The following is a 116,082-nucleotide window of genomic DNA, read 5'->3' as shown; positions in this document are numbered from 1 at the left end:
ATCTTGTCTGCAAAGAAAGTGTACTGGTTTACAATGTAGAATTACTGGTTTGCAAGTAGAGAAGAAAGCCACTGTGGCTAGTGGGAAGAACTAGGTTTGTGATTAAGACAGAGAAATAGGTCAGGTCTTATAGCCAATGGTAGCTACAAGGAGTTTTGTCATTTGCCTAAAAGCAACAGGAAGCCAACGTGTTAAGCTGTGGTTGTCATGGTCAGGTATACGTTTCAAAAAGATCATTCTGGACCAGCCGGTGTGGCTCAGTGGTTGAGCGTCAACCTATGAACCAAGAGGTCACAGTTCCATTCCTAGGGGTCAGAACACATACCTGGGTTGTGGACTCGATCTCCAGTGAGGGGTGGAGGGTGGGAGGCAGCCAATTGATGATTCTCTCTCATCACTGATATTTCTATCTCTTCCTCTTATATCCTCTCTGAAATCAATTTATAAAATATATTTTTAAAACATGATCATTCTGCCCTGGCCGGTCTGGCTCAGTGGATGGAGCGTCGGCCTGTGAACTGGGGGTTCCGGGTTCGATTCTGGCCGGGGGCACATGCCTTGGTTGCGGGCTTGATCCCCAGTGGGGGACTTGCGGGGGGCGGTCGATCGATGATTCTCTCTCATCATTGATGTTTCCATCTCTCTCTCCTCCCTTCGTCTCTGAAATCAATAAAGAAATATATTTTTTTAAAAAAAGAAACATTCAAATCTGTGAAGAATTTTTGTGAGTTTATTTGAGCTAAACTGTTGACAAGGGCCGAGAAGCAGAATCTCAACAGACTGAGCTAATGCTCCAGAGAATGGCGGTTTTGCACCTTATTCTGTGGTAGGCAGTTAGACAGACATGAGCAGATCAAGGACCTTGGGCCAGGTACACAAGGTCATCAGGGTGGACAGCCCCAGGTGCCAAGTAATGGACAATCAATTGTAGGGTGGAACCTTGCCCCTGGGGTGACTTTTCCTCCCTACCTAAAGGCTGGTCACGAGGTTTAAATCCCCTGATCTTTCCTCCCTAGAGATAACATCTATGCCTCAATTGTATTTCTGCTCCAGGCCCCATGAGCAACAAAACCAGCCATGGATGACCTCAGGACCAGCTGCACTGAATAATGACTGCCTCCCCTGGTGCCGGCCAATCAACCAGTGCAGACCACAACCCTGAAAGGACACACCTGGAAGATTGCTGAATTTTCTATTAAGGTCTCCCCCTGGGACCTCCCCTGAAATCTCCACCCTTAGGACAGAGGACCCTGACTCTCCCTCCAGGAGCATGCCCACGCCTTTTCCTCCCCCTCCCTGCCACTTCTCTGCCCCAGGCACCTTACCATTAGCTTCCTCATTCCCAAACTCCAAGGGCCCTTCCTTTACCTCCAAAACTTGTTTCCTAAGCCCATTTCTTCCAGGAATTATTTTTTCTGCCTCTGTGATTTTGCCAAATAAATGTGCTCTGGTAGTTTGGGTCTTGGCTGTGAATTCTTTCCTAGCCAGAACTCAAGCACGGAGGTTGCTGAACCCAGTTTTGGTCTGACCCCACCAATTAGACAACTGGTGCCATTCCCACCACCTACAACAGTTCTATATATTCCAATCAAAAGAGAAGATGTAGCCCTGGCTGGTTTGGCTCAGTGGGTAGAGCATGGCCTGCAGACTCAAGGGTCCCGGGTTCAATTCTGGTCAAGGACACATGCCCAGGTTGTGGGCTCTCCCCAGTAGGGGTGTGCAGGAGGCAGCCATCAGTGACTCTCTCTCATCATTGATGTTTCTGTCTCTCTCTTCCTTTCCCTACCTCTCTGAAATCAATAAAAATATATTAAAAAAAAAAGAGAGAGAGAGAGAAGATGTAGCCCTAGCTGGTTTCACTCTGTGGATAGAGCGCCGGCCTACAGACTGAAGGATCCCAGGTTCGATTCAGGTCAAGGGCACATGCCAGGGTTGTGGGTTTGATCTCCAGTGGGGGGTGTGCAGGAGGCAGTGGATCAATGATTCTCATCATTGGTGTTTCTTTCTCTCTCCCTCTCCCTTCCTCTCTGAAATCAATAAAAATATTTTTTTTTAAAAAAGAGGAGATGTACTAGTAAGTGGGCTACATGAAATTTACTGTTGATAGATTAGAGAGGCGTAGAAAGCAAAGTGGGGAAACCTCTGAGATTGTATAAAAAGTGAGATGATAGACACACACATCTTTTACATAGGTGGGTACTGGATAGTTAAGAGTCAACAACGGACATGATAAAACAGTGAGAGAATTTATGGTCTCTTCTGGGTCCTGGTTATGCCCTGTGGGGTCTGGAAAAAGGGAAGTTACCCTGACATTCCAAAGGAATGTTATCGTAGATGCAAAAGACAATACGCAGGCTTAGTTAAGGGAAAGATTGACCTTTGTCAGGGAAGATACTGGCCTAGGACAGGACTACCCACCATAATCTGCTTTCTGTTAAAGTTTTCATCTCAGACCATCCTTTGTGGTTACTTTAGGTCTCTGAGTTTGCAAGGCCACCATGCAGGCCTTCCCTGAGCTAGTCGGGTTATTATGTGCCCCCTTTTTGTCCACAAAGGGATAAAATGGATGGGATTTGGTAATGGATTCCACAAGAGGGCTTGTGTGGCTCAGTTGGTTGAGCATCCGCCCATGCACAGAAAGGTTGCAGGTTCCATTGGTTCAATTCCAGTTGGGGCACATGTCCAGGTTTCTGGCTCCATTCCCTCACCCCCCATAGAGGGCATGCAGGAGGAAGTGGATGGTGCTCTCTTTCTCTCTTCCCCTCTCCCTCCCTCTCTTTCTAAAAATAAATAAAAATTTTAAATAGCTCTAAATGAATTTTCAGTGGGGAGGAAGAAAATGTCCAGAAATAATTGTCAGTTGTTTTTAAAGTGCCTACTGTGTGGAGGTTACCACGTGTGACAGAAAAAGAAGCTTCGGAGTAGAGCAGGTCCCAGCATGTCTCGGGTGAAAACGAAAGGAACAAAGCCCACGGCTTGGGAGGGTAGAGATAACGGGCTGGAGTTTCCGGAGCAAAACCTTCAGGGCTGCAGATTCAGCTTTGAATCTTTAGCTGGACCAGGAGGAGGCCTCAAGTGCTCGAGGTGCCAAGAGGGTTCTGAAGGAGGGAGTAAGCAGAGAGAGAAGGTGGGGAAGGTATTTTAGTTGGACCTATAGGTGAGGAACTAGGGTGGCCTACAGGTGTCACAGAATTCCAGGGAAGAGGCATTTTAAGATGAAGTAGCCCTAGCCAGTTTTGCTCAGTGGATACTGCAGACTGAATGATCCCGGGTTTGATTCCAGTCAAGGGCACATGCCCAGGTTTCAGGCTTGATCCCCAGTAGGGGGCGTGCAGCATGCAGCCAATCAATGATTTTCCCTCATCATTGATATTTCAATCTCTTCCTCTCCCTTCCTCTCTGGAATCAATAAGAATATATTGGGGCGGGGGGTGGGGAGATAAAGTGGAGGGGGAAGAAGAATGAAGCTGTGTTATAAATGAAACCTCAAGTGAGTGGGTCAGTGAACTCAGGGTAACTAGATGTTATGGGAACATGAAATAGCAAGAAATAGAATGTGTTATGGAGATAAATAGGGCTAAAGTTAGACGGGAGAGCAAAGTCAAGCAAAGGAGGTGACTTCTAAACAGCAGAGAAGGAGCTAATGAAATTGAGACTGAAGATGCTAGAACAGAAATCTCATGAATGAAGTAAAAACTGCTTAAATAAAATAGCAGGAAGACTATGGGCTCAAAGGCACACATTAATGGGCAGCCATATAGCAGGGAAGAAACTTAAGAAGGAAATAGTACTGCTGAAGAAGGGAGGGAAAAGTAACTAAGAAATCTATTGCTGGAGGGTTTCTCTTGATAGCCTGGGGCTAAGGGCAGCTTTGGAGGTGAGCAACATAAAGACTTAGGACAGGTTCCAAGGTGGGAAGAAGCTAAAAAACTCCCAAAGTAAGGATTGCTGAGAAGTAATAAGGACCTCAGGCAAGCAAGCAAGCAAACAAACAAAAACCTCTGGTGTATTAAGGTCTTAAGATTTTTTTTTAAGACTTTTAAAAAATTGACTCCAGAGGGAAGAAGGGAGAGAGATATTGAAGACTGGAACTAATTACACTTTCCCTTCTTCTCCTTGGGTATACACCTCATTGTATTATTTAGTTTTCCATGACTTGTTCAAACTTTTTGTTTCTATTATAAATATCAGGCCCCTTTTCTAACAGGTTCAGATGGATCTGCTATTACTAGGCACTATGTTTAAGGCTCAGATATCAAGGTGGCATTCGATACCTTTAGATATCATCTACACACTGATGACTCCCAAATTTGTTTTTCCAAGCTATATTTCTATTCCAAATTATCCCAAAATCGGTACAATTTAAGCAATCTATCTTTTTTTTTTTTTTTTAGTGGTCATTTAGACATTTTTTACTATTGTGAAATAGTTGTGTTGCCACAGCACAATCCCACCTTCAGGGCCTTTTGCCCTTCTCTCTCTCTCTCTCTCTCTCTCTCTCTCTCTCTCTCTCTCTCTCTCAAAAAAGCAGAGTTTTATTAGAGAAGATAAAGTAACAAAGCTCTCTGCATCAGAGTGGGTTGCCCTGCCCTTGCTCTTTTCTATGCTTAAAAAACGCCCAGCTTCTGCCTTATCTCTTTCAGATCAACTCAATGAGCTGATTGCTCTATTTAAAATTGCAACCCTCCCTAGTACTCCTAGCCGGCTTTCCAATTCCCCCTCCCTCTTACTGTGGTCATCTGACACACTGTACATATTCTGCATATTTGCCTTTATCCCCCCTTCCCCCCGCCCCCAACACACACACACTCCCGTTCCATGACCCAGCGCATGCTCCACAAGTGAAGAGGTTTCAATTTGCTCCCAGCTGTTCCCTCTGAGTTTAGAACGGTGCCTGGCACACAGCACAGACTCAACTCACACTTACAGAATGAAGGGAATGAATGCTACAATGACAGCTTTCCAAGTCTTTGTGTGCTTTTCCCGTTTCAATACTTTTAAAAATGAATCCTTTAAATGAACTAACAAAAGCCAGGATATTGCAACTCCATGACAGTCCTTTCCCTTTTGTTCTTTATGAAAATCAAGTTTCGACTCAAACTCTCCCAACATTCTTTTTATCTAGGTCCAAAGAGATTGTTTCTGACAAGTTGTTCACAATTAGGCTTTGGGAAACATGGGCTGTGAAGAGTCCATTTTGGCGGGTAAGATTAATTTCAAATGCTACATTTCTGAATTTTCCAACCCAGATCTGACGGTGGCATTGGAAACATAGCGGTGCAGTCACTTATTTGTTCTGCTTGCAAACCTGGAAGGTGTGTTCTTCCCGGATAACAGGCAAATTTTACATAGCACTGTCGGCCTAGTTCCTAGCTCAAGAATATATCTGAATGAACCCATCAGTGAGAAAGGTTGAACATGTAGGATCTTTCTCATTAGAACAGTCTGGTTATGCTTATTAAAGGAAGTATAACAAAGAATAAAAATTATGTGCAGGATGGGGGTAAAATGACGTGGAAGACAATGATAGAATGACTTTCTCAAACACTTTAACCAGCTAGGGCAATAGTTGGATATTTTTAAAAAAATTTTTTTAATTGATTTCAGAGAGGAAAGGAGAAGGAGAGAGAGATGGAAACATCAGTGATGAAAGAGAATCATTGATCAACTGCCTCCTGTATGCACCCTACTGAGGATCAAGCCTGAAACCCTGCCCACAATTGAACCTGGGACCTTTCAGTCTACAGGCCAACTCTATCCACTGAGCCAAACCAGCTAGGCCTTCAGTTGAAGTTTGACTTCTTCTTAAGTCAATGATAAGAAGAATGATAGTTCCGTGAACATAATTTTCCTTAGCACTGTGATGCCCATTAAAGGTCGGATTCCCTTGTCTGTGTAATGACTGACTGCTGGAAGCAGCAACAGCCACCAAACATTCTGGAAGAAATTCAGATGCCCCAATCTTAGTTTTGGCATAATGCCACTGGCTATCTCTCCTAGTGCTGAAAACTTACTTCTTGCCCTGGCTGGTTTGGCTCAGTGGATAGAGCGTGGGTCTGTGGACTGAAGGGTCCTAGGTTCGATTCCAGTCAAGGGCATATGCCTGGGTTGCGGGCTTGATCCCCAGTGGGGGGCGTGCAGGAGGCAGCCGGTCAATGATTCTCTCTTATCATTGATGTTTCTCTTTCTCTCTCCCTCTCCCTTCCTCTCTGAAATCAATAGAAATATACATATATTTTTAAAAAACTTACTTCTTTCTGGACCTTCCATCATCCATAAGTAAGACCACCGTCAAGGGACAGGGCTAAATAACTAACAAAAATGTTATGACGACCTTTGCAGACTTTAAGCAATGAGTCAAGAGGACACAGCCCTCTTCTGGCATCTGCCTTTGGTGTGGAGGGCAGTTTTCCAATGCTAGCGACCCCGATATTGCTCCATGGTGTCATTTCTGACCTGGCACCCCCTTAGGTATCTACACACATTCAATTTAGAGACCCTAAAACTTTTCTCTCAGCTCGAGAGCACCTCGAAAAAAAGATAATGACTAGACACCTTTCTCCCTCTCCAATACTCTGCTTTGACCTCAAAAAAAAAAAAAAAAAAAAAAAAAAAGAGAGAGGAGGGTGAAGGGGAGGGCGTAGGGGAGGGGGAGGGTCGAGGGGGTAGTCCAACTCCAGTTTGGGGAAATCCAGCTCGCGTTTTGTCTCTCGCTCAGCGGTGCAGGGTCCAGCGAAGGCAGAGCCCCAGCTCCACTCTCTGAGGTCTGTCCTGGGGAGACTGCAGCTCCGGGGGGCTGACCTGGCCGGGAGGGACCGCTCCGGTACCGCATGGTGCTTGCAGCCGCTGGCCTCTCTGCTCACGGGTCTGCCCCCCCGGACGCGCCCCTGCCTCGCCCCAGCCATGCATCGCTACCTGCCTCTCCACTGTGGACCGCTGGGAAGCAGCCGGCCGCCCCGGGCGCTGGAGCCCTGACCGTGCCCGGAGCCGGTAGGTGTCCGTCCCGGGCCCGCCCGCGCCCTGGCGCCCGCCGGGGACCCGGGCTCCAAAGTCGGGACGAGCGCGAGCTGGAAAGTTTGCTTGGAGCTGGCGGGGCGCGCGCTGCCCGGGGAGCCTGAGCGGCCAGTGCGAGCTGGGACCCCGGCACAGGGCAGGGGCGCCGGGACCCGCACGCCCAGGCCGGAGGGGGGTGGAGGCGGCGCTCTCCTCCACTGGACGGGGGCCCGGGCGCCGAGTCCGCGGGTCTTGGGGGCCGCAGGGTGGGCAGGCTCCCAGCGGCGACCCCCCACCCCGGGCCGCTCGGGGAGCTTTTGTTGGGGGTGGGGAACAATGCCCCCGCCGGCGGTCGCGGCCGTCAGCCCGGGGCCCGGCTGCGGGGCGCAATGGGGCTGGCGCGGGCAGCGGAGGCGCCTCGGGCTCGGACCCCGCGCTCGGCTGGGACCCGGCTGGGGTGGGGAGGGCAGTGTGGCCTGGAGGGATCCCTGCGTTGCTGGCGATGGAGGCGCCTCTAGGGAGAGTCGGAGGTGGGGACGCCTCGGGGGAAGGGGAGGGAAGGGTCGGGAAGCTCTGGGGGGAGCCCGCGGTGCCTGGCGGCCGAGCGCGCCTCTAAGTTTGCTGCCTCCCCCGGCTGATACCGGGGACAGACGCGCCGGGAAGCCGTGTGGGAGGTCGCCTCCCGAAGCTTTTCGGGAGGAAACTTTGGTCAGGGGTGACCCGGAGGTCCCCGGGTCCGGGAGGAAGGGGACGGGCAATTGAATGGGTGTTCGGTCAAAATGGCTTTTCACAAACTCTTGTGAGGGCCACCCGGTCGCCAAACGCACTGGCGCTGCCGTCACTGCAGCCCCGTTGGGGTGCTATCCCGGGACGGGCCCCGCGGGTGGGACGCAAGCGGCACTGGGGCCGGGACCAGCCCAGCGACACGTGGGGGCCGGTGCGGGGTGGCAGGGCCGCCACGCCTGGTGGGGTCCAGGCTGAGACCCGGCTAGTTCTCCCTCTGCCCTCTCCCTTTTCCCTCCCGTCCCTTTCCCCTCTCCCTCTCCCCTCTCTCTCCTCTCCCTCTCTCCCCCTCTCCCCCTCTCCCTCCCTTCCTCCTCTCCCCTCCTCCCCTCCCCTCCGTCTCTCACCCACCCTCCCAACCCATTTAGCTCCTGGAGAGGCTGTGTGCGGTCCATATATTCCTACCACGTGAGCGGGGAGCCCAAATTGGGCATTCCTGACCCAGTAAAAATGAATGTATCACCGAGAGAACAGATAGCGCTTGATCCAGGAGTGCCCCCCCGCCCGCCCCAATTCAACTCGTCCCCCTCCCAAATTAACCATCTTGCATCGGCCACTCTTGTGCCCTCCCCGGCGGCGCAAAATGATCTGCATAACCCACTGGAATAATGGTCCGTTTGTGAAGCCACGTTTGAAAAGTGCCTCCAGATCTTGAGTGGGGGCGAGAGGAGGTGCACTCGCCGGTGTCCGCGGGGTGCGCAGCGCAGCGGCCCGCGCGCGGATGGGTGGCCGGGCGGCGCTGTGGGGCGGCCACCGCGGGTCCGCCGGGAACCAAAATGTGCTCCCCCCTCCCCCCACCCCTCCCTACAATCTCAAGTGGAATAAAAACGTTGCCTCCCTTAGGCCTCAGGATGTTAAAAGGAATATGGAAATGGCTCTTGTTAACCAGTTTGGGTCAGAGTTATTGAGGGCATACTAGGAATTTATGACTACAATTAAACAAGGGGGGGGGTACTTGCAGATAGGTATGTAAATTAGGAGATATTTGGAGCTTAGTCCGCACATCATTTTGGGTGCGTTTCCTGATTTTATTGGCGCTGGCCACACAGGTGAAAAACCAAGTCCCTTCCCTCCCCAATTAAATAGATTTTAATAAGGCGGTTTGTCAACCTCTGACAGTGTTTAATGCCCTGTTCTGGTCTCAGTGAATCAAGTTATAGGGATGAGTTCTCATACAGTGTCCCTTTTGCTTTGAGAAGCTCAGTGGCTCAGCCTTCCGGCCCTGGGTCCACCATTCACCATTTTAATAGAGTTAAGCAGCGCTTCCAGCTCTGGTCCGCCAGAATGGATGGCTAGGAGGTTTGGATCATCATGGTCTCTGCCCTTTGTTCCTTTTCTCTTCCTGCTCCAATCTTCTTTATCTGGTTTGTCTCTCCCCTCCCCCACCCTCTGCTTCGCTTCTTTATCTTTCTCTCTCTGTATGTTTAAATTTCTCTGTTCCTCCTGTTTTTCTGCCTTTAGTCTTTAATGTTTTGATCCCAAGTGGTCTGCTTAATATTCTAGTTTCATTCCTATATATTTCTTTCCCTTTCTCCGTCTTCTGGCCTTTTAAAGGAATCTTTTCCTTTTTAGACATTTTCTTAGGCTTTCCCTCTCCGTCCCAATGTGTTTTATGCTTTTCTTATTTTTAGAAGGGTCATTCCATCTCCATTTTAACTTCTCCCTTCTTTTTTCTGTGGCCCTTTTTGGCCCTTTTTCTTGCTCCCTGCAGGGCAGCAGGGCTGTTTTACATATGGAAGGAGCCTTTGACGGAATCTGCTGGTATTCTAGTGCGTTTCCTTGAAACAGCCTTTCCCTGTGCGAGGCTCTCACACTTCCTGTGGTAGAAACTATCTAGGAACGGCAAGCAGCCCGCCCACCTCCTCTTCCCTTACGTAGAACTTAACTGGAGGAAACGAAGCCAGGTGATACCTTTTAAAAATAAATGTTTTAAGTCTGGTCTTTCTCAGTCAAGTGCAGTAGGAGCCTTTCGGTTCCCAGGAGCTGAATGGAGTGATGATGAAATCAGCTTCACTTTTGCAGCTTGCTATATATATGCAAATACTCGCCACTCATTGGGCCAGTGCTGCTAGTGAGAAGGAGTGCCATATAATTTTACATTGACATGCGGGCTGGATGATTCCATCAGGTCAGCAGCCACTTCCTGCCCAGGGGAATTTGGGAGATCCAGAAGGAGGGAGGAATATAGGTGAGAGAGAACTCTTTTTTTTTTTTTTAATATATTTTATTGATTTTTTACAGAGAGGAAGGGAGAGAGATAGAGAGTTAGAAACATCGATGAGAGAGAAACATCGATCAGCTGCCTCCTGTACATCTCCTACTGGGGATGTGCCCGCAACCCAGGTACATGCCCTTGACCGGAATCGAACCTGGGACCTTTCAGTCCGCAGGCCGACGCTCTTATCCGCTGAGCCAAACCGGTTTCGGCGAGAGAACTTTTTTGACATGGTGCTGTCATCTTGTCCTTTACAGACAACTGATTCAGTTTAGGAAGTCAGCCTTTCATTTTTCTAGGCAAGGTGATTAGTTCAATAATTGTAAGAGAAAAAAAAGCCTCTGTTAAGAGAAAGACTGACTACTTAGTAAGCTCAAATGACATGGAGGCAAAAATCAGATCCTGTTGATCAATTGGGTTGTGAATACTAGAGGTCACCGGTTTGGTTCTGGGTCAGGGCATGTGCCTGGATTTTAGGCTCCATCCCCAGTAGGGGGCGTGTGGGAGGCAGCCTACCTACCCACATTTCTCTAGATGTTTCTATCCCTCTCCCTGGGGGGGAAAAGTCAACAAAAACACATTTTTTAAAAATTAAAAATTTGTGTGAGTAATGAGCAGATCCTTACAGGCCAGTTTATCATCTTCACCCTGGGGCCTGTTCTTGCCACTTCTCCAGTCGGCCCTTAACCTTACTTTCTCTATGCTAGCGTGGTGTTGTTTCATGTTTCAAAGTGTGTTGGCCTCTTATCTCTTGGCTTATAATATTTGGATCTCATACATTCCACTCTCCTATTTCACAATGATATTTTAGGGGAAAAAATTTTTAATTGTGGGTTAGGGGTCTTGGTGCCCTCTGGTGAAAGATTGGTTAAAAAAGTAATCCCACAATTTTTTTTGGGGGGGGGGGGCAGGTGTTGTTTCATTTTGTTTTCTCTTCCAGAAAAATAAGAACTCAGAGGATAGTGTCAATTAATTGCATATGGTTTCCCCTGATGGGCTACTATATATGTTTAATAACAGGGACACCATTCTCTTATTTTCTGCGTCCATCATATTATCCTGTAGCACTCAGACTCTTGAATTCTCGGATAGATTAAAACTGATTTTGAGAAATCATTGAAATGTCAGTTTTCATTAGAAATGAAAAATGGAATTAGTATACAATTGTAAATGTATTTTTCTATTACTTAAATACTCGACAATGAATAAAAGCACCCCCCCCCAAAAAAAAGGGAGCAATTAATAATGTTTAAAAATTATGAAAGAAAATACATTTAAGGAGATATGTAGGGAAAATTCCATATTTAAATATGGACCTATTTTATGAATGAACTACATTTTTCCCCCTCACAAATTTCAGAAAACCCCCCCAAAAGCTTGCTGCCTCTTCTCCTAGAGTTCAGCTCTGGGAATAACTTGGCTTATTACTAAAGGAGGTTATGTTTCATTAGTGGAGCTGAGGGTGATAAAGGTGGCATCTTATTTTGTGTGTGATTGTCTGTTTCTTTGGCTCGGTGGTACCCAGTGATTTCCCCCCTGCAGTTGGATTTTTCTGGGGGTCTTTGGCCTCTCTCACCATCTCCTAAAAAGGCTCTTACCATTTAAAGAGGCCACGTCTCCCCAATCCATTTGCTTATACCTTTTCCATTTCCTTGTCTGGCTTTTTCAGGAGATAAGGTTTGAATGGTAAACATTATCTTAATTACAAGTCTGAATTTCTAAAGCACTTCAATTTAAACATAAAAGAATATGTAAGAGACGGATTGATTTATAAACGACTCTTAAAAGCAGATCCCAGGACACCCTCTGGCATATCCAGATTACTTGCTTTCATGTATGAATTTTAATTTTCATGGATGCTTACAATGCCTGGCTTATATGTTCCTAATATATTTTTAGCAATATGTTCTTGATACAAGAGATAAAGCTAATGATATTGTTGAATTTCTAGAGAAGGGAATGGATTGCTTTTCATTATCTGAAAAAAACAAAACAAAAGATTGCTGACTTTTTGGAGATTGATTGCAAGTGGAATGGCTTTTGTTTTCTAAAGCTGTTGGTACAAGAAAGATCACGCATTTCTCCGATAACATTTGGAGAAAATATCTGATAGTTTCTCACAGCCAAGAATTAGTGCAGGCAGGAAAAAAATTATTATTTTTAAACATTTTTATTGATTTTAGAGAGCAAGGGAGAGGGAGAGAGAGACAGAAACATGAATGATGAGAGAGAATCTTCAATGAGCTGCCTCCTGCACAGCCCTTACTGGGGATAGAGCCTGCAAGCCCGGCATGTACCCTTGATTGGAATTGAATCTGGGACCCTTCAGTCCTCAGGCCGACACTCTATCCACTGAGCAAAACTGGCCAGGGCAAAATTTTTTAAAAAAATTTTTTAAAGAAAAAGGATAAAACAGTAAGCTTAGTAGCCAAGAACTCAAATGAAGCATTCTCTGGCCTGGTGTTTGTATTTGGCACAGATTTACCAAAATGTTATTTTTCTTGTGGTTAATGTTATCATTACTGTCTATTTAAAAAGTCTTTTAACAGGCAAAATGCTTTGTCTCTGTTGTGCTCTGTGATTATACAGTGTGTGGTCTACAGTATTAGGTGGGAAACAGAAGAACTAGATTTTGCTTTGCAGGGTATGTCAGACTGGGTTAAACTGGTTTAATAATAATAATAATTACCATTAAGCCTATTTTTTCTTTAATTTTCATTTGCGTTATGAACACTTTTTTTTCCCACCTCCCGTGCATTAAATACCTATTATTTGCCAGCCCTGTGCTAAGCCTTTAGACATAACATCTTATTATATTCTCATAATTAGCAATGAGGCTGGTACTATGATGCTTCCTATGTTATTACACATAAGGAAACTGAGGTTGTAGAGAGACCAAGGAATTCTAGAATCACATGGCCAGTAATGTTTCTGAGCTGGAAGCTGAAGCCAGGTCTGCATCTTTCCAAAGGGCCTACCTTCCCCCCCGCTTCCCTCTTCCACCTCTTACCCTGCCTTCCCCTTCTATCTCAGATATCACAAGGATGAAACCAGCACCACCAGGCTTTCCCTGTAGGAGCCCATTGATACCTCAAAACAACTCCATTTCAGATGCAGAAACTTTGACTCAGTTAAGTGGTTTGCTGAAAAACATAGCTGGTGATTACAGGTCCAAATCTAGGGTTTTTGTGACAAGGTCTCTAGGCACTAAACCAATCAGTGCATCCCAGGATTACCTGGGTCAGCACAACAAAAACAAAAGCAAAATTTGAGAATGATAGAGGGCTGTCAGATAATAACATTAAAAAAAAAAACAAAACCCAACAACAAGTAATAACATTTTAAACTAAATGAGCCTATCTCAGACACTTTCACAAAAGGACTTTGGTTACGTTTTTTAGAAAGGACATTTTTTTTTTTTTTTTTTTTTTTAGAAAGGACATTTCAATGAGAAAACAGGAAGGCATAATTTCAGTTGGAGAGTTGATTAAAATGAATAATTTCAACTTTATGAAAAACTTTATATTGTCTCATTTTCTTTCTCTCATTTTGCCACAGACTGTGATCACTTGGTTGCAGACCAGTGTTTGGTAACCATTCTCCTACACCATGCTGTCTCACAAATCCAACAACCTGGCAGCTGTTAGAGAAGTAGCGCCCAGTGTGTTGTCAGAGTGTTGATTCTGTGATCTTTGGAGAGTCTACTGATGTATTTTGTATGGTGAGCTTCATTCTCATTCATATCTTGGTCTTATTTTGGGTCAGGGCAGGCAACCTGAGGAGATGAAAAGGCAATTGATGATGATGGCTCTTGGTCAGCCCCTTTCCCTTTTCTCCTCTTTACTTGCTTATCTAGCTGCCCTCGTATTCTTTGATGTTTGAATTATTTCATTTTCTCCTTATTTCCAATTTCCTTGCCTAAGCATTCATCACGAGACATTTGGGACGCTGGGTAGAAGGAATTTTAGAACCAACAGTCTTTGGATTAAGTCGGGTGAAAGAGAAAAGAGGCTTGTCATTTCTGGGTGAGGGCAGTGCCTACCAGAGAGCCTTCCTTATACATCATAGGTACTCAACAGTTACTTGTTGGACCAGTGAGTCTTATTTGTAACCTAATCTGTTAATATTAACTTCTAAGATTTTATATTACTTTGTGTGCATGTGAAAAGCTTAAAATTTGTTAGTTGAAATGAACTGTGATTGTCCTCTGTGATTATACAGTGGTATTAATATTTCTGTATCTCTAAGGAGTAGAGTATCTTGGATTATATAAGCCTCTTCCTCTGGCTTTAGGCCAGCTTTGCTGTCAATGATACCTCAGCCTGTGTGGTGATGAGCTGAGGAAAGAGATTAAGAAATATTTTTGTTGCCGAAACCGGTTTGGCTCAGTGGATAGAGCGTCGGCCTGCGGACTGAAAGGTCCCAGGTTCGATTCCGGTCAAGGGCATGTACCTGGGTTGCGGGCATATCCCCAGTAGGAGATGTGCAGGAGGCAGCTGATCAATGTTTCTCTCTCATCGATGTTTCTAACTATCTCTCTCCCTTCCTCTCTGTAAAAAATCAATAAAATATATTAAAAAAAAAAAAAAAGAAATATTTTTGTTGTTGTTAATCCTCACCTGAAGATATTTTTCTATTGATTTTTAGAGAGAGTGGAAAGGAGTGGGAGAGAGAGAAACCTCATTGTGAGAGACACATTGATTGGTTGCCTGCCACACGCACCCCCATCAGGGCCGGAGTTGAGCCTGCAACTGAGGTACATGCCTTTGACCGGACTTGAAACCTTCAGTCCACAGGCTGACACTCTATCCATTGAGTGAAACCAGCTAGGGCAAGAAATACTTTTTTTATAGCAAAGGTGGAAATTTATTGAAGAATAAGTACATACTCTCACATAGGGAGTGGGGAAAAGGGTCCCACAGAACTGACTCCCATGTAGGGAGGGGGAAGAGTCCTCAGAAATACTTTTTTTAAGTACCGTATCCAAATTTGTGAAGATTGGGATTTGAGCTTTCAACTCCATGTAACAACAATAGTGTGGTTTCTGCTCTAAAGAAACCCCCATGCTTACCTTATTCCAAGAAATTCATCAACTTCATCAATTGTCACAGTAAATGAAGTAGCTTTATTGTGAATTTAGAATTTAAATAATGTTTTAGTGATTTTTCTGTTTACTATATCTTTTGCAGTAAAAATTCCAGTTTCCTCATTTTAATTAATAATTGGTAGTAAATGTTGTGTTTCAAATGGGAGAATGCATTGGGAAAAGACTCACCTGCAATGTTTTGTTATTTCAGACCACACTTGGTGCAAGTAAGCCCAACCATGGTGCAGCCAGATTCTTCTCAAAAGTGAGACCTTCCGAAGGACCAATGACTCTGTTCCCCGTGTCCTTTCATTTTCTCCTCCTACTCCATCACTATGTCTCGATCCCGCCACGCCAAGCCTTCCAGATTAGTCAGGAGGGAAGATCTAAACAAAAAGAAAAACAGTCAACTGAAGAAGACCCTCAGGCCAGTCAACAGAAATGTGGCATCAGGCAAGACCATGAGCCCCGGACAATTAAAGCAATTCATTCAAGAAAGGGAGGTTAAGAAAAAAACGGAACCCAAACCACCACCCATGCCAGTCAGAAGCCTGCTGACAAGAGCCAGCGCAGCACGAATGAAGTTAGAGAGGACTGAGGCTCTTTTTCGGAACCCGGAGTCCTTAACTTGCAATGGGTTTACAATGACTCTCCGAAGAACCTCCCTTAGCAGGCGACTCTCCCAACCCCCACTGGTCATAGCCAAACCCAAGAAAGTCTCACCTCCTAAGAATTTAGAAAAGCAACATAAGTGTGATCATAAGGTAACGCCCTCGGAGAATGATTCTGTACCAACACAAGACCCCCTAATCCCTCCTGATATAGAGAATCTAATGGACATACAAAATGCGTCTTTAGTTACAGATGAGAGCCAAGGGACAGCCCAGTCTTGGTGCCAAAGGGTGGAGGATTCCAAAATAAATTTTCCCACTCACAGTGGCCCTGCAGCAGGCATCCTTTCTGGGGCGCAGGAAGGGACACATGGTGGTGAAGGACTGTTCTCTAAAGAGACATTGGATGACATCAGTGATTCCCCAAGAATGTTTGCTCAGGACACTCTGTGTGCTCCTTTGCCCCTTCGAGCAGACCTTCTTAATGTTACCTCGGAAGGAAACAGCAGCATTCAGGTAGAAGATTTGGGTTCACAAGTAGAATCTCTTAAGCTATCTGATTCTTACCCGAATCCCATCCAAAGTGAACATGATTGCTGCCCCACCTCCAGCTTTAATAAGGTTATACCTGAATTGGACCTTAGAAACTATTTGTCAATTGATGGGTCAGTATATTCTACCTCATTATTAAAACTCTTCTTGGCAGGTTCAGAACAAGGAGCCCTTGGTGCTGAACCAGATCCTCTGGAGGCCCTCAAGGCTACTCCAGATCAGCGGGCAGTTCCTGATAACACCCCTGTCTTAGGACAGGCCTTTAGTGCAGTCCCACATCAATGGGAAATTCCTGGTGCTAATCTGGTTCATGGAGGGGCTCTGGGTGAGACCCCAGACCCACCAGAGATCGCTGGTGCTATTTCAGTCCAAGGAGATGTCTTTGGTGCCATCCTCAATCAGGAAATCCTTGGTCCATACCAGATGGGAGCGAGTACTGCCTCAGACCCATCTGTCTTTCTTCCTGCTCCTCTAAACCCAGTTGCTACCTATACCACTCTCCCAGAATGGCCTGATCCCCAGAGCACGGTTTCATACGGGCTTGAGATCCAAGGCACTATGCAGATTTTACCTTTGGGCTCAGGTCACACTCCTCAACCATCCTCCAACTCAGAGGTAAATTCTGAACCTCCAGTCAAGGCTCTACACAATGTGGAAAATGAGAAGCAAGTCCATCTATGCTTTCCACCAGCTGACACTCAGGGGTTTGCATTAGCCCCTGAGGGAGGACTCCACGGTGCTTCACAGACCCTTGCCCAAGACGCCCAGGCTGGTCCCAGCAAATCGGAAGGAGGGAGCTCCCCGGTGGACACCACAGTGGTGTCTACGCCAGTGTCACTTGCCAGTACCTCCTCTTCTCCTTCCCACACAACGGTGCTACCTACTCTGGAAAAGAAGAAACGGAAGCGATGCGGGGTCTGTGAGCCCTGCCAGCAGAAGGCCAACTGCGGTGAATGTACTTACTGCAAAAACAGAAAGAACAGCCACCAGATCTGCAAGAAGAGGAAATGTGAGGAACTGAAAAAAAAGCTGCCTGGCCTTGTGCCAAAGGTGAGTAAATACCCAAGGGCCTGGGAGACGCCTGGGAGACTTGATAGAGGGATCTGTGTGGGGATAGCTCCGTGTCGGACCCTTTTCCTGGGCTGTAAAATGTTGCTTTCAGTTATCGATTAGAAACGACCTACCTGCAGTACGTCTTGTGCATTGACACATGAGCTTATTTTTAGAATTTGTCTCAGAAAACCAGAACATACAGTTTTTTCATTGTAGAGTTGGATAGAGACACAGGGAAATGGTATGACATGTGATTTTGCAAACATTGCCACTGTGCCTCATTTGGCTAAGTATGTGTCTTTTTTGGAAGTTACAGGTTTAAAAATTAAGAGTGGGACCAAATACATTAACTTCTTTGTAGCCTGAGAAACCAGAGGAATTAAACTTTCTTTCTTTTCTTTTTCTTTTTTTTTTTTTATGATCCCCCTTTTAAAAAATTTATGATTTTTAGCCTTGGCTGGTTTGGCTCAGTGGATAGAGCGTTGGCCCGAGGACTGGAGGGTCCTGGGTTCCATGACCAGGTTGCAGGCTTGATCCCCGGTGGGGAGTGTGCAGGAGGCAGCCGATCAATGATTCTCTCTCCCATCATTGATGTTTCTATCTCTCTCCTTTCCCTTCAATAAAAATATGTTAAAAATAAAAAATATTTGATTTTACACAGAGAGGAGGGGCAGAGAGAGGTAGAGAAAGAAGGAGAGAGAGAGAGAGAGAGAGAGAGAGAGAGAGAGAGAGAGAGAGAGAGAGAACATGACTTTGTTGTTCTGCTCATTTATGCATTCATTGCCTCTTGTATGTGCCCTGACCAGGGAATCAAACCCATAACCTTGGCATACTGGATGACTGAACTACCCAGCCAGGGCTTGAATTAAACTTCTTTTGAAACAATAAACTGTTTGCATTCTTTTTTTTTAAAATATATTTTATTGATTTTTTACAGAGAGGAAGGGAGAGGGATAGAGAGTTAGAAACATCGATGAGCAAGAAACATTGATCAGCTGCCTCCTGCATGCCCCCTACTGGGGATGTGCCTGCAGCCTAGGTCCATGCCCTTGTTTGGAATCGAACCTGGGACCCTTGAGTCCCCAGGCCGACGCTCTATCCACTGAGTCAAACCGGTTAAGGCTGTTTGCATTCTTGATCTTGAAACTTTGCCTTAGAGGTATAACACAATATAGCTTTCCTCTCAGTTTTGACAGGTGATTTCTACCTACTCTATGTTTCTCACAGGGTTGTGGGATTAGATGGTACTTAGAAGTTGAGCCTGGCACAGTTAGTGTGCTTGCAGTCCCAGCTTCTCTGGAAACTGAGGCAGGAGTCTCTCTGGAGCCCGGATGCTGGCCTGTAGTGCCTGCACTAAGTGTGGAAGCAATATGGTGACTTCTAGGAGTGGGGGACCGCCAGGTCACCTAAGGGGAGAGGTGAACCTGCCCAGGGCAGAAACAAGCATGTTAAAGCTGGTGCTATTGGATGTGGAGAGAGCAGAGCGCCTGAGGAAGGGCTGCTTCGTGATGAACACATCCAACAGCAACTTGGGCTTACTCCTCACGGGTGGCAGCATACCATGACCGTCCTGTGACATTTCGCCCAACAATAACAACCAGCAAACAACTGGTGCTGATCACCTGTGAATAGCCATGCTCGTCTGGGCAACATAGAGAGACCCCGTCTCTTTTGCCCCTCCCTGATTTAGGGAATCCTGTATCTCCTAATATTCCCTGTGATATATAGATATTGGTCCTCATGGCTACATTTCATGAACCTAAGGTAGTAAAAGTATTGGTTGATTTAGATTTTACTTAGAGGATTATGTGGAGCTTGGTTAATACTCAAACTTGCTTTTCAGACCTTGAAAACACCCATCAATTACCCATCAATTATGGTGTTTTATGATTTTTAGCTCCCTCTTTGAAGTGAATATTTATTTTGTGTCCATTACGAATACAGGTATGGTAGACGAGATTAAAAGTATTGAGAACTTAGGGTCTGGTTGACTAAAAGGTTGCATTTAAAAAGAAAGGATGAATGCCATGATTTCCATGACAGTCCTCATTAATATTTGTGTGTAAGGAAATGGGAGTGGTAAGTACAGGTTAGCAGTGAGTTTGATGTTCCTTCCTCTGGAAACAGCAATACAGTGTGGGCTAAGTCACCCTTTAAGGGCAGGTTCCTGGGGTGGAGATAGAGTGGGCGTCCTTTTCAGAAAACTGGGGAGTCTGACCAGGACTTGTAGAAAAGCTAGGTTGCATTTAGTGCAGGTGTGTATGTGTGGTCTAATCCTATGAATGAAATTTCGGTGTCATAGGATATGTATACTTTATTGATAGGTACTGTCAAACTGCCCTCCAAAACGGCCATATCAGGACACACTCCCATCAGTGCAGTGGGTTATAAGAGCAGAAAGTCCTTCTTTTGGAGTGGTTATTAAAGGCTGGTGGCAAGCTTTATTTCATACTAGAGGCCCTGTGCACGGGTAGGGTCCCTAGGCCTTACCTGCGATCAAGTCTATTCTGTGGGGCAAACTGTGGGGCAGTTCGGGGTCCCCCGCTGGCACCCACCTTGGCTGGCCTGGCGCTGCCCACTCGCTGGCCCTGCTCTCCTATCGCCCCGCCACCTTCGTCACTGGTCACCTCCCTCTGCGGGGCGACTGGTGTGGCGATTCCCCCCCCCCCCCCCCCCCCCCCCAGCTTGGCTGGCTTGGGGCCTGCGGGCTGGGGGCAGCTTCTGCATTGAGCGTCTGCCCCCTGGTGGTCAGTGCACGTCATAGCTACCTGTTCACCGTTTGTTTGGTTGATTTGTATATTAGGCTTTTATTATATGGGGTTTTTACTAATTCTCTCCCTTTAGTGGAACAGAGTCTCAGTATGTTGTTACACTGTAGGCAGATTCTTTTTTTTTTTTAAATATATTTTATTGATTTTTTACAGAGAGGAAGGGAGAGAGATAGTTAGAAACATTGATGAGAGAGAAACATCAATCAGCTGCCTCCTGCACATCTCCTACTGGAGATGTGCCCGCAACCCAGGTACATGCCCTTGACCGGAATCGAACCTGGGACCTTTCAGTCTACAAGCCGACGCTCTATCCACTGAGCCAAACCAGTTTCGGCTGTAGGCAGATTCTTTCCTTTTTAAAAATTTAATTTATTGGGGTGACATTGGTTAATAAAATTATAAATTTCAGGGGTACAACTCTAGAAGACCTCTGTGGGCAAATTGTTTTTAATTCTTTTTTTTAAAAAATTGAATCTTGCCAAAGCCGGTTTGGCTCAGCGGATAGAGCGTCAGCCTGCGGACTGAAGGGTCCCGGGTTTGATTCCGGTCAAGGGCATGTACCTGGGTTGCGGGCACTTCCCCGGTGGGGGATGTGCAGGAGGCGGCTGATCGATGTTTCTCTCTCATCAATGTTTCTAACTCTCTATCTCTCTCCCTTCCTCTCTGTAAAAAATCAGTAAAGTATATTTAAAAAATAAATAAAAAAATAAAAAATAAAAAATATATTAAAAAAAAATTAAATCTTTATTGTTCAGATTATTACAGTTGTTCCTCTTTTTTCTCCCCATAGCTCCCCTCCACCCGGTTCCCACCCCACCCTCTGCCCTTACCCCCCTCCCCCCCACTGTCCTCATCCATAGGTGTATGATTTTCATAGTTCCTTGGCTTGGAGCAGCATAACTCCAGCCTTCACATGCAGTCTCCCTGGCACATACTTATGTCCAAATGTGTCCTCTTTATAAGGACACCAGTCATGATGGATTAGGGCCCCACAATACTTCAGGATGACCTTAACCAATTACTAGTCAACATTGCAACTTGTCAACCTTTTCTGTTTCATTCTTTTAAAAAATATATATATTTGAAGTTTATTTTATGTACAAAGAGATAGCATTCTGTCGTAAGGTAGCTGTCTTGAATGACCCATTCATGGAAGTTCACTTAGTCCAACCTAATGAAGCCTATGTCCTTCGGGTCCTGATGGAAACACCGGTGGCACATGTTGAGCCCGTATTTCCAGACCAGACCGAGCTGGTTTGAACAGACGCTGCGAGAACGAGAACCCTGGCTGGATTTTCTCGGGTGGCTCCAGTAGAGTTTCTGGTCACCCATCTTGCTCTCTCTGTAGCAACGAGGAAAATAGTCTATTTCATTCTTGACTTAAATTATTTATCCAAAAACACTGACTTATTTGACTGAGCCATTTGGACATTTGACCAAACATATTTAAGGTGGACATTTAAGGTGTTTCTAAAGTATTTTATTTCAAATCTTACTGCAATGAATAATCTTCCTTTACTCAAGAATCTTCACAATATGAGAATCGTTCACAATGTTGCCAGTAACTTAAGGTTTTACAAACATACATCTAAAACACTTAGCGATTTCTCCAGCAGAGAGACCTCCCTTGAAAGCTCCTCTGTTGCCAGGAGACATCATTGCCAAAAATGTTCTGTGTCTAATACATATAAACAAATTGGCTCTCTTTCCTAAACTTGCTACTCATCTTACATTACATGGTGCAATGGCTCACCTGTATGGTTACCCAAAATGGAAAATTTAGTCATATTTGAGTCCCTCTACTCATTCTTCTTGATTCTCTTGTCCTACAAGATCTGAGCACTTCTACCTCTCCATTTTCTTGGCCACTACTACAGTTGAGGCCTTTATCTCTTACTGGAACAAGTTTAGTGTTGTCTTTATTATCAGCAAGTATTTATTGCACTTCTACTTTGGGGTTGTTCACTGAGTTGGGGGGGCGGGGGCAGCGGGGTGGGGAGATATAGTTGTGAGTGAAGCAGCTAGCAAGGAAGTCAGGATGTTGAACAGCAAGCTCTCATTAGTGCAGTTTAAGTTTTTTCTGAAATCCCGATTCTCCTACTAAAATACATGTAATACTCTTCTGTATGTGTGGGATATCTTACAAATCAAAAGAAAATAGAGCAAAACTTTTAGTGCCTTCAATTATAGATGAAGCTATTTGCAAATCATCAGGTTTATCAATTTAGATGTCAGTGTGAGGTTTACATATATAAACTTGCTCTGGCAAGCAAGTGGACACTATTGTAAAGTTCTGTTGGTGTGAGAAAGCACAATATTTGTTAATGGATGAATGACTTTGGCTATTGGTCATAATCTCCTAAGTGCCACACACACTGCATCTGACTATATGGATACTGATTGCTTTCAGAGAGGAAGGTAAAGGGAGAGAGAGAGAAACATCAATGCGGGGGAGAATCATTGATCGGCGGCCTCCTGCATGACTGCCACTGGGGATTGAGTCCACAACCCAGGCATATGCCCTGATCAGGATTAGAACCGTGACTACCTGGTTCATTGGTGAACACTCAACCATGGAGCTACATGGCTGGCCCACATATTTCATTAAAACAAACAAGAAAAACAACTTTCAGCCCTGCCAGTAGGGGGGTGCAGGAGGTAGCCGATTCATGCTTCTCTGTCATCACGGATGTTTCTATGTCTCTTTCCCTCTTCCTTCCTATCTCTGAAATCAAGAAAAACATTTGGAAAAAAAAAATCTTTCAGCTCTAGCCTGTTTCACTCAGAGGGCAGAGCTTTAGCTTGCGGACTGAAGGGTCCTGGGTTCGATTCTGCCCAAGGTCAAATGCCCGGGTTGTGGGCTCAATCCCCAGTGTGGGAGTGCAGGAGGCAGCCGATCAATGATTCTCTCTCATCACTGATGTTTCTCTCTCCCCCTCTCTCTTTCTCTCTGAAATCACTAAAAATACATTAAAAAAAAACCTTTCATACTGACATAATTCAGAGTTATAGAAAAGTTACTAGAGAAATACAGAGAATTTGGTATGCCTTTCAGCCCAATGATAACATGTTAACATACTACTTTCTCTCTCTCTCTCTCTCTCTCTCTCTCTCTTTTTTTTTTTTTACTTTATCTCTTTTTATCTCCCCTGTCTCACTGTCTAAACCAGGGGTCCTCAAACTACGGCCCACGGGCCACATGCAAATACAAACATTGTATTTGTTCCCATTTTGTTTTTTTACTTCAAAATAAGATATGTGCAGTGTGCATAGGAATTTGTTCATAGTTTTTTTTTAAACTATAGTCCGGCCCTCCAACGGTCTGAGGGACAGTGAACTGGCCCCCTGTTTAAAAAGTCTGAGGACCCCTGCCCTAAAGGCATATGCCATTTAGCAAAATGTTAACTACTAATGTCAGGGAGAAGTAAAAATAGTATTTTGCTTATTTTTTTGGGTCATGAATTGCATTTTTGTCTCTCATAATAATTGAATTTCTTTTCATTGTACAACAAGGTAGTTAGATAGCCTTCCAAAAGATAGCCAAAGGATATCTAGCGATATCTTTTGGCCAAGAGATAAAATGTTATTTTTCTGCCAAGCTTATTTCAGAAATGCAGATAATTAAAACCACTAACTTTATAACTCAGTCATCTAGGAATTTGCTCTTGGCTATGGATTCCTCGTGTGTATTTGTAACTTAGTATTTTGAGACATGTGCAATCCCCTATTTTTATTTTATTTATTTATTTATCTTAAAAATCTTTTTATTGATTTCAGGGAGGGAGAGGGAGAAAGAGATAGAAACATCAATGATGAGAGAGAATCATTGATTGGCTGCCTCCTGCACGCCCCACACTGGGGATCAAGCCAGCAACCCAGGTATGTGCCCTAAGCTGGAATCAAACCTGGGACCCTTCAGTCCGTAGGCCGACACTGTATCCACTGAGCCAAACCGGCTAGGGCTCCCCTATTTTTAAATAGTGAGAGAAGTAAAGCGGTGGGGGTGGGGGAGGTTTTTTAAAGATCTAGACAGTGGAGGCTTTGGCCAGCACACACTTTCACAAATAATTTTTAGTATGTAATAATGGGACAAAACAAAACATAGTTTTTGTGCTTTTGCTTTTGAGGGTGGGATATTGCATTCTGTGTCTTTAGGTTGATGCTTTGGTATAATATAACACATTTAACGAACATTAATTGGATAAATGTTGGCAAAATGAAACAATCTCTCATGCTTACTCTAGTTCATTTCCCCCTAAAATATTAAAGGCTTATAGTATGTATGGTTAAACAGCAGTGTATTAAATAATACTGTAAAGTATGGTGTTTATTACCATGCTATCTTCTTAGCTAAGGCAAATGACACCTGGAAAAATAGTAATACCTACTTATGCTTATGCTTGAAAAGCTGAAAGTATGATACAAACGGAACCCCCTCAGTGTCCACCACCTTACGGGTAATGTGAGAACCGTCTGGGTCCAGATATGTTATTTCAGAACTGGTTGGCATATGTGTCTTATTTTGTCCGTTTTAGCGAGAGAAGGGGCGGGGCCGTCCTCGGTTGGCCACTGCTTTTCTTGGTGTTCGCAAGCAGCCGGGTCTCCGTTTGGCAGATGTTGTCTGTGGCATCTGGAACACATTATTGCTACCAACTCCTTCAACTGAGGGCAGATGTTCTATGTCCTTAAATATGCCTCTATGGAATCTCTTTGGATCACTGCTGAGACTTCAGTAGCAAACCCAACCACAGAACTGACCATAAAGGAGAAAAGCAAAAAGCCTTTGGGGTCTAGGATCCTTGCCTGTGTAAATCCCAAGATAACCGTGCTGATCTTGACTGATGCTTACCCTGGGTGTTAATTTCTGGAATCTTGTTACTAGGGTTCAAATCTTACCTTGCCACGTTGAGTCTATCAGCTTATCTAGGAAATAAATGTGTGAAGCTGATGAACTAACACCTTTATCTAGTGTCAGCATAATACAGGTTATATTAGTATGTAACAATGAGCACCATAGTGTGGTTCATGTTTATTTTGCTTTGGAGTTTAATTCCACGTCTCTTTTAGTGGATCTATCTCTTGGTTGTTCATTCCCAAGTAGTGTTTCAAGAGTTGATGGCTTCAAAGCTTCAAAAGTCATTCTCCCCATAAAGTAGCCAGGCATTGTGGCTCTGTGATGGATATGTGGCACAATTGTTACCAGGAAGGAGAGAAAAAGCCAGGTCATGTCTGTTTGTGTTATTATCATTCTAAAATAAGATACAACTAGCAAATAAGTCAAGCTAATCTAAGCAATGCAGATTACTACCTTGACAATGAGACTCAGTGGTTAAGTCATGAATATCCAGAAAGTCGTGGCTAATTATCATCTGCTCTTCAGGTCTGTTAGGAAAGCAACAAAATCTTTTCTGATGTAATTATGTCCCATTAATAGTGCCTCCTGCAACCAAACCTCGTTATGACCTCGTTCATAGGTAGAGGCTCAAATACTGAGCCACGCCAGCCAGGCTGAATTTTTATATAAGCTGTTGCTTTAAAAAGTAATACAACTGCCCAGCCTGTGTGACTCAGGGGTTGAGCATTGATCTATGAATCAAGAGGTCACCCATTTGATTCCTGGTCAGGGCACATGGCCTAGGTTGTGGGCTCAATACCCAGTAGGGGGCATTCAGGAGACAGCCAATCAATGAATCCCTCTCATCATTGATATTTCTACCTTTCTCTCCCTCTCCCTTCCTTTCTGAAATCAATTAAAAAAATTTTTTAAAGTAGTAAAACACACTAAATCAAAGTAATGTAATTTGCATTTAGAAAGCTTAGAAACAGGAAAAAAGCTATAATCCTATGAAGAGGCAACCACCATGAATATATTGTTATATTTATTTCCAGTATTTTTTTCTGCATGAAATAATGCAGTTGAAGTCCAATGGTTAAATTTTTTCTTCTCCTTTTGTCATTTAGTATATTATCAGCATTTAAAAATATATATATCTTTATTGATTTCAGAGAGGAAGGGAGAGGGAGAGATAGAAAGATCAATGATGAGAGAGAATCATTGATTGGTTGCCTCCTGCACGTCCCCTAATGGGGATTAAGACTGCAACCCAGGCACATGCCCTTGACCGGAATCGAACCAGGACCCTTCAGTCCGCAGAAAATATGTGCATAAATGAACATAATCTACAATTTTTTTTTATTTCAGTCTCTTAAAACTTTTTATATGGTAGTGGACTTTTATATATATAAATCTCCTATCTAATAAAAGAGAAACATGGTAATTAGCATACGACCACTACCCTTCCCATTGGCTAATCAGGGTGATATGCAAATTAACTGCCAGTCAAGATGGCGGCCGGCAGCCAGGCAGCTGGAAGCGAACATGAGGCTTGCTTGCTTCAGTGACGGAGGACGCCAACGTTCCCCGCCTGCCTTGCCGGCCTCTGAGCTTGCAGTTTGAAACATTGTAACAAATATAGAAGCTAAACAAAATCCCAGAAACCCGCTTTCAGGCAGCCCTGATCTCAGAGCTGGTGTTGATACAGTGTTTCGAGATTATAGTACCCAAACAAACCATATACCTGCTTTCAGCAGCAGAGGCCTCAGAGCTGGAGCCAGAGCTAAAGCTGGCCCAGAATAAAAAAGAAAAAGAAAAAAAGGAGCGGTTGGGAGCTTCAGTCACCCGCCAGCCTGAAAACAGCCCTCAGCCCCTCACCCAGACTGGCCAGGCACCCCAGTGGGGACCCCCACCCTGAAGGGTGTGTGACCAGCTGCAAACAGCCATCATCCCCTCACCCAGGCTGGCCAGGCACCCCAGTGGGGACCCCCACCCTGATCCAAGACACCCTTCAGGGCAAACCAGCCAGCCCCCACCCATGCACCAGGCCTCTAACCTATATAGTAAAAGGGTAATATGCCTCCCGGCATCGGGATCAGCGTGACAGGGGGCAGCGCCCAAACCCCCTGATCGCCCTGCGGCTCTGTGTGTGACAGGGGGCGGGGCCACAACCTCCCTATCCGCCCTGCTCTGTTCATGACAGGGGAAGGTGCCCCAACCCCCTGATCAGCCCTGCTCTGTGCCTAATAGGGGGGAGCTCCCCAATGCCCTGATCACCCTGCGGCTCTGTGTGTGACAGGGTGCGGTGCCCCAACCCCCTGATCGGCCCTGCTCTGTGTGTGACAGGGTGTGGCGCCCCAACTCCCCCCCGCCCCCCACCCCCCCTCCACGGGCCCTGCTCTGTGTGTGACGGGGTAGAGCCATAACCTCCTCATTGGCCCTGCCCTGAGTGTGACAGTGGCGGTGCCCCAACCCCCTGATCGCCCCAACCCCCTGATCGGCCCTGCTCTGTGGGTGATAGAGGGCAGTGCCCCAACTCCCCTATTGGCCCTACTCTGTGAGTGACAGGGGGTAGCTCCTCAACCCCCTGATGGGCCCTGCTCTGTGCGTGACGGGGGGAGCTCCCCAACCCCCTGATCTACCCTCCTCTGTGCGTGACAGGGTACGGAGCCCCAACCCCCCTGATGGGTCCTGCTCTGTGCGTGACAGGGGGTGGCGCCGCAACCTCTCCATCGACCCTGCCTTGAGTGTGACAGGGGGCAGTGCCCCAACCCCCCAATCGGCCCTACCCTGAGCGTGACTGAGGATGGCATCGCAACCTCCCGATCCACCCTGTTCTGTGCATGACAGCGGGCGGCGCCCCAACTCCCCAATCAGCCCTGCTTGAGCCCGACCAGGGGCTGCACCTAGGGATTGGGCCTGCCCTCTGCCACCCGGGAGCAGGCCTAAGCCAGCAGGGTGTTATCTCCCGAGGGGTCCCAGACTGTGAGAGGGCACAGGCCGGGCTGAGGGATCCCCACTCCCCCCCCCCCCCCCCCAGTGCATAAATTTTTGTGCACCGGGCCTCTAGTATATATATAAAAATCTGGGTTCCCATGTTAGATTATTTCCTCAACACTGGAATTAGTCTTTTATTTCCAACTAAACATATCAGCATAAGCAAAATACTTAGTTAGCATTTCTCTAAGGATTTCTAAATCTTTATCACTTTTGGAAACCTAATGTTTGTGGTACAGGTATTTTTTTTTAGAAAGCCAGGTCCATTTCCTGCTCCCAAAATCAGAAACTAGAGTTTAATTACATTCTTTTTGGTACACATATCTTAATACTTTCTCAAAGATGGGGATTGAGCTGGCATATCAGTATATCTTCTTACTAATGACTGGATACTGGCCACCTCAGATTAATTACTTGTATTTTTAGCTACTATGGAAAAAAACAATTTAAAATTTTCTATTATTATATCCGTGCTTTAGTCTTGCTAAACTTTCCACATATTTTTGGTTACTTGACAAGAATTCCGAAGACAAATTTGATCCTATTTTCAATGATCCCAACACTTGTCTTTATTTCCTTTTTTTCCCTTTTACAGGGATGTTCAGATTGAACAGATTGTTTTTTTTTTTTTTTTTAAATATATTTTATTGGTTTTTTACAGAGAGGAAGGGAGAGAGATAGAGAGTTAGAAACATCGATGAGAGAAACATCGATCAGCTGCCTCCTGCACACCTCCTACTGGGAGATGTGCCCGCAACCCAGGTACATGCCCTTGACCGGAATCGAACCTGGGACCTTTCAGTCCGCAGGCCGACGCTCTATCCACTGAGCCAAACCGGTTTCGGCCAGATTGTTATTTTTTAAAAAATATGTTTTTATTGTGTGTGTGTTTTGTTTTGTTTTAAGAGAGAGGGAGAGGAAGGGAGTGGGAGAGAGAGAAAAAGAAAAAAACAAAACCCCACATCAGTGTGAGAGTGGAACATCAATTAGTTGTCTCCCGCACGTACCCTGACCAGGAATCAGACCCGAAACCTGGGCATGTGCCCTGACCAAGAATTGAATTGGCTGCATTTTGGTGCGTGGGGCAATGCTCAGCCAACTGAGCCACACTGCCCAGGGTCCAACACTCATCTTTCCTATGATGCTTCAGCAATCCTAAAAATAGAATTACTACATCAGAGTTTTTTCATCTGGATGGGCTGCAGTGCTCCCTTGATCCCATCTCCACAGAATTTATATGCAACACATTGTTTTTATATGCAATTTTTTAAAAAGATGGTTCATAACTTATCATCTCCTGGAAATTACATGCAACATTTTTATATGCATTTTTCTGGAGAGATGGTTTTATTAGCTTTTATTAGAATTTACAGAAATGTAAGTCACGGCTTCTACTCCCCAATACAAAACCTAGTAAAAGAACCATACCACATTTTTTTAGATTTCGAAGGAATGAAATTGACAACTGTTCCTATAGTTAAGTAACAAACTATTACTTAGAATTTGGATATTTCCTTATGTGCTTATCAGTGTGAGAATAGGTCTGTTTGCCACAGAGTGATAGACTGCGGTGTGCGGAAGGGATGTTCACACAGGGTCAGGCAGAGTGCCTGCCACATAGCAAGTTCTTAAACATAGTAGTTATTGTTGTATTGGTGAAGGGATTTGCATATTACTGTTACCCTTTTCCCTCCTGCCACTTGATTCATGTTATTTAGAGGAAAGAAATTGAAGTCCTCAGAAGTGGCCATCAAAATGCAAAAGCATTTCTTCCTGCTAGAGAAGATGTGCTATTAATGAATTGGTTTCACTGTTCCCATGTGCTAGAGAATTACAGTTGTGGTTTGCAGCCAGACGCTGATGCCACAGCTATTTCTTGTCCTTGCATAATGAGAGGGTTTTGGTGTTTCTGCTGTATTCGACACATTTACACTATGCAGCTCATTTTCATATCGTATTTCATATGCAACACCATTTTGTAGTGAGTTTTCTGTTAAAGAGCAAAAGTAGGAAGAATCAAGGCAGGAGGAAGTGGGAGGACCAGACGGGGAAGCCCAGAGTTCATCCCAGCCGTGGAATTTTGGATGGAGTTGATAGTTGAGATTTAGAGAGAAAAGCATGTGTTATTTTCTTCTGTAGTTGCAGGAGTTAAGAACTTATTTGAAAGTTAATGCAGAATTTCAGGGAGATTTATCTACTAGGCAACACAGAAATTAAATTACCTTCTTTATTCACCTGATTCCATTTTTCCAGGGACCCTCCCAGTGCACTATTAGATGTTAAACAAAAAATAAAAACAGGAACACAAAACAATAATGTTTAACTTTCCTCTTTTTATTTTTGTTTTTTGGTAATCTCCATCCAAGGATACTTTAAGAGAGAATAGAAGGGAGGGAGCAAAAGTGGGCAGGGAGTGGGTGGAGAAGAGAGGGGAGGGGAGAAGGCGAGAAACATCAATGTGAGAGTGACACATCGATTGGTTGTCTCCAGCACATGACCCACCATGGCTGGGGATCAAACCTGCAACCCAGGTATGTGCCCTTGACCTGTCCTTGACTGGGAATTGATCCCAAGACCCTTTGGTGCACAGCTTACGCTGGCCAGGCCTCCTTCTCTGTCTTTTTTTTTTTTTATATATATTTTATTGATTTTTTACAGAGAGGAAGGGAGAGAGATAGAGAGTTAGAAACATCGATGAGAGAGAAACATCGATCAGCTGCCTCCGGCACATCTCCTACAAGGGATGTGCCCGCAACCAAGGTACATGCCCTTGACCGGAATCGAACCTGGGGCCTTTCAGTCCACAGGCCGACACTGTATCCACTGAGCCAAACCGGTTTCGGCTTCTCTGTCTTTTTAAAATATATATATATATATATATATATATATATATATATATATATATATATTTTATTGATTTTTTACAGAGAGGAAGGGAGAGAGATAGTTAGAAACATCGATGAGAGAGAAACATCGATCAGCTGCCTCCTGCACATCTCCCACTGGGGATGTGCCCGCAACCCAGGTACATGCCCTTGACCGGAATAGAACCTGGGACCTTTCAGTCCACAGGCCAACGCTCTATCCACTGAGCCAAACCGGTTTTGGCAATATTTTTTTAATGTATGTTTTTTTTGCCCTATCTGGTTTGGCTCAGTGGATAGAGCGTCAGCCTGCGGACTGAAGGGTCCCAGGTTCGATTCCCATCAAGGGCACATACCCAGGAGGCAGCTAATCGATTATTCCCTGTCGTCATTGATGTTTCTAACTCTCCCTCTCTTTTCCCCTCTGAAATCAATAAAAATAGTAAAAAATGAAAACAAGTCAATGTTTCTCTTCCTCTCTCCTTTCTTTAATATATGTGTGTGTGTGTGTGTGTGTGTGTGTGTGTGTGTGTATTCTTTTATTGATTTCAGAGAGGAAGGGAGAGGGAGAGATAAAAAACATCAATCATGAGAGAGAATCACTGATAGGCTGCCTCCTACACGCCTCCCCACTGGGGATCGAGCCCACAATCTGGGCATGTGCCCTGACCGGGAATCAAACCAGTGACCTCCTGGTTCATAGGCCTAGGCCAGTGATGGTGAACCTATGACATGCGTGTCAGAGGTGACACGCAAACTCATTTTTTTGGTTGATTTTTCTTTGTTAAATGGCATTTAAATATATAAAATAAATATCAAAAATATAAATCTTTGTTTTACTATGGTTGCAAATATCAAAACATTTCTATATGTGACATGGCACCAGAGTTAAGTTAGGGTTTTTCAAAATGCTGACACGCCGAGCTCAAAAGGTTCGCCATCACTGGTCTAGGCTCAACCACTGAGTGACACCGGCTGGACTGAAAAAAAGAATATTGATTATAAAATACACAGGGCACTAGCAATAGTAAGAAGCAAACTTTAATACATCATTCACAAAAGGGGAAAAATTTCTAAGTAGCAGTAGCCTCTGTGATTTCATCATTTTTGACAAAAACCCATAGATGCTGTATTCTCTTTCTAAATTAATAGATCTAGATTGGCGGGAGTAGGCCTGTCAATTTCAAGTTAGTACTAAGAATTGTTTGAAATTGGAGAGGTAGTATATCGGTCCCATTAGTCTCAGGCATTATCGATGGTTCACCTCATTGTCAATGATTCTCACTTGGCAACAATTGAAGATCATCATTCAATTGTTCCTTAATTCTTGTTACTGAAGAGCAGTTACTTTCGCCAGCAGGATGCCAGACTGCTAGGGAGTAGGGTGCATAGTAGGTAGACCTGGCCCTTTAGAGGGAAAAAGAGCTGCTGAAGATAAGCCTCAGGGAAGGAAATTGGGGAGAGGGAGGGAAGACTGTGAAAGGGGTCAACAGCCCTTACCCAGACTAGTATTACTTGATCCAATCTGTGAGGGATTTCTCTAGTGTTCGTCATCCAGGTTCCTATGTCTCACAAGAAACAAACCACATTAACTTTAAGATCTCCGTTCGAATTGTGAAAAGTAAGCCATCTTTTCCTTATTCTTATTGACCGGAAGTTTACAATATGGTACTTGGAATATTTTTATGATTTCATCACTGTAAAACCTATAACTTCCCTCACTCCCAAAACACACACACACACACACACACACACACACACACACACACCAGAAGAGAAATATATAAGGATTTAATGGGAGAGGAGAGTGGCTAATATTGGAAGGATTTTGTGCTGCAGAGGTGTCAATTTTGAGGAAGAGTGAATTAACTTGCGATGACTTTAGAACTCTCCTCCTAGGCAGTGTCTGTATGTCTAGTTTCTTGTGGGTACAGAATTGCTTATGCTTAGGAAGAGAAATATAATTTTGAAATTATTCATAAATTGACCTCAGAGACGTCCTGACTGGTTTGGCTCACTGGATAGAGCATCAGCCTGTGAACTGAAGGGTCCCAGGTTCCATTCTGGTCAAGGGCATGTACCTTGGCACATCCCCGGTAGGGGGTGTGCAGGAGGCAGCTGATCGATGTTTCTCTCTCATCAATGTTTCTGACTCTATCCTTTTCTTTTCCTCTCTGTAAAAAATCAATAAAAAATATATTTAAAAAAATTATTAAAAAAAAAATTTACCTCAGAGAGAACAAAACACTTTTTTTTTTTACAAAAGCACACCTACTGTTACGTTGATTTAAAATACCAATCTTTTGAAAATATGAGTTATTTCTCTATCCTAAAAATGAACCATGTGGTTTGAAGACATTTCTTGGGGGGGGGGCGGGGGGCGGTGGTTGGTTGTTTTTTTAAAAAAATTCAATTATAGTTTACATTCAATATTGTATTAGTTTCAGGTGTATGGTATAGTGGTTAATCATATACTTAAAGTTCCCTCTGAAGACAGTTCTGTTAAGTTTATTTTGGGATATTTACAAATATCCATTGCTGGATATTGAAAATGAAGAGCAGTTGTATAGAGAGCAGCCTAGATGGTTAGAACTAGGCTCAAGTCAAGTTCTAACTTGTTGTGTAGCCCGAGATAAGTAATTACCTCTTTGGGCCTTCGTTTATCTATAAAATAAAGTAGTAGTTAGGCTGCTTTTTCTGATTTTTAAAAATTTTAGTTCTATTATAAATCATTGATTTTTAAGAGAAAAGAGATCTCCTTTTGTATCATTTTGAAGGATCTAATACACCTGTGTTATTATAAAATTGGATATCAACTCATGCAATTTAATAATCATAACCCATTGTGGGGAAAACAAATAGATCTAAGTGAAAGAATAAGTTCTGAATAAGTAAGACTACCACAGAAGGTTTCTTAGTTTCTAAGTTGTTGTACTTGCAACAGGATCTAGTTGTATGAACTTTGCCCTAAATAATACTAATAAGAGAATGGCTCTCTTAACGTCCAATCTCTCTGCTAGAATTCTCTCCCTCAAAGTTCCCTGTTATGTAAGCCCTTAGCTGAGCCTGCCAACTCTTTAACTATAGGATTTAGAACAGAGGGTCACCACCAAGTGAGGTTACCCATCTATTCTGTATTCAAACACGTGCAGATCTTCAGGGTGTAGTATCAGTTGGAATCTTGGAGTTAGTGTGAGCTCTGCTCACTTTCATTACCCCTCGCATTTCGCTGGGATGGATTTTGTCACAATTCAGTAATTCACTTTGTGGAGCACTGCACACAGACCTTCGATGATTGCTCAGGCCACTAAGGACAGTGTGGTATGGCTTCATGAGTATCTCAGGACTGTCCATGGGGCTTTAAAAAATGAACTTCTCACCAGTGTGGATATTCAGTACACCTAACACAAGGAGCCTGGTTTGGTTTTATTTTATTTTATTGAGGCAAGCAAACATATGGGTTACATGGGTAAGAGATTGATTTTAAATATGTAACTATCTTAATATATCATAGCCACTCTACTAAGTATTGAGTAATCAACCTGGTAAAATGTTGATGCTTTTTTTTTTTTTTAAATATATTTTATTGATTTTTTACAGAGAGGAAGGGAGAGAGATAGAGAGTTAGAAACATCGATGAGAGAGAAACATCGATCAGCTGCCTCCTGCACATCTCCTACTGGGGATGTGCCCGCAACCCAGGTACATGCCCTTGACCTGAATTGAACCTGGGACCTTTCAGTCCGCAGGCCGACGCTCTATCCACTGAGCCAAACCGGTTTCGGCAAAATGTTGATGCTTTAAAAAATTTTATTTATGCCCAAACCGGTTTGGCTCAGTGGATGGAGCGTCGGCCTGCGGACTGAAGGGTCCCGGGTTCGATTCCGGTCAGGGGCATGTACCTGGGTTGCGGGCACATCCCCATTAGGGGATGTGCAGGAGGCGGCTGATCGATGTTTCTCTCCCATCGATGTTTCTAACTCTCTATCTCTCTCCCTTCCTCTCTGTAAAAAATCAATAAAATATATTTAAAAAAAATTATTTAAATATTGCAGAGCTAAAAAAAAAAAAAAAAGTAAAGGGAAAAAGAAATGAGAAATGCAGGGCTGCTCTAGCCAGTTTGACTCAGTTTGACTGAAGAGTCCCGGGTTTGATTCTGGTCAAGGGCTCGTACCTCGATTGTGGCTCAGTCCCTGGCCCTGGGTCAGGGGGCGTGGGAAAGGCAACCAATGTTAAATATTTTGACAGAAATCAGATCTCTCTCACATCCATGTTTCTCTCTTTCCCTCCCTTCCACTCTCTCTAAATAAAATGATCAATGGAAAATAATTCTCAGGTGAGGATTACAAAAAAGAAAAATGCAGGGCTTGTCCTTGTATGCATTATTGGTGGGAATGTAATGGTATAGTTGCTATAGGAAATGGTTTGTGCCCTAGCCGGTTTGGCTCCGTGGATAGAGCCTCGGCCTGCAGACGAGGGTTGCGGGGCTGATCCCCAGTAGGGGTTGTGCAGAAGGCAGCTGATCAACGATTCTCTCATTGATGATGTTTCTATCTCTCGCTCCCTCTCCCTTCCTCTCTGAACTTAATTAAAAAATATTTTTAAAAAAGAAAAAGAAAATGGTTTGTCAGTTCTGGGAAAAGTTAAACAGAATTATGACCCAGAAATTCCATTTCAGGTATCTGCTCAAAAGGAGGGAAATTAGGCCTCAAATAGATACTTGTACACCCATTTCATAGTGGTATTTACCATAGCCAAAAGGTAGAGACAACCCAAATGTACATCAACAGAAGAAGTGATAAATAAAATTTATATACACAATGAAATATTATTCAGCCTTAAAAAGGAATGAAATTCTGATATATCTTACAACCTGGATCAACCTTAAAAATACCATGCTGCCCTGGCTAGAGCATTTTCCCGTGCACCAAGTTTGTGGGTTCGACTCCCCTGGGCTGCCAATTAGAACAAGAGGCAACCTTTCGATGTTTCTATCTCTCTGTCTCTCCAAAATCAATGAAAACATATCCTCCGGTGAGTATTTAAAAAACAACAAAGCAAAACCCAAAACATTAAATAGCCAAACCAGCTAGGGCTTCAACTGTTTCTTAAGAAAACATCTTTTTAAAAATATATACATTTTAATTGATTTCAGAGAGGAAGGGAGAGGGAGAGAGATAGAAACATCAATGGTGAGAGAGACTCATTGATTGCCTGCCTCCTGTACGCCCCCATTGGGAACCTAGCCCGCAACCCAGGCATGTGCCCTTGACTGGAATCGAACCCGTGACACTTCAATACGCACCAGGCAGACGCTCTATCCACTGAGCTAAGCTGGCTAGGGCTTAAGAAAACATCTTGCACCGATTCTTAAATCTTGTGTTTGATCCTGTTTTTCTACCTATTTCATCGTTGCTTCATTCCCCACAGAGTTCCTTCGTGCGGTTGAGGTGGCTTTGGTGGGTGTGATTAGGTCAGGATCTGCTGGTTTTGCTCCCAGTAGGCTTGCTTCATACATTGGTTAAATATTTTGAGGGTGATGGGTGAAGGAGAGGTGGTTGAAAATGGAAAGACAATGCATGTTGGAGTTCCCATTCCAACATAGAAAGCGTGCTTTTGTGGCAAACCGAAAGGCTGGGAATGAAGGGTGATGAAATACAAGCCTTCTTGCCCTCCCCATTTCTGGTTGTGGGAATCTGTTCCGAATCCAACTGCAAGTGGAAAACCCACCTTTGGCTGAGCAGCCAGGGAGGCCCTCCAGCCAATGCCCCAAATGTGCTGCTGAGAGTTGGGACCCGTGAGGGTGGACCTGAGGCTGGGTGGCTGTGATGGGGCTCTAACCGGCCTCTGCACTGAATGTTGGCCGTGACCTTGAGACTTGCCCGCTCACAGCAGCTGTACTGGTTCTTGCTCGATTGCCACTATTGCATGGCCAGAGCTAAACTCCTCTGGCTCTGCCATTGACAGGATCTGGCAAGTTCCAACTATGGTTCCAGCTCTCTCCCTGTACCTACCACCCACTGGGCATGGGGGCAGCTCAGGTGTGTATGTTGGTGGCTCCTTGTTCCACCTCTGGCTCAGGTCTCAATCCCTGGGAAGTGGGGAGCTCCCTGTCCATCTGCCTGGTCTGCAGAAGGGCTGGGGAGGGGGGACCAGGGGGGGCGGGACGGGGGGTGGGGGGATGCTTAGTGACAGTTGAGGGAGAGATTTCTTTGGGGAAATGAAGGTCACCAGAAATGTCCAGAGCAAGAGATAAATCTTTTCTCTCCAGCCACACAGAGTGGCAAGTGTATTTTGAAAAGTCCTCCCCCGCCCCCCGCCCCCCCTCCCTCATCCTGTCCTTTTCCTTTTAAGTGGCTTTATTATTATTTTTTTAATCCGTCTTTGTCATTGGACATTTATTGACAGAAATCAAATTGCTGTGTTTCTGGGCAAAGCGCCTGCTGCAAAGAGGTGTGGTTCCGGAGGAATGAGACACGCAGCCCAACAGCTGAGCCTACACTGTCCTCACATAACCTCCTGCCTTAAATATCGCCAATATTTAGCCTTGCCTTATAAAGTAAAAATGCACAATACCTTCCAGAGTTTCAGCAAGCCCAGCCGCCCCCCCCTCAGCTCAGCTATATCTCCTGTATGTTGGAGGCAGGGCCACGCCGCTTCCCCCCTCCGCCCCCTCCCCACCGCAGACCTGCCCTCAGAGCCACCCAGGGGTTACTCATCAGGGAGACTCGGCCAGCCATCGATCCGATGGCGGAGACCTGGGGGATTGGTGTGCATTGTTTTTGCCGAAGCCTCCCGTGAACTCCCTGCGACCAGATCCTCCGCAGCGAACTCCATGTCGCAGCTTGTGGCTGCCTGTGTCCTGTGGTGAGAGCAGACCCGCACAGGAGATCCTTTGTCTGGGAAGGCTAGGCAGAGAGGATCACTTTGGAGTTGCTAAGCTCTGCATTGCCATTGGCTGCACTCTTTGTGGGGCTGTTTTTGCAAAAGGCATGCCCAGCACGTCTACAGTGCTGGCAGGCCAGGGCTGCCTTGAAACACCATGATAATAATACCAAAAAGCAGTTTGCAGAACTGTTCACTGTAGAGGCTTCCTCTGCAGAAGCAAGCAAGATGGCTACCTCGTGGGCTTCGCTGTGAAGAATGCAGAGGCTAATTAAGACAGACTTTAAGGGGAAGAAAGGGTATTTCCCTACTTCATCTTTCTGCAAGGCTATTTTTTTTTTCCAGTGACTTTTAAAGTATACATTTTACATAAGCTCCTGAGCTTCTGAAGCTTTAGCAAACATGTTGATGCTTTGAAAGGGTATAAGTAGTTTTATAGAGAAATGACCAAAATAATTTTGGGGGGTGGGAGTTAATTTTTTTTCCCTTAAATAGAGGCTCATTTTGCAATTTGATTTTTTTTTTTTTTTTTTTTTTAGGTTATAAAGGAAAACAAGAGGCCCAAGAGGGAAAAGAAGCCCAAAGTTTTAAAGGTAATCAGCTATTGATTAAATCATATCAGTTTATTTTTCCATTTCATATAGTATTTTTCTGTCACTTAGGGGTAAATTTGCAGTACAGGGGATGTGAATTTCCCCAGATTTTCAGTAAATGAATTTTCACTCCAGTAAAGTGTTTTCTCTTTTTTTTGATGTGCTGCATAATGTGCATATTAGCATCCTTTATTTTCAACTCCACACAGATCTGCAGAAGGAAAAGTTTATATGCAAAGTGTTGTGAATAAAATTTTTCTCTTTGTAGCTGCCTTGGTAGCATCTGCATTTGTGCTGTTTCACCAGAGTGTCAACTTAAGCTCTTAAGAAGAAAGACACTCTTTGAAGTTGACAGCTATGATCCATTATGATTTTATTAGACTTTCCATTAGATACTATTTTAAAGTGTGTGATTTTTCTTTCCAAAGGAAAAGATCCTTAGAGATTTTAGTTCAACTGAAAATGTATAAGCCTTTGAGATCTTACAGCCAAATTATACTTGCTTAATCCTAAATTATCATTATATCATCTTTAATTTTGACATTTATAGAGCTGTAGGAATATGCATGTTTTCTTTATTTTCAGTAGTTTACCTAATGAGTATCTAGTAGTAAATTAATTCGGTATAAGCTAGCAATTCCTGTTATGAGCTTTGTACAGCACTTAAAAGGGTTAATTTAAAAGCATAGGGCATTGCTAAAAGTTGGAGGCTAGCTTTAGTCTAGCAAAGAAGTGTTAAAGGTTCCACTTCAAGCGGTATATTGCTATTATGAATGTAAGCAACCTTTTTCATTCAGGAAGACATTAAGCAATAAAGCTGCTGGTCTTTAAAATTATATTGTGCACCTATAATGTAAAGCATTTTAACCTGATCATAGCTTTTCTTTTACAAATGAAGTTTTAGCATTCAAAGAGGAACAGCATGTTGAACTATGAGTATGGCAGATTTTCATTTCACTCGTTTTCCAGTGTGCATCTTGAAAATGTTATTGGCACGGAGAACCACATCTTGCATTGCTTTCTAATTTTGTCTGATCACCTCAAGTTTCTGTTTCCTGTGTGTACACAGCTTTGCCACGTACATTTTTCATCAACCAACAAGTATTTATTTAATATTTACCATACAGTCACCTGTGTCCTAGGCATGATGAATGAATGAAATTGCTTGGCACAAATTCTCAATTGGCCTGAACAAATAGAATACTGATTATTTTCAAATTAAACCCTCTTCTGTGTGTTTTTTTTTTAATTTTTTTACCCCTGCATATTGACCCACCCACCCCAACTATATAACTACATAATGAAAAGCCCTACTTAGGTGTTTTGTCTTAAAATCTTCAAGGGAGAAATAGTTTTAGCCCTACTGTTAATAAGTGGCTTTGAAATTGGTGGGAGGCAAGGGTGAGGCCAGAGGATGAAGGGAGAAACTATACGGGCAAACTAATATAGACTAAGCTTGGTAGCTTAAGTTACCCACGTTTGCTAGGAAGTAGACTTGGGGTATGGTAGTACTATTTAATTCTGTGTTTGTTTTGTCAGTGTGTGGGTGTCCTGTCGCCTGAAATAAATTTCAGAAATAAATATACTGTGTGTTGCTTTTTTTGAATAATGGCAGTGGACTCTGACTTTTTGAAAAATAAGTGCCTTTGGGTGGTTGAATTTCATGTGCCACAACAGAACTGAATTCTCGCTCACTTTCCTCTGTAGTTATCCATTATTGTACAAGAGTAGGGAAATACTCTAAAAGGGAAAAAAATTTTTTTTTTCTGATGTTGGCATTTTCAAATATTTTATCGCCGAAGCCGGTTTGGCTCGGTGGATGGAGCGTCAGCCTGCGGACTGAAGGGTCCCGGGTTCGATTCCGGTCGAGGGCATGTGCCTGGGTTGCGGGCACTTCCCCAGTGGGGGATGTGCAGGAGGCAGCTGATCGATGTTTCTAACTCTCTGTCTCTCTCCCTTCCTCTCTGTAAAAAATCAATAAAATATATTTAAAAAAATAAAATAAAATATTTTATCTACTATTCTACTGACACATATTTTTTGATATTTTAAGAAAACATTCTCTGCTTCATAGAAGAAATGCTAAAATACTTTGATATTTTAGCTTGGTTGTGTAAAATACAGCGAGAGCAAATGTAGAATATTATAAAACCCTGAAGGGAGATGTTAGCAAAACGAATTCCACATTTGGGGGAGTGGAGGGGGGGGGAAGGGAGTACAACCTTCAATTTAAGTTTTTATGGATACGGACTTAATTACCAGCTGGCTGTACCCAGGAGATCAATGATAGGACCTACAGGTTACAGCTGGTCTCCTTTCGTAATTCTCTTTGCCTTTGGCATTGAGCCAGAGAACGAGTCTGCTTCCTTTGACTCTGGCCTCTTAGATGTTCAAATATCCTGGGTCCTTTGTTCTTTGTTAGGGTAGATGCTGTAGGTACCTTGACCAACTTTCATCCTCATCATGTATGAGGAAGTCGTTGGATAATAAAGAGTCTGATTAAGGAAACTGGGTATAGCATTGAAGCTTGTCCTATCCAACTCTGAACCTGCTAACTCATAAACACAGACTAGTTGTGGGGCTGGAATTTCTTGGGGTGTCTCACACCTCTCCTCTTTGAACAACCTGTATTCATGACCTATATTTGTTCTACTGCAACTCAAAATTATAAATTACTGATAGGGATCCAAATTCCTGAGTAGAGAGACCCTTTTCCTCTAGCTGAAACGACAGTTTTCTGGGAATCAAGTCAAGTGATTGAGGGGGTGGCAGGTCAGCACAAACTTCTGCCCCTCCACATGCTGTAGGACCTGGCTCCTGCGCAAGCCCTGTTAATGATCATGGGTTTTTTTTATACATAAACGGCAGCTTGTGAGCTGTGCTATAATTTTTCCCATGACTCTTGAATAAGATAAAGGTGTGAAATAATTTCAGGCCTTGATTCTTGAAATTTGACTCGTGAGTAGCATCATTTGGAACTTCACTTGGTCAAAGCATTTACGGAAAATAACCTTTGCTTTGTGTGTTGCGGGTAGAAGGATATATTCCCTTCTTAGAGAAAGTCGATTTTGAGGTAACATCACTTTGGTTAGGTTGTCAGTCTTTGCCCCTGGAGAAAGTCAGGTTGCACGCTCAATTGGGGGTGTTGAGGGTAATTTCATAAAGGGATTGTTTGAAAGGTGTGGGCAGGCTTATGGAACAATGTCGGTTCTAATGACATCAGAGAGCTTATTGCCACTCCTGGGCCTGAAGGGGCGAGGGGTTGGGAGCAGGTAGAAGAGTTGCAGCTGAATACAGTGAGCAGAGATTTTGTTGTGGACTTGGGTAAAGGGATCTTCCTGCAGAGAAAGAGCTATAGCGTGGAAGGTATGGATAAATCCCCTGCCCTCCAGTTTCCTTTCTTTCGTTGCTCCCACTCAGAAGGGAAAAGGGAAAGGAAAGGGAGCCCACTGATGAAATACATCTTGGTCAGCCTTCCCTGGCATGTAAGGCTGGAGTGTGGGCCTGGTGTTGCAAACAGCATGTTCAGCATCACTAATGACCAGAGGGCAGTATGGTGGGGTCAGAAATAGTACCAGAACCATGCTTATGCTAGAGGGGAAAATGGGAGACATCTGTAACACTGTCAACAATAAAATAAACTTCAAAAAAATTTTAAGCCCTAGCCAGTTTGCTTTAGTGGATAGAGCGTTGGCCTGCGAACTGGCAGGTCCCAGGTTCGATTCCGGTCAAGGGCACATGCCGGGGTTGTGGGCTCGATCCCCAGTGGGGGACTTGCAGGAGGCAGCCAATCCACCATGATTCTCTCTCATCATGGATGTTTCTCTCTCTCTCTTCCTCTTCCTTCCTCTCTGAAATCAATAAAAATGTATTTTTAAAAAAATTTTCTTTTACAAAAGAAGGTAACATTAGGCAAGGCTGGGTGAAATATGTAGAACTCTATTTAATTTTTGCAATTAAACTATAAATCTAAAATCCTTTCTAAATACTGTAAATGTGAGCCTCCCTGTGAGAGGACCCCATTTGTACATACTGTAATTAGATACTCTTTTGAAGCTGGTAAGGGACATTTTCTAGCTATTTGATTTTAAAATACCTTCAAAGTAGTATTTGGAAGACTGAGTGAACACATGTGAAGAACTATCAGTGAGTATTAAACCAGGACACAGTCTACAGATGATTTAGAAAAGAAAAAATGAAAACTAGGGGATCTTCCTGCCAGCTTCTGCACTAGCAGCCCTGGTCTTGAGTTTCCTTCCTTCCTTGATGGTGGCGATAAAGGAGAACAGGTGATGGTGGAGTGATGGGGAGTGGGGAACATATAAGATGTATATTTTACTTAGAGAGAACAAACACTGGCATATTTATATATATATATATATATATATATATATATATATATATATATATACTAGAGGCCTGGTGCATGAAAATATGTGCACGGGGTGGGGGGGGTCCCTTAGCCCAGCCTGTGCCCTCTCATAGTCCGGGACCCCTCAGGGGATGTCCACCTGCTGGTTTAGCCCCACTCCCCAGGGGATTGGGCCTAAGCTGGCAGTCAGACATCCCTCTGGCAGCCTGGGAGCCCTCAGGGGATGTCTGACTGATAGCTTAGGCCCACACCCCACGGGGAGCCACAGTCAGACATCCTTAGCGCTGCCAAGGAGGTGGGAGAGGCTCCCGCTGCGCTCACAGCTCTTAGCCTGGCTTTTGGCTGAGCAGAGCTCCCCCTGTCAGCACACTGACCACCAGGGGGCAGCTCCTGCGTTGAGCATCCCCCCCCCCCCCCCCCCACCGTCAGTGCGCATCATAGCAACCGGTCATTCCCTGTGGTTCTGCTGTTAGGATCAATTTGCATATTACTTTTTTATTATAGGATTTGTTAATCTTCACTCAAAGATATTTTTCAATTAATTTTAGAAAGAGTGGGAGCGATGGAGGGAGACAGAGAAACATCAATGTGAGAAAGACACATTGATTGTTTGCCTCCCACATGTGCCAACCTGGGCTGGGGATCGAACCTGCAACCCAGGTATTTGCCCTTGATCGGGAATCAAACCCGAGACCCTTTGGTGCATGGCCTGGTACTTGTAACTACTGGGCCACATTGGTCAGGGCCATGCTTACTTCATATCTTGAAATACGTTTTAAAAGGAAAATCAAATCATATATCTATCACTTTCATACATCATCCTGATTTGCATGACATGGTGACATTCAAATATTTAGTATTACTATCATTGCACATAATAAATGCTTAATAAATCTTCTTTTCTGAACACCATTATTAACATTCTTAAATATATTTTAGTACATACTAAATGCTGGGGCGAAAATAGTTTCTGCCTTCAAGGAGACTAAATAGTGTGCTGAGGAAATGCGGGCCAATAACAAAATTAAAGACAAATGGATAAATTGCAAATTGTGGTTTGGAAGCAAAAAAACTGCTGAGATAGGGAAAGCACCATCTAGGGACAGTTACTTGATATCTCTGAGAACTATTCCCTTCGTTTCTAAAGCAGCACACGCCAGTGCTGCTTTAAAATTACCCAATTAACTATAATGGAGTTACCTTATTTATTTAAAAACCCCATTGAACTATAATATAATGGAAGATAACAGTAAGTAAAAGTTTTTCTCTGCACAATTATCTAAAATTTTGTTTCAGTTAGTAAAACAAATCATTGGTGAAATGATAAACTTCTCTTAACTCTGGTTACAATGTAGCATTCCATGACTTAGAGCAACCTGTTGCAAGTTTAAGTGATAGTCCATTATTATTTAGGGAATAAAACGGGCCATTTTGATAGAGTCCTCCAGGGAACGAGGCAGTGAATCTCACACTAGTGAATATAACAGACCAGGGGGGCGGGGGAGATTGAGAGTGGGTGGTGAGAGTATCTACAAGAGGATACCAGCTTAGTGTATATACATTGGAAGAAAATAATCTCAATACAGGATGTTCACATACATTTAATAATTTAGACGTATGTTTCAACACATGGTCCTCATTTTCCTCATTATGTCATAAGCTGGCAAAAACTGTCAAAGCCGTGTGTTCATCCATCAGTGTTTATTCACACAGTCAAAGGCACACATGGGGCTTCTGGTTTGCATATGGGGAAATCGTAGGATAGCGTTTTGCCCAGAGATGATCAGACTGGTTTCAGGCCTGAGTTGTCACTAATCCAGCTCACACACAGTCAAATCATTCATTTATCATTGGAGCATGTACATTTCCAGTGACTCAAGACTCCGTTCTGTAATTTCTAGGAATGTTCCCAACCAGAGAGAATCAGAGTGAATGAAAGCCAAGTGGGGTGAATGGGCCTGAGGAAAATTTCATTTAGGCCACAAAGAAAGTCTGTTGAATTCTTTCTAGCACAGAAAAGAACATATGTCTTGCATCTTGAGTACTTACGCTCCTCTGACACTGTGTGTGTGTTCATTGTGCTGGATTCGTACTTTTTTTCCTGTGGTCTACCTTCCTTACTGTATAACTCTTCATATTCTGACAAAACCTTACTAGTATCTTCATTCATTTTCAGATTTATAATCCATTTAATAATGCTTTTTAATTTCGAAGGTATGTCATAGAAATAATGTTTTTGAAGATTTGATGGCAAGATTTGCCTACCTATGCAAGAGAATTAAGATTACAGCATCTTCTTTAAACCTGTTCTGAAGCTTTATGTGGGGTTTGTTTGCACTTTTTGTTTTTATTTTTTTTTAAATATTTTGCTGATTTTTTTTACAGAGTGGAAGGGAGAGGGTTATAGAGTTAGAAACATCGATGAGAGAGAAACACCGATTAGCTGCCTCCTGCATACCTCCCACTAGGGATGTGCCCGCAACCAAGGTGCATGCCCTTGACCGGAATCGAACCTGGGACCTTTCAGTCCTCAGGCCGACGCTCTATCCACTGAGCCAAACCGGTTAGGGCTGTTTTTATTTTTTAAAGTTTATCTTTATTGTTGAAAGTATTATAGATGTCCCCTCTTTCCCCCATTCACCCCTGCTTCCTCCTACCTGTCTGTATCCCTGATGCTTTATAGCTTTAAATACTATCTTCTTTAGTCCTTTGTGAACTAAAAATAGGTCTTTCTTTTGTATGTGACAAATTTTAAGGGAACAGATGCTACAGTTCTATCAACTACTTGGGGCCCAATTCCCTGGATCCCCGGCTGCCGGCACTGGCTTCCCTCTGGCACCCGGGACCCAGGCTTCCCTCGCAGCCCTGGCTTCATTCGGCAGGACGTCCAGTCTAATTAGCATATTGCACTTTTATTATTATAGATATTTAAAATTTAGTGATGTCATATGAGCTTGATTAAAGTATAGGTTCTTATGATTCTAAGGAATCAGATGTTAAACTCATTTTAGGAACTTAGTTTTAAATAAATTATTTTAAGTATTATGTTGTGTGAGTGTTTAATGTTAAACATAGTATACACACACATAAGATAATGGAATTGTTAGGGAGTTAAATGAATTTAATACATGTAAAGTGCTAGGACAGTAATTTCTCAATCAGTGATATTGTATTCAAAGGTGTAATATATGTTTCAAAAAATATTGAGTGTGTCTTTCAGAAAATGTGTATTTTCTTAGCAGTATATTCATAAAAGACTAGAACATCATCAGTATAAAAAAATAATGGTTAGTTTGAGTTCTAGAACTCAGTTTAAAGCATAAAGGTAGACTGGGATGAACACATTTGAAACAGGATACAAGTTACAGTGAAGTTTTATACCTTAAACATGATTTCTTCCAGATAAAATCACATAACATTCTTACTAAATTATTAACAAATTAAGTATCTGAAGCTGGTTGTTTTTTGTGTTTTTAACTGTCTTAGAAATGTTTTGTCCTTAGCCAGGTAGCTAAGTTGGTTAAGAGCATTGTCTTGATACACCAAGGTTGCGGGTTTGATTCCCTGGTAATGGCACATTTAAGTAAGAATCAACCAATGAATGCATAAATAAGTGGAAAACAAACTGATGTTTTTTCTCTCCCCCTTCCTCTCTCTAAAAAATAAAATAAAATAAAAATCAATCTATGAAAACACCATTTTTTAAAATTGATTTCAGAAAGGAAAGGAGAGGGTGAGAGAGAGATGGAAACATCAATGATGAGAGAGAATCATTGATCAGCTGTCTCCTGCACAGACCCCACTGGGGATTTAGCCCGCAACCCGGGTATGTGCCCTTGACTGGAATCGAACCTGGGACCCATCAGTCCACAGGCCGACACTATACCCACTGAGCCAAACCATCTAGGGCTGTAAAATATTTTAATTTCATATCTTGTATACTCATTCTACTTTAGAAAAGGAACATAATTCATCTATAACCGAGTATTCCAATTCTTGAAATAATTTTAAAGTCATTTGAGATATAACTTTCCCCTGGAAAACCGTATCTGAACATTTCTGAGCATTTACATTTTGATACCACAGTGCTTCTGATTACATTTCATTTTACAGTTTCAACTATGTATCTCCTTGTGGTATCAGTAGTACCCAAAGGAAGGTGCATGGCCTTTAATGTCCACAGTTCTGGCATTATTTACTAACTGACTTAGAGATATTTAATTGAACTCTTTTTTATTTTTAATAGATGTTCATAGATTTCAGAGAGGAAGGGAGAGAGATATAGAAACATCAATGATGAGAGAGAATCATTAAATGCTGCATACCCCCTCCTGGGGATCGAGCTGGCAACGCTGGCATGTGCCCTTGACCAGAATCAAACCCAGGATCCTTCAGTCGCCAGGCTGATGCTCTATCCACTGAGCCAAACTGGTTAGGGCTGACTGAACTTATATATATACCTATTTTCATTATCTGTAGAAGAGGAACAATAATTCACAGGGTTGTTTGGTAGATTTCATAATTTTCATTTACTGAATTTACACCACATAGTAAATGTTAAATTAATGATAGCTATCATCATTATTGTTTTTATTATGATTATTAATATGAAATAGGATTCTTTATAGAAAATTAATGTGTTTACATTTTAAGTTGTTTTCATTATTATTTTATTTTTACAAAAATATTTTTATTGATTTTTCAGAGTGAAAGGAAGAGAGAGAGGTAGAAGCATCAATGATGAGAATCATTGATCAGCCACCTCCTGCACATTCCCTACTGGGGATTGAGCCGGCAGCCTGGGCATGTGCCTCCACCGGGATCCAACCCAGATCTCCTGGTTCATAGGTCTACGCTCAATCACTGAGCCAAACCAGTGGGCTGTTTTCATTTATACTTTTAACTAGATTATAAACCTTTTCAGTTTAGAACAGCATTCAACTTCGTGTTCTGTGTAGTGTCTTCATGTAATATCTTGTGCCTATAACTCAATAAATGTCAGTTTAGCCCTAACTGGTTTGGCTCAGTGGATAAAGTGTCATTCTGCAAACTGAAAGGTCCCGGGTTCGATTCTGGTCAAGGGCAAATGCCCGGGTTGTGGGCTCGATCCCCAGTTGAGGACATGCAGGAGGCAGCTGGTCAATGGTCCTCTCTCATCATTGATGTTTCTGTCTCTCTCACCTCTCACTTCCTCTCTAAAATCAATAAAAAATATATTTTTAAAAATCTTTTGATTTGAAGATCAAGAAATCTAGCTAACAGCCCTGGCTAGTTTGTCCCATTGGATAGACCATCAGCCCTCGCTCAGTGGATAGAGCATGCATGGGCCCTTGGAATGTAGGGTCTCGGGTTCTGTTCTGGTCAAGGGCACCTACCTTGGTTGCAAGCTCCATTCTCGGCCTTGGTCTGTTTCTGGGAGGCAACCAATCGATGTCTCTCTCTCTCTCTCTCTCTCTCTCTCTCTCTCTCTCTCTCTCTCTCTCTCTCTCCCTCCCTGACCATTCTCTCTAAAAACAAATGGAAAAATATCCTGGGGTAAGGATTAAAAAAATAATAATAATAATACATAATCAAACAAACAAATCTGGGTAACAGTAAAATTCAGGATTGAGTTAGATTCCACATTTAGCTGTTAAGGTCTTTGTTGGAGACTGTCTAGTACTTCCTGGATTGGATTCTAAATTCAAAATCGGAGGAGATTAGCAGACTAAAAAAAATAAAAGTAGTTGAGTAGACTGAGAAATCAAACTGATCTGCTGTATCTAGAGCAGTTGGTTGCAGGGAAATGGAAGACAACAGGATGCCTTAATTATTAGCTCACTGAAATGAACAAATGAAAAAAATGAAGCAGTGGTATTTGTAGAGCCATGGGGAAACACGGAAGTATTACTGGCTTGAAGTAAGTGTTCTGATGAACCTTATAAAAGTCTGAGGCTATTTGTTGATTAAAATGATTAGAACCTATTTCAAATGTTAATTTCGTCATTCCATCCATGACAGAGTTTGCGCCCTCACTTAATGGGTGGTGTGAAATGGCTAGCTGCTATTTCATCAGACATTTAATCCAGCTGTCTAGGGTTTATTTAAAACCTCAGACATTTGATCACTTCACTAAAACAACTGCGGACTTTTGGAAAGGTGAGTTAGTTACCTGGGCCACTTTTCCTAAGATAAGTTTCATTATGACACATGAGACAGTTATTTAAGCAGAGGCCCTCAAACTACGGCCCGTGGGCCACATGCAAATACAAATATTGTATTTGTTTTGTTTTGTTTTTTTACTTCAAAATAAGATATGTGCAGTGTGCATAGGAATTTGTTCATAGTTTTTTTTTTAAACTATAGTCCGGCCCTCCAATGGTCTAAGGGACAGTGAACTGGCCCCCTGTTTAAAAAGTTTGAGGACCCTTGATTTAAAGACTGGCAGGCCCTAGCCAGTTTGACTCAATGGATTGAGCTTCGGCCTATGAACTGAAGGGTCCTGGGTTCGATTCCAGATCAGGGCACATGCCGGGGTTCCGACTTCAATCCCCAGCAGGGGTCGTGCAGGAGGTAGCCAATCAGTGATTCTCACCATTGGTGTTTCTATCTCTCTCTCCCTCTTCCTTCCTCTCTGAAATCAATAAAAATATATTTTAAAAAATAAAAATAAAGCCTGTCAGGCTAACTCTGCTCAATATAATGTGTAGTGAAAATTTTTAACTTAAAAATTAAAATTAATATCTGTGACGATTAATTTATGTGCTCCCCAAGGTCAGAAAAACAACAACAATACAAACAATGTGTTTTCCTATTTTGACTTTTCAGCCAGAAAACAAAGCCAAATTAATTGGTCAAGCAGTGTAATATGCTCAACTCTGAAATGAGAAAGTATTTTATCTTTCTACTTAATTTTGGCGACTTCATTAAAAAAATTTTTAAAAAAATCAACATAATTTTAAACAACAGAAAAGCTGTATAAGAATAGTACAAAGTATTCTCATACGCCACTCACCCACTTTCCCAAATGGAAACATTCTATCTTCATCTGTCTCTCCACATAGATTTTGTCCCCCCTGAATTCTTATATAGAGTAAGTTTCAGACATGATGTCTCTTTATCCTTTTTTTTTTTATAATATATTTTATTGACTTTTTACAGAGAGGAAGGAAGAGGGATAGAGAGTTAGAAACATTGATGAGAGAGAAGCATCGATCAACTGCCTCCTGCACACCCCCCACTGGGGATGTGCCTGCAACCATTGTACATGCCCTTGACTGGAATCAAACCTGGGACTCTTCAGTCCCCAGGCCGACGCTCTATCCAGTGAGCCAAACCAGCCAGGGTGTCTCTTTATCCTTTAATACTAAAGTGCGTATTTCTTACAAGAACCTCTTCTTCCATAACTATAGTACAATGATCAAATCAGGAAATTAACATTGATAACAATACTATTGCTATTCAATCTACTCATCAGATTTTATCAATTGTCCTTAATAATAAGTTCCTTAATTTGAGTTTATTCATTGTTTGTTTATCCTTTTTTTTTTTTTTTTTTTGCTTATTCATTTTTAACAAGAATGCCACAGAAACAAGTTTGTGTTCTTAGGGAATCATATCTAGAGATACATTATTATGTCAATGTGTTCCATTAATATGTTTTTAACATTGATCACTTCTTTAAGGTGGTATCTGTCAAGTTTCTCCAGTACTGAATTATGTTTTCCTTTTGCGATTAAGTATCTTTTGTTGAGATATTTCATGTAAGTTCTGCTACTTCTCATTAATTTTCAGTATCCATTCATGATTCTTATCTGAATGAAATACTAGGATGGACCCCATTTTAACATAAACTTTCTGCCTGTTTTGTATTTTGTTACCTTTAAGGCACTTTGATTTTCTTTTGGGCCTAAAAATGGCATGCCTGAAGTTTTAATAGATTGAATGAACAAAGCTTTTCAGTAATAATGAGAAAATGCTGTGGCTCTATTTAATGTCCTCATGCACAATGGAGCAAAATGGTTACTTTTGGCTGCGAAAGTTGGAGTCAGGTCACTATGTGGTAAAATGTGGGTATATCTGGGGTGTCGAAAAAAATGCAGATAATTAGGATGATGAGGCTAATTGGGCATAGAATGCCAAGGGAATGTGACAGACTTCATTCCTTCTTTATCTTGCCTTTTCTGGCTTTAATCTTCCACACCGTCCGATCTTATCAAGCACCTAATACCAAAGAAAGCAGCAGATCTCAGAGAAATGCAGTGGAGACAAAGTAAAATAGAAGATAATCAGTAACAACTAACTCCCATTTAGGACCATGTAGCTTTGAAGAAAAGAATAAACGATCTTGTGGATGTCCAGTCAGGGCACATGCCCCGGGTGCCGGGTTTGATGCCCAGTGCGGGGCCTGCAGGAGGCAGCCATTCCACGATTCTCTCTCATCATTGATGTTTCTGTCTCTCTCTCCCTCTCCGTCCCTTTCTGAAATCAATAAAAAAATATTTTTGAAAGAGACTGTTGAATTTAATTATAAAGAAAAAGAATAAAATATATTTTTTATGGACCTGATAGGTAACAAATTACATTAAATATCCTTCAGGATAAATACAAGAAACAGAACTCATAAAATCACATCCGGGTGAGGTATATAGTTTATCAGAATGGCAACAAAAGTATACTCCAATCCTATGTACAATGAATGATCTGAGGGAAACATCAAAATTAATTTTGTTAAGGAAGAAAATGCAAGCATAAATATGATTTAGATACAGCAGTTCTGAACCTGTGGGTCGCAACCCCTTTGGCAGTCGAACGACCCTTTCACAGGGGTCGCCTAAGACCATCCTGCATATCAGATATTTACATTACGATTCATAACAGTCGCAACATTACAGTTATGAAGTAGCAACGAAAATAATTTTATGGTTGGGTCACAACATGAGGAACTATATTTAAAGGGCCAGAAGGTTGAGAACCATTAAATTAGAAGGAAATCCAATAAAAGTTTTAAATTACAAAAAAAGTTTTTCATTACACACACAAAAAAAGCAACCTTGAAATTCAGAGAAGTGTATGAAGAGATGAAAGTTCTCCTAAATGATCATTGTTTCTCCTTCCAACCTCCTTCCTCTCACAACTGAGGTATTTAGTAGTTTTGTGTATATTCTTTAGAGAGTCTGTATACATACAAGTTATTCATGTTGGGGAATATGTCAGTTATTTGTTCCTTTTTATTACTGAGTAGAATTCCATTGTAAGAATATACCACACTTTGTTTATCCATTCTCTCATTGAGACATGGGGATGGTTTCCAGTTTGGGGCTATTCGGAATAAAGCTGCTATTTACATTCTTTTTCAAATTTTTATTGATTTCAGAGAGAGGAAGGGAGAGAGAGATAGAAACATCAATGATGAGAGAGAATCACTGATTGGCTGCCTCCTGCACACCCCTCACTGGAGATGGAGCCCACAACCTAGGCATTTGCCCTGACAGAGAATTCGAGTGTGACCTCCTGGTTCATAGGTTGATGCTCAAACATAGCCATGTCAGCTGGGCATGAACATTCCTATATCTATATATATCTATATATCTATCAAAATTTTACTGGCCATGTTTTCATTTCTTTTGGGAAAATAGAAGTTAAATTTCTGAGTCATGAAGTAGATGTATGTTTAATACTTTATGAGTGACACTTTTCTCAAGTGAATGTACCATCTGATGCTTTCACTGCAATTATAAGAATTTCTGTTGCTTCACATCTTCAACATTTGGTCTGGCAATGTTTTCATTGTCATTCTAGTGCTAGCTACAACCTTGTTAATTGTTACCCATCATATGGCTTTATAATAATTACCTTAATTTATTTTTGAATAATATTATATATAGACATAAAAATAGTAATATCATGCATTATGGTGACATTTTTGGAACAACAGAATTGTCCAGGAGAGTTAATTGGCTTCAAGTTTTTCATCATCCCATATAATAAAAGCATAATATACAAATCGACCAAATGGCGGAACGACTGGTTGCTATGATGCCCACTGACCATCAGGGGGCAGATGCTCAACGCAGGAGCTGCCCCCTGGTGGTCAGTGCACTCCCACAGGAGGAGCCCAGGTCAGCCAGAAGCCCGTCTCAGCGGTGGTTGCCTCCCCGTCTCCTCTGCAGGCAGGCAGTAAGGAGCAGCGAGCCAGGCTCACAGCTGGCTAGCGCAGCTGCGGTGGCAGGAGCCTCTCCCTCCTCCACTGCAGGTGGGCGGTAATGCACAAGGGGTCTGTGAGAGGGCACAGGCGGGGCTGAGGGACCCCCCCCCAGCCCCCCGCCCCCAGTGCACGAATCTCATGCACTAGGCCTCTAGTTATAATTACTAATAAGGTAAACATACTTTATTGAACACATTTATTGAAAGATGTTATATAGTCTATGCATGTCATGTAATATTGAACATCACTAATAGCATGAAAGAAGTTAAAAGTGAGATGGGGTGGGCGGTTTTTTTTTCTTTTTTATGCTAAGCATTGGTGGGGAATTTTAGTAGGAGGAATTGAATTTCATGATGTTTAACAATAGGTGGGTGAGAAGAGATTAACCATAGAATTTATATGCATCACCCATGGACACAGACAATTGTGTGGTAAGGGCCTGGGGCATGGGGTGTTGGGGAGGGGGCCAATGGGGAAAGGGGGTGGTGGTGGTGGTGGTGGTGGTGGTAAGGGTGCAGGCTAGAAGGGGTCAGTGGAGAAAGGTGGTTACATCTGCAGTACTTTCCGCAATAAGATAAATTAAGAACAAAGATGTTTGCCCGTCCAGCATGGCTCAGTGGTTGAGCACCAACCTAAGAAATAGGAGGTCGAGTTTGATTCCAGATGCCTGGGTTGCCTACTTGATTCCCAATGTGGGGCGTGCAGGAGGCAGCCAATCAATGTTTCTCATCCTTGATGTTTCTATTTCTCTGTCCCTTTCTCTTCCTCTCTGAAAGCAATAAAAATCTATTTGAAAAAATAAAAAGAGAGATATGTAATAATCGTGTACAAAAGCTTCTAGTTGGTTTGAATAAAGTTCATATTTGTAATTAAGATAGTTGACATCCCATAATACTGACAGTACTTGGAAACGAGAGCACTTAAATATCATTGGTGATGTTTATGAAATCTAGAGAATGAAAGAGGCACCTGGAAGTTTAAATGAAGGCAAACACTTACTAAGTGGTTATAACTTCACAAAAGAAGGAATATAAGTGTCCAAGAACTAATTTTTAAATGGTCAGCCTCTATAATAAATTGAAAAATATACATATTATAATATTTTATTTTTCCCATATGAATTTGGCAAGGTAAAAACAAGGTTAGTAAATATGGGGAAAATGAGTTAAAATAGGATAGTCTTGGTACTCAGAAAATAAGTTGGTACTATCTTTCTGGAAAGCTGTTTGGAAAGAGTGTTTTTAAATTTATGTATAGATTTTAGAGCGAGGGAGAGAGAGGAAGCGGGGGAGAGAGAGAAACATTGATTTGTTGTTCCACTTTTTGTGCATCCATTGGTTGCTTTTTCTATGTGCCCTGATGGGGATGAAACCCAAAACCTTGGCGTATCAGGACTACACTCTAACCAACTGAGCTCACAGCCAAGGCTGGATAGGGTTTGAAAGTATGTATGTCTACTGCAATCTAAGCAAAGAAAGAGACTTAACAATGTATTTTTTGGAGTGAAAAAAAAATTACAAAACTACATGGTGTAGATCTCATTTTTGTTTTTAAAATGCAATGCACCAGCCCTGGTTGGAGCATCAATCCGTGCACAAAGGTTAGAGGCAACTATTTCTGGTCGGTCAGGGCCTGCAGCAGAGAAAACAGCCCTGTTTCTCACATTGATGTTTTTCTCTCTCTCTGTATCTTTCCCTTCCGCTCTGTATTTTTTTCATGTAATATTTATATACATAAAAGGGCATGGGGGGAGGGGGGAAAGGGGGACATATGTAATACTTTCAACTATAAAGATGTAATTAAAAGAGAAAAAAAGGCAAGTGGCAGAGTGCTTTCTAGTTTTCCCTGAGTAGATGACTTGGAGGTTTTCCTCTTGTTTTCTCTATATGTATCTGCTGGGTTTTGATGTTTCTGTAACAGAATGCAATAAAATAAAAGAAATTCTAATTAAAATAAAAACTGCAAACCCTAACATTATAACTAAAGAACAGAGTGAGTAAAGCACAGTGTAAGGAATGTAGTCAATAATAATATAAATAACTATGCCTGGTGCCGGGTGGGTCCTGGGAATATCAGGGGAACACTTTGTAAAATATTGATTGTCTAACTACGATGCTGTAAACCTGAAACTAGTACAAAGTAATTTTGACTGTGAACTGTAATTGAAAAATAATAAAATAGAGAGCAGAGTGAGCAGCACACTGAACACTGTGAAGACCAACTGCTCTATGAAAGTTCCATTTAACCTCGAGGGAAGAAAGGGTTTTAGGGAAAGGGGAAAGGTCTCTAGACTATGATAGGTATATGGGCTTTTTGTTTTGTTTTGTTTTTGCTTTTTGGGGCTATCATTTCTAATTTATAAAAATATTACAAAACTAGTGTAAAGAATTGCCATATACAGTTTACCCAACATCTGTAAATGTCAACATCTTACATAACCACAGTACCACGATCAATATCAGGATATTAACATTGACACTATACTAATTACTATTGTAAGACCTAACTCAAAATTGGCCAATTTCCTCATTAATGTCATCTTTTTTTTTTTTGGTAGAATTCAGTCTAGGGTCCCTCATCATGTTCAGTTGTCATGTCTTGCTAATTTCCAAATTACAACAGTTCCTCAGTGTTTTGAAAGTCTTTAGTGGCATTGGTACTTTTGAGCAATTCTGGTCAGATGTTTTGTAGAGTCCGTCAAGTTGAGTTTGCTCCCTCATGATTGAATTTAGGATGAGAGGGAATAATCAATTGGCTGCCTTCTGCAGGCCCTCCACTGGGGATCCAGCCAACAAACAACCCAGGCATGTGCCCTGACCAGGAATCGAACCATGACTTCATAGTTTCTATGTTCAGCCACTAAACCATGCTGGTCGGGCTTGATAGAATAATTTTAACAAATTTATTTTGTTTTCTTTTTTATGTTCTTATTTTTAGCATTCCCAAAATATTAAACTTTATTTTTATTGAAACATTTTTAAGTTTTATTTTTCCTTAGCTTTATTGATATGTAATTGATATATACTATCACTCTGTAAGAGTAGGGTGTACAATGTCGATTTTTTTTACAGCATTGATGATTTTGATATATGTGTATATAGTGAAATGATTACCCCATATTTGTGTCCTTTTTGAATGTGACTGAATATTTTCCCCCTTGTAGCCTTGGTCTCATTTATTGCTAAATTTTCTCATATCTGCATTTTTCAATTTCTTGTTAGATTTAGAGGGTCTTAGATGCTATTTGAATCTCTGCTACTCAAGAACTGCTAGCTAGCCCCTGGCAAGGGTCCTTTGCTTACACGTTAATCCAGCTTTCAGTCCCTCTGGTTGCTTTTTCCCAAGCTCATTTGTTTGAATCAGTTTTGCAAGTAAAGTATCAAGAGGCCTTGTAGGAATTGCTTCATTATTAATGTCCAAATGTACAACATCTGCTGCGGCTTCCTCATGCCTGGAGCCTCGTGTTCTCAAACCTCAGACTCCTTGGCTGTCATCTCATTGGCTAACAGCATCAACATGGTTTAAAAACAGGCCACTGGAGTCTGCCTGGCAGCTTTCCAGAGATGTGTAGAATGGAGGTATTTTGGGATCAGGTTTTAACTACGTAATTCATCAAAGAGAGATGAGAAAAATGCAGCGATAGCAGAAAACACGGTGTTCACAGAGTAGGAAACCATTTTTATTTATTTACTTTTCAAGTACTATCTTTATTATATATTTTTATTGATTTCACAGAGGAAGGGAGAGGGAGAGAGCGATAGAAACATCCATAATGAGAGAGAATCATTGATTGGCTGCCCCCTGCATGCCCCTACTCTGTATCAAGCCTGGATCCTGGGCCTGTGCCCTTGACTGGAATGGAACCCAGGATCCTTCAGTCCACAGGCTGACGCTCTATCCACTGAACCAAGCCAGCGAGGGCTAGGAAACCATTTTTAGATGCTATTTTGTTGATTTTTATTAAGAGCCTTACAGCTGTGCCACTCTTTCCTGTCGTCCTCAGTTGTAGGATATTAAAATTTTGTGATTTTTCTATTTTATTTTGTAACATCAATCTTTTAGGAACTGTGGAATTCAGAACTTTGCTCCTTCTTTCGGATTTCTTTTTTTTCTTCTTTTCCTTCATTGGATTTATATTCCATGATATATATGATGATTAAAAGGAATTAAAAGTAATGCAGTCCCAGATGTAAGTTTGCCTTTTTTATAACCCTCAAAAGACACACCTAAGAGGAAGGGGGAAAGTGCAGTGCCCTTTTTTGTAAGTTTGTTATGACTTAAGACTTTAATAGATTTTTAAATAATGGTTTCATTTTTATCTGGCATTTTATGTGCACCAGGAAATACATGAAACAATGACGGCAATGGTGTTTTATTTTAAATAATGTGTGAGTTCAAGCAGATGATAATCTAGTAGACACTTATTATATCTTTCTTTAATTGTAAATTTTTTGTAATGGACAATTCATCTTCCCTGATTCACCCAGATGGACCTAGTATTAATAGTTGTCAGACCTTTTTTAAAAAAATATATGTATAATACAAATTCAAGAACTTCGCATAAGACTTTTGTCAAGTTCAGAATTCTTTCAAGAACACTGTTAATCACCAGTCAAGTGGTTAAGAAATAGAACATTGCCAGTGCTGTAATCATCTGTGTATGTCACTGTACCACCACCTCCACTTCCTCCCAGTCTCCAAGAGGAAATGTCCTTCCTGAAGTTGGGATAATAATTTCCTTGCTCTTCTATATAAAGTTTTACCACTTCCGTATGCATCCTTAATAATATAGGTGGTTTTTCTTTTTTTATTTTTTTATTTTTTTATTTATTTTTTTTTTTTTTAAATATATTTTATTGATTTTTTACAGAGAGGAAGGGAGAGAGATAGAGAGTTAGAAACATCGATGAGAGAGAAACATCGATCAGCTGCCTCCTGCACATCTCCCACTGGGGATATGCCCGCAACCCAGGTACATGCCCTTGACCGGAATCGAACCCGGGACCCTTCAGTCCGCAGGCCGACGCTCCATCCACTGAGCCAAACCGGCCTCGGCGGTTTTTCTTTTTTTAAAAGTTTTTTTTTTTTTAGTTTTATTCACCCCACAGGCTTTATTTTTCATTATTATTTTTTTTAAATATATTTTATTGATTTTTTACAGAGAGGAAGGGAGAGGGATAGAGAGTTCGAAACATCGATGAGAGAGAAACATCGACCAGCTGCCTCCTGCACACCCCCTACTGGGGATGTGCACGCAACCAAGGTACATGCCCTTGACCGGAATCGAACCTGGGACTCCTCAGTCCGTAGGCCGATGCTCTATCCACTGAGCCAAACCAGTTAGGCAGGGCCATAAATATTCTTGTATATATATTTTTATTATAGAAAACTCCAAATCTAAAAATATTTTAAAAATTATTACTTTTATTAAAAATGGAAAAATTAGCCCTAACCGGTTTGGCTCAGTGGATAGAGCGTCAGCCTGCGGACTGAAAGGTCCCAGGTTCGATTTCCGTCAAGGGCGTGTACCTTGGTTGTGGGCACATCCCCAGTGGGAGGTGTGCAGGAGGCAGCTGATCGATGCTTCTCTCTCATCGATGTTTCTAACTCTCTATCCCCCTCCCTTCCTCTCTGTAAAAAATCAATAAAATATATTTTTTAAAAAATGGAAAAATAAGGAGAAATTTCCATCATTGTAGTTATCTATGGAAATACTAGTAAAAGTAGGAAAAAAGGACTAAATCCATCACGGTATTGTATGTGTGTGCGTGCGGGAGAGAACTAATGGATGTGTCTCTCACGATATTTCTCTGTCTGTCTCTCCCCCTCCCTTCTACTCTCTCTAAAAATCAATGGAAAAATATCCTCGGTGAGGATTAACATGCACACAGAAGAAAAGGAGTTAGATTAAATAACAAACCACAGACCAAAGCTCTGGTTAAGAGGAAAGGTGCCACAGAGTCAGTGATGTTGGGCCTGCAGGAGGCAAGAAAATGCAAGTACATCCAACATAACTTTCCTAACCAACCCTGACATTTATTTATTTATTTATTTATTTTTTAAAATATATTTTATTGAGTTTTTACAGAGAGGAAGGGAGAGAGATAGAGAGTTAGAAACATCGATCAGCTGCCTCCTGCACATCTCCCACTGGGGATGTGCCCGCAACCCAGGTACATGCCCTTGACCGGAATCGAACCTGGGACCCCTCATTCCGCAGGCCGACGCTCTATCCACTGAGCCAAACCAGTTTCGGCAACATTTAAAGATTCTGTTTCCAGAAGAGCCACCTCCTGAAAACAAGTATTGGAAAAATTGACATTTGGAAAGGAGGAAACTCTATTCCTTTATTCTAAAAGAATATTTGCAGATGAATACAGCAGAGTTGGAAAATCTCTCCAGATTATTCACCATGTAAGATCAGTGCTTCTTAAAAAAAAAAAAAAAGAATCATTTGTTTTTATTAATTTTTTAAAAATATTTTTTTATTGATTTTAGAGAGGAAGGAAGAGGGAGAGAGAGAAACATCAATGATGAGAAAGAATCATTGATCAGCTGCCTCCTGCACACCCCCAGTGGGAATCGAGCTCTCAACCCAGGCATGTGCCCTTGACCAGAATTGAACTTGAGACCCTTCAGTTCACAGGTCGATGATCTATCCACTGAGCCAAACCAGCCAGGGCTCTTTATTCTTTTTTGTTTGTTTGTTTATTCATTTTTATTTTTAAGATAAACATCCAACTTAAAAGAATGAAAGACAGAAATACCCATGTGAGAGAAACACATCTATTGGTTGCTTCCTGCATGTGCCCTGACCAGGGCCCAGGTCGGGGACCAGGCTGCAACCAAGGTACATGCCCTTGACTGGAATCGAACCCGGGAACCTCCGGTCTGCAGACCGACGTTCTATCCACTGCGCCAGTCCACCTATGGCAATATCCAACTTTTTTTTTTCTCTTTTAGAAATGATTTACTTATTTATTTTTAGTTTCTAAAACAGCGGTTCTCAACTTGTGGGTCGTGACCCCTTTGGGGGTCGAACGACCCTTTCACAGGGGTCGCCTAAGACCATTGGAAAACCACATATAATTACATATTGTTTTTGTGATTAATCACTATGCTTTAATTATGTTCAATTTGTAACAATGAAAATACATCCTGCATATCAGATATTTACATTACCATTCCTAACAGTATCAAAATTACAGTTATGAAGTAGCAACGAAAATAATTTTATGGTTGGGGGTCACCACAACATGAAGAACTGTATTAAAGGGTCGCGGCATTAGGAAGGTTGAGAACCACTGGTCTAAAGTTTTACATTTGACTTCTTTTTCCCCAATTGACTAGCCCTCCCCTCCCCTGACCCCCGTCCCCGCCAGCCATTCCCACCCAGGCAAGCCTCTGCTGCCTCAGTGCCTGTGTCCATGGGATATGCTAATATGCATGCATAAAAGTCCTTTGGTTGCTCTCTTTTTAAATGAAAAATTTCAGACATAAAACAAGTTGAGAGAATAAGGCAATGAGCACCACTTTACCCATGTTCTTAATCCAATAGGTGTCTTCTTTTTTTATGTGTATGGACTCATGAAAAGTTAGGTCTCTTAATAAGAGCATTCTATGCAATCGTAATACCATTATTAGAATTCCCTAATAGTAGCTAATATCTAGTCTATGCTTAGATTTGCTCTTTTGTCCCCAAAGTAAAACTCACATTTTGAGCTTAGAGGATAAGCAGCAAGACCAAAGTCCAGGATGAGGAGATGCATTGCAAACAAAGTGCAATCAGTTGATATGATAAATATCTTTGCACAGATAGTAAAGGAAGGAATGCTCAGTTTTATCTGAGTAAGGCTGGGGGATGAATAAAACACTTGATTCTATCACTTGGGTGGTTGTTAAGAAATACTTTGCTCTACAGATCACCTTTCTTCCAAGTTCTCCATGTTTTGGGGCAAGTTGGAGAGGGACAGTTGAATGACCAAAGGTCATTCTTTGTTGCTACGGGAGCCTAGACGTGCTGCTTCAAGTAACCTAGGCGGAATCTAGGCTGGAGGGGGTGGGGCTGATGTGGGAATACTGTTGCTGCTAGAGACATTCTGTAAAATCGACCAGGGCTAGGAACTGGAGGCCCTGCTTGCAGGATTGAGAATTGTGAATTGTGCTCTGAGGATTAAGGCTTAGGTTCCCCTACCAAGCTGCTCCTTGACTCTTCATAGAATTTTTGCCTTCAGACCCAAGGGAATGTTGTAGTGGTTAACAGAGATGGGGAATCTTTTTTTCTGCGAAGGGACATTTAGATATTTATAACATTGTTCGCTTAATATAATTTACTTAATATAGATTTATGTGGCCATGAAAAAAGCTCCTAGAGTTATTGAATTTCTGCTGCCTTGGCAGGGCTAAGCCAAATGATTTTGCGTGCCTTATATGGTCCTCTGGCAGACCGTTCCCCACCCCTGATTTTAGACTCTTGATTTTCTAGGGTGATGTTGGTGTTTAGACAGGTGCAGTGTGGAATTCAGCCTAAAGCAACGATATTTGCATTTTAAAAGAAACCCTTAAATAACTGCATTGTGTAATACTTGAAATTTGGTACTGCAACTAAACAGCTGACTGTGTGATTCGATTTGATTTTAATTAATTGACATATAAAACTGAAGTAAAGTGAAATATTTGTCAATTAACTATTTGTTTTATTTTGCCATCACTACATTTTACGTGGTTATCATTGAAAATTTAGCTTGAACGGAGATTTATTACGTGTGAAATATACATTGAATTTCATAGACTTCATCTTAAAAAAGTAAATATCTCAGGTACTTTTTAATATTAATTATGTGTTGAAATAATATTTTGTCACGGTGGCTTAAATAGAAGTATGTGAACATTTATTTCACTTGTTTATTTTTACTTTTCACAACCATTAAAATGTGGTCTCCATAGCCTGGCTGGTGTGTCTCAGTGGTTGGGCATCGACCTATGAACCAGGAGGTTATGGTTCGATTCCCAGTCAGGGCACATGCCTGGGTTGTGGGCTCTACCTCAGTGTGGGGCCTGCAGGAGGCAGCCAACCAATGATTCTCTCTCATCATTGATATTCCTATTTCTTTCCCCCTCTCCATTCCTCTATGAAATCAGTAAAAATATATATTAAGAGAAATGTGGTCTCCATAATAGCAAGTACCTTTTCTCTCCTATGACATCCTATGAATATTTGAATGAATGCACTGAGGAAGAAGCAGTAAGAATGGAGAATGCAAGATGAATGGGATAGGTTTTCAGGAAAACTCTGCTGAAGGTGTGTTATTGGTTCTTGTCTTCTTGAAGGAAATATTTCAACAATTTATTGGCCCCACAGCAAAAGCATCCTTAGGACAGGGAAACAAGGAAGGCCATAGAAGAAGCAGCAGGAGAGCCTAGGCTGGGCTGAAGTCAGAGAAAGGGGGTCTTGGAGACAGGTTTAGGGGGCCCAGGTTGAGTTGCAGCTGTCCATTGCTCCCTTGGTTGCAAGCCTCATGGGGTCCCTCAGAAGTTAGGGCATACGTGCCTTTGGAGGAAGGAGCGGAGGACTGGAATGGCACAGGCATGCCCACTGGAGGGAGAGAGTGCTGGGATCCTAATTGTCAGATATATCATTGCCAAATATGTCCTCCCCTTCAGTGGGCTTCCTTTTCATTTTGTTGTGTCTCATCATTGATGTTTCTGTCTCTCTTTCCCTCTCTCTTCCTCTTTCTGAAATAAATAAACTTTTTTTTTTAAAAAAAGGACAAAGACATTACAAGGGGAATAAAATTATTAGTTTCTACCCCTTTTGCCCTGTGTTTATACCCAGGATGCTCCTGACTACAACTAAAACTTGCTTAAACAATAACCAATGCATTTTCTGACATAAGAAATTGAGAGACAAGTGATTTCAGGTTAATAAATTCAGCAATTCGAGCTTATCAGAGTTCCATATCTGTTTTTCTGCACTTCCGGACATTTTTAAATGGAATGCTTCACGAATTTGCATGTCATCCTTGGGCAGGGGCAATGCTAATCTTATCTGTATCATTCCGATTTTAGTGCCGAAGCGAGCACTCTGGACATTTTTATTCCTTACAATGTGTTTACATCACTAGAACTTTAAGAGTCAAAACATTACTCAATAGCATATTTCAACAAAGATTTTTTATTTAAAGCCTTGGTATTTAGGGAAGGTCTTGTTGGAGGGCGAATCAATAGAATATTCATCTGCTTTATGCTGTTGTACCAAAAAGAGATTATTCTCTGAGTTTGTCTGTTCTTGGGTGTGGACACTAGCTGGATTTGTTATCAGTCTCCCTGAGTAGGGTAATTTAAGCTACTTAACTCTGGGGAGCACTGCAAACCATTTATTCTTAAGTGTTCTTGGTTTAGGAAAGATAGGATTTACTAAGTGGCTGCAAACGGCTGTATCTTGAGTCTCCCTATTCTGCTAGTCCTAGAATTTTCCTAGCTTCTTACTATTCTGTAACAGTTGGAGGCTGAATTTGGTTCTTGAATGTACAAGGATCCTGAGAAGATTTATGGGTTATTAGGTTTTGAGGTTAAAGCAGATTTGGGGAAGCAGTAACTAGTTAATTTTTAGACATGGCTGAGTTGTAATTGCCTAGAGAAGATGTCCAGTTGGTGGATGACAGAGTTTGAAGTGTAGGAGGCAGATCTTTTCTTACTGCGGGAGTCATCAGCAGATAGGTGTCCGTTGAAGGCAAGTATTTAGCCTCTGGGGAAGGAGCTACCAGGGAAAGATTTACCGGTTTTGTATCTCTAGAATGCTCGGTTTCAGTTAGGAATGTGTAAATACTTGTGTGCATATCACCATCAGCTAAGCGCTGAAGAAATACTCAGTATTCTCAGAGCTTATGTGTTTAGAAAGTCTAGACAGAAAGAGTCATTATTTTTTTCTTCAAGGGGAAAAATTGGAGACCCAAGGCCACATGGACAATATGGAAGGAACTGGAACTCACAACTTTTAGTGGTATCCTGTAGGGTCACGAATGAACTAATGATCTATGACCTCTGGATGGAGTTAGATGAGGCAAATCCCTTGAATATTATCTTTGATCATGATGACAGAGCAGTCTAGGCAAGGAGGGTTGATAGTAGGATTAGTCATAGGACAAATCTGAAAGCTTTAGTGTTTATAAGTGTCATTAAAAAAACCCACAAAACCAATATATTTGGTGCCTGACTCTTTCTTATTGAATAAGACCATCTTCAATTTGTTTTTTCTAATTGTGTTTTTTTTTTTAATTAAAATGTGGCAATTCATACTGGGGTACTATTTAATACCAATACATTTTCGTTGACTCTTCGTCTCCTACTTATATGAAACTGAAATTTTTTAGGAAAAGGGTTAGGAAAAAGGTAAAACATATCAGGGCTATCCAGAAATAAAGAATGTTATTGTCCAAGGAACATTTGGGGAGAAAATGGACAGGGATCTATGACCACATTTTCCCTACTTTTCTTAATAACTTTGTGTGAACTCAGTGCGCATATATTGAATTTGGAATGAGGTGAAGATATTTTGAATATCAATACTATGCTGCTACAAATCACAAGCAGATGAATAAAAGTAGGCCATTGGATTCACAAAGACAATAATTCTGAGAAGAAACTAACATAGGAAGTTGTTCTTTCTTTTAGGGGGGGGAGGGGTTGTTGTTCTTTTAAGTTTTAAGCATCTATGGTAATCGTTGTTCAGTAAACATTATTAAGTATTAATAACTAATTGACTTTATTATAATGTTAATACTTATTTGTTGCTGAAATTAGAGTTAAGCATTAGGATATTGTTAGACCTCTGGTTTGAATCCTGGCTCTGAAAGTATTGATTTGACATTGACTAACCTTTCTAAAACCTTATCAGAAACTTTCTTATAAAAAAAAAAAAGGAGATATTAATGCTATTAATCTCAGGAGGGAAAGCAAAAAAGATAATTCATATAGAGTAGTCATAATGATGTATGGCAAGTAGTTAATGCTCAATACATAAACAATAACTAATAATATTCTTAATTGTGGATTTGAGCCTGGAATTACTAGGATTTTGTTATATGTTGAAGGACAGGTTGAAAGGATCTACCTAATATTTATGTTTACCTTACAGTTCTTTTGTAAACATTAAGATCCAGCAGTATATGCAAATGCATGATTTCATATAAGCCTCGCAGTAAACCTGTTCAGTAAGTGCTATTACCAATACTGATTTATCTTAAGGAAACTGACTCAAAGAGATTTCATAGAGCAAGGACTTGCTGTAGGCCACATGATTGGTAAAATATGGATCTGGGCAAGTAGCCAAATTTGTCTGATTCCAATAAAAACCACGTTCTTAAAAATATTATGAAACCATTACAGTATACAATGATATACTGAGCACCTGAGTGGGGTTGTTAAGTTCAAGCATGGGTAGGATAGTTCATGACACGGCAGTGGCTTTCCTTTTAGACTCCTTGAAGGAATAGCCTCAGGAACACACCTGCAGTCAAGGGTGAGGGGTGATGTCCTTTGATAATGAAGTTCTAGGGCCTGTGAAGGGCATAGAGATTCAGCTGAAAATCTGGAGGGTCTCCACAGGAGCAGGTTAAATCGGTGGTATTTAAGGAATGATTGACTTTGGTAACCAATAACTCACACCCTTGGGAGTAGCCACTTAAGATACCTGAATGAGGAGGCAATTCGATAGAGCGGTAGCTTGAGGCCGATTTGGGGTCTGAAAGATTTTTGACTGGGCATACTATGAAGTGTTTCATAATTCCAGAGGAAGTGGGCCAGAGACAAGGAGCCCTGTTGTAGACAGGTCTTCCTCTTCGGTCAGCCATGTTTTCCATACAATTGGAACCAATCTCCAGTTGATGGAATTTTTGATTAATTAGAAGTGGCTACTCCCTCTAGTAACTTGTGTCCCCTCCTTTTTGCCCCACCCCCAAGATAAAAGATTTACTTTGTGGGATAAGACCCTGTGGCCAAATGAGGGTGGAGTTTTTGTTCCGGACAGGCTAGGCGGATAAAAAGAAGAGTAGTACAGCTCTGAATCTCTAGTGGACAAGTCTGGATCTCGGGAGGAGAAGTGGAGATCATCCAAAATCGCTGTCATGGCTCCAGTTCAGCACAGGAGGGACAAAGACCAAAGGCCTTGTGGCTCAAAGGTAGGACAGGTGGGAAGGAGTGCTGACCCAGTCCCTTAGACACCCCCTTCCTGCCTTTCTATGGCCTTTGAACCCCTCATGGTGGCTGTAGGCAAACTGGAGAAACAGAAGTCATAGACAAAACTAAAAAAATAGTCGGGCTACAAAGCTTGGTAGACTAAGTATCTTCTTTTTATGCCCAAAGGAAAAAGAGAACTTAACGGTTGGAATTGTGGAGTAGACAATTTCTAGGAAAATAAGGTAGCTGTTTTGCAGGTTCCTTTTGAAGGAGGAGTTCGTGTGTGTTAATTTTTTTTTTAAATCTTCATTGTTGAAAGCATTACATATGTCCTCTCCCCCCCTCCCATTGTGCACGCTAAATTTTTATTTTAGAATCTCTGTGGGTGGATCTCTGGTGAGTAACTGATTCATCTTTTCTTTTGTTTTAAATTTGGTTTTGTTAGCAGGTGGCTGTGGCAAGCCTTGCACAGTGGTTGGTTGCAAAGCATGGGCTTTCCTCGGTGCTTATTATGGAATATGGGGGGTAAAATATAGTATCGGGCATGATTGCATCATCCTAAAGTCAGCATTAATAGAGGCACTGGTGGTTCTACCTAATTTTTTCTCAACACACTCAATTTTGAGGTTGAGAACATTGATCGTGTGTCGCTTCTGAGTAGGCATAAATAATCTGTGGGCATGAATACCTTGTGCTCTACATGCTACTTTTTGAAATTGCTTTTTACTCAAATGGGTGGGGGGGGGGGAACATCTTAGATATTACAATGGGGCCATAGTATATAAACCGATTATCTATAGTATTAAAATTTCATAGGGAGAAGTACTGGTGCGGGTGGGGGATGTTTTAAAGGACTCCTAGGGTGGGGGTGGGGAGGGCAAAAAAATAAAAAGCAGGTGGAGAAACACTGACCTACCTGTGCTAAAGGTCATAGTCCTGTTGGACCAGGTCTGTGAACAGGCTTTGGAAGGCTTTATTTCTTCTTGTGATCTGAGCACGTGCTTCCCGAGACGGGAAACGAAGCACCTATGGAATGTGAGTGTTGTTGGGAGGGACTGCAATCAGATCTGCCCTGCCCAAGCGGCGAAATCATCTCCTATTAAAATGCCTCTTTGCTTTATGCCTTTTGAGCTCCTACAGGAGTCGTTTGAGCATCATGATGAGAAGAATGTTGAGAAATGAGAAAATGGAGAGGGTTTGAGAACTGTTGGACCCGGATGTGAACTAAGGAGTTCAGTGTTCCTGTGGGCTGAGTGGGTAGGAAGGGCCCTGAACAACCTACGTCTTGGGATGGGCCTGGAGGAGAAGACAGAGAACTAGGGGACTTTGAATTGCTGTCTTGTACAATGTGCCCTTGGGCTCTCGGTGAGGTGGAGTGGGGTGGGGTGGTTAAGGATGGGAGTGAAAAAATGATGGGGGAGGGGGAGAGAGGAGAGGAGAAGAGACAAGTGTGTGCAGCTGGCATGAGTTCGTTGTTCCTAAGGAACGTGAGGGTGTAAAACAGTCACTTTTCCATTATTAATCTTAGAGGGAGGAAGAGAGAGAAAGGGGTGGGGGGGGGGGGAGAGAGAGAGACAGACAGACAGACATTGATCAGCTGCCTCCCATCCACATCCTGACCAGGGATCAAACCTGCAGCCTGGTTATGTGCCCTGATAGGGAGTCAACACGAGACCTTTCAGTGTACCTTACCACACTGCAACCATCTGAGCTACACTGGCCAGGGCAGTTCTCCGATAGGCTTGAAACACTTGACTACTACTTCTTCTTCTTCTTCCTGTTCCCCTCCTCCTCCTCCTCCTCCTCCTCCTCCTCCTCCTCCTCCTCCTTCTTCTTCTTCTTCAATGTATTTTTGATTTCAAAGAGGAAGGGAAAGAGAGAGAGAAAGATAGCAACATCAATGGTGAGAGAGAATCATTGATCGGCTGCCTCCTGCACACTCCGCCACTGGGGACTGAGCCAGCAACCTGGGCACATGCCTGCCCTTCACCGGAATCAAACCTGGGACCCCTCAGTCCGCAGGCTGACGCTCTATCCACTGAGCCAAACTGGCCAGGGCTTTTAAAAATATAGATTTTTATTGATTTCAGAGAGGAAGAGTTAGGGAGGGGGAGAGAGAAACATAGATTGGTTGCCTCCCACACACACCCTGGGCCAGAGATTGAACCTGCAACCCCTTCAGGCCTTGGGCCTCGCACTGCCACTGAGAAAACCGCCCAGAGCTATTCCCCACTCCTGCTCAGGTGGTCACACTGTTAGTTTACAATCCCCCTTGATGGGCATAGTTATGCCACAGAAATTGCTCAACACTACAAAACAGGGCTCCTCCCACACTTCCCAAGCTGATTGTTAAACATTTACCAGCACACCGCTGAACACAGCATCTATAAGACAAATGTTGACAGTTCTACATATCCTTCCTGACATTTTATTTTTTAATTTTTTTTTTGTTGATTTCAGAGAGGAAGGGAGAGAAGGAAACTTCAATGATGAGAGAGAATCTTTGATCAGCTGCCCTTAGCACGCCCCCTACTGGGGATGGAGCTGACAACCCAGGCGTGTGCCCTTGACTGGAATCGAACCCGGGGTCTTGAGTCTGCAGCCTGACGCTCTGTCCACTGAGCCAACACAGCCAGGGCTCGCTTTTGATTTCTTAAAGTGGAGGTACTTTCAGGCTTAGCTTTGGGTTTGCTTACGTAAGTGAATAAGGCATAAGAACCACCTCAGAGGCCTTCTTGTTTAGTTAATGGAATAGTAGTTATGTATTAAATTTTTTATTATGGGAAAATTTCAAACAGAAGCAAAGCATATACTATGCTTACTCTTTCTGGCCTCCCTCGCCATGTGCCCTCCCCCGACCCCTAGTGCCTTCCTGACGTATTTTAAACAAGTATTAGCCCATTGACATATATGTATACTCTGCATCCCTTTTTTCCTTCTGCTCCACTTTGTAATTTGGTACTACGCAAACTATTCTGCATTTAGCTTGTCTTCACTCAATATACCCTAGGAATCTTCCCATGGAGAGCTTAATCAATTTTTGTGTAATGTTAAAGGAAATGTGTTAAAATATCAAAATAGAATTTAGTCAGGTCTGGGACTCAAACACCTTCTATTTTCTCATTGCTAAGTGTGGCTTCTGACCTCTTCCTTCCCACCACTGTGTTAGTTTCTTTTTAATCTTTCTGAGTTTTCTTTATACAAATATGAATATATATAATTTCCCTATACATTTTACACAAAAACAAACACTGCATATACAGGTTCTATATCTTTTTCAATACATACTGGACATCCTGCCCATTAGCAATGGAATTGTTTTTTTTTTTTCTGATAGCTGCAAGGTATTATGTAGCTGTAGCACAACTGAATTCATCTACTATATAGATGGGCCTTTGGATATTTTCAGTTACTTGTTAAAACATACAAAGTTGCCGAAACCTGTTTGGCTCAGTGGATAGAGCGTCAGCCTGCGGACGGAAGGGTCCCGGGTTTGATTCCGGTCAAGGGCATGTACCTCATTTGCGGGCACATCCCCAGTGGGAGATGTGCAGAAGGCAGCTGATCGATGTTTCTCTCTCATCGATGTTTCTAATTCTATATCCCTCTCTTTCTCTCTCCCTTCCTCTCTGTAAAATATAAATAAAATGTTAAAAAAAATAAAATAAAACATACAAAGTTGTCTCCCTGACCGGTGGTTCAGTTGGTTGGAGCATCATACTGTACACCAAAGATTGCAGGTTCAGTTCCTAGTCAGGGCACATACCTAGGTTGTTGGTTTGATCCCTGATTGGGGTGTGTATGGGAGGCAACAGATTGATATTTCTCTCATTGATGTTCCTCTGGGGTGAGGATTTACCTAGCATACTAATATAGGCAAACGTGTTATTATGTGCAGGTATAATCAGAATACATTCTCCAAATTGAAGTTGCTATATCAGAGAATAAGCTGCATTTTTAATTTTCATAATTATTGCCAGACTGCACCATTTTCAGTCCAACCAGCTTTATATGAGACTGTAATCCCCACAGGTTTCCCCAAGGGCCTAGGTGGTCAAACTTTTTCATATTTGCTGTTCTGATGAGTAAAAAATAGCTTAGTTTCATTTTAATTTGCATTTTTCTTGAAGTTGAGCACCTTTTCAGTTGTTACCTCAGGGTGGTAGTGAGGATTGAGTGAGTGTTATACACAGCGAACATTCTTTGAATTGTTAGGTCGCAAAACCTCATTTTCGTCACGTTATCTAATCGCCGTCACAATCTATACAATCCCTTATGAAATGAAAATAAGTCATTCCCTGGGTGACATAATTCCTCAGGATTGCTCTTCTCTTCCCCATCTTAGGGTTCAAGATTAGCCAGTGATAGCAATGAAGCTGCTTTCTTTTCAACGCTCGTACTTAAAAAATAAATGTTTAGACATTTTTTTAGATGTATTTTAAAATAAGACGATGCTACATATATATTTTCAAACACAAGCAAATTTTTATTTTGAAAGTCACCGAAGTAGACAAAGTGAGCGTGGAGGAAGTGAGCCAGCTGGGCTGCATGGGCTTAGGAATGAATTTACAGAGGCAAGAGAAGGGCGCTTGGAAAGCCGAGATCCCTGGAGGGAGAGGCGGCCTCCTTGGGTCTCTGGGTACTCGGTCCTAAGGGCTTGTTGAATATTTTTAAAATTGCTTTTTCATTCCACGCTCATTCACTTTTTTTTGTTTTTGGCAACAGCTTTACTAAGACATTTCACATGCCTTACTAGCCATGTTTTGCCCGTTCATTTTTGACATGGCCTGAATTTGGACACCCCCCCTCCCCCCGCCCCCTCCAAACCAGTAGTGGTAAATCTGTTTACTCGGGCCACTCAGTTTCACTGTGAATGGCAGGTTTCACTATGAACACACAGTTTCACTATGAGCAGCAAGAGCAACCGTTTTCTTAGGGCACATGCTCACACACACTATTAACATTTAATAGAATGTGTTTGCAAGTGTTCGGGGGTGATTTCTGAGGATACAGAAGAGAAAAACTTACTAGCCCCTAGTGAAATGTAACATGTTACATTGTTTTCTTAAAGTCCAAGTTTTATAGAGCAGCCGTGGGCAAACTACGGCCCGCGGGCCGGATCCGGCCCGTTTGAAATGAATAAAACTATTGAAAAAAAAGACCGTACCCTTTTATGTAATGATGTTTACTTTGAATTTATATTAGTTCACACAAACACTCCATCCATGCTTTTGTTCCGGCCCTCCGGTCCAGTTAAAGAACCCATTGTGGCCCTCGAGTCAAAAAGTTTGCCCACCCCTGGTATAGAGCATGTTTCCTTGTCATTAGACTTGTGATGCTCAGTGTTTTTAAAAAGGCCATATTGAGATATAATTACATAATAAAGGTCAGTTATGTTTAATTACACTCATTAATTAATGAGGATTGTTGTGCTTTTGACACGAATCTTATTTTAAAAAATATGGCTTTATTGATTTTAGAGAGAGGAAGGGAAAAGGAGAGAAAAGTCAATGTGAGAAACATTGATTGATTGCCTCCTTCCTGGCCCTTACTGGGGATGGAGCCCCAAGCCTGGTCATGTGCCCTGGCCAGGAATCAAACGCTCAACCAAATGGACGACACTGGCCAGAGCTGGCACGTACACCTTTCAAGGACCTCAAGATCTTCTCTGTAGAGGAATGTATCCATGAAAGTTTCAGTGTGTTTGGATATTTATGTTAATAAAACTTGAAACAGCAAGTAAAAAATAAATAGCCTCCCCCTTTTCCTTTCCATTTCTTCGTAGTAAGTGCTGTTAGTATTGTAGCTTTATCCTACCAGCTTTTTTGTAGCGCTAGACAAATATTTGTGTGTTCGAATTAAAAGGCATGATAACATCACATCTGTGGCTTATGTATTGGGGTTAGCCATGCAATGACTACATTGAAATATAGAGTGATGTCTTTACATTATGTCACAATGTGAATGCAGTAACAGGTTGCTCACACTTTCTTGAGTAGAAATGTTATGTGACATTATTATTTGCTTACATACATTTCTATCTTTTTGTTTTTGCCACTTGGATGGATGAAAAGTGTTTATTGGCATTTGCTTGACTTCTCATATTTAAGTAGGTTTTGAGTCTTTGAATTTCAACTGGAGTGAATATGTCCATTCTGTACGCGCACTATTATTATATTGAATCATTGTCCTTAATTTTTTGGAGCCCCTTTACATGATGAATAAGAACTCTTGTCCTAACTGGTTTACTGTAACACCATCAATCTGCGGACTGAAGGGTCACAGGTTTGATTCCAGTCAAGGGCACTTACCTCGTTTGCAGGCCCAGTTGCAGTAGCTTTCCAACATTACGTCGAATAAGAATTGGTAAAGTTGGACATCCCTGTCTTGCTCCTGTTCTCAGTGAAATGGTTTTAGTTTTTGCCCCATTGACTATCGTGTTGGCTGTAGGTTTGTCATATATGTCCTTTATTATTCTGTGGTATGATCCCTCTACTAGTATTTCCACTTTGCTGAGAGTTTTTATCAAAACTGAGTGTTGGAATTTGTTGGAATGCTTTTTCTGCATCTATTGATACGATCATGTGAGTTAGTCTTTCAATTTATGTGATGTGTCACGTTTATTGATTTGCGAATATTGTACCAGCCTTGCATCCTTAGAGTAAATCCCCCTTGGTCATGTTGTATGATCTTATATATATATATATATATATATATATATATATATATATATATATATATATAGTTTTCTTGATTTCAGAGAAGGAAGAGAGGGAGAGATAGAAACATCAACGATGAGAGAGAATCATGATCGGTTGCTTCCTGCAGACCTCCTGCTGTGGATTAAGCACGTGCCCTGACCGGAATTGAACCCTGACCTCCTGGTTCAGAGGTTGACACTGAACCACTGAGACACACCAGCCAGGCATGATCTTTTTAATATATTGCTGGATCCGATTTGCTAATATTTGTTGAGGATTTTAGCATCTTGTTCATCATGGATATTGGCCTGTAAATCTCTTTCTTTGTAGTCTTTATCTGGTTTTGGAATTAGGATAATGCTGGCCTCATAAAAATGAGCTTAGAAGTGTTCCTTACTCTTGGATTTTTTGGAATAGTTTGAAGAGGATAGGTGTTAATTCTTTGGAATGTTTGGTAAAACTCCCCTGTGAAGCTGTTTGGACCAGGGCTTTGGTTTGCTGGGAGTTTCTTTTTTATTATTATTACTGCTTCAGTTTCATCAGTTGTTATGGGTCTATTCTTCCTAATTAAGTTTTGGAAGATTATACTTTTCTAGGAATTTGTTTATTTTGTCCAGGTTGGCCAGCTTGTTGGCATATAGCTTATCATAGTCTTTTCTTACAATCCTTTACATTTCTGTGGTGTCAGTTGTTATCTCACCGTTTTCATTTCTAGTTTTATTTAGTCTCTATGTCATACAAAAAGCAACCAATAATGTGTAAATAAGTGGAATAACAAATCAATGTTTCGCTCAATCTGTCAAATCAATAAATAAAAGAAAGAAATTAGATATAGTTTTTTTCTACTAAGATTGATTAGTGTTGTTTTATACAGTTGGATAATGCTTACATATTTTATGTTCTGGATATAACTATTTGCAATTCTGAATTCTGGTCAGTTTTTAATAAATGCTCCTGATTTCTCTGTGGAATCAGTTGTATCATTTTTATCCAACAAGAAATCTCCTAATTTTTTATATTCATTTTTTTTCTCTCCTTGGCATTGAATAGAACGTTCAGTGCCATGTTTAAATGTTAGTAGTATTAGAAGTTATCTTTCTCTTTGTTCCTCCCATTAGTGTTTTAAATATTTTATACATTGGCTTTTAGTATATTCATAAGGTTGTGCAATCATCATCATGTCCATTTTTTAAAAAAAAAATACTTTTTTTATTGATTTCAGAGAGGAAAGAAGAGGAAGAGAGAGAGATAGAAACAGCAATGATAAGAGACAATCATTTATTGGCTGCCTTCTGCACACCCCACACTGGGGATCAAGCCCGCATCCCGGGCATGTCCCCTGACTACGAATTGAACCGTGATCTCCTGGTGCATAGGTCAATGCTCAACCACTGAGACATGTCGGCCAGTCCGAATATGATTTCTTAATGGGTATAAGGTTTCTCTTCTGATGATGGAAATATTCTAGAATTAGATAAGAGTCAGTTTTTGACAGCATTGTGAATGTACTAAAAACCACAGTAATATATAATTTTAAATGGTAACATTGAATTTTACTTTATTAGAATTTGATCTCAGTATAAATTTTTTTTTAAATATATTTTATTGATTTTTTACAGAGAGGAAGGGAGAGAGATAGAGAGTTAGAAACATCAATGAGAGAGAAACATCGATCAGCCGCCTCCTGCACATCTCCTACTGGGGATGTGCCCGCAACCCAGGTACATGCCCTTGACCGGAATCGAACCTAGGACCCTTCAGTCCGCAGGCTGACGCTCTATCCACTGAGCCAAACCGGTTTCAGCCTCAGTATAAATTTTTAAAAGTTATTGTATCACTACCCACTCACCAGAATGACCAAATTAAAAGACAGTAAATACTAATTGTTAATGAGAATGTAGAAGAATTGGAGCTCTCATAATCATTGGCTGAAAGTGTATTGATAACCACTTTAGAAAAAGTTTTGCCCTATGTACTAAAGTTGAAGATATACAGACATATTCACACACTTTAGCACCCAGCATTTTCACTCCACACAATGCATATAATAAAACTATAAGAGTATACTTGTAATAGTCAAAAACTAGAAATAACTTAAATGGCCATCTACAGTTGAAAGATCAATATAATGAGTTACTATACAAAACCATGAATTACAAGTGTTCTTAACAAGTTGTGAACTTCCAATGGCTCATAGTGAGATATTTAAATGGATAAATCTCACAAATATAATTTTGAGTGAAAGGCAGTCAGTTACGTAGTTTGATAATAAGCAAAAGAAATCTATGATGTCAAAGCAATGGTTTGCCTTTGGCACTTGAATGATGATTCGAAGGAAATTTCTTTTCTTTTCTTTTTTTTTTTAATATATTTTATTGATTTTTTACAGAGAGGAAGGGAGAGAGATAGAGAGTTAGAAACGTCGATGAGAGAGAAACATCGATCAGCTGCCTCCTGCACATCTCTTACTGGGGATATGCCCGCAACCCAGGTATATGCCCTTGACCGGAATCGAACCTGGGACCTGTCAGTCCGCAGGCCGACGCTCTATCCACTGAGCCAAACCGGTTTCGGCCGAAGGAAATTTCTTGATTGGATTCTTGGCATATAGGTGTTCTTTCAGGAAAATTCAACATTATATACTTAGGATTTATACATTTTCTACTTCAGTGCACTTTGCATTAAAATAACAGAAGTTGCCCCATGAAATGGTACCAATTTATAATTATTTAACAGGCAAGAGAGTTTCTACTTTTTTTTTCCTTTATCTCTACACACCTCTTACTGGTATTTTATGACTTCTCTGAACATGTAAAAGTGAAAATAATATTCTCTGGGGCTTCACATTTATTTTCTCTTTAATTGTTAAGTTCCAATGGCTCTTATTCAGATATTTAAATGGATAATATGAATATTTGCTGTGTTTTGTTTTACAGGCAGATTTTAAAAACAAAGCAGTAAATGGCCCCAAGTCAGTATCCATGGACTACAGTGGATGTGGTCATGGGGAAGAAAAAAGATTGGAATTGAACCCACATCCCCCTGAAAATGTAACTGAAAATGAAGAAAGTATGACAGGTATTGAAGTGGAGAAGTGGACACAGAGCAAGAAATCACATTTAACAGATCAAGTCAAAGGAGAGTTTCAGGCAATTGTGACAGAAGGTGAACAACTGGGAAACTCTGAAGATGACACGAAAAAAGTCCTACCTGACCCTCAAAATTTGTTTGCACAAACGGTAAAAAATGGCATTAAAAATGTACACTACTTACCAACGGAAACAGATGTGTCTTTTAAAAAATTCAACATTGAAGAATTTGGCAAGGTGTCCGAAAACAATTCCTGTAAACCCCTGATAGACACTGCAAACCAGAACAATGCCATGAGCTCCATTGCTGCTAATGCAAGCAGCGATCATCTTATGGGGAGAAGCAATGTTTTAGTCTTCCAGAAGCCTGGCTCTGAGTCTTTTCCTGATCCTGCAGACTTCAACTTCATGAGTCCTACGAGTACACGTACTGAAAGTGATCAACCAAAATCTCTAGAAAATATACCAACTTCAGAACCCATACACGGATCTCCAGTTCAACAAAATCTTCTATCCCTAGTGACAGATAGGACATTAACGCAGGAGCAAGTGGATGTTATAGAAGCTTTGGCTCAGCTTTCAAAACCCCCTGCAGAAAATTCCTCACCATCAACGTCTGAGAAGGATGAAGAAAACGAGCAGATGTCAGCTAGTTTGTTTAATAACTGTAGAGCTTCAATCTATTCTGTAACAAAAGGCCTCAAAGAACCGTGTTTGCAGGGGGAGCCTCAAAGCCTTCACCACTGCCCATCTGTAGAAAAGCAAAGTTCGTGCCACACGGTGGTGTTCAATGGCCAGAGTCACATTTCCATGTCACATAACAGTGCAGCTACTGACCAAGCATCCCCGAAGCCACAGGAATATTCAAAAGCAAAAAATTCCACAACTCTTTTTACACCAAATTCTAGTTCATCTGAAATTGACACCAATAAAAATGCTGCTCATAATAGCAGTATTCTTGACAGTTGTTTAGAAAATTTGCATGAGTTGCCATCAACAAGTGGTGAATTGGGGTCCTGCAACCAGTTCCTGGACAGCAGCAAAAAGTTAGACTCAAAGGATGAGCCATCATCATGTCAAGATACAGTTCATAGTCAAATAGAGGAAGATGTTGCTAACCAGTTAACACAACTTGCATCAGTAATTGAATTCAGTTATACAAAACCAGAGGAAACAAATGTTGAAAGTACATCAACAAACCTTGTGTATAATGTGCAAAAACACAGTCAGGAGAAGAACACAATAAAACCGAAACCACGTTCCAGTTTAAAAAATAACCATGGCTCATCAACAAAGCAAAAGAACAAAACCCGGAAAAAGACAAAATCTGCTCCATCCAGAGAACGGCGGAAAAAGAAGCCTGCAGTCACAAGTTGTCAAGAAAATGATCAGAAAAAGCAGGAAAAGTTGTCATATGAGTATAATAAGTTACATGACATTTGGATAGCGTCTAAATTTCAAAGATTTGGTCAAATTGGTCCACGTGATTTTCCTATTCACTTGGGAAAAATTCCTCCTGTAACCCACGTACGGACAACACTTACTCAAGCAAGTTTAGCATTAAAACACAAAAAATTATTTCCTCCACTGGCTCAGATAAAATTTGAGCGAAATTCTGGATTCGCACAGGAAGAAATGATGAATGTTGATCCGCTGCATCCTCACTCCATATTCCATTTACAAACAGAATCCAATGGGCAGGCGTTTACAGAAGAAGTTTCTAATTCTCAGGTACAGCCCATCATGCATGTCAGTCAGGAAGCTCACCCTGTACTCCAGTCCTCCTCTCCCACCAATCAGTGTGCTCATGTGATGGCTGACCATGACCAAACACAGTTCCAGCAGGATGTGGAAGACCAACTCATGCATCAGACGCTGCCAGCATTGCCTAGTGTCTCTCATGAGACCCCATCATCGGACCCAGGACAAGTGCTCACAAATGTAAATGTAGAACGTTCAGGTGGAATCACAGTCGTTTCTACCACAAATGAAGACGTGTTTTTATCTAGTGTTGGAGCATCCGAAGTTTCCCCAATAGAAAACGCACATAATTTTCATAATTATGCCATGAACTTTTTAACGAATTCCACAAGAAACCTGGTGTCCACAACGAAAGATTCTGAATTGCCAATCTGCAACTGCCTTGGTAAGTGCATGTGTATGGTGTGTGTGTTTCTCCTTTTACCTGCATTAATTGCCTCCAGTCATGGCCAAATCAAGTTTTGTTTGTTGTATTTTATATGTGGCATTTTGGCCCTATTCATATTCTAGCGAAGGTGGACTACATAATTCTATACTACACATTTTTCTGCCAGACCTTTAATGATGCTGCTCAGGTGAATTCGAAATTCAACTCATAATTAGGAAACTTTCTCAAGTGGACAATTAGCTGATTTCATTCCAGGCTAAATGTCTCAAATTTTTTATTCTGAATATTATAAGAATGAATTTTTTTTATACTGTATTACAGTTTGTTCCTATATTTAAAAAAATGCCTGGCCAGCATGGCTCAGTGGTTGAGCACAAAAGGATTTCCAAGCTATAAGCTTTTGCTTAAAATATTTTTTTTATTGTGAGATATAATATGCATACAGAGAATATAAAATATATGTACAAACTAACAAATGACCATAAAAATTTTCTGTAATTGCTACCTCCAGTCAAGAACTATAACTGAGATATTTCTTTTTTAGTGCCTAGTGCTTTTATGCTCTGTTATATAATTCATAATACTGACTAGTTGAAGAATTTGCAAACCTATTGGAGTTTTAAAATATTGAATTGTTTGCCCTGGCCATTGTGGCTCAGTTGGTTTGATGTCCTCTGGTGCGCCCAAAGGTTGCTGGTTTGATTACCAGTGAAGGTACTTGCCCAGGATATGGCCTTGATCACCAGTAGGGGGTGTGTAGGAGACAGTCAATCAATGTCTTGCTATCACATAGATGTTTCTCTTTCTCTCTAAAAATCAATTTTAAAATCTTTAAAAAATATTACAGTAGCCCTAACCGTTTTGGCTCAGTGGATGGAGCATTGGCCTGCAGACTCAAGGGTCCCGGGTTTAATTCTGGTCAAGGGCATGTACCTTGGTTGCAGGCACATCCCCAGTGGGGGGTGTGCAGGAGACAGCTGATCAATGCTTCTCTCTCACTGATGTTTCTAACTCTATCCCTCTCCCTTCCTCTCTGTAAAAAATCAATAAAATATATATTTTTTTAAAAAAATTACAGTACTAAAGGACTAAGCTAGAATTCAGAGACAGGCAATCCAAACCCTAGTCTATGTTTGTAATATTCACCATCTGTTGCTTAAAAATCTGAAGTCAAATGGTATAAGTGATTTTCTAAATATCATGACAAATGGAAAAAAGATCTGTAAAATTTATATACCTGAGATAGTCTAATGATACCATTTGCATTAGCTTCAATAGGATGATTGTCTAGTTTCAAGACTCTTTCCTTACACATAGTAACTAGTCACAGTGTAGGAGTTCAGACAGCGAGGCATCAAAGTTTATTGAGTATCTGCAATGATCACGGAACTGTGTTTTCCTATAATAATTCCATGTGAGGTTATTGTGCTCATTCTATAGAAATAGGAACTTAAAAGAAGAGAAACAAAAAGAAGACTCGCTCAGAAATCATCCCAAGTGGGACCATCACATTTAAGGGTAAAGGGCTCCCCTGGAGGTATTAGGTTCTAGCAAAATAAGGGCAGTAGCCTCTATCGAGGTCAGGGTTCCTCAAACTTATTGCTATTGGGGTTTTCCACCATATAAACATCTCCTAACTTATTTAACCTATCACTTACTTACAGATGTTAAGGTTTTCTCTCTATCTCTCCATATTACAAATAATTGTAACTAGGAACATTCTTGTGTACATTTGCATTATAAATACATAATTGTGCAATTGTAGACTAGAACAGATCCTTAGTGGTGAAATTGTTGGGCTCAAATTGTTGGATTCTGAAACTATGCTTTTAGAGGGAACAATTCTTTATTGTAGGGAGACATGCATTGTCACGGTTTAGTGGCATTGCTGGCCTACACATACACACCCCTGCCCAGTTGTCACAGCCAAAAACATTGTCAAATGTTCCACCAAGGAAAATTCACCCTTCATTAAGAACCAGTATTCTAGATAACTAGTAATAAATTGAAATCTATTCAATAGATCTTGCTGCAGAAGCCACAGAACTTAATCTCAAATTGTATTTGGTGCCCAATCAAAATAGTTCAATGATGACATTGTGGTGTAGGTGGGTATACCCTGGCCAATAATATTTAATTCCACAATGACTCTAATTATTCATGATTCAAGAGACCAACTTAGAAACACTGTTTTCTAATAAATCTGTAATTCACAAAAATTCAAATGGTACAGAACTGTGATGCAAACATCTTCTAAAAATAAAACCTGTTACTTTTTCTACATGAATTAACATTATACTGATTTTAAATTGGTTTCAAATTTTGAAAAATTTAAGACTTTTAAAACACTGTATTTTTGCAATTTGCTTCTCTACCTTAAGAATTTAGTACACCTGAAACTAATACAAAATAATAGAATGTATACTGTAATTGAAAAAAATAAAAATGTTCTTTTATAATTTTTTAGATTTTTTCAGTGATTGTAAATATTATCATATTGTTTTTAATAGCTTTATTGTTTTCCACCATATAAACATCTCCTAACTTATTTAACCTATCACTTACTTACAGATGTTAAGGTTTTCTCCCTCTCTCTCGATATTACAAATAATTGTAACTAGGAACATTCTTGTGTACATTTGCATTATAAATACATAATTGTGCAATTGTAGACTAGAACAGATCCTTAGTGGTGAAATTGTTGGGCTCAAATTGTTGGATTCTGAAACTATGCTTTTAAATATATTGTTCTTGGATAAATTTGAATTTTATACCTCAATTATTAATAGATTTCTTAAAAGCAAGAAATTAAGAGAATAAATATGACCCACTTCTTAAAATATATTCCCCCTCCTTCCCCCCTCTGATTCTCAGGGGAAGAATGAATTAGGAACATAAAGTTAAATTTAGGGCTCATTGCCCTACACTTTAATGGCTAAAGCTTACCAAAACCTTGTCAAGATTCATTGTTCTGAATTGGAAAAAAAAACACACCCCAAAAGTATAAAAATAGCACTTCCTTGCCCCTACGCAGTTCTGTAAAACTTTGGGTCTAATAATCTTATTCCTTCCACAGATCGAGTTATACAAAAAGAAAAAGGCCCATATTATACGCACCTTGGGGCAGGACCAAATGTTGCCGCTGTCAGGGAAATCATGGAGACTAGGTGAGGAAATACGCTTCCCTGTTAAAATATTATTGTGGACCAGACTCGATGCAGAGAAATTACCCCTGGGAACAAACATGAGATGAATGGAACACCTTCAGGAGTATGAGATGGATGTTTCTTAGGGCCCAGGAAGAAAATCGCTTGCTGGTGTCCCTGCTCAGTCACTCATCACAGGAGGCACTGGGCACCCAACAACACACTTTAAAGCAAGGCTGTCTTCGTTAAATTCAGAAATATTCACTTTTTATATTATTGTATCATAATAGTAGAAATAGTTCAAATTACCTCTATCAACACCATTCACATTCTTTTTGTCTATCTGGGAGCCAGGCCATTTTTAAAGAGTGATCTTTAAGGATAAGTAAATAACTGGATATAGCAAAATATCTGCCACACAAAATTAAGTTTTTAACAATAGTAAATAATGACAAGTGTTTGATTTTTGTACTTCTGTAAAGCCATACCTTATGCATATTAAGATGTTAAAAGTATATATTGCAATTATTTTCTTTTCACTGTGTTTTATACTCAGGTATGGGCAAAAAGGAAGTGCAGTAAGAATAGAAAAAGTAATATATACCGGAAAAGAAGCGAAAAGCTCTCATGGATGTCCTGTCGCTAAGTGGGTAAGTATTTTGTATTTATACATTTTTCAAAATGGGATTTTTCCACGTATAAAAATTTGTTTTCATTGATTTTAGAGAGAGAAGGGAGAGGAATAGGGAGATAGAAACATTGATGAGAGACAAACATCAATTGGTAACCTCCTGCCATAGAGTTTACATATTTCTGGTTTTCCAATTTATTTCTCTTGTATATCTGAGATGTACAATCATGTAATTTATCCTCCTTTCCAAATTGTATCCTTTTAACTTCTTTCATTTAATATACTTAGTCTACCAGACTAACTCCAATTTTATATTCCTTATTTTGTTCTCATTAGTGAGAACTTTGCAGGGGATTCTCATGATGAACGAACATTCAGGAAAGGCTTCTCCGGGAGGGGAACATCTAAACTGAGGTCTGAGTGACAGAAAGGAGACCTGAATATGCAAAGAATACCCCCAAGAATGTAGGAAAGAGCATGTATAAGCAAAGAACATGTGTACAGGTCAAGGAAGAGAGTACATTCCTCATTCATCTTAGAGGGCCAGTGAAGTTGAGGAGGTAACGAACAGAAGCCGGTGAGGGTATGAAGGTAGATAGAAACCAGAGCATGAATGGTTTCATAGGTCATGGTGAGGAATTAGAGTTTTAGTTTACACACAAGGGGAAGCCTGTGATGTATTTTAATTAGGGGTGTGTTATCGGACTGATTTATGCTTTTAAAAAGGGCTTTCTGAGAAGATAATTGATAAAGTCTGTATTCGTTACCTGTTGCTACGTGGTGGCTGTGTGCTAATGGCCTCATTTCCTTAAAAGACACCTTAAAGTGCTTTCTCCCGTTAGAGCATCTTGGTTTCCCCCAGAGTGAGTCAATCAAAGGAAAACACAGAGGAAGCCACAATGTCTCTTGTGACATTAGCCTTGGAAGTTGCTACACAATAAGCCCTATTCAATGCAGGAGGAACTATGCAAGGGCATAAATACCAAGTGGTGGTGATCATTGGGGACATCTTGGAGACTTGACTAATATGTTATCTTCACTAATCACCAACATGTAAGAATACTAAATTGGCTCAGCCGGTGCTGCCCAGTGGTTGAGCATCAACCCATGAGATGAACCAAGAGGTCATGGTTCAGTTCATGGTCAGACAGACTTGATCCCTGGCAGGAGGCAGCTGATCAATCAATGCCTAGGTTATGGGCTCATTCCCCAGTGTAGGAGGCAACAATGTTTCTATCTCTCCCTCTTCCTTCCTTTCTGAAATCAACAAAAATATGTTTTGTTTTGTTTTTAAAAAGAATACTACATTGCTTAGGAAAATATATCTCTCCTAGCCCTATCTGATATATCCCATACCTACTACATCTATCCTCTTTAGCCCTGTCTTCTCTCAAGGAGAAATCCTTGATTTTCTGAATCTTTATTTACAAAATAATTCACATAATACCTTGCACATTTGCTGAATTAAACGGCAGGGTTTTATTCTCAATATTTGGCACTGATAATTTAAATATTCATTATCTATATATGTTCATTATTTCTGAGTGATTTACTTATTTGTCTATTAAGTAGCAAAGGGTAAAAATATCCTCAGGACATCAGCTAGCTTTCGTTGGAGTGAGTGATCCAAAAAAACAATGTAGCTGGGTTGTTTTGAGATTTTTAAAACATATATATTTTTATTAACTTCAGAGAGGAAGGAAGAAGGAGAGAGAGATATAAACATCAATAATGAGAGAGGATCATTGATTGACTGCCTCCTGCATGCTCCCCACTGGGGATCAAGCTTGCAACCCGGGCATGTGTCCATGACTGGAATCGAACCTGGAACCCTTTAGTCCACAGGTTGATGCTCTATACATTGAGCCAAAGCAGCTAGGGCAGTGTTGGGATTTTAAATGATCCTTCCTGCTTTTGAAAATTTATGTAATGCAATAAGGATACTTACATTGATAGAATTTTGGTTTATAATTTTTTTTTTTTTTAATTAAAACAAGTATGAAGCCTGCAGCCTAAAGATTTTGATAACAACTTTCTGTTAAAGTCCTCTTTTGATATAATTCTTCTTCAAGGGTTCTTAGGTACAAAGAAGAGTATTTAGCATTTTCCATGCAGCAGCTGCAGCAAAATTAATTTCTTATTTTCCCTTTGCATTATTCAGATTACATGGAATATTTTGATATATAGTAATATTTTGATATATAGTAATAAATATCTGGCCCTTTTCACAAAGAGAATCCAAGGATAAGGAATAAAATAAAAAATTTGATATCTACTAATGACAATTCAAAAGTTTAATTTTGATAACAAAACCAAGCGTTAATTCTACATATCTGATAATTAATGAAGTAGGTTTCAAATGAAGATGGATGTTAGAAAAATCATAATGTTAATCAAACTTCTTGCAAACTTTCCAACTTATCTTATTTAAAATACTTATTTTGCTAATTTACCCAATAAATGTTCTCTTATAAAAAAATAAATAAATATTCGTATTGTTCATTGTTAGTACCTGGAGCAATGCCACGCACAGAGTCAACACTTACTAAGTTTTTGTTTAGTGAATGAATGTGGAACTTAAGAATATTTTAGAATACTGAATTTTTAAAAAATTGTTATCTTGAAATAGTATTGCTGTGGTATTCATTATTAGTTTTTTTTTTCTGAGGCATGGAAAAGTTTTGAGTATTCGAACTAATAGTCTGCTATAGTTGTTTACCCCACACTTTTGAACTACTGATAGAAATTAAATGAAAAATTGAGTGAAAGGATTAGGTTTCTGAATAATTAAGTCCTACATATGGATGCTCTATACAGGATTTTTTTTAAAGGGGGTTTTATAAATAAAATGGAGATAAATCATTTAAAGTAAGGAATCTAGTAAATGTTCAACTAATGGATTTCATTGCCCCAAATACAGTTTCACCTTGCATAGTATGCATTTGTCATGTATTTACCATTAAACTAACTTAAACATTAATGTGATTTTATGTAAAATCGTGCATGTCTCTGTGCAGACTTATATTTGTTAATAATTGGTTGGATTCATATACATATATATATTTTTAAACTGCACATGCTTTTATTTGTTTATTTTTTTAGACATATTTTTTATTGATTTCAGAGAGGAAGGGAAAGGGAGAGATAGGAACATTGATCCTGAGAGAGAATCATTGACTCACTGCCTCAATCCTGGGGATTGAGTCCACAACCTGGGCATGTGCCCTTGACCAGAACTGAACCTGGGACCCTTCAGTCTGCAAGCCAATGCTCTATCCGCTGAGCCAAACCCAGTAGGGCTTCTTTTATATTTTTATTGTGCTACACTTGCCTCCTTGTCTTGAAAGAGTGGGTAATTGCTTCTCTTTTTAGGGGTTATAGGCAGAAAGTCTATCAGCAAATTCTGACTGGGCAGCAAAACTTTCTGAGCCACTCTCACATTATCCCTAATACTGTTTTCTTCCTTCCTTGGAATGTTTCTTTTCCAGGTGGTCATTAACACTCACCCAAAATTGTTAGCCTTTGGCAGACGTTTCCCACTCTTCTTCTCTACTGTCACTTTGCATTTGGTCAGGGACTAGTTATATCTTCCCTTAGATTTGGGTGATACAGTCTTTTGGATATACTATGCTCTATTATCTCCTTACACCAGTGATGGCGGCGAACCTATGACACGTGTGTCAGAGGTGACACGTGAACTCATTTTTTTTGGTTGATTTTTGTTTGTTAAATGGCATTTAAATATATAAAATAAATATCAAACATATAAGTCTTTGTCTTACTATGGTTGCAAATATCAAAAAATTTCTATGTGTGACACGGCACCAGAGTTAAGTTAGGGTTTTTCAAAATGCTGACACGCCGAGCTCAAAAGGTTCGCCATCACTGCTTAACACTAATTCGCCCCTCCCCAGTTGAGCTTTGCAGTGATGGCAGGACCAGGGAGGAGAATTCAAACCCGCTGTCCAGATAGCGCCTATGGCAGAGCAATTCACACTAATATTTCCCCCCCTAGATTTGTACAATAACATAAACTTTCTTTTTTTTTTCCTTTGTTCTAAAGCTGTGCCTAATCCCTGACTTGATTGTCTTTGTCCTGTACCATGGTGCTGCTTGTATCTGTGCCCAAATTTGGCACCTCTTTCTATATTAACATGTCCATGTAATAAAGGTCGCTGGGGTTCTGGTTTACTTGTGAGAAAACCATTTTATGCTTCAGCGATGAAAATTAGGGAAAAGCTAGTAAGCTGATGTTGTCAGTGATGTTAAACTGACTTTTTTCACTTTGTTTTTGTTATAAAACACTTTTCTTTACTTAAACCTATTGTCTGGTAACATACTAGTAGAACTACTTTTATGTTAGCTTAGTGGCATAGAGTTCATTTTTAAGGGAACTTTTTATTCAACTATCTATATATATGAAAGCCTAAGTGACTGTTACAACCGAACAGCCAGAATGACCAGTCGACCAGTCGCTATGATGTGCACTGACCACCAGAGGGCAGATGTTCAACACAGGAGCTGCTCCCTGGTGGTCAGTCCACTCCCACAGCCAACCTCCGTGGTCCCTCTTCCCTGCTAGCCAGCCCCCTTGATAGGCCCCGATTGCTGGCCAGTCCGATGGACCCCATCGTGCACAAATTCATGGACCAGGCCTCTAGTAATGTCCATAAAGAAAACTAAAAAAGACATAAATGTTCAGTTGTACAAAGAGAGCACACCAATGTAATCTCCACCCAGATCAAGAAATAAATCATTACCCCCAAAGGATGAAGTTCATTTTATTATAATATATATAGGTAGCTTTAAATTACCTTAATGGGTGGGGTGTTTTTGTTTTGTTGATCACCATCATTTTGTGTTGAAAATTTAAGTCTACTTTGTCTTTGACATGATTATTGATAAACTCAACAGTGATCTCCGGCAATCCCACACTTGATTTCAGAGTTGCTCCTAGCTATGATGTTTTATAAATACATTTTTATTGATTTCATATATAGAGAGAGACGGAAAGATCAATGATGAGAGAGAATCATTCATCGGGTGTTCCCTACTCACCCCACACTGGTGATCAAGCCCATGACCCTGGTATGTGCCCCTACCGAGAATTGAACCACAAGCTCCTGTTCATAGGTCGTCGCTCAACCACTGAGCCAAACTGGCAAGAAGGGCACATCTTCCTAATCTTGACAGTGCTTTGGATATGGGTACTAATTGGTTTTTCTACATTTACATACTTATTAATTCACATTAATTTACTTAGGATATTACCTGAAAATAAGTATGCATTGACTATTCATTGTTCCACAGATTTACTTTAACTGAGAAGATATTTTTTCCAATACAAGATATGCCCCCATTCTTCATCCTCAGGTTATGCAAAGACTTATTCTTTGCTCTTCTTGTATCATTTCTGACAGAGTCCTGTCCTTCACATCATAGAAGTTGGTACTTTCCATCCAGATACCTACCTGTAGCTTGTCTCTTGCACTATGTATGTCCCCACTGACCCAGTCACCCTGTCCTGGAGCTTGTTTTCCAATACCGAGGACCATGAACACCAAAGTCCCAAAACTTTGGCCAGCACCAAAACAATATTTTTAAACTTATTATTTTATAGTAATTTTAGTCTTACTCAAAAGTTGCTTGAATAGTACAGAGATTTTCTGATATGCTTTATCTTTCTCTTTTCTTCCTTCTCTCTCCTTTGCTCTTCCTCCTATTTTTCCTGAATACCCTAATAGCAATTTGTAAACATAATGCCTTTTACCATAAATACATTGGTGTGTTTTCAAAACAAGGACATTTCTTAACCACAATAAATTGTCTTTCATAGCTACTATTATTAAAATCTTAAATAAAATTAGAACAATTATTAATCCTAATACAAGATTAATATGTAATCTTTAGGTTTTATATCCAATAACATCCTTTATGGGAAAAGAAAACATTTTTTGTCCTGATTCAGAATCCTGTCCAGGATCACTTGTTTACATTTATTTGTTGTCTGTCACATTAAAAAAATATACATTTTATTAATTTCATTGAGGAAGGGCGGGAGAGAGAGAGAGAGAGAGAGAGAGAGAGAGAGAGAGAGAGAGAGAAACATCAATGATGAAAGAGAATCATTAATTGGCTGCTTCCTACATGCCCTGCACTGGGGATCAAGCCTCAAACTCATGCCAACACTGATGGGTTCATTGGACCTCAGGACCTGATTCCTTCCCTATAGAAAAATTATTACTGATGAATTTTTTAAAATATATTTTATTGATTTTTTACAGAGAGGAAGGGAGAGAGATAGAGAGTTAGAAACATCGATGAGAGAGAAACATCGATTAGCTGCCTCCTGCACATCTCCTACTGGGGATGTGCCCACAACCCAGGTACATGTCCTTGACCGGAATCGAACCTGGGACCTTTCAGTCCACAAGCTGACGCTCTATCCACTAAGCCAAACCGGTTGCGGCTACTGATGAATTTTACAAGTTCTCTTCTGCATAGAATAAAAAACTTTTATACAGATTTACTGCTTTTGCAAATGGGTGCTCAAACTAGGCTCTTCTGAAACTGTTTTTTAACTATGAGCAACTTTTCAAACTTGAGAGCATCAGGTCTTCATTTATCTCCAAATCTGACTGCAGTAATATATGCCCCTCTGATATTTGCTTTTGCTGTTTATATCTTTAGAAATTAATAGGAAGGAGATAAGATTAGACGTCACAATAATTTTGACCCAGAACTCTCTTATTCAAATAACACGAGGCTGTGTGCACGAGATTCCTACACTGGGTGGGGGTTGGGGAGGTTGTTCCCAGCAGTCGAGGAACCCTCAGGGTATGTCCAGCTGACAGCTTAGGACGTCCAGCGGGGAACAGCCCTAAGCAGGTAGTCGGACATCCTTATCCCTGCTGCAGAGGCGGGGTTCCCACCACTTGCAGCTGTGCTCACTAGTCATGAGCCCTGCTTCTGGGCTTCTGGCTGAGCTGTGCTCCCCCTGTGGTAGCCCACTGACCATCAGGGGGCAACTCCTGCATTGAGCGTCTGCCCCCTGGTGGTCAGTGTGTGTCATGGTGACCAGTCGTTTTGCTGTTCGGTGAATTTGCACATTACCCTTTTATTATATAAGATTTTATTTTTAAAATCTATTTTATTGATTTTTTTACAGAGAGGAAGGGAGGGGGGGATAGAGTTAGAAACATAAATGAGCCGAACCGGTTTGGCTCAGTGGATAGAGCGTCGGCCTGCGGACTCAGGGGTCCCGGGTTCGATTCCGGTCAAGGGCATGTACCTTGGTTGCGGGCACATCCCCACTGGGGGGCGTGCAGGAGGCAGCTGATCGATCTCTCTCATCGATGTTTCTGGCTCTCTATCCCTCTCCCTTGTTCTCTGTAAAAAAATCAATAAAATAAAATTAAAAAGAAACATAGATGAGAGAGAAACATTGATCAGCTGTCTTCAAGGTACATGCCCTTGACCGGAATCAAACCTGGGACCCTTCAGTCCGCAGGCCGGCGCTCTATCCACTGAGCCAAACCGGTTAGTGCTATCATGTAAGATTTTAAAGATCAAGTGAAAAATCCCAGATGCAGGTTTTAAACATGGATCAGAATGTGGAAATATTAAGAGCGATAGCAATAGAATGGAATTTTAGTTTTATTTATTTTTTATTTTTTTTACAATATATTTTAGGATTTTTAAATAGATTGTAATCAGAAAGTGAAGTCATTACTTTTACATGTATTCACATTGTTTTGAAGATCTCCAGACCTTTTTCTCTTGCAAACATGAAACTCTATACCTATTGAATAACTCCTCGTTTCCCATTACCCCTGCTCCTGATAATTACCATTACAATTTTCATTTCTATTTCCTTGACTACTTTAGATAAATCATATAGGTGGAATCATATAGTATTTATCTTTTTGCAACTGACCTATTTCTCTGATTCTGAGTATCATTTCCTAAAGTTTCATCCACTTTTTGCATTTGAAATGATTTCCTTTTTAAGTATGAATAATATCCCATTTTGTGTATATACAAATTTTGTTTTTGTTTATCCATTCATTTATTAATGGACATTTGGGCTTCTTCCACTGTGAATATGGATATGGAATCATCTGTTCAAGACCCTGCTATATTAATTCTTTTGTATATATACCCAGCACTCTATTCGTGGGTTGTTCTTTTAGCAACTTCCACAATTTCTATAGTGGTTTGCTCCATTTTATAAACCCACCAACATATGTAGTGCTTTTAAAACACTTTTACTTTGCTAATAATCTGAACAATATTTTCTTAAGCTCATCATCTGTTTGGATATTCTATTCTGTTCTGCCTATTTAATGGTGTTTCTATTACTCATTTGCAGAAGTTCTTTATTTTGGATAAGAATATTTTATCAAGCCGAAACCGGTTTGGCTCAGTGGATAGAGCGTCGGCCTACGGACTGAGAGGTCCCAGGTTCGATTCCGGTCAAGGGCATGTACCTGGGTTGCGGGCATATCCCCAGTAAGAGAAGTGCAGGAGGCAGCTGATCGATGATTCTTTCTCATCGATGTTTCTAACTATCTCTCTCCCTTCCTCTCTGTAAAAAATCAATAAAATATATAAAAAAAGAGAATATTTTATCAATTATATATATAACATAAATATTTCTCTCACTGTATTGCTTGCTTGCCTTATCTTTTGCCTGTTAATGTTCTCAATGAAGATATGTTTTTAATTTAAAAATAATCTAGCTTAACTTTTTCCTTTATAACAATTAAATTTGGTGTTTTATTTTTAATGTTTTACCTGCTCCCAGGTCATGAAGATATTTTCTTTTAAAAACTTCTTGCTTTGTCTTTCATTTTTTAGATCTACAATATAACTCAAGTTACATATGTGAAGTAAGGGTCAAGATTCATTTTCTTCTATATGGATATCTACACAGTACTGTTCATTGAAAAGACTTTTTGCATTGTCCCATTTGTCCTAAGTCAGGTGATCATTTTTATACTGATCTCCTGAACTCACTATTCTATTCCATTAATCTCTTTATCTGCCATTGTACTAATTTGAAACTAATTCACTTACCATAGTTTTGCAATAATTGATCTCGATTCCTCTGCCGTTTCTTGGCTCTTATTGTTCCTTTGCATTTTTATAGAAACAAGTTTGTCAATTTTCACCCAAACCAAAACCAGCTGATAGCATTTTGATTGGGATTGCATCAAATCAAAAAATCAATTTGGGAAAATTGACATTAATAGTGACTCATCCATCAACATGGTATCTCTATTTATTTATGTCATCTTTAATGTATTTACCGTTGTCAGAGCTCTTTTGCTCAGTTTTGACTGCTCTGAAAAAACACGAGGCTGGATAGATTGTACAGAACAGAAATTTATTTATCCTAGTGATGGGCTTTGGAAGTCTGAGATTAGGGAGCCTGCATGGTCGGTTGAGGACTCTCTTCTCTTTGTGTCTTCACATGATTGAAGGAGCTCAGAGCTCCATGGGGTCTCTCTATACACCGATCCCATTCATGCAGGCTTTCTGTCTATGACCTAATCGCCTTCCACAGGCCCCTCCTCCTAGTACAATCACATTGATATTTAGGGTTTAATCTGTGAATTTTGTATAGACCCGACTATCCATGTCACAGTAAGACTTAAGCGATTTATTGAACCCACATCTGAATTTTGAGACTCATGCTTTATTTTCTGTGGCTCATTGAAGGAAATTTGTAAAAAAAAATCTGATAAAGCCAAATGCCATGAATAAATAACATTTTAGCATTTTCCATACGAAGAATGGATCAATAGAACTTTGTTGTAGTCTTGACAACTTGAAAGTTATCTGGTAGCATTTTGTTTGACACCGTATATATAATTTTGTATTTTTTGAAACAAATATATTCTTATTTGGCTATACAGGACATATAAACATAAAAAACATTTTAATATAAATAATAGGGTTTAGGGCAGGGGTGGGCAAACTTTTTGACTCGAGGGCCACAATGTGTTCTTAAACTGGACCGGAGGGCCGGAACAAAAGCATGGATGGAGTGTTTGTGTGAACTAATATAAATTCAAAGTAAACATTACATAAAAGGGCACGTTTTTTTTTTTGTTTTTTTTTTTTTATTTTTAGTTTTATTCATTTCAAACGGGCCGGATCCAGCCCGCGGGCCGTAGTTTGTCCACGGCTAGTTTAGGGGGAAGGTTCTAAAGCCAGCTCTCCTCAAAGGATGCCTTGGTAGTAATGATTATTAACCATCTGGAGACAGAAAAATGTGATTGTGTAAATAACATCTTAATACCCTATGGGTATAATATAATGTAAGTTAAATGGATAAATACTCAAAATGATTGTTGTGTTTTACATTCACCATGGCAGCTGGACACTCTAATCTTAGGATAAAATAGGTGTGATAAACCCTGATGACAATGTGGAGAAAAATCACAGGAACATTGCTTTCTATGTTCATTATTCTATTTAGTCAACCATCCGCTCAAGGAAAAGATCCATAACTTTCTTCAGATGCTAAATTTGATGACTCAAGTTTATTGTTAATGTTAGCAATCCGTGGTTATTTTCCTCTAGCTAGATTTGTCCTGTTGTGACATTTGTGTAAGAGAAGTTAGTTAGGCTCTTCCCCACAGCATCCTCTGGTACCTCTTTTGCATACCTGTATCAACAGTGACAAAAACAGAGTGCTTGGGTCTACTTTTACAAATGATAACCACATGCCTCAGACTTCTTTTCTGTGAGTTATTTGGAGAAAGCTAGGAGGACAACTGAAGGTCCTATAGGCGTCAACTCCTTGTGAAACAGTAATTTTCAAAGATAAAATGTACTACAGAGCTTTAAAAGCAATAGTCATTGTGTTTAACTTTTTGTTTCTTAAGTTCCATCTGTGAATACATTCTGTTTTTGCAGGTTTTAAGAAGAAGCAGCGAAGAAGAGAAGGTTCTTTGCTTGGTTCGGCAGCGTACCGGCCACCACTGTCCTACAGCAGTGACAGTGGTGCTGATCCTGGTATGGGATGGCATTCCCCTTCCCATGGCAGACAGATTGTATACGGAGCTTACCCAAAACCTGAGGACGTACAATGGGCATCCCACAGACCGAAGATGCACGCTCAATGAAAAGTAATCATATCTATTTTGTACTGTCTTGACATTCAGGCTTCTATTATATAATGTTAAATTGTTAATTAATTACCAACTATATATATGGGACAACAAGATTTTAGCTATTGTGTAACTAAAAATAGTGACCATTTCTTTAGAGAAAGACATAATTTCATAGGGAGTTAAGACCATTTTAGGATATCCTGCCTTAGAATATTCTTTTACTGATTCTTTCTTGGATATCTCATCCCACTCACCTCAAGTATCTGGAGCAGACTGGTTTTTCCATAAAGGAATAGCTTCCTCTGCAAGGAACTGTACCACTTTGCATTTCCTCCAGCAATGTGAGAGAGTATCTGTTTTTTTAATCTTCAACCTTATTTGTGTCTCAGTTTTGAATGGTATGTAAGGATATTTTTCTATCTCTCAAGATATAGAGTAATTCACCCATGTTTTCTTTTAGAATTTTTTGAAATCATAAATGATGAGAGAGAATCATTGATCGGCTCCCTCCTACACAACACACACAAGGGATCAAGTGACCTCCTGGTTCATAGGTCAATGCTCAACCATTGAGCCCCACTGGCTGGCCTATAGTATATTTTAATATTTGGTAGGGTTAGCTTGCCACTCTTACTGTTTTTCAAGACTTGTTATTCTTTTTTTTTCCCTTTGTGCTTTTAAACAAACTTCATAATCAACTTTGTAGTATTAAGGTAAATCTAATTATATTTTTAATGAGACTGCATTAAATTATAATAAATGGACATCTTTATGATAATGAATCTTGCTATCCCATAGATGGTCTTGTTTTTTTCAGGTTTCCTTGTGTATCCTTCAGGAGAGTTTTATGTAGTTTTCTTCAAATAGGTCTCTTTTTAAGAAGAAATGTCATTATACAAAATATAATAAAAATATCATTCCTTCTAATTCCCACACAAGATTAATTAGTATACTTCCCAGAGCATTCATTTATGCTTATATTTCCATTTCATTATATTTTTCTTTTTAATGGCCACAAGTTTGTGTACATCTTTTTTGTTGTTGTTAATCCTCACCTGAGGGTATTTTACCATTGGATTTGTTTTTTTTTTTTTAGAGAGAGGGAAAGACAGAGAGAAACACTGATGTGAGAGAAACACATCTACTGGTTGCCTCCAGCTTGTGCCCTAATCAGGGTGTAGGCTAGAGAGGACCCTACAACCAAGGTACATGCCCTTGACTGTAATCAAACCCAGGACCCTTTGGTGCAGACCAATGCTCTATCCACTGAGTCAAACCAGCTAGGGCTGTACATAAGTTTTAATGTCTTCTAATTATTTTATATGGGTACACAATAATTTTTTATTTGGAGACACTGCTTTAAATGATAACACATATATTGTCTTATTCAATCTTTTCAAGAATCCAATAGTTATATTTCACCCAATGTAGATCTAGCATTTTTTCAATAATTATTTTTATAGAAAATATGTAAGAATGCTTAAATGAATGCTTACCTAGATTACATCATTGTTACTGGTTTGTTATATTTGCATTTATACTCTTAGGCACATAGACACACATATTTATGTATATACATATTTTTATTACTGATTTTTAAGTATTTTCTTCTGTATTATTTGTGAAATACTTTCACACTTAAGACTTCTTCCCCTAAATAACACTTTGTAAGTTACTAGTGTCTTGGTGCATGGATTTGTGTAAATTGAAAGGAAATTAATTAATATTTTAATATTGCTATTCACCCTTTCTCTGTAATAGAAGTATCAACCAAATTCTCAATCAACAATGACAGATTGAAACACACGTGCGATTGGCACCAGCAAGGACTTTATATGTATCACTCATGTGCGAGTCAACTTAGCCTCATAGAATCCTAAAGCATTCTTTTGCATAAACCCAGTACAATAATCAAAATCAGAAACAATTAGTTAAAATGATCTAGTCTACAGTCCTTATTCAAATATCTGTTTCCCAATAATAATCTTTATCATAATTTTTCCCCAACCCAGATTGGGTGGATTAAGTTGTTTTTTATCTTTTGCTCGCTTAATCCTTTAATCTCACTTCTTTATGTTACAGGACATTGACATTTTTTTAAGGAATGGGTTAATTTTGTACAGTGTTGCTCAGTTTTGGCTTGTCTGATTGTTTTTGCCTGATTCAATTCAGTTCAGGAATTACTGGCATACTATACTCAATCCATAAAATTAGGATTTATGAGTCCATTTATTCCATTTCAGAGATGTTGACTGTTTAAGGTATTCTTTGGAACCTCTAAGTGACTTCACGTACAATATATATGATTGTTTTCAGGCCTCAAAGAATTATATCAATGTGTTTTATCGATGGAGGAAGTAATGTTCAAAGTGGTCATGAGATGCTATAGTTTTCATTTCTGATAGGGATCAGATCTGGGATGTAAATCCAGGCCCTTTATATTCCATTCTCAGACCATCTTCAAATCCAACAGATTATGAGTGTTTTAGATCTGTATGGTTTATTAGAGATTATTTAGATTTGCAGTCTTGAGCATTTTATTTAAAATTTTATTCGATATTTAAAAATCCTGTATAATAAAAGTCTAATTTGAAAATCAATTGAACAGCAGAACAACCGGTCACTATGATGCGTACTGACCACTGGGGGCAGAAGGTCAACACAGGAGCTCGCCCCCTGGCAGTCAGTGCACTCCCACAGGGGGAGTGCTGCTCATCCAGAAGTCGGGCTCATGGCTGATGAGCGCAGCAGCTTGTGGCCAGAAGCGGAAGCCTCTGCTGCATCTGCGGTAGCGCTAAGGACCCCTCGGGGAATGTCCAACTGCTGGCTTAGTTCCGCTTCCCCGAGGGGTCCCAGCCTGCAAAAGGGCGCAGGCTGCGCTGAGGGAACACCCTCCTAGCTCCCCGCCCCTTCAGTGCATGAATGTTGTGCACTGGGCCTCTAGTTAGTTTAATTATAGTCACATATATAGTTCACATTGTGTTATTAACAGTAGTTAGACATAATAATAAAATATATATTAAAATCAGTTTATTAGCCATGTGTACTTTTAACGTTATATGAACCTCTCTGAAGTATTGTCCTGCTTTATCAGTTCATTGCTTTGCAATTACCATCTTACAGTCGTACCTGTACATGTCAAGGAATTGATCCTGAGACTTGTGGAGCTTCATTCTCTTTTGGCTGTTCGTGGAGTATGTACTTTAATGGCTGCAAATTTGGTAGAAGCCCAAGCCCTAGAAGATTTAGAATTGATCCAAGTTCTCCCTTACATGTAAGTGCCTTTTTAACTTTTGAATTATACACTGAATATATATATATATGTATATGTATATATACGTATATATTTCTTTTAAATGTTTTTCACAAGTAAAAATTTTAAGTATTAAAAGTAGTGACAAAACAGTAAAAATATGTACACTTATGGAAATACATCATAATTATAAATAAAGGAGGTAAATCTATCAAGCCAAATTCCAATTGTCCCTGGCTCCCTCCTCCTTTTCCCCTAACCCCGGAGATAACTATTATTAAAAGAACATCTAGCATTTTATACCCAGCCAAAGTAGGAAGCCGTTTCACAGACTCAGAAAGTTTACTACCCACAGACCTACTATGAAAGAATTACTAAAGGACGTATTCCAGAAAGAAGATATGTGAGACCGGAAGCAATCTGTCCGGGACACGAGGCCATGGTGAGCAAAGAAATTACTCAACCTTATTGTTAAGTTTAAATAAGTTGAGTACTTACATTTTTACATTACAAATAACAAGCTATAAGTATAACTCCATTCTCTTAACAACTCAAGTGTGCATAGTCAGTGGGAGGGGTGGGGCACCTGTAACAACTAAGTGTGGTGATGTTTTATGCTTTGTTTGGAGTGGGAATGGTTTAGATACTGATTAACTCTAAGATCAGTGTTTTTCAATCTTTGAACTCTAAGAGTAAAAAAAATTTTATATCACAAACCACTATACAGATATATACAAGTAATTAATTTAAACAAAACTATTAGAAAAAAAACTTAACTTTATTATATGTAACAATGAAAATATTTTAAAAACTAAAACTTAATATCTAATATAGTGCTTTCTAAGTATCTGTACGATGCAGTAAGATTTTTGAAGAATTTCATTTATTTTTTAAATGCTAGTTGTGACCTACTAGACTGATTTAATGGCCCACTAATTAGTTATACCCACAGCTTGGAAAACACTGCTCTAGATGTCAGTAAAACGTATTTGCATGTTTAACATTTTTTTTTTTAGATGAATAAAAATAGAATTTATAGCTTTGAATTATTTGGGGTGGGTGTATTAAACAGCAAACCATCGATAAATTAGCAAAGGGAATTTACACAAAATCATTATGATACGGATAAATGGAAAAGACAATAGCAGGAATTAATCTTATTATATCTGTAATACAATGGCTACAACATCTTTCAAAAAGGCTTAGTATTTGAGCAACAGGTCACAGTTTGATTCCCAGTCAGGGCACATGCCCTGGTAACGGGCTCAATCCCCAGCGTTGGGAGTGCAGAAGGCAGCCAATCAGTGATTCTCTCTCTTCATTGATGTTTCTATCTCTCTCTCCTTCTCATTTCTTCTCTGAAATCAAACAAGCTTGGAATTGAATGAATAATGATCTCTTGAAAGAGATCATTTATTTAGCATTTTGTATATTCCCCATCTATTGCAATGAAACAAGGAAAAGATTCAAGAGATAGAACTGTTATTTGCAAATAAAGTACCAAAGAAGTCTAACAAAAAGTGTGTTAGATATTTGGGGAGAAAACTATTAAAAAATTAGTAAAGGGCATATAAAATACCTGATAATGGAAAGTTGCTCTGTTGTGTCAAAGATCTGACACTTAATAATGTGATATCAGTTGTCCCTTAAAATTAACCAATTGAATTTTCTTTCCAAATATTATATGATGAAACTTAGCATGTAAATATATTAATAATATTAACATGACTCCAATTTCTATTCTATCACAATAATACTGTTTTATAATTAATAAATGTGAGGTCAGTTTTTGCTTATGGTTATTATTGATAATTAGTAACATTTATATAATCCTTATAATACAAGATGACATAGTGCTCATTCCAGGAACTGAGTGAAGGCCAGTATGAATCTCAGCGGGCAAGGGAGAGTGAGGTGCATATAATGTCCTTGGAAGCCACTTCCAAGATTTTGGAAGATCATTGAAAGGTTTTAAGAAAGAGAGTGATATAATTATTACATTTGTAATTTAAAGAATTCTCTATGGCTACCCTTTGAATAATGCATTGCAGTTGACCAAGAGTAGGTTCAACAAAATGAGCAAGTAGCTTGTATTATGATTGTGACAGAGGAAATGGTGAGCAATGGTTGGACTGGTGAGATTTTTAAAATTAGAGGGTGGCCCTGGCCGGTTTGGCTCAGTGGATAGAGCGAAGGCCTGCAGATTAAAGGGTCCCAATTCGATTCTGGTTAGGGGCACATGCCCCGACTGTGGACTCTATCCCCAGTGGGGGGCATGCAGGAGGCAACCAATCAATGATTCTTCTCATAATTTATCTTTTGACTCTGTCTCTCCCTGTCCCTTCCTCTCTGAAATCAATAAAAATAAAATTAGATGGTGGATCTATTTTTTGACCAAAGGGTATGCTAACCTACTGCCAGGGTGGTAGAGGACTGGGTAATCTCCTGTTCTGGTGGTAACATGTTATGGATGTGGATAGGATGGTTCTTGAGATCAGATATAGGGTGAGAAGAACAGAGGGATGGTGGCTTGTGCAGGTAAAGATCTTGCATAAGGTAAAGATCTTATTTAAGAGAAATCTTTATATCTGAAACACATTTATTCTAATAAAGCAATTAGAAAGTCAGGGTTTATTTGACTCATTTCCTCCTCCCCAAAACCATTTCCACTCAATAAATGAAATGACATGTTTGACTTGTGACAGTATATTATTAATAATATCTTACTGGCAATAAAACATTCTACCCAATATTTTAAGTGTTAGAAAACAATAAAAATCTTTTAAAATAGGGATCCTATATAATAAAAGGCTAATATGCAAATCGACCAGTCACTATGACGCACACTGAGCACCAGGGTACAGATGCTCAACATAGGAGTTGCCTCCTGGTGGTCAGTGCACTCCTACAGGGGGAGCTCCACTCAGCCAGAAGCTGGGTTTATGGCTGGTGGCTAGTGAGCGCAGTGGCAGTGGCAGGAGCTCCCGCCTCTGCAGCAGCGCTAAGGACCCCCCTTCGGTAGATGTCCACCAAGGGGTCCTGGACTGCGAGAGTGTGCAGGCCAGGCTGAGGGGCTCTCCCCTTCACTACAGTGCACAAATGTCGTGTACTGGGCCTCTAGTTTAAATAATTCTAACGTTTTCCCCAAATAAAGAAAATAATTAATGTGTGTATATAGACAGGAAGTGTTTTCAAATAGGATCCTTACTTTCCTGATTCTATCTAGTAAGCTACATTAAGTAACAGATAATTAAGAGATAGATGAATGGAACAGAGTACTCTAGATATAGGGCTTATTTATTTATTTTCCAATGGAAGCATCAACACAATTTGTTAGGAAATCAAAAGGGTTATCCCTGATTTGTTACAGTTGCCAAGATTGAGACTTGTTAGATACACTCAAGAATTAAAGTTCTTATGTCGACATTACTGGTATTAAAGTAGCTAGTATCATTAAATAATATAGCATATGGGTCTCATTTTTAGCGACATGAGCACATTTGTAACTAACCTCTAATATTTAGATTTCTAATTAGCTTATAACATAGAATTTTAGTTTGAAAAGACTGAATGAAAGCATAACAATCACTAATTGTATACGTTCTTAATAATCCATATTATTTTCTATTGTAGCTCTTTCATCAGTGTAAGTATGAATTGTATGATATGCATCGCCCTCCATATCATTTTCATAATCTTAAACTCACCTTACATGATATTGTGAAATAACCTTTATGGACGGTATTTTCCTATAGGAAAAAAACCTTGAAGATAATTTACAGAGTTTGGCCACACAATTAGCTCCAATTTATAGACAGTATGCTCCGGTTGCTTACCAGAACCAGGTATGTTCGGGGACCTTATATAGTACATTTCAACATGGTTGAAATTTCTATGTAAATAAAATGACTGTTAATAGAAAACCTTCCCAATTTGATCTTTTTTATTAGATAGCTTTAACATTATCTAGGATTTTTAAAAAGTATTATTATGGCAATTGAATTAAAACATCATAGAATTATGATTTGTTCTCCATATGAAACTTAGAAAGCAGGAATGTGTGATTGGTTCAACACATGAAAATTAATCAATGTGTTATACCATATTAATAGAACAAAGAAAATCATATAAAGTAAAGTCAGTGAGTAATCCAAGTCTTATATAATAAAAATATTCACCAAACTAACAGTAGAAGGGAATTGCCTCAACCTGGTAAATGACATCCATGAAAAACTCAGAGCTGACAGAATCCTATATAATAAAAGGGTAATATGCAACTTGACCCTAACAGCAGAAAGACTGGGAATGACTGGTCACTATGACACGCACTGACCACCAGGGGGCAGATGCTCGATGCAGGAGCTGTGCCCTGGTGGTAAGTGCGCTGCCACAGGGAGAGCTCTGCTCAGCCACAAGCTAGGCTGATGGCTGCCAGCACAGCTGTGATGGCGGGAGCCTCTCCCGCCTCCTCAGCAGCACTAAGAATGTCCGACTGCAGCTTAGGTCTCCTCCCTGCTGGTAAGTGGACATCCCCCGAGGCCTGCCGGGCTGCCAGAGGGATGTCTGTCTGCCAGCTTGGGCCCAGTAACCCAGGAAGCGGGCCTAAGCCAGCAGGTGGACATCCTCCGAGGGGTCCCAGACTGCAAGACGGCATAGGTTGTGCTGAGGGCCCCCCCCCCCCCACAGTGCACAGATTTTTGTGCACCAGGCCTCTAGTTAATGATAAAAGAGAAATAGCTTTATGCCTAATATCTGAGACAAGATAAAAATGTCAAATGTCACCACTTGAGTGAAACATGTTGGAGGTTCTAGTCAGGACAATTAAGCAAGTAAAAGAAATCCAAACTAAAAACGAAGGGATAAAACAATGTCTAATTACCAGTGATATGATACGGTATCCAGAAAATAGTGAACCATGCACACACACACACACAGAATTAGAAATAAGTGTTAACATAACAAACCCACACCTGAAACCTTTATGTTCTTGTTCTTGTTGACTAATATCACCCCAGTCAATTTAATTAATTAATTAATTAAAAATAAACAATTTAAACAAAAGAACTTATAAGTGACTGCAGCAAGGTTTCTGCATACGAGATCATTATGCAAATTCATTGCATTTGTATGCACTAGCAATAGACATTTGTAAAATATAATTAAAAGAAAGTAGACCATCAGAATTTTTAAATGTTGTGTTTCAAAGGACATCAACAAGAAAACAGGGTGAGGGGAGATGGTGAGATGTTGCAGAACGGGTACAAACTCAGCTATCCTATCTAATAAAAGAGAAAGATGGTAATTAGCGTATGACCGCTACCCTTCCCATTGGCTAATCAGGGCGATATGCAAATAAACTGCCAGCCAAGATGGCGGCCGGCAGCCAGGCAGCTTGAAACTAACATGAGGCTTGCTTGCTTCAGTGACGGAGGAAACCAACGTTCCCCGCCTGCCTTTCCGGCCTCTGAGCATGCAGTTTGAAATATTGTAACAAATATAGAACCTAAACAAAACCCCAGAAACCTGCTTTCATCGAGGTATCTCAGAGCTGGAGTTATACATTGTTTCGATTATAGAATGCAAACAAACCAGATACCTGCTTTCAGCAGCAGAAGCCTCAGAGCTGGAGCCAGAGCTCAGCCATCATCCCCTCATCCAGGCTGGCCAGGCATCCCAGTGGGGACCCCTACCCTGAAGGGTGTGTGACCAGCTGCAAACAGCCATCATCCCCTCACCCAGGCTGGCCAGGCACCCCAGTGGGGACCCCCACCCTGAAGGGTGTGTGACCAGCTGCAAACAGCCATCATCCCCTCACCCAGGCTGGCCAGGCACCCCAGTGGGGACCCCCACCCTGATCCAGGACACCAGGGCAAACCAGCCAGCCCCACCCATGCACTAGGCCTCTATCCTATATAGTAAAAGGATAATATGCCTCCCAGCACCGACGGCTCCCGGCACCGGGATCAGTGAGACGGGGCAGCACCCAAGCCCCCTGATCACCCTGCGGCTCTGTGTGTGACAGGGGGTGGGGCCACAACCTCCCTATCCGCCCTGCTCTGTTCGTGACAGGGGAAGGCGCCCCAACCTCCTGATCAGCCCTGCTCTGTGCCTGATATGGGGGAGCTCCCCAACCCCCTGATCACCCTGTGGCTCTGTGTGTGACAGGGTGTGGTGCCCCAATTCCCCCCAAACCTCCCCCCCCCCCCCCACGGGCCCTGCTCTGTGTGTGACAGGGTAGAGCCATTACCTCCCCATCGGCCCTGCCCTGAGTGTGACAGTGGCGGCCCCCTAACCCCCGATCGGCCCTGCTCTGTCCATGACAGGGGGCGGCGCCCCAACTCCCCAATCGGCCCTGCTCTGAGCCCGACCAGGGGCTGCACCTAGGGGTTGGGCCTGCCCTCTGCCACCCGGGAGCAGGCCTAAGCCAGCAGGTCGTTATCTCCCGAGGGGTCCCAGACTGCGAGAAGGTACAGGCCAGGCTGAGGGACCCCTCCCCTTCACCCCCGTGTGCACAAATTTTTGTGCACCGGGCCTCTAGTATGATACATAAAATCAGGGGAACTCATGCACATGTGAATTAACCAATACTATATTATATACTTAAAATTGTTAAGAGATCTTCAATGTTACCACTCCAAACACAAAATCATTTTAATTATGTGAAGGGATTGGAATGTTAACTAAACTTATGGTGGCAGTCATTTTGCATACATGCATGTATCTCATCATCGCATTGTGCACCTTAAACTTACAGGTTACAGGTCAGAAATAGGTCAGTTAAAACGGCGGAGCAGGGGGTGAGTTTAAACAAAGACAACCACAGAATGGAAGAAAATATTTATAAATCTTGTACCAGAACAGAAAATAAGTGTAAATATTTTATTATTTTAAAGATGCATCAGTCCATATTTTTTAAATCTTTATTTTATTTGTATTATGCATAACATGCTCTCTCTCTTCAATTTCAGCTTTTTGTTTACTTTTATTAATGTACTTCCTATACTTTTTCATGAATGTATGTATATTTAATTTTATGCACATTGGAAATTGTATACATGATTAAGACACTCTATTTTTCTTTCTACGTAGCATGACTTGGCTACTTAAATAAACAATAAGTGGGCATTAGTGTAGTCACCCTGCCTTCAGTCATAGCAATTACCATTTTACCCACGTATCCTCAACCTCTTTTTCCTGAAAGTCACTAGACGACACATTCAGTACAGCAGTACTGTCGCTTAGGACAGCTCTGAAATTACAAACTAATTAATTTAAGAACTTTGTCAGGAAGTGATTTTTACTCTTTACTGAAATTGATTCTTTCTGTCTGTTATACTGTGTCATACTCCTTTTGTTTTTTTTTAGGTACAATTTGAACATATTGCCCGAGAATGTCGGCTTGGCAACAAAGAAGGTCGTCCTTTCTCTGGGGTCACTGCTTGCGTAGACTTCTGTACCCATGCCCACCGGGACATTCACAACATGAATAATGGGAGCACTGTGGTATGGACCTTGCTCGCTTTTGATTCTAAAACGTCCATTGCTATACGCTTAGGCTAAGGCCTTATATAGGACTTGTGACATCATTTTATATGTTCTGTTGCACAATATAGTAATCAATAGTTTTAATTTAAGTTCTTATTGAAGTACTGGACCTCCAAAAGAGTTGCAGAATTAGCCTTCAACATATATTTTGGCGAAACTCTTGAATTATATATTTAATGGAGGTGTGCTTGCTAGGAGGCAGGAGTTTTCTAATATTCAAACCAACGATTCTGTGCTATCAATCTAGTAGTTAGAAAGTTAGGCAACTCAATTTTTTTTTTTGTAAGAATGCACATTTGAAAAATATGTTATTGATTTTAGAGAGTGGAAGGGAGAATAAACAGAAAAATAGCGATTGGCTGGCTTCTGCACAGTCCCTACTGGGCATGTGCCTTGATCAAACTGGCCACCTCTCACTGCATGGAATGACGCTCAGCTGAGTAACACTAGCCATGGCCTTAATGCTTGCTTCTTTTTTTTTTTTTTTTTTTGCCATCTGTGCTTCAGTGTGTGTGTGTGTGTGTGTGTGTGTGTGTGTGTGTGTGTGTTTTGAGGGAACTGTGCCAAATTTCTCATCTTTTTAATGCATAGAGATTGTTAATGCCAGTGTGTATAAAGTTGCATGAATATTCAAAAATCAAGAGATACTGGCTTGGCTTGTGTGGCTCGGTTGGTTGGGTCACATCCGGTGCACCAGGAGGTTGCTGGTTCTATTTCACTTCAATGCACATGCCCAGGTTGCATGATTAATCCCTGGGCAGGAGGCAGTTTATCGATGTTGTGCTCTCACTAGATGTCTTTCTTCCCCTCTCCCTTCCTCTCTCTCAGAAATCAACAAACCAATCTTCTTCTCCTCCTCCTCCTTCTTCTTTTTAGCGAGAGAAAACCCAGGAGGAAATCTTGCAGTACTCCTTTTCTAAGGGAAATGAGTTTGCTTCAAGGAAGTATTTTCTTCTCACCTTGTAAAACAGAGAGATTAGTAGATAATGAATGGGTCTCTTTTTTTGTTTGTTTGTTTGTTTTGTTTTAATATACCAATTTGTTTCCTTGGCCCAGTGTAAGATACAGCTACAGGGTCTTAACAGTGTAATTTAACAGTCACAATCTTATTCATCACTGGTCAATAGACTAGGAGCTATATCACTCCTCTGCACTGATTATTCAGTGTTTTTTCCAAATGTTGGGATTTTATAAATGTGACCAGGTGCCTAGTCAGTGTTGCTCAGCAGTTGAGTGTCAACCCATGAACCAAGAGGTCACACGTTCCATTCTCAGTCAGGGCACATGCCTGGGTTATGGGCTCGATCCCCAGTAGGGATAATGCAGGAGACAGCCATTCAATGATTCACTATTACCTTTCCTTGTCTCTATCTCTAAAATCAATAAAACAACCAAAACCAGTTTGGCTCAGTGGATAGAGCGTTGGCCTGCGGACTGAAAGGTCCCAGGTTCGATTCCGGTCAAAGGCATGTACCTGGGTTGTGGGCATATCCCCAGTGGGAGATGTGCAGGAGGCGGCTGATCGATGTTTCTCTCTCATCGATGTTTCTAGCTCTCTATCTCTCTCCCTTCCTCTCTGTAAAAAATCAATAAAAAAAATATATTAAAAAAAATAAAATAAAATCAATAAAACAATATTTTTTAAAAATCTCTCCAGGTGACTCTTAGCCAGAGTGGTTCATCGTCATCATTTGGCTAGTACATTTTACCTGAGTTTGCCGCATTCCAAAATATCAGTCATCGCCGAAACCGGTTTGGCTCAGTGGATAGAGCGTCGGCCTGCGGACTGAAAGGTCCCAGGTTCGATTCCGGTCAAGGGCATGTACCTGGGTTGCGGGCACATCCCCAGTCGGGGATGTGCAGGAGGCGGCTGATCGATGTTTCTCTCTCATCCGATGTTTCTGACTCTCTATCTCTCTCCCTTCCTCTCTGTAAAAAATCAATAAAATATATTTTTTAAAAAAACACAAAAAACAAAATATCTATCATCAAGCAGGGTTAGGTTCACGTTTAACCTAAATGCTTTTTTTTAAAGTATATTCTTTATTTAATTATATATTTTTATTGATATTCGAGAGTAAGGAGAAGGAGAGATAGAAACATCAATGATGAGAGAGAATCATTGATTGGCTGCCTCCTGCATGCCCCCTACTAGGGATTGAGCCCACAACCCAGGTATGTGCCCTTGACTGGATTGGAACCTGGCACCCTTCTGTCCACAGGCCGACGCTCTATCCACTGTTCATGCTCATTCTTTTGCACTGCTGTTGTTATTCATTCCATGAGGCTCGTGCCTAGTTCTTGGCATAATTATAAATTTCCCCATCTTAAAATACCTGAACCCTTGAAATTCTGTCAAATTTTCTTCTACCCTGTCTGTTTCTTATTATATTTCTCATGTTTAGTCCTTGTCCCCTTCTTAGCCTCTCTACGGACAAATCAATTGATTGACATAAACATTTACTAGTAAAATATTTGGTTTTTTAACAGAACGTTTCTAAGTTACTAAATTTTAAAATATTGAAATCAAGAGAGTTCAGTATTTCAAGGTTTGCGAGTAAATTTGACTAGTGATATTGAGAAAATAGTAAGATTTAAAAAACTTTTAGTCTACCTGACTTTATCATCTGTTTCTATCAACCTTGGAAATCAAATGTTGGAAACAATTGTATATGCTTTTAATGGACCTTTAATGACATTTGAAAATTAAAGTAGTTTATGAAGAAGAATTAAGCATCAAAAGTTAGGAATTTTCTGTATATAGTTCTGTATTTTTACTTCTCTACAATTTATGAAAACAATGTAAGGAGAAGGCCTGAGAGATAGGTTATATACCAGACAGAATTTTCTTACGATGTCCTGTTTATCATTCAAGCAAAGACAGCCCTGGCCATTTTTCTCAGTGGTTAGAGCCCTGGTCTGCACACAGAAGGATCATGGGTTCTGTTCCCAGTCAAGGGCAGGTACCTCAGTTGCAAGTTTCGCATCCCTGGTAGCCGATGGATGAGTGTTTCTCTCAGTTCAGTGTTTCTCTTTTGTCTCTCCTCCCACTCCCCTTTCTCTGTCCCTTCCATGCTCTAGAAATCAATGTGAAAGAAAATCCTCAGGTCAGGGTTATAAAAACAACAACACAAGTCAGGCAAATTATGATAGAAACAAAATGGAGCAGAAAGAGACAATTTATCAAGATACAGTACGTCAGTTATTTTTAAAAAAAACAAGTAAAATATATGTCTTGCTAGAAAAGGAAATCTCTTTTGTTTTATGAATATCTGTCAATTTATTTAGTGAAGGCAGGAAAGATAAATTCCACCTAACACAGAAACGAAAAAGTCCTAAAGAAAACACAGCAAATTAGAAAATTTATTATAATTAAGCTTCCTCTACCTGAAGGATTTTAACATTACTTAAATATTAGAATTAAGATTATGTATTGGCTATAAAATAGTAATTTCTTAATAGTAAATGTTTAACATGAAGGCAGTGAACAACAGTTCACTAACTGCTCTTTAATTCAGGCAATTAAGATGTCATGTAACAGCTAAAAGGCTTCATATTTAAAATGTTGTAAAATATATAAACATGCAATATCATTTACTTATAAAGTCAAGTGAAAATTATAAAGGTCTGCTTTCCAACAATTGATAAGTTCATAGAACTTAATGATGTTGGGTCACTTAATATATAAGCCATTTATCCAAAATTAAAATACCAGTAGTAACCAATTGAACATAAAATTTGAATACAGATCCCTTGCATTATGGCAACGAGATGGTAGGAATAACTATGATGAATGTGCAGGACCTACATTTTCCATTTTTTCTTCCTATCAGGTTTGTACCTTAACACGAGAAGATAACCGCTCATTTGGTATCGTTCCTCAAGATGAGCAGCTGCATGTTCTACCCCTTTATAAATTATCAGACACAGATGAGTTTGGCTCAAGGGAAGGAATGGAAGCTAAGATCAGATCTGGGGCCATAGATGTCCTCACACCGTGTCGCAAAAAAAGAACATGTTTTACTCAGCCAATTCCTCGTTGTGGGAAGAAAAGAGCAGCGATGATGACAGAAGTCTTCACGCGTAAGATAAAGGCTGTGGAGAAGAAACTCATTCCTCGAATCAAGCGGAAGAATAACTCGACAATGCACGACAGTAAGGCTTCATCCCTGTCGCATTTAGGTGAGGCCTCGGACCGTGCTCGTTTTCAGTGTATAAGTTTCCTTTGCACTGTATTCTTCCTCTCCTTTATCTTTGCTACTCTTAGGAATGGGCATTTATGTCAGATATCAGTCCATTACCTTAGCTAATTGTTTTATCTCTTTTTTAAAAAATATTTTTTTATTGATTTCAGAGAGTTAGGAAGATGGAGAGAGAGAGAGAGAGAGAGAGAGAGAAACATCAGTGTCTTGAGAGTATAGTTGATCTGCTGCCTCCTGCACACCCCCTATTGGGGATGGAGCCGACAACCCAGGCACGTGCCCCTGGCCAGAATGGAACCCAGGACACTTTAGTCCCCAGGCTAACGCTGTATCCACTGAGCCAAACCAGTTAGGGCTCAGTTGTTTTTAATATAACTTCATTAGACTTCAAACTATATATATGACACCAAATATATTTCTACATACTTACCCACACCAAAAATCAACAAAAAAATGCCCCATCTCTATTTTTTTCAAAAACATGTTCTTTTTTTTTTTTTTTTTTAATTCTCATCCAAGGATTAGAGAGAGAAGGTAGGAAAAGAGAGATTGAGATGAAACATCTATCATGCCCTGACCAGAGATAAAAAACGGCCACCTAGGTATGCGCCCGGACCGGGAATCAAACCCAAAACCGTTTGGTGAACAGGAAGATGCTCCAGCCACCGGAGCCACCCAGAAAGGTGGCTTTTTTTGTTCCCCATCTATTTTGAAGCCCTCATCCTCCTTTTTGGCATACATGAAATGACATTACTTCCTCCAAATCTTCCTTGATCAATTTAATTATCCTACTCCACTAGTTTTACTGAGCACCACTCGGAAGCATCTTATGTCTTGGAAATGTAGCCATGGCAATGAGGACAGATAGTGCTGTAAAAGAATTACATTTAAATACATCACAAAGATTCACTAAGAGTAAGGCATTTCTGTGAAGTCATGAAGGAAATGAGAATCTGTAGTGCTCTTATTTGGAGAAATAGCATTCCAGGCAGAAGAAATGCCAAAGGCAGGAAGCTGCAATTTCCCTGGAATGCCTAATGCTAGCAAGGAGGCCATTGTGGTTGGAGCAAGTATGCAATGCAAACAGTTGGAGATCAAATTGGAGAGGTAAGAGGGAATCCAAGCATCTCAGGTTTTGTAGATTGCTGTAAAGACTTTGGTCTTTATTGTGAATGAGAAGAAGTTTACTGGAGATTTCAGTATAGAAAAGGGATGTGATGTCACTCAAACCTAACATTCTGGTTACTAGGTTAAAACTAGAGTAAAGTGGGGCAGCGAATAGAAAAGTAGGGTCATCCCAAATGCCCATCCTAACAATTCAGGAGAGAGACCAGAGTGGCTAAAGAGGACATAAGGAAATATCTAATTCCAGATATGGTTTGAAGGTTAAATCAACAGGATTTCTGATTAAATTTGGCATGTGTCCCCCAAAAAGTGTTAAGGTTTACCCTGATGTTTTTGGCCTGAAGAAACTGGAAGTGTGGAGAAACCAACCAACATGTAACGAGGAATGGGGAGAGGAGAACAGAACTGGAAAGGTAAACAGGAAGACCAGAAGCTCACTTCTGTCTGACTCTCGAGCCTCAGTGATGGAGTATGAACCGGGAGGTTACTGTTCGATTCCCAGTCCCGGCATATGCCTGGGTTTCGGCCTGAATCCCCAGTAGGGGCTGTGCTGGAGGCCCCTGACCAATGATTTTCTCTCATCATTGATGTTTCTATCTCTCTCCCTCCCTCTCTGAAATCAATCAATCAATCTCTCTCTCTCTCTCTCTCTCTATATATATATATATATACACATATATATGTATATATATGTATATATATATTTTTTTTAAAGTACTCTTTAATAACAACAACTCTAAAAAGCATTTTGTACTTATCTTCACATTTGGTGTCCTTTTCTCCGTTTAGGGAATAAAACTGAGACCTTGCAACTTGAAATAAAAAGTGAAACTGAGCCCTAGCCGGTTTGGCTCAGTGGATAGAGTGTCCGCCCGCGGACTGAACGGTCCCGGTTTGATTCGGGTCAAGGGCACATGCCTGGGTTTCGGGCTCAATCCCCTGTAGGGAGCCTGCAGGAGGCAGCCGCTCAATATTTCCCCCTCATTGATGTTTCTATCTCTCTCCCCCTCTCCCTTCCTCTCTGAAATCAATTTAAAAAAAAAAAAAAAAAAAGGTGAAACTGAACCCAATTTTATCTTTAAAGGTTCGGACCACATTCAAATGTACTCACTGATCCCATCCATTCCTCACCCAGTGAAAGAGGCACATTTATCCCGAGACTTCTCGGCCGCCAACACTGCTTCGACCTCAACATCTTTTAAGAACGATGCCTCGGTTTCGTGCGGGTTTCCAGAAAGAAGTAGCGATCCCGACTGCACGGTGCCTTCTGGGAGACAGAGTGATGCCCATGCTGCTGCTGGGGAATGCGATGGAATCGCACAGCCTGGTGAAGTGAGTCCTCTTCCCGCTTTGCCTGCTCCCATGTCCGATTCCCTGGTTGGTTCTGAGCCTCCCGCGGGTCCATCTGAGCAGATCCCTTCTAATGAGCCAAACCAGCAGCCCCCACTCATCACCTCTGCTCCTGAACTTGCTTCCTCTCTGATGGAAGATGAGCAGCATTCGGAAGCAGATGAGCCTCCATCAGATGACCCCCTGTCAGATGACCCCCTGTCGCCCACTGAGGCGAAATTGCCCCACATTGAGGAGTATTGGTCAGATAGTGAGCACATCTTTTTGGATGCCAGTGTTGGTGGGGTGGCCATAGCACCTGCTCATGGCTCTGTGTTAATTGAGTGTGCCCGGCGAGAGCTTCATGCTACCACTCCCGTCCAACACCCAAACAGGAATCATCCTACACGTCTCTCTCTTGTCTTCTACCAGCACAAAAACCTAAATAGGCCCCACCACGGCTTTGAAATAAATAAGATTAAGTACGAGGCTAAAGAACCTAAGAATAAGAAAATTAAGGTCTCAGAGCAGAGCGATCAGGCAGCTAATGAGGGTCCTGAGCTGTCCCCTGAAGCTAATGAATTCAACCAAATTCCTTCTCGCCAGGCATTAACATTAACCCATGACAATGTTGTCACCGTGGCCCCTTATGCTCTCACACACGTTGCAGGGCCCTATAACCATTGGGTATGAAGGTTGTTCTCCCCTTTTTAATGCCTTTGCTAGTGCAGTGTATTTTTCCAAGGTGCTGTTAAAGGAAAGTCATATTGTTGTTTACTAGATAGATCTTCATCTCACCCATTTGAAGGCTGAAGTAAAACAAGCAAATGCAGTAGGGTGGGTATTTCTTAACTGTGACTATATATTTTGACAATTGATAGAAGGTGCACATTTTAAGCAAAAATAAAAAGTTTTATAGTTTTAAATACATAAAGAAATGTTTTGGTTAGGTGTTAACCTTGAGAGAATCACTCAGTTTGGTGCTTTAAATAAGTCTGTTTACTATGAAACGAGTAATTTTTAGAGGCTTTTAACTGATAATGTGCTATGATGTAAAATCAAGATACACAGTGTTAACTCTACACAGCTCCTGGTGCTTAACCACATCGACACAGTTAATTATAAGCTGAATTATTATTTCATGGTGCCATTGTTTCAACATCTTCCAATCATTGCTAGAAAATAGGCATATTCCTTTGAAATAAACCAATGAAAAGTTTTCTCTCTTAAGGTGTCTCTCCTGTATAAAATAATTCATTATTATTAGTAATGGTTGGACGCTGTTCATAAATTGTAAATATATATTTTAAAAGCACTTTCTATTTTTAAAATTAACTTGAAATAGTATAGTATAAGAATCCAATTGTCTATTGTTTGTGCATATTTGCATACAAGAGAAATCATTCTTGCTGTGTAGAGTTCCATCTTATTAACTGCAATATGTATTCATACATGTGTATGGTTTGTGTTTTTTAATGTGTTCTTTCTCATTCATATATTAGCTACTTATATAAAATCAATCATGCAAAAATTGTTAATGATCTCAAATTGGAATTTGAAAGATTATCACCAACATTGATTAATATTTTCTTGGGAACTAAGTAAGTGTGAACGCTTATTGAGCAACATTGACCCCAATTTACTTTCACTGTAACTTTCTCAATATAATCCATCAAAGGTGTTTCCGAAAGGAGATTTGACATAACAGGATTCAGAAGAGTCAAATGCTTCTAAAGTTTCAAGGTAATAAAATACAAAAATTAAGTAGTGAGAACCCTAACCATCCCAAATTGCCTTATTCTGAAAGTCATTCCAGTAGAGACTAAAATTTTAGTAGAAATATTTTGAAAACAAATTCCTTATCATTGCACATGCAAAACAAATAGTAGGAATGATATAAATAAGTTAGTTCAAAGTAGTTTAAACATATTAGTTTTGGGGAAAATGATAACTCTTCTGAGGTAATTGCCTATGATCTAGGTAACAGGAAAGTAGGCATTCTGTTTAGTTTTTAGTCCTCCTATTATTTCTTCTATTACGTTTTCCGGTTCATAGCAAAACAAAAGAGTTTGCCCAAACCAAATTTTAGATCAAGAAGAAATTTCAATGAAATACTTGATTCTGTTAAAATGCAGAGGTGCTATAACATTCAAAGTCTCAGATTCCTCGGGAGTATGGAAAACCTAACGGTGCTTCTCCCCTGGAAATGCCACAGGAAGCCCATAACCGCTAACACTCACAATTCTGGTGCAAAAGCAAACAATTCCAGTAAGCTCTCTAAATAAAATTAATCATAAATTATTAAAATAATATATGGTGCAAAGTATCCGTTTCAAGCTTTTGACTAATCAAAGTAAAGGAATATGAAGGGATTGTAAATAGCAAAATGTCATTGATAGACTGTCTTGTACAACTAGATTTCTGCTTTTGAATAGGTAAAATAGGGTAATTCATTAACTTGTTTTAGTATGTTGTGTGCCTTAGATTTCTGTTGTAAAACATGTATATTTTTGTGAGCCTCTGGTTTCTTATACATTTAAGTATATAAATAAGTGATTGTTTATTGTTTCAGCTGCTTAAATAAGATATTTACTAGTAGTAGACCATCAGGAATATACCCTTGTAATATTTTATTTTAGGCCTTAGCTCTCACTTCAAGTTATTTTCTCACCAGATTTAATGGATAAAACTTAAAGATCCTTTATCCATCCACCCATCTATCCATTCAACACTTACTGAATGTCTGCAAAATTTAAGTAATAGCTTTTGTTTTCTTTGAGTCACCACCCATGACAGTAAACTTGAAGAATTAAAATCCTAGAAGATACTCTAACACACATTTTTCAAAAAAAAAACACACAAAAAAGTAAGCACATTTCCTTCAGAACAGACCGTTGTAATATATGTACAGCAATTCAGATCAGTGGCACTAAGTGAAAGTAAGTTTCCGTAACAATAGAAACTTGAGACACGTGTGTTGATTTAAGGGAGTATTGAGATTTTTGAAATTAGTTGCAATTTACCAAAACAAGTACATGAAAATATCCAGTCTTAGCTAAAAATGTCTCCATTCAGTTATAATTAACACCTGCTGAACCCCATGATGGGAACCACACATGATTCCTGCGTTATTGAACTCTTTCATAAGTTTGCAATCCCATTGTATGCCCTGTAATTTTTTAAAAGCTCATGCTTAAATGTTCTGCAGCATTGTGATTGTATACTGGCTACACTGCTGTTAGAATGCTCTTTTTCATGAAGCAAGGAAATAAATTTATTTGAAATGACATTTTCACTCAGAAAACTGGTTATCTAATATTTCTATACCTCAATTATATTTTACTGTAATGGATCACTTTTGTTTTACCCTTTTTTTTTTTTTTTTTTTTTTTAGCAATCAATCTTCTGCCTTTGGGTTTTCAAACTTCTGCCTTTGTTCATGGTGTGATAATTGAATTCATTGATGCATGCCTCCCAAGTTAGCCCAACCTGTTCATAATATGTTACAAACTTAACTATGATGGGAGAATAACTCCTGTCTAGTGTAGAATCCTACAAAATATGCTGCCCTTCAAATCCTATTTCTAATGCCTTGTAGGCTATCATTGAAAACATTTTTTTCTTGTTAGCTTCATCTACATCCTCTTTCCAATTCATCCACAAAGTACCAAATATATCATGACGTAGACCTGTTTGAAATATATCAGCGATTTTTCACCATTGTGCTACAAGAATTAAATTATACCTTTTTGTGGTGTGTTTTGTTTTTGTTTTTGTCAGATTGGCGAAAGATAATATATTTTTTGATGTGCTGCAGAATTTTAGTAATTAGTTTATTTGTGTCATAAGATAAAAAAGGTTGGAAATCGCTGAAATATGTTGTTATTATTATTATTATTATTATTATTATTGAAAGTGGAGCCTAACAGAATGTATAGCTGTAGGTTAATTTTTGCAACATATTAGCAAAATGTTTGCATCTTAAATAACCTTCCAACATCTTTATGAAATCTGCATGTGGATGAAATAATTTCATTTGTTAAATATAGAATTTTACTATATTAGAACCATAAGCAATTTGCTTAAGACATAACCCCAATACATACTTAATTGAATGCATACTCTTGTAAATGAGATATTGACTTAATTCATATCAAGTATCCTACTTTCTAATGTTATTACTCCATAGATTCCTACCCATTATCATTTATTTCACAATAGCATGTATGGAAAATAGCCTCAAACTATTTAAGTTTAATCTTTTTAATACATATTGAAATCTTTTGTCTGGGACAATGTTTTGACATTGCATGACAACTTCCACCGATAGCAGGCACAGCATTTCTTTTGAATATGACAAAGTAGCTGTATGTGACCTTTAATATATAGCTACTTTCTATTTCACAACTTTTTTGATGCATGGGAATCTTTTTGTCTAGTTTTAGTACAATTGTGAGTTTTTATCTTTTGTAAGAATTAATGGCAAGAATTGTGACATAAGCTAATATAATAGTGGCACCTCACAGTCCTGGAAGACACCTTAGAAGTGATAGAATTCGATCACTGGAGCCCAGAGAGCAGATTTTAATGTCAGCGTGAAATTATTTTTGTAATTATAATTTAATGAATCAAAGGAAGGTTAGGATGACTGTATGAAAATAAACATGATTTGATCGCCCATACGGTATTTTATCAATGGGAGTTAACCTTATTTTTGTACAAGTTAAAAATAAAATGGCTTTGGGTTGGTTTTTTTCTGAGAGGTTCAGGGATAGAAGTGATACTGGATCAAGATTTCCCTGCCTTCAGAGTCTCTTGGACCTTGATGGGAAATTTAGCTGACTTTTACCTATTAAGCTATCCTGTTAACACATCCTATAAAGTGTGGCAATAGTCTTGTCTGCTATTTCAATAAATATCAAGTACTTAACACAGTACAGGTTTTTATTCCCCCTGGAACAAGTGTTAGGCATTTATAAGAAGTTAAAAGATTGAATGGTTTAAATAATTGGGGGAAGTATATATTTCTATTGTATATACTATTTAACCATAGTTGTACATACACTCTAAGTATATGTCTTGCCTAGTTGGCCCCACAATTAAGTCCCAGCATACGTTATTTTAATGTGGCTGTCTGCATATTAGAATACTGTCTTATTGTCCACAGCTACTAAACTTGCCCATAAGTGTATTGTACTTGTAACTTCAACGTCAATAGTATGGCACCCTTAACGAAGTGATAAAAATCAGTGCTCTGATTCCTAAGAGCCTGGATTTATCTAAATCAAATTATGCTCCATGTTGAGCTTTCGTCTAATAGGTTTAGGAAATGATGCCATCCATTGCTCTGGCATGCAATTCAGAAAGTATCAGTATGAACTTTATCAGAAGCTGAATATCTGTGTTTTCTTATCATGTAATGAGATTAACTGACATCTTTTGCTTTTCTCTTGTGTATAAATTAGAGACTAATTTCCTCTGTTAATTCTGGACATGGTGAAAATGGCTTGTATCCAGGACCTCACCCTTTTTGTCCACATTGAACTCTACAAACTTTAATTCTCGGCATTCTAGTATCTGAATGAGGCTTTCTGAGTCCCTGCTTCTTATGTGTACCCTATCAAATACCATTGTTCGTTTCAAAAGGCATGTGTCTTATTCCTTCAGGTAATCCAAAGGTATTACTTACTTTCCCCTAATTTTCACTGCCTTGAGGGTCCTGCAATATGTTTCTCTTGTGGTAGTCTGCAGGTTTAGTATTTCTAGCTTCAAACATCCAACACATTTTTCCTTAGTTGGCTTTCCTCCCTTCCCATCC

At 40.4% G+C, this 116,082-nt stretch overlaps 1 protein-coding gene across 2 annotated transcripts; it reads left to right on the top strand.

Moving 5' to 3' along the window:
- Positions 1 to 15,412: 15,412 nt before the first annotated feature.
- TET1 (tet methylcytosine dioxygenase 1) lies at positions 15,413 to 111,163 on the top strand (the record flags this gene model as incomplete). Of its 2 annotated transcripts, XM_081104402.1 has the most annotated exons (13): positions 15,413 to 17,290; positions 38,184 to 38,237; positions 75,609 to 77,907; positions 80,987 to 81,077; positions 81,613 to 81,706; positions 92,614 to 92,825; positions 95,934 to 96,084; positions 96,419 to 96,505; positions 99,819 to 99,908; positions 103,429 to 103,566; positions 107,442 to 107,790; positions 109,725 to 109,760; positions 109,990 to 110,957. In XM_081104402.1, the coding sequence occupies 13 exons, from the start codon at positions 15,413 to 15,415 to the stop codon at positions 110,955 to 110,957; spliced, it is 6,447 nt and encodes a 2,148-aa protein (XP_080960528.1). The 2 variants fall into 2 exon arrangements, with proteins under 2 accessions (XP_080960528.1, XP_080960529.1); XM_081104403.1 differs by lacking the exon at positions 109,725 to 109,760 and having other exon boundaries at positions 110,020 to 111,163.
- Positions 111,164 to 116,082: the final 4,919 nt, after the last annotated feature.

This window comes from Myotis nattereri (genome assembly GCF_964212035.1).
Source record: "Myotis nattereri genome assembly, chromosome: 13".
Lineage (NCBI taxonomy): Eukaryota > Metazoa > Chordata > Mammalia > Chiroptera > Vespertilionidae > Myotis > Myotis nattereri.
Note: the sequence above shows the minus strand (reverse complement) of the source record. Positions and strands in the feature narration are given on the sequence as shown.